Raw genomic sequence first — 130,972 nt, forward strand, 5'->3', positions numbered from 1 at the left:
GGGTAGGAGTGTGCTTGAGCAAGGGGACACTGAGGGTAGGAGTGTACTTGAGTAAAGCGTCAATGAGGGTAGGAGTGTGCTTGAGTAGGAGTTAGTGAGGGTAGTAGTGTGCTTGCGTACGGGGTCAGTGAGCGTAGAAGTGTGCTTGAGTAGTGGGTCAATGAGAGAAGGATTGTGCTTGAGTAGGGGGTCAGTGAGCGTAAGAGTGTGCTTGAGTAAGGGTCAATGAGGGTAGGGGTCGTTGAGGGTAGGAGTGTTCTTGAGTAGGGGTCGGAGAGGGTAGGAGTGTGCTTGAGTAGGAGTAAGAGAGGGTAGGAGTGTGCTTGAGTAGGAGTAAGTGAAGGTAGGAGTGTGCTTGAGTAGGGGTCGGTGAGGGTAGGAGTGTGCTTGAGTAGGGGGTCAGTGAGGGTAGAAGTGTGCTTGAGTAGGGGTTCAGTGAGGGTAGAAGTGTGCTTGAGTACGGGTCAATGAGAGTAGGAGTGTGCTTGAGTAGGGGGTCGGTGAGGGTAGGAGTGTGCTTGAGTAGGGGTCAGTGAGGGTAGGAGTGTGCTTGAGCAGCGGGTCACTGTGGGTAGGAGTGTACATGAGTAGGGGGTCAATGAGGAGAGGAGTGTGCTTGAGTAGGGGTCAGTGAGGGAAGGAGTGTGTTTTAGTAGGGGTCAGTGAGGGTAGGAGTGTGTTTTAGTAGGGGTCAGTGAGGGTAGGAGTGTGCTTGAGTAGGGGTCAGTGAGGGAAGGAGTGTGTTTTAGTAGGGGTCAGTGAGGGTAGGAGTGTGCTTGAGTAGGGGTCAGTGAGGGGTAGGGGTGTGCTTGAGTAGGGGTCAGTGAGGGTAGGAGTGTGCTTGAGTTGGGGATCAGTGAGGGTAGGAGTGTGCTTGAGTAGAGGTCACTGAGAGTAGGAGTGTGCTTGAGTAGGGGTCAGTGAGGGTAGGAGTGTGCTTGAGAAGGGGGTCAGTGAGGGTAGCAGTGTGCTTGAGTAGAGGTCACTAAGGGAAGGATTTTGCTTGAGTAGGGGGTCACTGTGGGTAGGAGTGTGCATGAGTAGGGGTCGGTGAGGGTAGGAGTGTGCTTGAATATGGTTCAGGGAGGGTAAGAGTGTGCTTGAGTAGGGGTTAATGAGGGTAGGAGTGTGCTTAATTAGGGGTCAGTGAGGGTAGGAGTGTGCTTGAGTAGGGGTCAGTGAGGGTAGGAGTGTGCTTGAGCAGGGGTCATTGAGAGTATGAGTGTGTTTGAGTAGGGGTCAATGAGGGTAGGAGTGTGCTTGAGTAGGGGGTGAGAGAGGGTACTAGTGTACTTGAGTAGGGGTCAGTGAGAGTAGGAGTGGGCTTGAGTAGGGGTCAATGAGGGTTGGAGTGTGTTTGAGTAGGGGTCAGTGAGGGTAGAAGTGTGCTTGAGTAGGGGTCAGTGAGGGTAGAAGTATGCTTGAGTAGGGGTCAGTGAGGGGTAGGGGTGTGTTTGAGAAGGGGTCAATGAGGGTAAGAGTGTGCTTGAGTAGGGGTCAGTGAGGGTAGGAATGTGCTTGAGTAGGGGTCAGTGAGGGAAGGAGTGTACTTGAGTAGAGGTCAATGAGGGAAAGAGTGTGCGTGCGTTGGGGGCCAATGAGAGTAGGAGTGTGCTTGAGAAGGGGTCAGTGAGGGTAGGAGAGTGCTTGAGTAGGGGTCAGTGAGAGAAGGAGTGTGCTTGAGTAGGGATCAGTGAGGGTAGAAGAATGCATGAGTAGGGGTCAGAGAGGGTAGGAGTGTGCTTGAGTAGGGGATCAGTGAGGGTAGGAGTGTGCTTGAGTAGAGGTCACTGAGAGTAGGAGTGTGCTTGACTAGGGGTCAGTGAGGGTAGGAGTGTGCTTGAGTAGGGGTCAGTGAGGGGTATGGGTGTGCTTGAGTAGGGGTCAGTGAGGGTAGGACTGTGCTTGAGTAGGGGATCAGTGAGGGTAGGAGTGTGCTTGAGTAGAGGTCACTGAGAGTAGGAGTGTGCTTGACTAGGGGTCAGTGAGGGTAGGAGTGTGCTTGAGTAGGGGTCAGTGAGGGGTATGGGTGTGCTTGAGTAGGGGTCAGTGAGAGTAAGAGTGTGCTTGAGAAGGGGGTCAGAGAGGGTAGGAGTGTACTTGAGTAGAGGTCAATGAGGGTAGGAGTGTGCTTACGTAGAGGGTCAGTGAGAGTAGGAGTGTGCTTGAGAAGGGGTCAGTGAGGGTAGGAGAGTGCATGAGTAGGAGTCATTGAGGGCAGGAGTGTACTTGAGCAGGGGTCAATGAGGGTAGGAGTGTGCTTGAGTAGGGGTCAGTGAGAGAAGCAGTGGGCTTGAGTAGGGGTCAGTGAGGGTAGGAGTGTGTTTGAGTAGGGGTCAGTGAGGGTAGAAGAATGATTGAGTAGGGGTCAGTGAGGGGTATGGGTGTGCTTGAGTAGGGGTCAGTGAGGGTAAGAGTGTGCTTGAGTAGGGGTCAGTGAGGGTAGGAGTGTGTTTCAGTAGGGGTCAGTGAGAGTAGGAGTGTCCTTGAGTACGGGTTACTGAGGGGTAGGGGTGTGCTTGAGTAGGGGGTCAGTGAGAGTAGGAGTGTGCTTGAGTAGGGGTCAGTGAGGGTAGGAGTGTCTTGAGTGGGGATCAGTGAGGGTAGGAGTGTGCTTGAGTAGGGGTCAGTGAGCGTTGGAGTGTGCTTGAGTAGGGATCAGTGAGGGTAGGAGTGTGTTTGAGTAGGGGGTCAGAGAGGGTAGGAGCGTACTTGCGTTGGGGGTCATTGAGAGTAGGAGTGTGCTTGAGAAGGGGGTCAGTGAGGGTAACAGTGTGCTTGAGTAGGGGTCAGTGAGGATAGGAGTGTGCTTGAGCAGGGGTCATTAAGAGTAGGAGTGTGCTTGAGTAGGGGTCAATGAGGGTAGGAGTGTGCTTGAGTAGGGGATGAGAGAGGGTAGAAGTATGCTTGAGTAGGGGTCAGTGAGGGGTAGGGTTGTGTTAGAGTAGGGGTCAATGAGGGTAAGAGTGTACTTGAGTAGGGGTCAGTGAGGGTAGGAGTGTGCTTGAGTAGGGGTCATTGAGGGTAGGATTGTACTTGAGTAGGGGTCAGTGAGGGTAGGAGTGTGCTTGAGTAGGGGTCAGTGAGAGAAGGAGTGTGCTTGAGTAGGGGTCAGTGAGGGTAGGAGTGTCTTGAGTAGGGGTCAGTGAAGGTAGGAGTGTGCTTGAGTAGGGCTGAGTGAGCGTAGGAGTATGCTTGAGTAGGGGTCAGTGAGGGTAGGAGTGTGTTTGAGTAGGGGTCAGTGAGGGTAGGAGTGTGCATGAGTAGGGGTCATTGAGGGTAGGAGTGTACTTGAGTAGGGGTCAGTGAGGGTAGGAGTGTGCTTGAGTAGGGGTCAGTGAGAGAAGGAGTGTGCTTGAGTAGGGGTCAGTGAGGGTAGGAGTGTCTTGAGTAGGGGTCAGTGAAGGTAGGAGTGTGCTTGAGTAGGGCTGAGTGAGCGTAGGAGTATGCTTGAGTAGGGGTCAGTGAGGGTAGGAGTGTGTTTGAGTAGGGGTCAGTGAGGGTAGGAGTGTGCTTGAGTAGGGGTCAGTGAGGGTATGAGTGTGCTTGAGCAGGGGTCATTAAAGGTAAGAGTGTGCTTGAGTAGGGGTCAATGCGGGTAGGAGTGTGCTTGAGTAGGGGGTCAGAGAGGGTAGGAGTGTACTTGAGTAGAGGTCAATGAGGATAGGAGCGTGCTTGCGTTGGGGGTCATTGAGAGTAGGAGTGTGCTTGAGAAGGGGTCAGTGAGGGTAGGAGTGTGCATGAATAGGGGTCATTGAGGGTAGGAGTGTACTTGAGCAGGGGTCAATGAGGGTAGGAGTGTGCTTGAGTAGGGGTCAGTGAGAGAAGGAGTGTGCTTGAGTAGGGGTCAGTGAGGGTAGGAGTGTGTTTGAATAGTTGTCAGTGAGGGTAGAAGAATGCTTGAGTAGGGGTCCGTGAGGGGTATGGGTGTGCTTGAGTAGGGGTCAGTGAGAGTAAGAGTGTGCTTGAGTAGGGGGTCGGAGAGGGTAAGAGTGTACTTGACTAGAGGTCAATGAGGGTAGGAGTGTGCTTGCGTAGATGGTCAGTGAGAGTAGGAGTGTGCTTCAGAAGGGGTCAGTGAGGGTTGGAGTGTGCATGAGTAGGGGTCATTGAGGGTAGGAGTGTACTTGAGCAGGGGTCAATGAGGGTAGGAGTGTGCTTGAGTAGGGGTCAGTGAGAGAAGCAGTGGGCTTGAGTAGGGGTCAGTGAGGGTAGGAGTGTGTTTGAGTAGGGGTCAGTGAGGGTAGAAGAATGCTTGAGTAGGGGTCAGTGAGCGGTATGGGTGTGCTTGAGTAGGGGTCAGTGAGGGTAAGAGTGTGCTTGAGTAGGGGTCAGTGAGGGTAGGAGTGTGTTTCAGTAGGGGTCAGTGAGAGTAGGAGTGTGCTTGAGTACGGGTTACTGAGGGGTAGGGGTGTGCTTGAGTAGGGGGTCAGTGAGAGAAGGAGTGTGCTTGAGTAGGGGTAAGTGAGGGGTAGGAGTGTCTTAAGTAATGGTCAGTGAGGGTTGGAGTGTGCTTGAGTAGGGATCAGAGACGGTAGGAGTGAACTTAAGTAAGGGTCAGTGAGGGTAGGAGTGTGCTTGAGTAGGAATCATTGAGGGTAGGAGTGTGCTTGAGAAGGAGTCAGTGAGGATAGGAGTGTGCTTGAGTAGGGGTAAGTGAAGGTACAAGTGTGTTTAAGTATGTGGTCAGTGAGGGTAGGAGTGTGCTTGAGTAGGAGTCAGCAAGAGTAGAAGTGAGCTTGAGAAGAGGTCAGTGAGGGTAGGAGTGTGCTTGAGTAAGGGTCAGTGAGGGTTAGAGTGTGCTTGAGTATGGGTCAGTGAGGATAGGAGTGTACTTGAGTAGGATCAGTGAGGGTAGGAGTGTACTTGAGTAGGGGGTCAGTGAGGGTAGGAGTGTACTTGAGTAGGGGGTCAGCGAGGGTAGGAGTGTGCATGAGTAGGGGTCAGCGAGGGTAGGAGTGTAATTGAGTACTTGGTCAGTGTGGGTTTTAATGTACTTGAGTACTGGGTCAGTGAGGGTAGGAGTGTACTTGAGTAGGGGTTCAGTGAGAGTATGAGTGTGCTTAAGCAGGAGGTCAGTGAGGGTAAGAGTGTGCTTGAATAGGGGTGGTGAGGGCAGAAGCGTGCTTGAGTAGGGGTCAGTGAGGGTAGGAGTGTGTTTGAGTAGGGGTCAATGAGGGTAGGAGTGTGATTGAGTAGGGGTCATTGAGGGTAGGAGTGTGCTTGAGCAGGGGTCATTGAGAGTATGAATGTGCTTGAGTAGGGGTCAATGAGGGTAGGAGTGTGCTTGAGTAGGGGGTCAGAGAGGGTAGGAGTGTACTGGAGTAGGGGTCAATGAGGGTAGGAGTGTGCTTGACAAGGGGTCAGTGACGTAAGGAGTGTGCTTGAGAAGGGGGTCAGTGAGGGTAACAGTGTGCTTGAGTAGGGGTCAGTGAGGATTGGAGTGTGCTTGAGCAGGGGTCAATGAGGGTAGGAGTGTGTTTGAGTAGGGAGTAGAGGATATAAGTATGCTTGAGTAAGGGTTAGTGAGGGGTAGGGGTGTGCTAGAGTAGGGGTCAATGAGGGTAAGTGTGTGCTTGAGTAGGGGTCAGTGAGGGTAGGAGTGAGTTTGAGTAGGGGTCTGTGAGGGTAGGGGTGTGCTTGAGTAGGGGTCAGTGAGGGTAGGAGTGTGCTTGAGCAGGGGTCATTAAAGGTAGGAGTGTGCTTCAGTAGGTGTAAATGAGGGTAGGAGTGTGCTTGAGTAAGGGGTCAGAGAGGGTAGGAGTGTACTTGAGTAGAGGTCAATGAGGGTAGGAGTGTGCTTGCGTAGGGGGTCAGTGAGAGTAGGAGTGTGCTTGAGAAGGGGTCATTGAGGGTAGGAGTGTGCATGAGTAGGGGTCATTGAGGGTAGGAGTGTACTTGAGCAGGGGTCTATGAGGATAGGAGTGTGCTTTAGTAGGGGTCATTGAGAGATGGAGTGGGCTTGAGTAGGGGTCAGTGAGGGTAGGAGTGTGTTTGAATATGGGTCAGTGAGGTTAGAAGAATGCTTGAGTAGGGGTCAGTGAGGGGTATGGGTGTGCTTGAGTATGGGTCAGTTAGGGTAAGAGTGTGCTTGAGTAGGGGTCAGTGAGGGTAGGAGTGTGTTTCAGTAGGGGTCAGTGAGAGTAGGAGTGTGCTTGAGTACATGTTACTGAGGGGTAGGGGTGTGCTTGAGTAGGGGGTCAGTGAGAGTAGGAGTGTGCTTGAGAAGGGGTCAGAGACGGTAGGAGTGTGGTTAAGTAAGGGTCAGTGAGGGTAGGAGTGTGCTTGAGTAGGAATCATTGAGGTTGGGAGCGTGCTTGAGAAGGGGTCAGTGATGATAGGAGTGTGCTTGAGTAGGGGTAAGTGAAGGTAGAAGTGTGCTTCAGTAGGTGGTGAGTGAGGGTAGGAGTGTGCTTGAGTGGGAATCAGCGAGGGTAGAAGTGAGCTTGAAAAGAGGTCAGAGAGGGTAGGAGTGTACTTGAGTAAGGGTCAGTGAGGGTTAGAGTGTGCTTGAGTAGGGGTCAGTGAGGAGAGGAGTGTACTTGAGTAGGTGTCAGTGAGGGTAGGAGTGTGCTTGAGTAGAGGTCAGAGACGGTAGGAGCGTGCTTGAGAATGGGTCAGTGAGGAAAGGAGTGTGCTTTAGTAGGGGTAAGTGAAGGTAGAAGTGTGCTAGAGTAGGTGGTCAGTGAGGGTAGGAGTGTGCTTGAGTAGGAGTCAGCGACGGTAGAAGTGAGCGTGAGAAGAGGTCAGTGAGGGTAGGAGTGTACTTGAGTAATTGTCAGTGAGTGTTAGAGTGTGCTTGAGTATGGGTCAGTGAGGATAGAAGTGTACTTGAGTAGGGGTCAGTGAGGGTAGGAGTGTACTTGAGTAAGGGGTCAGTGAGGGTAGGAGTGTACTTGAGTAGGGGGTCAGTGAGGGTAGGAGTGTACTTTAGTAGGGGGTCAGCTAGGGTAGGAGTGTGCATGATTAGGGGTTAGTGAGGGTAGGAGTGTAATTGAGTACTGGGTCAGTGTGGGTAGGAGTGTACTTGAGTAGGGGATCAGCGAGGGTAGGAGTGTGCATGAGTAGGAGGTCAGTGAGGGTAAGAGTGTGCTTGAATAGGGGTGGTGAGGGTAGAAGCGTGCTTGAGTAGGGGTCAGTGAGGGTAGGACTGGGCTTGAGTAGGCTTCGGTGAGGGCAGAAGTATGCTTGAGTAGGGGTCGGTGAGGGTAGGAGTATGCTTGAGTAGGGGTCAATGAGGGTAGGAGTGTGATTGAGTAGGGGTCAGTGAGGGTAGGAGTGTGTTTGAGTAGGGGTCAGTGAAGGTAGGAGTGTGCTTGAGTAAGGCTAAGAGAGGGTTAGGGGTGTGCTTGAGTAGGGGTCAGTGAGGGTAGGAGTGTGCTTGAGTAGGGGGTCAGTGAGGGTAGGAGTGGGCTTGAGTAGGGGTCAGTAAGCGTAGGAATGTGCTTGAGTAGGGGTCAGTGAGGGTGGGAGTGTGCTTGAGTAGGGGTCAGTGAGCGTAGGAATGTGCTTGAGTAGGGGTCAGTGAGGGTGGGAGTGTGCTTGAGTAGGGGTCAGTAAGCGGTAGGGGTGTGCTTGAGTATGGGTCAGAGAGAGTATGGGTGTGCTTGAGTAGGGGGTCAGTGAGGGTAGAAGTGTGCTTGAGTAGGGGTCAGTGAGGGTAGGAGGTTGCTTGAATAGGGGTCAGTGAGGGTATGAATGTGTTTGTGTAGGAGTCAGTGTGGGTAGAAGGTTGCTTGAATAGGGGTCAGTGAGGGTAGGAGTGTGCTTGAGTAGGGGTCAGTGAGGGTAGGACTGTGCTTGACTAGTTGTCAGTGAGGGTAGGAGTGTGCTTAAGTAAGGTTCAGTGAGAGTAGCAATGTGGTTGAGTAGGTGTCAGTGAGGGTAGGAGTGTGTTTGAATAGGGGTCAGTGAGGGTAGGAATGTGCTTGAGTAGGGGTAAGTGAAGGTAGGAGTGTGCTTGAGTAGGTGGTCAGTGAGGGTAGGAGTGTTCTTGAGTAGGGGTCATTGAGGGTAGGAGTGTGTTTGAGTTGCGGTCAGTGAGGGTAGGAGTGTGCTTGAGTAAGGGTCAGTGAGGGTAGGAGTGGGCTTGAGTAGGCTTCGGTGAGGGAAGAAGTATGCTTGAGTAGGGGGTCGGTGAGGGTAGGAGGGTGCTTGAATAGAGGTCAGTGAGGGTATGTGTGTGCCTGAGTATAGGTCAGTGAGGATAGGAGTGTGTTTGAGTAGGGGTCAGTGAGGGTAGGAGTGTGCTTAAGTAAGGGTCAGTGAGGGTAGGAATGATGTTGATTAGGGGTCAGTGAGGGTAGGAGTGTGTTTGAGAAGGGGTCAGTGAGGGTAGGAATGTGCTTGGATAGGGGTAAGTGAAGGTAGGAGTGTCCTTGAGTAGGTGGTCAGTGAGGGTAGGAGTGTACTTGAGTAGGGATCATTGAGGGTAGGAGTGTGCTTGAGTATAGGTCAGTGATGGTAGGAGTTGGCTTGAGTAGGCTTCGGTGAGGGGAGAAGTATGCTTTAGTAGGGGGTCGGTGAGGGTAGGAGTGTGCTTGAGAAAGGGTCAGTGAGCATAGGAGTGTGCTTGAGTAGGGGTCAGTGAGGGTATGAGTGTGTTTGAGTAGGGGTCAGTGATGGTAGAAGTGTGCTTGAATAGGGGTCAGTGAGGAGTAGGGGTGTGCTTGAGTATGGGTCAGTGAGGGTAGGGGTGTGCTTGAGTAGGGGCTCAGTGAGGGTAGGAGTGGGCTTGAGTAGGCTTCGGTGAGGGTAGAAGTATGCTTGAGTATAGTGTCGGTGAGGGTAGGAGTGTGCTTGAATAGGGGTCAGTGACGGTAGGGGTGTGCTTGAGTAAGGGTCAGTGAGGGTAGAAGTGTGACTGAATAGGGGTCAGTGAGGGTAGGAGTGTGCTTGAGTAGTGGTCAGTGAGGGTAGGAGTGTGTTTGAGTAGGGGTCAGTGAGGGTAGGAGTGTGCTTGAATAGGGGTTAGTGAGGGTAGAAGCGTGCTAGAGTAGGGGTAAGTGAAGGTAGGAGTGTGCTTGAGTAGGTGGTCAGTGAGGGTAGGAGTGTTTTTGAGTAGGGATCAGTGAGGGTAAGAGTGTGTTTGAGTAGGGGTCAGTGAGGGTCGGAGTTTGCTTGAATAGGAGTCAGTGAGGGCAGGAGTGGGCTTGAGAAGGGGTCAGTGAGGGTAGAAATATGCTTGAGTAGGGGGTCGGTGAGGATAGGAGCGTGCTTGAGTAGGGGTCAGTGAAGGTAGGAGTGTGCTTGAGTAGGGGATCAGTGAGGGTAAGAGTGTGTTTGAGTAGGGGTCAGTGAGGGTCGGAGTTTGCTTGAATAGGCGTCAGTGAGGGCAGGAGTGGGCTTGAGAAGGGGTCAGTGAGGGAAGAAATATGCTTGAGTAGGGGGTCAGTGAGGATAGGAGCGTGCTTGAGTAGGGGTAAGTGAAGGTAGGAGTGTGCTTGAGTAGGTGGTCAGTGAGGGTAGGAGTGTTTTTGAGTAGGGATCAGTGAGGGGTAAGAGTGTGTTTGAGTAGGGGTCAGTGAGGGTCGGAGTTTGCTTGAATAGGAGTCAGTGAGGGTAGGAGTGGGCTTGAGAAGGGGTCAGTGAGGGTAGAAATATGCTTGAGTAGGGGGTCGGTGAGGATAGGAGCGTGCTTGAGTAGGGGTCAGTGAAGGTAGGAGTGTGCTTGAGTAGGGGATCAGTGAGGGTAGGAGTTTGCTTGAAGAGGAGTCAGTGAGGGCAGGAGTGGGCTTGAGAAGGGGTCAGTGAGGGTAGAAATATGCTTGAGTAGAGGGTCGGTGAGGATAGGAGCGTGCTTGAGTAGGGGTCAGTGAGGGTAGGAGTGTGCTTGAGTATGAGGTCAGTGAGGGTAGGAGTGTGCTTGAATAGGGGTCAGTGAGGGTAGGCGCGTGCTTGAGTAGGGGTCTGTGAGAGTAGGAGTGGGCTTGATTTGGCTTCAGTGAGGGTAGAAGTATGCTTGAGTAGGGGGTCGGTGAGGGTAGGAGTGTGTTTGAGTAGGGGTCAGTGAGAGTAGGAGTGTGCTTGAGTAATGGTCAGTGAGGGTAGAAGTGTGCTGGAGTAGGGGTCAGTGAGTGTAGGAGTGTGCTTGAATAGGGGTCAGTGAGGATAGGTGTCTGCTTGAGTAGGAGTCAGTGAGGATAGGAGTGTGCTTGAGTAGGGGTCAGTGAGGGTAGGCGTGTGCTCGAATAGGGGTCAGTGAGGGTAGGAGTGTGCTTGAGTAATGGTCAGTGAGGGTAGGAGTGTACTTGAGTAGGGATCAGTGAGGGTAGGAGTGTATTTGAGTAGGGGTTCGTGAGGGTAGGAGTTTACTTGAGCAGGGGTCAGTGAGGGTAGGAGTGTACTTGAGTTGGGATCAGTGAGGGTAGGAGTGTACTTGAGTAGGAATCAGTGAGGGTAGGAGTGTACTTGAGTAGGGATGAGTGAGGGTAGGAGTGTACTTGAGTAGGGATCAGTGAGGGTAGGAGTGTGCTTGAGTAGGGATCAGTGAGGGTAGGAGTGTACTTGAGTAGTGATCAGTGAGGGTAGGAGTGTACTTGAGTAGGGATCAGTGAGGGTAGGAGTGTACTTGAGTAGGGGTTCGTGAGGGTAGGAGTGTACTTGAGTAGGGGTCAGTGAGGGTAGGAGTGTACTTGAGTAGGGATCAGTGAGGGTAGGAGTGTACTTGAGTAGGGGTCAGTGAGGGTAGGAGTGTACTTGAGTAGGGATCAGTGAGGGTAGGAGTGTACTTGAGTAGGGATCAGTGAGGGTAGGAGTGTACTTGAGTAGGGATCATTGATGGTAGTAGTGTACTTGAGTAGGGATCAGTGATGGTAGGAGTGTACTTGAGTAGGGGTCCGTGAGGGTAGGAGTGTACTTGAGTAGGGGTCAGTGAGGGTAGGAGTGTACATGAATAGGGATCAGTGAGGGTAGGAGTGTACATGAGTAGGGGTCAGTGAGGGTAGGAGTGTACTTGAGTAGGGGTCAGTGCTAGAACAAAATATAATTCAGACTTGATGCAAGGAGAGAGTAAGTCAGTAATGGATCTTGCAGGGAGGTGAGTTAGTGTGCTGTGTGCCTGATACACAGGTTATTAAGATATGGTAGGTGACTTGTCAGAAAATGTGAGGGTAGGAGTGTTCTTGAGTAGGGGTCAGTGAGGGTAGGCGTGTGCTCGAATAGGGGTCAGTGAGGGTAGGAGCGTGCTTGAGTAGTGGTCAGTGAGGGTAGGAGTGTACTTGAGTAGGGATCAGTGAGGGTAGGAGTGTACTTGAGTAGGGATCAGTGAGGGTAGGAGTGTATTTGAGTAGGGGTTCGTGAGGGTAGGAGTTTACTTGAGTAGGGGTCAGTGAGGGTAGGAGTGTACTTGAGTAGGGATCAGTGAGGGTAGGAGTGTACTTGAGTAGGGATCAGTGAGGGTAGGAGTGTACTTGAGTAGGAATCAGTGAGGGTAGGAGTGTACTTGAGTAGGGATCAGTGAGGGTAGGAGTGTACTTGAGTAGGGGTCAGTGAGGGTAGGAGTGTACATGAGTAGGGATCAGTGAGTGTAGGAGTGTACATGAGTAGGGGTGAGTGAGGGTAGGAGTGTACTTGAGTAGGGGTCAGTGCTAGAACAAAATATAATTCAGACTTGATGCAAGGAGAGAGTAAGTCAGTAATGGATCTTGCAGGGAGGTGAGTTAGTGTGCTGTGTGCCTGATACACAGGTTATTAAGATATGGTAGGTGACTTGTCAGAAAATGTTATGTGCTAATAATATGCTAAGCATTGATTGCGTGTCACACATTTATAGATGAACCGTCTGGGGTCCATATATAAGCGAGGTTAGAAAAGCAAGCAGAGTAATACGCATGAGAAGTGGCGCTATTATAATGAGAAAGAATTACTGCATTAATGAAGGTTGTCATTGTAGCTTCATAGTTGACAGGTGAGATTCTCTTACATATACTAATACAACCACATTACCTACTGGTTTGAACCCCTGAAATTTTTGAACTGTTCAATAGTGTTTTTTTTTTTATTGGTCATGTAATTTATAGATACTGTACCATGTTTTATTGCTTTGTATACCATTACTTTGTGTACCATTCACCTAATATCTAAAATAATGGTGGAAGATATTCATTACTTGGTGGGAGATACTCATTTATGGGTGGGAGATACTCATTTGTAGGTGGGAGGTGATCTGCTGCTAGCTGGTTCAACTTGTGACTTGACACGTCAACAGAAGGAGCAGGAATAATGAACTCATGAATGAGTGGGAACGCCAGAGCCTCTACGTTATCACTGCTCTCAGCGGTCTCGTCTGGAACTGACAGAACCTGCAAGGTAGACAACACACTTTATATAACACACAAATTAACAGAGAAATTTAAATTAAGGATTTTATAGTTATGCAAGTAACTGTGATGTGATGCAACATGTGTGTATTTTAAATTTTAGTGTACTGAAGTCGGCTGCTTCTATTGAACTCTCATCTGGGGATGAGGATCACGGCTTTGTGGGAACAAGACCACAAACCTGACTAAGGGAACCTGTGAGCCATCTTCCCTTTATCACCCTCACTTGAGGTGATTACTAGCTATATAATAATCACCCCAGACTCGCAGGTGGTGGTGAAGGAGCAGCAACACTCGGCCACCGAGACAAGATTGCTACATAAAACAACTTTTAAAAAATTACTCCTTTTTCCAGAGAGCATAACACTATTACTGTCAACTTATCGCTCAGTGACCTGACATACCTGGAGAGGGTTTTGGGAGTCAGTGCCCCCGAGGCTCGGTCTGAGACCAGGCCTCATGGTGGATCAGGGTCTGATCAACCAGGCTGTTACTGCTGGCCGCACTCAAGCTGACGTACGAACTACAGCCCAGTTGGTCAGGTACTGACTTTAGGTGCGTGTCCAGTGCCTTCTTGAAGACAGCCAGGGGTCTATTGGTAATCCCCCTTATATAGGCTGGGAGGCAGTTGAACAATCACAACACTTACTGTGTTGTCTCTCAGTGGCGCCCTTGCTTGTCATCGGGGGAATGTTGGATCTCCTGCCGAGTCTTTTGCTTTCATAGGGAGTGATTTTCGTGTGCAGGTTTGGTACCAATCCCTCCAGGACCTTCCAAGTGTATATTATCATGTATCTCTCCCGCCTGCGTTCCCAGTAGTTTAAGATAAGATAAGATAAGATTTCGTTCGGATTTTTAACCCCGGAGGGTTAGCCACCCAGGATAACCCAAGAAAGTCAGTGCGTCATCTAGGACTGTCTGTCTTATTTCCATTGGGGTCCTCAATCTTGTCCCCCAGGATGCGACCCACATCAGTCGACTAACACCCAGGTACCTATTTGCTGCTAGGTGAACAGGACAACAGGTTTAAGGAAACGTGTCGAAATGTTTCCACCCGCCGGGAATCGAACCCGGGGTCTCCGTGTGTGAAGCGGGAGCTTTAGCCACCAGGCCACCGGGCCTTATCGCACTTAAATGTGCCGTGAAAGTTCTTTGTACACTCTCCAGGTCTGCAATGTTGCCAGCCTTGAAGGGAACAGTTAGTGTACAGCAGTATTCCAGCCTAGAGAGCACAAGCAATTTGAAGAGAATCATCATGGGCTTGGTGTCCCTAGTTTTGAAGGTTCTCATTATCCATCCTATCATTTTCCTAGCGGATGAGGTAGATACATTGTTGTGGTCTTTGAAGACGAGATTCTCTGGCATTATCACTCCCAGGTCCTTCACATTACTTTTCTGCTCTACTGTATGGTTAGAATTTGTGGTATACCCTGACACGTTTTTAATTTCTTCAAGTTTTCCATATCTGAGTAGTTGAAAATTCTCACCGTTGAACTTAATATTGTTTTGAGTGACCCATTCGAAGATTTGGTTCATGTCCGCTTGGAGTCTCGCAGTGTCTTCGATGGAGGTCATTGCCATGGTGATCCGGGTGTCATCCGCAAAGGAAGACACGGAGCTGTGGCTTACATCTCTATGTCAGAATGAGGATGAGGAATAGAATGGGAGCGAGTACTGTGCCTTGTGGAACAGAGTGTTATACCATGGCTACCTGGGACTTTACTCTGTTTACTATTACTCTTTGTGTTCTATTTGTCAGGAAGTTGTAGATCCATCTACCAACTTTTCCCGTTATTCCTTTATTCCGCATTTTGTGTGCTATTACACCATGGTCACACTTGTCGAAAGCTTTTGCAAAATCTGTGTATACTACATCTGTATTTTGTTTATCCTCTACAGCATCCAGGACTTTGTCATAGTGGTCCAGTAGCTGGGACAGGCAGGAGCAACCTGCTCTAAACCCGTGTTGCCCTGGGTTGTGTAACTGATGGGTATCTAGGTGGTTGGCGATCTTGCTTCTTAGAACCCTCTTAAAGATTTTTATGATATGGGATGTTAGTGCTATTGGTCTGTAGTTCTTTGCAATTGCTTTACTGCCACCTTTGTGGAGTGGGGCTATGTTTGTTGTTTTTAGTGTTTTTGGGATGACCACTGTGTCTATGCTCCCTCTCCATAAAATGCTGAAGGCACGCGATAGGGACGTCTTGCAGTTCTTGATGAACAAGGAGTTCCACGAGTCTGGGCCTGGGGCAGAGTGCATGGGCATGTCATTAATTGCGTCTTTAAAATCTTGTGGAGTTATAATAATATCCTAGAGTTTTGGGGTGACCAAATTTTGGGTTTCGTTCATAAAGAATTCATTTGGATTGTCGACCCTTTGAGTGGGATCGCTGAACACTGAGTCATATTGGGACTTTAGTATCTCACTCATTTCTTGGCTGTCATCTGTGTATGTCCCATCCCGCCTAAGCAGGGGCCCAATACTGGATGTTGTTTTTCCCTTAGATTTGGCATAGGAGAAGAAGTATTTTACATAGTGACTTTCTCTGCCCTTCTCTATAATACTCCCAGTTTTAATGCCAAGTTAGATTTTTTTATATATATAAAAGAACACAATACGGAAGTAGCACTGCAGCAGGGCTACTGGCCATGCTGGGCAGGTCTCACTCACACCTACTCTTGTACCCGTCCAGTCTTTATCTGAAGTTACCGAAAGTTCTTGCCTCGGTGAGCTGTTTGTAACTTGGTTCAACTTATCTGCAACTTTTCTCCCAGTATTCTTTCTAAATCTAAATTTTTCTAACTTGAATCCATTGCTGCGAGTCTTGTTTTGTTTAAATATATTTTTACTTCAGTTGTATCTACCTAATTCTAGCAAGTTCGGTGACTTCAGCTTATTTTCGTAGGAAAGGTTTCTACGTAGAGTCAACATGGTCAGAACTGAGTAGTATAATCTAAGCGAGAGCTAACTAAAGATACATAAAGCGTAAATATAACTTTAGTACCTCTGTTATTTATACTTCTTGATATGAAGCCGAGAATTCTATAAACTTTATTGCGAACACTTATGCACTGTTGTCATGGATTTAAATTTTTGCTGACTAGAATTCCTGGACCTTTTGCATTTACTTTGACTAAGATCTACATTGTTTAACTTGTAAGTGCCGGAGTTATTTCCTTTACCTGGGTTTAGAATCTTATACTTGTCTGCATTGAGCTGCATCTGTCACTTCTCCGACTACAACATCCACCTTTATAACCTGCAGCTCTCTAGTGTCCACATCAAAAATTATTTGACGACCTGTTTTAGTGTCATCAGAAAACTTATTTGAGTCTCTAATACCTCATTAATGTCGTTTTAGTAGACTGTAAACAAGGGGTCCCAACACTGACACCTGTGGCACACCACTATCCAATTCAGCGGCAGCGGCAGCAACAGCAGCGACCTCCAAGCTCTGTACTTTTCTCCAACTATCAGAGCCACCAATGCTCCTATGATGACCTAGTTGCAAGCAAAACTGCACTACATAGTACTAAGCCAGACCCATCTCCCAGTCATAGCACTAATACCCACAGTGCTGGTGCTGGCCCAGGCTCCCCCAGTCATAGCACTAATACCCACAGTGCTGGTACTGGCCCAGGCCCACCCGCTGGCCCAGGCTCAGCCCCCAGCCCCAGTGCTGACTCAGACCCAGCCCCCAGCCTTACTGCAAGCCCAGACGCTACCAGGGACCCTACCACAACCACCACTAAAACCGTAAATATACAACCATCATTGCACAAGACCGTGGCCCACAGTACAGATGTTGGAGAGGAGTCTCCTCCTTCTTCCTCTACTGGGGAAAGTAGATGGAATCCAGGACGGGGTGGGCCTGGCTTGGATACTGAGGATTATAGTGCAGTCCCAGAACCTGCAGAAATTGACAACACACCTCCCAACAATTCTCAACCAAAGGTGAATTTGTGCAAATATTATACTTGGGGCATCTGTAAGCATGGAATATCAGGAAAAAAATGGGACATGCAACTTTGAGCATCCCAAAAAATGTAGCGACCTCCTGTCTAAAGGAGTGTGTCGTTCTTCTTCCTGTACTTTCTTTCACCCAAAAATGTCTCACTCCTCGGTCCTCCAGAAGCAGTGTTACAACATCGACTGCCCTGCATACCATCTAAAAGGGACCAGGAGGCACAGATCCCACAAGACAAACAACAGTAGCTACAACAACCTGACTCCAGGTGATTTTTTAGTGGCAGGAAACGGAAAAAGAAAATGGAAGGAAATAACAAAAATAGTCCACCACCTTGGAGCCTTGTTGGACTGGAGGCGCAGCCAGTGGCCACCCATGGCCCTCCAGAATTACAACTACTGATGCCAATAACAAAATCCCCCCAACAAACACAGAATACAACCTCATTCATATTTGCTAATATACAGGGCCTTAAGCCATCCACCAACAACAAAATACCTTTTATCAGTGGACTTCTAGAGGAGTCTAATGCAATGTTTGCAGCCTTCACAGAGACTCACACAAAAGATCACTTTGACAGTGAAATATGGATAAGTGGTTACAACCTTTTTAGATGCGACAGAAAGAACAGGCAACAAGGGGGGGTTGGCCTGTATGTCAAAGAGTCCCTCATGTGCACGGAGTTGCTGAACACCACAAATGAGGTAGTTGAAGTTCTATCAGTAAAGATCAAGAACCAAAACCTAGTCATTGTGGTTGTATATAAACCACCAGATGCAACCTCACAACAGTTCAAGGAACAGCTACTGAAAATTGATTACTGTTTGGAAAACCTTCCAGCTCCATCCCCAAACATCTTACTGCTTGGTGATTTCAACCTAAGGCATACAAAATGGAAGAATGTAGCAAATAATGTTATAGCTGAAACAATCCCCAGAGGTAGCGCAGATGAAAGGTCACACACACACATGAGCTACTAAGTCTCTGCGAAAAACACACCTTAAACCAGCAGATAGTGGAGCCAACAAGACTAGGAAACACACTTGACCTTATCTTCACAAATAATGAGGACCCGATAAGAGACATAAGAATATCAAAAACAACTAATTCCGATCACAACCTAATCGAAGTCCAGATGTACATGCATAGGGGTCCTGATCAGCAGAATGCATGTACCTGTGAAGGTGTCTTCACAAAATACAACTTCAACAACAAGAACATCAACTGGGACCAGGTAAATCATGTCCTAAACGAAACATGTTGGGAAAATGTCTTAAATGACATGGATCCAAACCAGTGCCTTGAAAGGATCAACTTTCTGGCAGCCGAAGCATGTTCTAGGCATATTCCCCTAAGAAAGAAGAAGAGCAGGAGTAAACTGGAGAGAGAAAGATGCTCCCTCTACAGAAGACGACGAAGAGTCACTGAGCTCCTCAGGAGTGCTAGAATATCTGATACACGAAAGGAGGTGCTGACCAGGGAAGTGGAAACTATCGAACTTAAGTTAAATGACTCTTACAGGAACCAGGAGAGACAGGAGGAGCTTAAAGCTATTAGTGAAATTGAAAGAAATTCAAAATATTTCTTTTCATATGCCAAAAACAAGGCAAATACCACATCTAGTATCGGGCCCTTACTCAGACAGGATGGGACTTACACAGATGACAACAAGGAAATGAGTGAAATATTGAGATCCCAGTACGACTCTGTGTTTAGTGAACCACTAATCGGTCTGAGGATCGACGACCCAAATGATTTCTTCATGAATGAGCCTCAAAACTCCATAAATGTATGCCAGATTTCCGACATTACCCTAACTCCGATAGATTTCGAAAAAGCCATTGACAACATGCCCATGCACTCAGCCCCGGGCCCAGACTCGTGGAACTCTCTTTTCATTAAGAACTGCAAGAAACCCCTCTCGCATGCCCTAAGTACACTATGGAGGAGAAGCTTGGACATGGGTGAAATTCCACAGTCACTTAAAACAACGGATATAGCCCCACTCCATAAAGGTGGCAGCAAAGCATTAGCTAAGAACTATAGACCAATAGCTCTGACGTCCAACATCATAAAAATCTTTGAAAGAGTGCTAAGAAGCAGGATTGAAAATCACCTGGATTCCCAAAATCTGCACAATCCAGGGCAACATGGGTTCAGGGCAGGTCGCTCCTGCCTCTCACAACTACTGGATCACTATGATATGGCCTTGGATGCACTGGAAGAAAATCAGAATGCAGATGTAATATACACAGACTTTGCAAAAGCATTTGACAAATGCGATCATGGTGTAATAGCCCATAAAATACGTGCTAAAGGAATAAATGGGAAAGTGGGGAGATGGATCTTCAACTTCCTAACAAATCGAACACAAAGAGTAGTGGTCAACAGAGTTAAATCGGAGGCTGCAATAGTGAAGAGCTCTGTTCCACAAGGCACAGTACTCGCCCCCATCTTATTCCTTATCCTCATATCAGACATAGACAGAGATATATATCACAGCACTGTATCATCCTTTGCGGATGATACTAGGATCTGCATGAGGCTGTCATCTGCTGAGGATGCAGTTAACCTCCAAGAAGATATAAACAAAGTTTTCCAGTGGGCAACGGTAAACAATATGATGTTCATTGAGGACAAATTCCAACTACTCCGTTATGGAAAACTGGAGGAGATAATTACTAGAACAGAGTATACTACAGACTCTGGCCATACAATAAAGCGGAAAAATAATGTAAGGGACCTGGGAGTAGTAATGTCTGAGGATCTCACTTTCAATGATCACAACAATGCCACGATTGCACGTGCAAAGAAAATGATAGGATGAATAATGAGAACTTTCAAAACGAGAGATGCCAAGCCCATGATGATCCTTTTCAAATCACTTGTTCTCTCTAGGCTGGAATACTGCTGTACATTAACATCTCCATTCAAAGCAGGTGAAACCACAGATCTAGAGTGTACAGAGATCCTTTACTGCACGTATAAGTTCTGTCAAGCACCTTAACTACTGGGAACGCTTGGAAGCACTTGACTTGTACTCGTTGGAACGCAGGAGGGAGAGATATATCATAATCTACACTTGGAAAATCTTGGAAGGAATGGTCCCAAATCTGCACACAGAAATCACTCCCTACGAAAGTAAAAGACTGGGCAGGCGATGCAAAATGCCCCCAATAAAAAGTAGGGGCACCATTGGTATACTTAGGGAAAACACCATAAGTGTCTGGGGCCCAAGACTGTTCAACAGCCTCTCATCAAGCATTAGGAGAATTGCCAATAAACCCCTGGCTGCCTTCAAGAGAGAGCTGGACAGATACCTAAAGTCAGTGCTGGATCAGCCGGGCTGTGGCTCGTACGTTGGACTGCGTGCAGCCAGCAGTAACAGCCTAGTTGATCAGGCCCTGATCCATCAGGAGGCCTGGTCATGGACCGGGTCGCGGGGGCGTTGATCCCCGGAATAACCTCCAGGTATCCAGGTAACCCAACGTAGCACCCAGAATGACCAAAGATTACCAACAGTGAAACCTACAAATCGAAAATAATAGAGATCAAAGGAAGACTGCCCTCAAACCCAAAGCAACACCCCGCTGCCAGCCGAACAGCGTAAACCTAAGCTTTGCATAACTACAACTTCTTCTTAACTACAGCAATTCCTGTAGTATTATGAGGCGCAATCTCAGAGGAAACAGCACCAAGGCCAGCAAGAAAACACCGAAAAATCAAGTATTCAACAAATGTAGCCAGGAGGACGCCGGTCCAGCTACCACCCCTCTCACCACCGCTCAAGGCGACACCACAACAATAACAACAAACATGGCTGCCACCACCCCAACCACCTCTCTCTTCCCCAGATTCAACCTACCAAGTAGTCTCTCAGGTATGACCAACGATTCAGATACCCTAAAGTCATTCATCTCCACCTTAGTTATTGAAAATATGAATCTTCGAGAGACGCTACCAAAACAAGACACCAGGATGACACAACTCGAGAACAAAATCCTCAGTCTTGAACAAAAGTTATCAACACCAGGAATGACTAACTGTGGCAAGACCATCCAAACAGTCATAGATAGCCATACCCAACAAATAATATCTCTTAATACAAAGGTTGAAGAAGTAGTAAAAGAATGGAAGAACACCTTAGATAACCAGTTCAGCGACTACTTTGCTCTCCAAGAAGATAAAACTGAACAAGATAAACTATCGGACGCAGTAATAGTTAACAGTCCACTTTTTCCCAGTGATATGAACCAAACAAACAGTAAAGAAATTACTCTCCAGATCATAAAGGACCAAACAAGTGTTATTGTACCAGAGTCAGAAATAAAGGAAGCCAGGGTACTAGGATCCCATGGTAGAAAAAGTGTTATGCTTAGATTCCACTCACATGACAGGAAAAAAGACTTAATTATTGCATCTATTAAAGTAAAGAAAGAGGTATACATAAACGAGTGTCTTACCAAAAAACGTCAGAACCTCCTGTATAGAGTCAGAAAACTTAAGCGGAAGAATAACGACACAATACACCAATGCTTCACACGGGATGGGAAAATTCTAGTTAGGAAAACAAATGTAAGTCAACTGTCCACAATCATGAACGTGAATGATCTATCACGATTTCTCAGGGATACTAATCTTACAGAGAATAACTAAACAATGTCCAACCTGAACATTAAAATGGTATAAAATACCGACAGGTTGTTAGGTAAGACACATATGCAACAGTTAGGTATCTTTATTATGAAACGTTTCGCCTGCACAGTAGGCTTCTTCAGTCGAGTACAGAAAAGTTGATAGAAGCAGAAGATACTTGAAGATGATGTAATCAGTCCATCACCCTTAAAGTTTTGAGGTGGTCAGTCCCTCAGTCTGGAGAAGAGCATTGTTTCATACTATGGAACAATGCTCTTCTCCAGACTGAGGGACTGACCACCTCAAAACTTTAAGGGTGATGGACTGATTACATCGTCTTCAAGTATCTTCTGCTTCTATCAACTTTTCTGTACTCGACTGAAGAAGCCTACTGTGTAGGCGAAACGTTTCAAAATAAAGATACCTAACTGTTGCATATGTGTCTTACCTAACAAGCCTACGTAGTGTAGTGTATGTTTTGCTCCATTATTGTGCAAGAAAGGTATAAAATACTGACAATATGAAAGTTAAGACACATGTGCAACATCTGGATATCTTTATTGTAGACGTTTCGCCATCCAGTGGCTTTATCAATACAGATTCTAGGACATAATAGGAAGACCGAGGGACTGATTACCTCATCTTTTGTATATAGTTCTACTGTCTTCCTATTATGTCCTAGAATCTGTATTGATAAAGCCACTGGATGGCGAAACGTCTACAATAAAGATATCCAGATGTTGCACATGTGCTCCATTATTGTTCAAATTTCATAGTACAATCTCTTAGTAATTAAATAATCAACTACCTCATTATGTGATTTTACTAGTAAGCATAAGTCACCTTATGTAATTTTCTTATTTACTATTGTTTGCTTAAATATTAGTTGAATTGATACTTTCTCTGTCCATATTACTACCTCATATTTTTTAAATACTATTAATTGATATTACTTAATAAAATTAATAATTAATTACCATTTTTAAATATAAACACAAATGCAGTATAATGTGATCCTTTATTGACTACGTTTCGCCCACACAGTGGGCTTTTTCAAGTCACAAACAGAACTACCTGGGGTGGAAGGAACGCGAGTATTTATAGTCCGGCTGAGGTCAGGTGAAGAATGCTGCATCTGATGATGTACCGAGTTGGGTTGTAGAGTCTAAAAACTTGGGTAGCTTGGAAAGGAGACTGGACAAGTTTGTGAGCAGACCTTCTACAGTGTTCTTATGTGGGATAGCGATGAAGAAGTTTCTTGGCAAGTGGTTCAGCTATGTTATAGAAGCCACTATTCTGGTTGAAGTTGTCGGATATAGAAATAAGTGATGATTCCAGGATTCTTCGGTATTGGGTGTTGTCTTCTGTGGCGATAAGTCTTGAGTTTCTGTAGTTTATCAAGTGGTTGTGTGAATTACGGTGTTGTACGCAGGCATTCCTTGTGTCGTCAGACCTGCTTGCGTATTGGTGTTCTGAAATACGTGTTTGGAGGTCCCTTGATGTTTCGCCCACGTATAACTTGTTGCAGTCATTACAAGGGATTATGTATACCCCTGCAGAGGATGGAGGCTTGTCCTGCCTACTACTGGTGATGTCCTTGATGGTCGTGGTTGTGGAGGTAGATACTTGGAATGATGTTTTGGCAAAGATGTTGGAAACATGTTTGGCAATGGAGTTGGTGGGAAGGACTATGTATCTCTTCTCGGCAGTGTCTTCTCTGGGTGTGTTGAAGATGTTTAGTGCTCGCCGTCTGCAGTCTCTGATGAAGTGACGAGGATAGTGGAGTTTGGAAAATACCTGTTCAATTATAGTGCATTCTTCCTCAAGGAACTCGTTGCTGCAGATTCTGAGTGCACGCAGGAAGAAGCCTATAATTACACCACGTTTGGTTTTGGTGTCGTGGTGAGAGTAGAAGTGGAGAAGATCGTTTTGGTTGGTGGGTTTTCGATAGACTTTAAAACGAAGTTCGTGGTCAGCTTTGCAGAGTAGAACATCAAGGAAAGGAAGAGTGTTGTCGACCTCTTCTTCAAGTGTGAACTGGATTGAAGGCTCGACCTGGTTGAGCTTGTCTTGGAGAGCTTGAACGTTGAAGCGTTTAGGAGTTATGAGGAGAATGTCGTCAACATAACGGAGCCAGGTGACAGACGAAGGAATAATGGTGGAGAAACGTTCGGCTTCTAGATGTTCCATGTATAGGTTCGCTAGGACTGCACTGAGTGGCGAACCCATGGGTAGTCCAAAAGTCTGCTGAAAGAGGTGATTTTCAAAAGAGAAACACGTAAAGCCAACACATAGTTCAACCAGGTCGATGAAGTCGCTGGCTGGAATGGGAAGATCAAGTGAATCGTCAATTTTCTTGCGCAAGAGATCGATGGCTTGTTTAGTAGGTACTTTAGTGAATAGGGAAGTCACGTCAAGGCTGGAAAGTTTCTTGTTCCTGATGTTGATGTTGCGAATGCGATTGAGAAGATCACCTGAGTGTTTGAGATGTGCTGGACTGATAGTGCCCAAGAGTTTCGAGAGGTGTTTGGCGAGAATTCCTGAGAGCTTGTGGGGAGCACTGCCTATTCCCGAGGATATGGGCCTCAGTGGGATACCAGGCTTGTGAGTCTTTGGCAGGCCGTACATTCTGGCAGGTCTGGGGTTGCTGGGCATGGTGTGCAGAAGTTTCTTCCCTTGTTCTGAGCTCCTCAGAATGCGGCGAGTCCTTTGAAGAAAAGTTTTAGTAAGGTTGTCCACTTGGTTAGTTGTGAGAGGTTTGTAGGTATCTGGGTCATTAAGTAGATTGAGCATTTTGTTCCTGTAATCGTCAGTGTTCATGATGACAACACCACCTCCTTTATCAGCGGTGGTGACCCTGATGGTCGTGTCTTCTGCTAAACCTTTGAGTGCATTGATGTAACGTCGGGGTATGACTGGGGAGCTGCGTGTTGAGATGGCTGCTGAGATGATGCCTTGAAGATAGCCTTTTTGGAAGTCGGAGTCATTGTGTCTGTAGTTTTTGGCGATGAAATTGAGGTCTTGTTTTGGTTTCGTAATTCCTGTTGCGAATTTGAGGCCTAAGCTGAGGGCTTCAGTTTCTGTGGTTGACAGTGGACGAGATGAAAGATTTTGAATAATTTCAGGTCTTCCTAAACTTTTCCAATTACTATTATCGCAGAGTGTTTGTAGTTTCCTAGTAAGTCTGATCTTCTGTTGAACATTCGCTGTGGTAACTCTGCTGCGAATGATTTCGGCGGTGCGTCTGTTCATGTTGCCCCGGAGTGTTGTGCCTAGTGTTCTGGCTTGGAGAAAAGCTTCCTTTGTAGCATTGTTTAAGTCATCTGCACACTCTTCAAGGTAGGTCCGAGCTGTAGCGGAGAAAGGTGGTTTGATGTTGGCAATTTGAGGAGGAGTAGATCTTGGTAAGACCATTTCTTGGATGCAGTCACGAAGAAAATTGTGTCTGTTGCGAAGTGAGTAAGCTTTTAGGAGAAGGTCCAGGTATTCTCTGTGTGAAGGATCCATTTCTACTGCAGTGTTTGACACGATGGAAATAAATGGTATAAAATACCGACACAATGGCAATATAAACACAAATGCAGTATAATGTGATCCTTTATTGACTACGTTTCGCCCACACAGTGGGCTTTTTCAGAGACTGCAGACGGCGAGCACTAAACATCTTCAACACACCCAGAGAAGACACTGCCGAGAAGAGATACATAGTCCTTCCCACCAACTCCATTGCCAAACATGTTTCCAACATCTTTGCCAAAACATCATTCCAAGTATCTACCTCCACAACCACGACCATCAAGGACATCACCAGTAGTAGGCAGGACAAGCCTCCATCCTCTGCAGGGGTATACATAATCCCTTGTAATGACTGCAACAAGTTATACGTGGGCGAAACATCAAGGGACCTCCAAACACGTATTTCAGAACACCAATACGCAAGCAGGTCTGACGACACAAGGAATGCCTGCGTACAACACCGTAATTCACACAACCACTTGATAAACTACAGAAACTCAAGACTTATCGCCACAGAAGACAACACCCAATACCGAAGAATCCTGGAATCATCACTTATTTCTATATCCGACAACTTCAACCAGAATAGTGGCTTCTATAACATAGCTGAACCACTTGCCAAGAAACTTCTTCATCGCTATCCCACATAAGAACACTGTAGAAGGTCTGCTCACAAACTTGTCCAGTCTCCTTTCCAAGCTACCCAAGTTTTTAGACTCTACAACCCAACTCGGTACATCATCAGATGCAGCATTCTTCACCTGACCTCAGCCGGACTATAAATACTCGCGTTCCTTCCACCCCAGGTAGTTCTGTTTGTGACTTGAAAAAGCCCACTGTGTGGGCGAAACGTAGTCAATAAAGGATCACATTATACTGCATTTGTGTTTATATTGCCATTGTGTCGGTATTTTATACCATTTATTTCCATCGTGTCAAACACTGCAGTAGAAATGGATCCTTCACACAGAGAATACCTGGACCTTCTCCTAAAAGCTTACTCACTTCGCAACAGACACAATTTTCTTCGTGACTGCATCCAAGAAATGGTCTTACCAAGATCTACTCCTCCTCAAATTGCCAACATCAAACCACCTTTCTCCGCTACAGCTCGGACCTACCTTGAAGAGTGTGCAGATGACTTAAACAATGCTACAAAGGAAGCTTTTCTCCAAGCCAGAACACTAGGCACAACACTCCGGGGCAACATGAACAGACGCACCGCCGAAATCATTCGCAGCAGAGTTACCACAGCGAATGTTCAACAGAAGATCAGACTTACTAGGAAACTACAAACACTCTGCGATAATAGTAATTGGAAAAGTTTAGGAAGACCTGAAATTATTCAAAATCTTTCATCTCGTCCACTGTCAACCACAGAAACTGAAGCCCTCAGCTTAGGCCTCAAATTCGCAACAGGAATTACGAAACCAAAACAAGACCTCAATTTCATCGCCAAAAACTACAGACACAATGACTCCGACTTCCAAAAAGGCTATCTTCAAGGCATCATCTCAGCAGCCATCTCAACACGCAGCTCCCCAGTCATACCCCGACGTTACATCAATGCACTCAAAGGTTTAGCAGAAGACACGACCATCAGGGTCACCACCGCTGATAAAGGAGGTGGTGTTGTTATCATGAACACTGACGATTACAGGAACAAAATGCTCAATCTACTTAATGACCCAGATACCTACAAACCTCTCACAACTAACCAAGTGGACAACCTTACTAAAACTTTTCTTCAAAGGACTCGCCGCATTCTGAGGAGCTCAGAACAAGGGAAGAAACTTCTGCACACCATGCCCAGCAACCCCAGACCTGCCAGAATGTACGGCCTGCCAAAGACTCACAAGCCTGGTATCCCACTGAGGCCCATATCCTCGGGAATAGGCAGTGCTCCCCACAAGCTCTCAGGAATTCTCGCCAAACACCTCTCGAAACTCTTGGGCACTATCAGTCCAGCACATCTCAAACACTCAGGTGATCTTCTCAATCGCATTCGCAACATCAACATCAGGAACAAGAAACTTTCCAGCCTTGACGTGACTTCCCTATTCACTAAAGTACCTACTAAACAAGCCATCGATCTCTTGCGCAAGAAAATTGACGATTCACTTGATCTTCCCATTCCAGCCAGCGACTTCATCGACCTGGTTGAACTATGTGTTGGCTTTACGTGTTTCTCTTTTGAAAATCACCTCTTTCAGCAGACTTTTGGACTACCCATGGGTTCGCCACTCAGTGCAGTCCTAGCGAACCTATACATGGAACATCTAGAAGCCGAACGTTTCTCCACCATTATTCCTTCGTCTGTCACCTGGCTCCGTTATGTTGACGACATTCTCCTCATAACTCCTAAACGCTTCAACGTTCAAGCTCTCCAAGACAAGCTCAACCAGGTCGAGCCTTCAATCCAGTTCACACTTGAAGAAGAGGTCGACAACACTCTTCCTTTCCTTGATGTTCTACTCTGCAAAGCTGACCACGAACTTCGTTTTAAAGTCTATCGAAAACCCACCAACCAAAACGATCTTCTCCACTTCTACTCTCACCACGACACCAAAACCAAACGTGGTGTAATTATAGGCTTCTTCCTGCGTGCACTCAGAATCTGCAGCAACGAGTTCCTTGAGGAAGAATGCACTATAATTGAACAGGTATTTTCCAAACTCCACTATCCTCGTCACTTCATCAGAGACTGCAGACGGCGAGCACTAAACATCTTCAACACACCCAGAGAAGACACTGCCGAGAAGAGATACATAGTCCTTCCCACCAACTCCATTGCCAAACATGTTTCCAACATCTTTGCCAAAACATCATTCCAAGTATCTACCTCCACAACCACGACCATCAAGGACATCACCAGTAGTAGGCAGGACAAGCCTCCATCCTCTGCAGGGGTATACATAATCCCTTGTAATGACTGCAACAAGTTATACGTGGGCGAAACATCAAGGGACCTCCAAACACGTATTTCAGAACACCAATACGCAAGCAGGTCTGACGACACAAGGAATGCCTGCGTACAACACCGTAATTCACACAACCACTTGATAAACTACAGAAACTCAAGACTTATCGCCACAGAAGACAACACTCAATACCGAAGAATCCTGGAATCATCACTTATTTCTATATCCGACAACTTCAACCAGAATAGTGGCTTCTATAACATAGCTGAACCACTTGCCAAGAAACTTCTTCATCGCTATCCCACATAAGAACACTGTAGAAGGTCTGCTCACAAACTTGTCCAGTCTCCTTTCCAAGCTACCCAAGTTTTTAGACTCTACAACCCAACTCGGTACATCATCAGATGCAGCATTCTTCACCTGACCTCAGCCGGACTATAAATACTCGCGTTCCTTCCACCCCAGGTAGTTCTGTTTGTGACTTGAAAAAGCCCACTGTGTGGGCGAAACGTAGTCAATAAAGGATCACATTATACTGCATTTGTGTTTATATTGCCATTGGTTTACACCAATACATAAAGGTGGTGACCCTACAGATGTAAACAACTATAGGCCAATATCAAACTTACCATTGCTATCCAAAATCTTCGAGAAACTCGTACACAGGAGACTATATTCATTTATAACGTCACAAAACATACTCAACCCCTGCCAATTTGGATTCAGGAAAAATAAAAGCACTAATGATGCAATTATAAAAAATGCTAGATCTGCTTTACACAGCATTGGAAAATAAGGAATATCTGGTAGGAATTTTTATTGACCTAAGAAAAGCGTTTGACACAGTAGACCACGGCATCCTACTCCACAAACTTGACCACTATGGTATAAGAGGTCATGCGCTTGCATATTTTAAATCCTACCTTTCTAATAGGTATCAGTATGTCACCATTAAAGACACAGCCTCATCAATACGACCACTTGATACTGGAGTTCCGCAGGGAAGTGTCCTTGGACCCCTGCTCTTCCTCATTTACATCAATGATCTTCCAAACATATCCCAACACCTGAAACCCATTCTCTTTGCTGACGACACGACTTATGTCATCTCCCACCCTAATCTTGCCACCCTCAACACCATTGTTAACGAGGACCTGCTCAAAATATCGACTTGGATGACAGCCAATAAACTTACACTTAACACTGAAAAAACCTACATTATGTTTGGTAGCAGAGCAGGTGTTGCACAACTTAACATTAAGATCGACAACACTCTAATTGTCAGACATAATGAGGGCAAATTCCTTGGCCTATACCTCGACAACAACCTAAATTTCAGCACTCATATTCAACACATAACAAAAAAGTATCGAAAACGGTTGGGATCCTCTCCAAGATACGATACTACGTGCCGCAAACTGCCCTTCTCACACTATACCATTCACTTATATATCCCTACCTCACCTATGCTATTTGTGCTTGGGGATCAACTGCAGCAACACACCTAAAGCCAATAATAACCCAACAAAAAGCCGCAGTAAGAATAATCACTAAATCCCATCCCTGGCAACACCCCCCCCACTCTTTATAGATCTAAACTTACTCCCTGTTCAGAACATCCACACTTACTACTGTGCAATCTATATCTACAAGACCTTAAATTCCAATATTAACCTTGACCTAAAACGCTTTCTTGATAGTTGTGACAAGATCCACAGGCATAACACCAGACACAAACATAAGATAAGATAAGATAAGATTTCGTTCGGATTTTTATCCTCGGAGGGTTAGCCACCCCTTCTATCTAGGCTGGAATATTGCTGCACTCTAACAGCACCTTTCAAGGCAGGTGAAATTGCCGACCTAGAAAATGTACAGAGAACTTTCACGGCGCGCATAACGGAGATAAAACACCTCAATTACAGGGAGCGCTTGAGGTTTCTAAACCTGTATTCCCTGGAACGCAGGAGGGAGAGATACATGATTATATACACCTGGAAAATCCTAGAGGGACTAGTACCGAACTTGCACACGAAAATCACTCACTACGAAAGCAAAAGACTTGGCAGACGATGCACCATCCCCCCAATGAAAAGCAGGGGTGTCACTAGCACGTTAAGAGACCATACAATAAGTGTCAGGGGCCCGAGACTGTTCAACTGCCTCCCAGCACACATAAGGGGGATTACCAACAGACCCCTGGCAGTCTTCAAGCTGGCACTGGACAAGCACCTAAAGTCAGTTCCTGATCAGCCGGGCTGTGGCTCGTACGTTGGTTTGCGTGCAGCCAGCAGCAACAGCCTGGTTGATCAGGCGCTGATCCACCAGGAGGCCTGGTCACAGACCGGGCCGCGGGGGCGTTGACCCCCGAAACTCTCTCCAGGTAAACCCAGGATAACCCAAGAAAGTCAGTGCGTCATCGAGGACTGTCTAACTTATTTCCATTGGGGTCCTTAATCTTGTCCCCCAGGATGCGACCCACACCAGTCGACTAACACCCAGGTACCTATTTGCTGCTAGGTGAACAGGACAACAGGTGTAAGGAAACTGTGTCGAATGTTTCCACCCGCCGGGAATCGAACCCGGGCCCTCCGTGTGTGAAGCGGGAGCTTTAGCCACCAGGCCACCGGGCCACCACAATCTCTATGACATTCCCCGTGTTCGACTAAACCTTTACAAAAATTCAATGTATTTCAAAGGACCTAAAATCTGGAACACCCTACCTGAAAACTCTAGAACTGCAGACACATTCATCACTTTCAAAACTACAGTTAGAAAACATCTTATCTCCCTGATCCACCCCTACAACTAACTACATGATAACCACCTGGTGGTTCACACTGACACTCACTCACCCACTGACTATAAACCCAGAAATACTAATCTTAAAATAATAAATCCTAACTAGTCATAAGTTTGCCTGTGATACTCCAATATAGACACCTTGTATTTAGCATTCACATTGCTAAACTCACAAATTATGATGTAGTCACTTAACCTTAATACCATAATCTGTAAGGATTTAATGTTAAGATTTAATCTAAGTCTTCTCAAAATACCTAGCCATGCTAGGTGTCCTGGTGCCCCCGTCTGTAATTAGTATTTTATAACATGTAAACCACACAATACCCAAAACCTGTAAACCCCACATTGTAACCCTTATAGAGAATAAACTTGAACTGAATTGAATTGAATTAGTAACGGTCCCCATTCTCATTCACCCCATTAATGTAAACTTTGTCGGCTATCGGTCAGCCATGCCTCGACCCAGGAGATGATCTCTACTATTCCTGTGTGGAACTTTATCAAAGGCCTTACTGAAGTCCACATATAAAATATTGTATCTTGGTCTACCGCCTCCAATGCTTTAATTAAAAAGGTTAGTAAATTTGTAAGGCAAGAAGCTCCATTGTAAAACCGTGCTGAAAATTGTTGATCAAATTATATCTCTAAAGGTAACTTCGAGCTACATCAGCATTTATTGACGCCATCAATTTCCCCATAATTGTGGTTAGCATGATTGGTCTATAATTTGCGGTTAAGGATCTATCTCCCTTTTTGTTAATGGGTGTCATTTTTGTCATTGTCCACCTATTCGGTACAATACCTGTTTGGTGTGACTTGTTGAGGAAACTAGCTAATGGTTTCTTAACTTCTTCCTGCATCAAATTTATTTTATTTAGCCTTAGTATTCACCCTGAGTATTATACTTATTTAATTCTGACAACAGTCCTCACAATATTTACTAAGTAGTGAGAGTACTGCATTTATACTTTGCCTAAAATATTGTATATACTATTAGCTTCACAAATTTATTTACAATATATTTGCTCATCCATTCATTCGTAATATTACAATGCTGTGGTTTTATGAGACAAAATTATTTGGTCTTATTTTATATATACATATTAAACTGGTAGAAACTTCTTGACTGACCTGAAGTACAGCTGAGAAACCTGGAAGAATCTTTGTGGGATGGAAGCTGGGGAGGGATTGTTTTACTTCTGGGAGAACCTTAGTGAGATGGAAGCTGGGGAGTGATTGTTCTACTGCTGTTTCTTGTAATAATATCTCCTCTTGTTCCACTGTCTTCTGCTGTAGTGAAGACGCTTCTTGACCTGCTGTCTTCTGAAGCAGGAAGCTCTCGCCTTGACCTGCTGTTTCCTGTTGGAAGCTCTCGCTTTTATTTATTGTTTCCTGCTGGAAGGTCTTTGTTTGATCTATTGTTTTTTGTTGGAAGGTCTCGCCTTGATTTACTGTTTTCTGTTGAAAGGTCTCGCCTTGATTTACTGTTTTCTGTTGGAAGGTCTCGCCTTGATTTACTGTTTTATGCTGGAAGGTCTCGCCTTGATTAACTGTTTTCTGTTGGAAGGTTTCGCTTTGACTTACTGTTTTATGCTGGAAGGTTTCGCCTTGACTTACTGTTTTCTGTTGGAAGGTCTCGCCTTGATTTACTGTTTTCTGTAGGAAATTCTCACCTTGACCTTCTATTTTCTGTTGGAAGGTATTGTCTTGACTCTCTGTTTTTTGTTGGAAGGTCTCACCTTGACCCTCTGTTTTCTGTTGAAAGATCTTGTTATGACCCACTGAATCCTGTTGGAAGGTCTCATCTTGACTCACTGTTTCCTGTTGGAAAGTCTCGCCCCGAGCCACTGGTTCTTGTTGGAAGGTCTTGTCTTGAATCACTGTTTTCTGTTGTACGGTCTTATCTTTTCCTCTGGTCTCTTCCTGCAGGAAGGTCTCTTCTGGGTCTGCTGTCTCGTGGAGACTCGACTTCGTCTGACCAGATGTCTCTTTCTGTCTCTGCAATGGCTCAGTCTGCTCCTCCTATAAGAAGAAAAAATGTATTAAGAGGCACGTAAGTTCCCCGTCTTCTATTGTGTTTATTTTTCCACTATAATCTAGCCTGACCATAATTACTATGGCATTTGCTTTGTTTCGTAAGGTCCAGGATCTTTCCTTAATTCATGGTATAACTTAACAAATCTTTGAGGACAATTTTCTGAGCTCAGCTCAGACCTCTACAACACAATTTTCATCAAAGATTTAAGTTATACCATGAATTAAGGAAAAATACTGGACTTCACCTTACTAAACAGACAAAGCAAATGAGACAGTAATTATGGACGAGGTAGATTTTAGTAGAAAAATGAACATGTTAATAGAAGGCGAAGGAACTTACGTGCCTCTTAAATTTTCACTTTAGTGGCCTCTAGAAGGGAGAGGAAAAATGCTGTTTGGTTTCTGGTGAGCTTATAGAGTTTACACAAACAAAAACTTCCTCAGCCAATAGCAGTGAGGAAAGTCTACATTCAAGTAGCGTAAAAATGTGTATTTTAGCAGCTGAGTATTGTTAAGTTAGGTCAGGTTTGTCAGGAAACAGGACAAGTGTTTCCTGACGCGGGTCTTAGATATATGATGACCCACAGCTGGAGCTTTGGGTCATCTGACCGAGGCCTTCCGCTGGTTTATCTGTCCACTCTTTTAAAAATTAAGATTATAACAATTATTATTAAGTACTGTTAATTAATGCACAAACTTTAATAAGTTGTCGTTTTTTTTTTAAGGCCTGTCATGTGAGGCGTGTTCTCAGAAATATTGTGTCGAGACGTTAGCTTATGTTGTTGAATGAGATACCTTTGTAACATGTGGGTATCTTTATATAATATATGTCAAACAGCAACATTTCGGAATCTTGATGTAAGGATTTCTTCAAAACTTGTCTAATCTACGAAGGGGTAGACCGATAAGCTAGCGGAAGGCCTCGGTCAGATGACCAAATGCTATAGTAAAAGGACACAAGTGCAACTAATGAGACATTTTACTGTGGCAACGTTTCGCTCTCCAGGAGCTTTATCAAGCCATTACAAACAATACATGGACACAGAGGGTATATATAGGCTCAGAGTGAGGTGCAATACTAGTGGTAGTAGCAGTAGTAGTAGTAGTAGTAGTAGTAGTAGTAGTAGTAGTAGTAGTAGTAGTAGTAGTAGTAGTAGTGATATAAGTTATAGTAGTGGTAATACAACATGGTAGAACAATTAACTTCCACATGAGTAAAAGGATATAAAAGCTATTACTTGGGTAACATAAAAAAATAGGTTAGACAAACATATATATTGGAGGTTGGAACAGAGAAGGTCTGTTTCAGTGTTGTTAGGTAAGACATATGCAACAGTTAGGTATCTTTATTGTGAAACGTTTCGCCTACACAGTAGGCTTCTTCAGTCAAGTACAGAAAAGTTGATAGAAGCAGAAGATACTTGAAGACGATGTAATCAGTCCATCACCCTTAAAGTTTTGAGGTGGTCAGTCCCTCAGTCTGGAGAAGAGCATTGTTCCGTAGTATGAAACAATATGGAGAAGTGACAGGATGGAGCTTTTTATAGCGCCAAGAGGCAATCAACTTCGACAACTTCCACCAGTGAGAGAGGCTAGATTTGAGAGGGACCTGCCTTCTCAACATCTGAGTTCTTACCTCTCCTAGTGGCCTACGTCTCACCTCTTGGCGCTATAAAAAGCTCCATCCTGTCACTTCTCCATATTGTTTCATACTACGGAACAATGCTCTTCTCCAGACTGAGGGACTGACCACCTCAAAACTTTAAGGGTGATGGACTGATTACATCGTCTTCAAGTATCTTCTGCTTCTATCAACTTTTCTGTACTTGACTGAAGAAGCCTACTGTGTAGGCGAAACGTTTCACAATAAAGATACCTAACTGATGCAACCTGTCGGTATTTTATACCATTTTAATGTTTCAGTGTTCATCTTCTGAAATGTGCTTGTGTAGTATTATTGTGGCAACGTTTCGCTCTCCAGGTAATGGCTTGATATAGCTCCTGGAGAGCGAAACGTTGTGTAGTATTACCAGGAGAGACTATGTGATGCCAGGGTTTATTGTTTTCAGGAGGATTTTGCAATGAAAAACTTTGACGCTATTGGTCCAGGACCAGCCCAAACTTTTAGTAGTAGTCCAGGACCAGCCCAAACTTTTAGTAGTAGTCCAGGACCAGCCCAAACTTTTAGTAGTAGTCCAGGACCAGCCCAAACTTTTAGTAGTAGTCCAGGACCAGCCCAAACTTTTAGTAGTAGTCCAGGACCAGCCCAAACTTTTAGTAGTAGTCCAGGACCAGCCCAAACTTTTAGTAGTAGTCCAGGACCAGCCCAAACTTTTAGTAGTAGTCCAGGACAAGCCCAAACTTTTAGTAGTAGTCCAGCACCAGCCCAAACTTTTAGTAGTAGTCCAGGACCAGCCCAAACTTTTAGTAGTAGTCCAGGACCAGCCCAAACTTTTAGTAGTAGTCCAGGACCAGCCCAAACTTTTAGTAGTAGTCCAGGACAAGCCCAAACTTCTAGTAGTAGTCCAGGACCAGCCCAAACTTCTAGTAGTAGTCCAGGACCAGCCCAAACTTCTAGTAGTAGTCCAAGACCAGCCCAAACTTCTAATAGTAGTCCACGACCAGCCCAAACTTCTAGTAGTAGTCCAGGACCAGCCCAAACTTCCAGTAATAGTCCAGGACCAGCCCAAACTTCTAGTAGTAGTCCACGACCAGCCCAAACTTCTAGTAGTAGTCCACGACCAGCCCAAACTTCTAGTAGTAGTCCACGACCAGCCCAAACTTCCAGTAGTAGTCCAGGACCAGCCCAAACTTCCAGTAATAGTCCAGGACCAGCCAAAACTTCTAGTAGTAGTCCAGGACCAGCCCAAACTTCGAGTAGTAGTCGAGGACCAGCCCAAACTTCCAGTAGTAGTCCAGGACCAGCCCAAACTTCCAGTAGTAGTCCAGGACCAGCCCAAACTTCCAGTAGTAGTCGAGGACCAGCCCAAACTTCCAGTAGTAGTCCAGGACCAGCCCAAACTTCCAGTAGTAGTCCAGGACCAGCCCAAACTTCTAGTAGTAGTCCAGGACCAGCCCAAACTTCGAGTAGTAGTCCAGGACCAGCCCAAACTTCTAGTAGTAGTCCAGGACCAGCCCAAACTTCTAGTGGTAGTTCAGGACCAGCCCAAACTTCTAGTAGTGGTCCAGGACCAGCCCAAACTTCCAGTAGTAGTCCAGGACCAGCCCAAACTTCTAGTAGTAGTCCAGGACCAGCCCAAACTTCCAGTAGTAGTCCAGGACCAGCCCAAACTTCTAGTAATAGTCCAGGACCAGCCCAAACTTCTAGTAATAGTCCAGGACCAGCCCAAACTTCTAGTAGTAGTCTAGGACCAGCCCAAACTAGTAGTAGTGGTCCAGGACCAGTCCAAACTTCAAGTAGTAGTCCAGGACCAGCCCAAACTTCTAGTAGTAGTCCAGGACCAGTCCAAACTTCTAGAAGTGGACCAGGGCCAGCCCAAACTTCTAGTAGTAGTCCAGGACCAGCCAAACTTCTAGCAGTAGTCCAGGACCAGTCCAAACTTCTAGAAGTGGACCAGGGCCAGCCCAAACTTCTAGTTGTAGTCCAGGACCAGCCCAAACTTCTAGCAGTAGTCCAGGACCAGCCAAACTTCTAGCAGTAGTCCAGGACCAGCCCAAACATTCAGTAGTAGTCCAGGACCAGCCCAAACTTCTAGTAGTAGTCTAGGACCAGCCCAAACTTCTAGTAGTAGTCCAGGACCAGCCCAAACTTCTAGTAGTAGTTCAGGACCAGCCCAAACTTCTAGTAGTAGTCCAGGACCAGCCCAAACTTCTAGTAGTAGTCCAGGACCAGCCCAAACTTCTAGTAGTAGTCTAGGACCAGCCCAAACTTCTAGTAGTAGTCCAGGACCAGCCCAAACTTCTAGTAGTAGTTCAGGACCAGCCCAAACTTCTAGTAGTAGTCCAGGACCAGCCCAAACTTCTAGTAGTAGTCCAGGACCAGCCCAAACTTCTAGTATTAGTCCAGGACCAGCCCAAACTTCTAGTAGTAGTCTAGGACCAGCCCAAACTTCTAATAGTAGTCCAGGACCAGCCCAAACTTCTAGTAGTAGTCTCGGACCAACCCAAACTTCTAGTAGTAGTCCAGGACCAGCCCAAACTTCTAGTAGTAGTCCATGACCAGCCCAAACTTCTAGTAGTAGTCCAGGACCAGCCCAAACTTCTAGTAGTAGCCCAGGACTAGCCCAAACTTCTAGTAGTAGTCCAGAACCAGCCCAAACTTCCAGTAGTAGTCAAGAACCAGCCCAAACTTCTAGTTGTAGTCCAGGACCAGCCCAAACTTCTAGTAGTAGTCCAGGACTAGCCCAAACTTCTAGTAGTGGTCCAGGACCAGCCCAAACTTCTAGTAGTAGTCCAGGACCAGCCCAAACTTCCAGTAGTAGTCCAGGACCAGCCCAAACTTCTAGTAGTAGTCCAGAACCAGCCCAAACTTCCAGTAGTAGTCAAGAACCAGCCCAAACTTCCAGTAGTAGTCCAGGACCAGCCCAAACTTCTAGTAGTAGTCCAGAACCAGCCCAAACTTCTAGTAGTAGTCCAGGACCAGCCCAAACTTCTAGCAGTAGTCCAGGACCAGTCCAAACATTCAGTAGTAGTCCAGGACCAGCCCAAACTTCTAGTAGTAGTCTAGGACCAGCCCAAACTTCTAGTAGTAGCCCAGGACCAGCCCAAACTTCTAGTAGTAGTCCAGGACCAGCCCAAACTTCTAGTAGTAGTCCAGGACCAGCCCAAACTTCTAGTAGTAGTCCAGGACCAGCCCAAACTTCTAGTAGTGGTCCAGGACCAGCCCAAACTTCTAGTAGTAGTCTAGGACCAACCCAAACTTCTAGTAGTAGTCCAGGACCAGCCCAAACTTCTAGTAGTAGTCCAGGACCAGCCCAAACTTCTAGTAGTAGTCCATGACCAGCCCAAACTTCTAGTAGTAGCCCAGGACTAGCCCAAACTTCTAGTAGTGGTCCAGGACCAGCCCAAACTTCTAGTAGTAGTCTAGGACCAACCCAAACTTCTAGTAGTAGCCCAGGACCAGCCCAAACTTCTAGTAGTGGTCCAGGACCAGCCCAAACTTCTAGTAGTAGTCTAGGACCAACCCAAACTTCTAGTAGTAGTCCAGGACCAGCCCAAACTTCTAGTAGTAGTCCAGGACCAGCCCAAACTTCTAGTAGTAGTCCAGGACTAGCCCAAACTTCTAGTAGTGGTCCAGGACCAGCCCAAACTTCTAGTTGTAGTCCAGGACCAGCCCAAACTTCTAGTAGTGGTCCAGGACCAGCCCAAACTTCTAGTAGTAGTCCAGGACCAGCCCAAACTTCCAGTAGTAGTCCAGGACCAGCCAAAACTTCCAGTAGTAGTCAAGAACCAGCCCAAACTTCCAGTAGTAGTCCAGGACCAGCCCAAACTTCTAGTAGTAGTCCAGAACCAGCCCAAACTTCCAGTAGTAGTCCAGAACCAGCCCAAACTTCCAGTAGTAGTCCAGGACCAGCCCAAACTTCCAGTAGTAGTCCAGGACCAGCCCAAACTTCCAGTAGAAGTTCAGGACCAGCCCAAACTTCTAATAGTAATCTAGAACCAGCCCAAACTTCTAGTAGTAGTCCAGGACCAGCCCAAACTTCTAGTTGTAGTCCAGGACCAGCCCAAACTTCTAGTTGTAGTCCAGGACCAGCCCAAACTTCTAGTTGTAGTCCAGGACCAGCCCAAACTTCTAGTAGTGGTCCAGGACCAGCCCAAACTTCTAGTAGTGGTCCAGGACAAGCCTAAACTTCTAGTAGTAGTCCAGAATCAGCCCAAACTTCTAGTAGTAGTCCAGAATCAGCCCAAACTTCTAGTAGTAGTCCAGGACCAGCCCAAACTTCTAGTAGTAGTCCAGGACCAGCCCAAACTTCTAGTAGTAGTCCAGGACCAGCCCAAACTTCTAGTAGTAGTCCAGGACCAGCCCAAACTTCTAGTAGTAGACCAGGACCAGCCCAAACTTCTAGTAGTAGTCCAGAATCAGCCCAAACTTCTAGTAGTAGTCCAGAATCAGCCCAAACTTCTAGTAGTAGACCAGAATCAGCCCAAACTTCTAGTAGTAGTCCAGAATCAGCCCAAACTTCTAGTAGTAGACCAGAATCAGCCCAAACTTCTAGTAGTAGTCCAGAATCAGCCCAAACTTCTAGTAGTAGACCAGAATCAGCCCAAACTTCTAGTAGTAGACCAGAGCCAGCCTAAACTTCTAGTTGTAGTCCAGGACCAGCCCAAACTTCTAGTAGTAGTCCAGGACCAGCCCAAACTTTTAGTAGTAGTCCAGGACCAGCCCAAACTTCTAGTAGTGGTCCAGGACCAGCCCAAACTTCTAGTAGTAGTTCAGGACCAACCCAAACTTCTAGTAGTAGTGCAGGACCAACCCAAACTTCTAGTAGTGGTCCAGGACAAGCCTAAACTTCTAGTAGTAGTCCAGGACCAACCCAAACTTCTAGTAGTAGTCTAGGACCAGCCCAAACTTCTAGTAGTAGTCCAGAACCAGCCCAAACTTCTAGTAGTAGACCAGAGCCAGCCTAAACTTCTAGTAGTGGTCCAGGACCAGCCCAAACTTCTAGTAGTAGTCCAGGACCAGCCCAAACTTCTAGTAGTACTCCAGGACCAGCCCAAACTTGTAGTAGTAGTCCAGGACCAACCCAACTTCTAGTAGTTGTCCAGGACAAGCCCAAACTTCTAGTAGTAGTCCAGGACCAGCCCAATCTTCTAGTAGTGTTCCAGGACCAGCCCAAACTTCTAGCAGTGCTCCAGGACCAGCCCAAACTTCTAGTAGTAGTCCAGGATCAGGCCAAACTTCTAGTAGTGGTCCAGAACCAGTCCAAACTTCTAGTAGTGGTCAAGAACGAGTCCAGACTTCTAGTAGCGATCCAGAACCAGCACAGACTTCTAGTCATGATCTAGGACCAGACCAAACTTCTAGTAGTGGTCCAGAACCTGCCCAAACTTCTAGTAGTGGTCCAGGACCATCCCAAACTTCTAGTAGTGGTCCAGAACCAGTCCAGACTTCTAGTAGTGATGCAGAACCAGCCCAGACTTCTAGTCATGGTCTAGGACCAGACCAAATTTCTAGTAGAGGTCTAGAACTAGCCAAAACTTCTAGTCATTGTCTATGACCAGACCAAACTTCTGGTCATTGTCTAGGACCATCCCAAATTTCTAGTAGTGGCCTAGAACCATCCTAAACTTCTAGTCATTGTCTAGGACCAGACCAAACTTCTAGTAGTGGTTCAGTACCAGCCCAGTCTTCTAGTTCTTATATATAGTTTGTGGGTTGTGAAGTACTAACCTGGTTGAGAATGTGGTTGAGGTGGTAGAGTGTGGTGGAGTTGGCACAGTCTACGTTGAACCACCAATCACAGGTAAAGATGGCCTGGTTGAAGACTGTGCTGTTGGGACACAGGAAGCTTAACACCGGGAGGTCATCCCGACACACGTGGTATACCTGCAGTGGCGGGACGTTAGTCAGGTGTGTCTTAGAGGAAGGACGGGTAGTTAGTTTAATGCCTTCGTTATGCACACCATACCCATGGTTTGGGTGGTAGTCACACCATACCCATAGTATATCATACCATTAGGTACATCTGCAGTGTGTTGCAATCTTATTCTATATGATAGTTATATTGAGATAACAATAGCAAGCTATGTTTCCCTGTTACACCAAGAACTTGCTGGGTTGAGGTGACTGGAGGGACAAGTACCTCTGAGGACATTGTTAACTATCCTACACATGATAATTCAAACCTCCTGACGTACCTCAACCAACAAATCTGCAAAGTTATTTTATTTTAAATACAGTAAATATGATTTCTTAATAGTTTTAATTATGAAAAATTAAAAAGATTTACTGCCGATTTTCCAGAGTAAATTACGTTTATTAAGATTTACATCTGAAAATTGTCCACAATGCCGGAAAAAAAATCCCCCCCCAGTACCAACAATACCACCAGTCCGATGACATTCTTCTTTGCAAATATACAGGGTCTAAAGCCAGCAACAAACAACAAAATACCTTTCATCCGTGGACTGCTTGCAGAGGCAAAGGCAATGTTCGCGGCTTTCACTGAGACCCCACATAAAGGATCACTTGGACAACGAAATATGGATCCCAGGTTACAACCTATACAGATGTGACAGAGTGAACAGGCAAAAGGGATGGGGGTGGTTGGCCTGTACATTGCAGAGTCACTTGTTTGCACAGAACTGCTTAATGCCTCAAATGATGTAGTGGAAGCTTTAGCAGTAAAGGTCGAGAACCAAAACCTAGTCATTGTGGTAGTCTACAAGCCTCCGGATGCATAACCAACCTCGAGAATAAGATCCAAAACCTTGAAGAGAAGATTACATCGGGAAGTGTTGACACAGAAAATACTCTAAAAGCAGCTATAGCCAGTCACACTGAGCAAATAACAACAATAAATATGAAGGTTGAAGAAGCAATCAAGGACTGGAATCAGAACATGCACACTCGACTAAATGAATACCTTGATTTCCAAGACGACAAAACTGAACAAGATAAGTTGTCTGATGCAGTAATAATAAACAGTCCACACATTCCTAGTGACATAACACAAGCTCAGTGCAAAGAAACTGCTATCAGGATAATACAGAACCACGTACAAGTCATCGTGCAAAACAATGAAATCAAAGAAACACGTTTGCTAGGAAAACCAGGAAGTAAACACAGTATAATGATCAGACTTCATTCATACGATAAAAGAAAGGACCTAATTAAATCAGCAATTACAATGAAAAATGGAGTGTACATAAATGAGTGTCTAACAAAAAAACGTCAAAACCTTCTGTTCAGGCTGAGAAAACTTAAACAGGAAAACAAAATACATCAGTGTTTCACGCGAGATGGGAAAATACTAGTAAGGAAAACATCAACTGGACAACAATATACTATCTCAAACGAACATGATTTCTCTACCTTCCTTAGAAAAGCTGACATTTCTTTAACAGATTAGATAAGTGCCCTTAATACATATATACGTGTGGTGCATATAGTGTACGTTACTATTATATTGTACATTATTATTTTTATTATTTTTCATCACTAGCTAATGAAATACCTCCAATACTCTATACTTCTTTCTTACTGCTATTAATTGCTCATAATTTTAAATTACAAGTCAAATCTTACTCCAAATTAATAATATTCATTATTCTTACCTGTCCATTTAATTTTGTTTATCATTACTTGTTTTTTTAGTCACTTTTCATTGTGTATGCAATTAGTATATATTCCAATTACTTTTTGCAAGTACCAAAACTATCTTTTGCTAGCTAGTACCAACTACCTCATTTTTTTTTTTTTTACTTTTATTGTGCAATAAACTGCTCAATTTATTTAATATTACAAATCAGATCTTACTCCTAAACCAATATTATTTCATAGTGAACACCTGTCCATTTAACTTTGTTTACCATTACTTAATTTTAGTCCCTTATATATTTTCTCCTTTATTTTAGCTTTATATAACTACCCTAGTTTATATATTCACAATTGTTAAAATAATCAAGGTGCTATTCTCAGGTGCTAAAGTAGAATAAGTTCACAATTTTGCCATTATATTCCAAAGCTCATTTATTTGATTACCACTTTATTGTTCACCACAACCTATATTAGTCCCTTTTATATTATAATTTTATACTATAATTCTAACTTTAAAAAATTACCTTTATAGTACTACCTACTATCATATTCCCAAGCTCCATTATTTGATCATCACTTTATTTGTATTAGTCCCTTTTATATTGTCTCCTTTATTTTAGCTTAAAAAAAAAAAAAAAAAAAAAAAACTACCTTAGCTCATTATCTTACATTTGTTAAATAATTCAGGTGCTATTTTTTTAGCTTAAGACTATTTACTTTGTTTTATACTTAATTCTAACTATATATTCACTACAAATCTCATGATTACAAGCATTGATCCTGATACCAACCTCTTATTTAATGACTTAAATGAATCAAACAGTTACTGTAATTACTACACTGCAGAACAATCAAAGGCACTTCTCAGTGCCAACAACAACATAACTATCTTTAACTACAATATCAGATCTTTAAGCAAGCATTACGATGACCTCATAGCATTACTAAATTCCTTACATGCCAATATGTCCATCATTACACTAACTGAAACCTGGCTAAAGCCTGATAGTACAGATGTCTATGCCATTCCTGGTTACACAGCCATACACAACTGTAGGCCAGACCAACAAGGGGGTGGCACAGCCATATACTACTCAGACCAACTAGAATGTATCACTAATACTTGCACAAGGGATGAACATGGGGAATATATAATAGCCAAATTCAAATCCAAATACCTACAAAAACCTCTCACATTGATAAACATCTACAGAGTTCCACAGTCAAACATTAGCCAATTTAGTCAAAACCTAGGAAGTATGATAACTGATGCACGCATGAACAAAGATCACTTACTACTCTCAGGTGACTTCAATACAAATCTCCTGCAAGACCAGGACCCACACGTTACTGAATTCACAAACACAATGAGTAACTGTATGTTGCTACCAACAGTAACAAAACCTACAAGAGTTACAGAGACTAGTGTTTCCCTACTTGACCACATCTGGACCAACACCATATCCCCTTTAAAATCAGGCATAATTACAGATAATACCACAGACCACTACCCTACTTTTCTCATAACAACTCTTGGTAAATTACCCAAAGACACTACTAAAGTCACCTTCAGACTTCACAATGAGGCAGCCATTAATAACTTCACAACAGCAGTAGCAAACATTGACTGGCACACTGAGCTAGAAATCTATACAGATATTGACGAATGTATTAATAATTTTCTAAAAAAGACCCAATACCTCTATAACAAGCACTGCCCTAAAAAAACTAAACAGATGACAGCTAAGAGACTGAACAGTCCCTGGCTAACACCCAGCATTCTCAAATCCATAAATACAAAACACCAATATGAAAAACAGTACAGAATGGGTCACATAACCAGAGACCAAACAAAACGTTACTCGTCAATCCTAACCAGCCTGATAAGAAGGGCAAAAAAATTGTATTATGAGAACAGATTATCCAACTTACGAGGTGATATAAAAAAGACCTGGAAAACCCTATCAGAAATTCTAATATCAAAAAAGATATCACGAAATAGCGAAATAAAATTAGCAAAATCAGATGAACCCCAACTCCCACCAACAGAAACAGCAAACAGACTCAATGACTTCTTCTCCACTATAGGACAAAACCTTGCCATTAAAATCCCAAGCTCAGATACCCCACCAAATGACTACCTCACCGGCAACTACCCGAACACACTGTTCCTAGCTCCGACTAACCCATACGAAGTCTCCCTTATTATCAACACACTAAAAAACAAGGCAGGAGATTTAAATACCTTACCACCCTTTATATACAAAAAAGTGTCACAAGTGCTATCACCAATCATTGCAACACTCTTTAACAAATCCATTGAATCCTCCACCTTCCCTACAGTACTCAAAATAGCAAGGGTCACCCCGATCCACAAAGGAGGAGACCAAACAGAGTTGAATAACTATAGGCCAATATCCAACTTACACCCTCTCTCAAAAATCTTCGAAAAATTAATTCATAAACAAATCTACTCCTACCTTATCTCCCAAAACATACTCAACCCCTGCCAATTTGGATTCAGGCCTAATAAAAATACTAATGATGCTATTATACACATGCTAGAACATATATACACTGCAATAGAGAAAAAAGAAGTCCCACTGGGGATCTTCATTGACTTACGTAAAGCTTTTGATACAGTTAACCATGACTTGCTCCACGTAAAATTGTCACACTATGGTATAAGAGGGCACTCCCTCAACTACCTCAAGTCATACCTCAGCAACAGAAGCCAATATGTGTATGCAAATGGGGCAAACTCTTCTGCACAACCAATTACAGTTGGTGTCCCACAGGGAAGTGTCCTTGGCCCTCTTCTCTTTCTCCTATACATAAATGACCTACCAAATGCTTCGCAATTACTCAAACCCACACTATTTGCAGATGACACTACATACGTCTTCTCCCACCCGAGCCCAGTCACGCTAGCCAATACTGTAAATACCGAATTACAGAAAATATCTACCTGGATGAGGACTAACAAACTTACACTAAACATTGACAAAACCTACTTCATTCAGTTTGGTAACAGAGCTACAGATGTCCCTCTTAACATAATGATAAACGGATCACCTATCACAAAGCTAACAGAGGGAAAATTCTTAGGAATCCACCTTGATAATAGACTCAAATTTCAAACACATATACAACAAATTTCTAAGAAAATTTCCAAGACTGTAGGCATACTATCGAAGATACGGAACTATGCTCCACAGTCAGCCCTCCTGGCCCTATATCACTCTCTTATTTACCCCTATCTCACCTATGGAATTTGTGCATGGGGCTCAACAACAAGTAACCATCTCAGACCACTAATTACCCAACAAAAGGCTGCAGTTAGAATGATAACAAATTCTCACTATAGGCACCACACTCCACCAATATTCAATACACTAAACCTACTCACCATACAAAACATCCATACTTATTACTGCACCTATTACATACATAGAACACTTAACTCTGATATTAACCCTCCCCTCAAACATCTCCTTGCCAACCTCAACAGAACACATGACCATAACACAAGGCACAGATCACTCTTTGATGTTCCTCGTGTCCATCTCACACTATGCAAAAACTCAATGCACATAAAAGGCCCTAAAATCTGGAATTCATTACCTGTAAATATAAAAGAAACACTACCTGTTTATAAATTCAAGTCTCTTCTCAAAGATCACTTACTCACCCAAAACCAAATAAATACTGAATAACTGAACCTTATAAATTGTATATCTTAAATGTTTCTCACAAGTATATCACATAAATGTTAAACCTAAAACCCAATCTAACTTTATTATTTTTTAAATACACTACCTAACAGAATACTCCATTCTACTGAATGTTCAACAATGCATACAACCATATGACCTGTCTTTGTAATACTCACTTGTGCTTTATAGTAATCTGTTTACATTAAAGTTTTATCACTGATTTCATCATTGCTTAGTTAATCTTAAGTTAATTTTAAGCCAGCCCGTAATGCTATGCATAGTATAAGTGGCTTTGGCATGCTGCTCTTATCTGTATTTTTTGTACCTCTGTATGTGTGCTCAAATTTTTAAATAAATAAATAAATGGTCTCAGACCGGGCCGCGGGGGCGTTGACCCCCGGAACTCTCTCCAGGTAAACTCCAGGTAAACTCCACAAAGGGGGCAGTAAAGCAACAGCAAAGAACTACAGACCGATAGCACTAACATCCCATATCATAAAAATCTTTGAAAGAGTCCTAAGAAGCAAGATCACCACCCATCTAGAAACCCATCAGTTACACAACCCAGGGCAACATGGGTTTAGAACAGGTCGCTCCTGTCTGTCTAAACTATTGGATCACTACGGCAAGGTCCTAGATGCACTAGAAGACAAAAAGAATGCAGATGTAATATATACAGACTTTGCAAAAGCCTTCGACAAGTGTGACCATGGCGTAATAGCGCACAAAATGCGTGCTAAAGAAATAACAGGAAAAGTCGGTCGATGGATCTATAATTTCCTCACTAACAGAACACAGAGAGTAGTAGTCAACAGAGTAAAGTCCGAGGCAGGCACGGTGAAAAGCTCTGTTCCACAAGGCACAGTACTCGCTCCCATTTTGTTCCTCATCCTCATATCCGACATAGACAGGGATGTCAGCCACAGCACCGTGTCTTCCTTTGCAGATGACACCCGAATCTGCATGACAGTGTCTTCCACTGCAGACACTGCAAGGCTCCAGGCGGACATCAACCAAATCTTTCAGTGGGCTGCAGAAAACAATATTAAGTTCAACGATGAGAAATTTCAATTACTCAGATATGGTAAACACGAGGAAATTAAATCTTCATCAGAGTACAAAGCAAATTATGGCCACAAAATAGAGCGAAACACCAACGTCAAAGACCTGGGAGTGATCATGTCTGAGGATCTCACCTTCAAGGACCATAACATTGGGACTAGTACCGAACTTGCACACGAAAATCACTCACTACGAAAGCAAAAGACTTGGCAGACGATGCACCATCCCCCCAATGAAAAGCAGGGGTGTCACTAGCACGTTAAGAGACCATACAATAAGTGTCAGGGGCCCGAGACTGTTCAACTGCCTCCCAGCACACATAAGGGGGATTACCAACAGACCCCTGGCAGTCTTCAAGCTGGCACTGGACAAGCACCTAAAGTCAGTTCCTGATCAGCCGGGCTGTGGCTCGTACGTTGGTTTGCGTGCAGCCAGCAGCAACAGCCTGGTTGATCAGGCGCTGATCCACCAGGAGGCCTGGTCACAGACCGGGCCGCGGGGGCGTTGACCCCCGAAACTCTCTCCAGGTAAACTCCAGGCATCTGCTAGAAAAATGACAGGATGGATAATGAGAACCTTCAAAACGAGGGATGCCAAGCCCATGATGACACTCTTCAGGTCACTTGTTCTATCTAGGCTGGAATATTGCTGCACACTAACAGCACCTTTCAAGGCAGGTGAAATTGCTGACCTAGAAAATGTACAGAGAACCTTCACGGCGCGCATAACGGAGATAAAACACCTCAATTACTGGGAGCGCTTGAGGTTCCTGAACCTGTATTCCCTGGAACGCAGGCGGGAGAGATACATGATTATATACAGTTGGAAAATCCTAGAGGGACTAGTACCGAACTTGCACACGAAAATCACTCACTACGAAAGCAAAAGACTTGGCAGACGATGCAACATCCCCCCAATGAAAAGCAGGGGTGTCACTAGCACGTTAAGAGACCATACAATAAGTGTCAGGGGCCCGAGACTGTTCAACTGCCTCCCAGCACACATAAGGGGGATTACCAACAGACCCCTGGCAGTCTTCAAGCTGGCACTGGACAAGCACCTAAAGTCGGTTCCTGATCAGCCGGGCTGTGGCTCGTACGTTGGTTTGCGTGCAGCCAGCAGTAACAGCCTGGTTGATCAGGCTCTGATCCACCAGGAGGCCTGGTCACAGACCGGGCCGCGGGGGCGTTGACCCCCGGAACTCTCTCCAGGTAAACTCCAGGTAATTTTCTTTTAAGAGACCCAGGTAGTGTCCAGGACCCACTGACTCAGCAGTGAGCCATCCTTAAGTCTTTCGTTATTCTCGGTTAATTGTACGAACATACATGTTAACTATAACGTTATCTACGTAGAATGACAAATATAATTTCTGTTTTGTAGCGGGTCACATCGACCGAAACAAAAATATTTAGTGCGTGTGTATATGATCGACTTATCCGGAGGTGACACAGAAAGCCGATGTTAACACCAGAGTTCTTAGTAAAGACTATCAAACATTATTATTATAAATAAAAAGAAGCGCTAAACCACAAGGGTTATACAGCAGACTATCAAACAAAACTGACTGACCACCTCAAAACTACGTCTTCAAGGGTGATGGACTGATTACATCGTTATCACATCTCTACTGCGTCTGCCAACTTTTCTGTACTCGAGTGAAGAAGCTTACTGTGTAGTCGAAACTGTTGCACATGTGTCTTACTTATCGACCTTTCGGAATTGTATACCATTTTAATAATCACTGGGTATTGTGTTGTAGTCAGTGGTGTAACTCTGGTGTGCTGAGTTTAGTGTTGTAGTCAGTGGTGTAACTCTGGTGTGCTGAGTTTAGTGTTGTAGTCAGTGGTGTAACTCTGGTGTGCTGAGTTTAGTGTTGTAGTCAGTGGTGTAACTGGTGTGCTGAGTTTAGTGTTGTAGTCAGTGGTGTAACTCTGGTGTGCTGAGTTTAGTGTTGTAGTCAGTGGTGTAACTCTGGTGTGCTGAGTTTAGTGTTGTAGTCAGTGGCGTAACTCTGGTGTGCTGAGTTTAGTGTTGTAGTCAGTGGTGTAACTGGTGTGCTGAGTTTAGTGTTGTAGTCAGTGGTGTAACTCTGGTGTGCTGAGTTTAGTGTTGTAGTCAGTGGTGTAACTCTGGTGTGCTGAGTTTAGTGTTGTAGTCAGTGGTGTAACTCTGGTGTGCTGAGTTTAGTGTTGTAGTCAGTGGTGTAACTGGTGTGCTGAGTTTAGTGTTGTAGTCAGTGGTGTAACTCTGGTGTGTTGAGTTTAGTGTTGTAGTCAGTGATGTAACTCTGGTGTGCTGAGTTTAGTGTTGTAGTCAGTGGTGTAACTCTGGTGTGCTGAGTTTAGTGTTGTAGTCAGTGGTGTAACTCTGGTGTGCTGAGTTTAGTGTTGTAGTCAGTGGTGTAACTCTGGTGTGCTGAGTTTAGTGTTGTGGTCAGTGGTGTAACTCTGGTGTGCTGAGTTTAGTGTTGTAGTCAGTGGTGTAACTCTGGTGTGCTGAGTTTAGTGTTGTAGTCAGTGGTGTAACTCTGGTGTGCTGAGTTTAGTGTTGTAGTCAGTGGTGTAACTCGTGTGCTGAGTTTAGTGTTGTAGTCAGTGGTGTAACTGGTGTGCTGAGTTTAGTGTTGTGGTCAGTGGTGTAACTGGTGTGCTGAGTTTAGTGTTGTAGTCAGTGATGTAACTCTGGTGTGCTGAGTTTAGTGTTGTAGTCAGTGGTGTAACTCGTGTGCTGAGTTTAGTGTTGTAGTCAGTGATGTAACTCTGGTGTGCTGAGTTTAGTGTTGTAGTCAGTGGTGTAACTCTGGTGTGCTGAGTTTAGTGTTGTAGTCAGTGGTGTAACTCTGGTGTGCTGAGTTTAGTGTTGTGGTCAGTGGTGTAACTCTGGTGTGCTGAGTTTAGTGTTGTAGTCAGTGGTGTAACTCTGGTGTGCTGAGTTTAGTGTTGTAGTCAGTGGTGTAACTCTGGTGTGCTGAGTTTAGTGTTGTAGTCAGTGGTGTAACTCGTGTGCTGAGTTTAGTGTTGTAGTCAGTGGTGTAACTCTGGTGTGCTGAGTTTAGTGTTGTAGTCAGTGGTGTAACTCGTGTGCTGAGTTTAGTGTTGTAGTCAGTGGTGTAACTCTGGTGTGCTGAGTTTAGTGTTGTAGTCAGTGGTGTAACTCTGGTGTGCTGAGTTTAGTGTTGTAGTCAGTGGTGTAACTCTGGTGTGCTGAGTTTAGTGTTGTAGTCAGTGGTGTAACTCTGGTGTGCTGAGTTTAGTGTTGTAGTCAGTGGTGTAACTCTGGTGTGCTGAGTTTAGTGTTGTAGTCAGTGGTGTAACTGGTGTGCTGAGTTTAGTGTTGTAGTCAGTGGTGTAACTCTGGTGTGCTGAGTTTAGTGTTGTAGGCAGTGGTGTAACTCTGGTGTGCTGAGTTTAGTGTTGTTGTCAGTGGTGTAACTCTGGTGTGCTGAGTTTAGTGTTGTAGTCAGTGATGTAACTCTGGTGTGCTGAGTTTAGTGTTGTAGTCAGTGGCGTAACTCTGGTATGCTGAGTTTAGTGTTGTAGTCAGTGGTGTAACTCTGGTGTGCTGAGTTTAGTCTTGTAGTCAGTGGTGTAACTCTGGTGTGCTGAGTTTAGTGTTGTAGTCAGTGATGTAACTCTGGTGTGCTGAGTTTAGTGTTGTAGTCAGTGGCGTAACTCTGGTATGCTGAGTTTAGTGTTGTAGTCAGTGGTGTAACTCTGGTGTGCTGAGTTTAGTGTTGTAGTCAGTGGTGTAATTCTGGTGTGCTGAGTTTAGTGTTGTAGTCAGTGGTGTAACTCTGGTGTGCTGAGTTTAGTGTTGTAGTCAGTGGTGTAACTCTGGTGTGCTGAGTTTAGTGTTGTAGTCAGTGGTGTAACTCTGGTGTGCTGAGTTTAGTGTTGTAGTCAGTGGTGTAACTCTCCAACCTGGTTGATATTAGCACTTTGATATATATATATATATATATATATATATATATATATATATATATATATATATATATATATATATATATATATATATATATATATATATATATATATATATATATATATATATATATATATATATATATAGTTGAGAGAGTGTGTGTTACTCAGTTCTGAGAATCTCGGGTCAGTAAAAGTGTTGCACAAGTGTCTACTTCATCAAGTTCTACAATTAATGTAGTTTAAATGTATTAGTATAATAAAAGACACAAAAGATAGCCACTAATTATATAATACATTTTATGCAACTACTCATAAGACTTACATGTTACTTAAGAGCTAGATATTGTCTGTTAAGTTCTTCTTGTGCAATTAGCTACAATGACAACATTTCACGTCAGTAATAAAGAGCATTACATGTGATTTAAACTGGATCAGTGAGCGTCGGTTTTGTTCAGTGATTGAACAGATCATTCTGCGGTGACGGTGCCTGCAGGAGACTGTTGACTGCTAGAGTTGCGGTGACGGTGCCTGCAGGAGACTGTTGACTGCTAGAGTTGCGGTGACGGTGCCTGCAGGAGACTGTTGACTGCTAGAGTTGCGGTGACGGTACCTGCAGGAGACTGTTGACTGCTAGAGTTACGGTGACGGGGCCTGCAGGAGACTGTTGACTGCTAGAGTTGCGGTGACGGTGCCTGCAGGAGACTGTTGACTGCTAGAGTTGCGGTGACGGTGCCTGCAGGAGACTGTTGACTGCTAGAGTTGCGGTGACGGTGCCTGCAGGAGACTGTTGACTGCTAGAGTTACGGTGACGGTGCCTGCAGGAGACTGTTGACTGCTAGAGTTACGGTGACGGTACCTGCAGGAGACTGTTGACTGCTAGAGTTGCGGTGACGGTGCCTGCAGGAGACTGTTGACTGCTAGAGTTGCGGTGACGGTGCCTGCAGGAGACTGTTGACTGCTAGAGTTGCGGTGACGGTACCTGCAGGGGACTGTCTTTCAGTCATCACCAGTCAACTGCTGAAGTAATAATACTACTCTTGTTATAATTATAAATTTAATTTTTAAAGGAGTGGACGGGTAAGCTAGTGGAAGGCCTCCGTTAGATGACCAAAAGCTGCAGTGGAGGATCATATGACTAAGACCCGCGTCAGGAAACACTTGTCGTGCTTGCAAACAAATCTAGCCTAACCTAACCTTCGACTTCGTTCAGTAAGTTACTCTCCTCACGTTTCCTCCACCAAGAGCAGTGTAGACGACACAGTGGTGCTGTTTAATTGGGGATATAACTGTCTCTGTGTCAGGTCTTGTCTGCGAGACGTATCTGGTTTTAGAAACATTAACTAAGGTGGCCATTCTTTCATTAGTGTAGTGGAACACTTGCTGCATACTTGATGAGCTCAGTTACGTAAGGCTTAAAAACACCAATTAGTTGCACGTGTGTCCTTGTATCCAACAAGAACTGAAGTTCTTGTAGGGTACAAGGACACATGTGCAACTAATGCGACATTTTTATTGTGGCAACGTCTAGCTCTCCAGGAGCTTCATTAAGCCGGTACAAACAATATAAGGACACAGAGGGTATATATAGGTATTACACTGAGGTACCTTGCATGCACAGAACAAAGTGGAAATAAAACATGGGTGCTTTCATGTTCTTACACACACACACACACACAGATACAGAGATTAGAAGAGGAGCTGAGAAATCTGAAACAGCCTAGAGATAAAGATAATACAGAAGTAGCATCAGCAATGTTTACATCAGACACAGACAAAGGGTCTGGAGGGAGCATGGAAGCTAAACTGTATGCAAAGGTCCTGTCAAACCCACATGGGACCAAAACAAAGACGGGGAGCACACTAGGACAGTATGAGAGGTCGGAAGACATTGAAGGAATTAGGACATATGCAGGGACTTTACCGGACACTTTTGGGGGCCAGGAACAGGTGAGCAGGAAGGACAAACCAATGAGCATAGGGACCACAGCTAGGGAAGGGACTGAAGGAAGGAACACTCCACGGGAAGGAACTAAAACACCTCAGAGGATGCAATGGGAGTCACAGTAGGAGGTGGAAAGGGAGAGATCAGTTTTTGTCTATGGGCTAGACGAAGCTGAAAGGGAAACCTATGATAAAAGAAACCAGGAGGAGAAAAAAGCGATTGAAGGTATCATGAAGGTGATAGGCGAGGGAGACATGACCCAGGTGGCAAATTTTCGGAGAATCGGGTGGTTCACAAAGAGAAGGAAACGGCCTCTCAAAGTAATTTTCAAAGCAGAATCAACTCGAACCATGATCCTGCAGGAGAAAGCACGGCTGAGAGGCTAACAGGAGTTCAAGAGTGTGTACCTTGATCGAGACAGAACACAGGAGGAAGGATGATACTAAAAGAGAGAGTGCAAAAATGAAAGGGGGAATGGGAGGAAATGACAAAGAAGAGCAGAATAATCCAGGCACAGGTGGAAGGGCAAGCACACCCCCCAGAAACACCTGCAGAAGGACTCCAACCATGACACCCCCAAGGCATCTGAACAATCTAAACCAACAATCACACACTGATCCCTCTGTTCCCACCCCCTCACCACAAACCCTACCCCTACAGCAACCCCCTATGGGAGCTCTTCCTCCACCTCCACTGCAACCCCCCACAGGCTCCCACCAGGGCTCCTGCTCTCCCAACCCCAGTATTCCCCCAGGACCACAGTTACAATATTAGAACAGAAGTTGAAGGTTTGGTACACAAATGCAGATGGATTAACGAATAAATATGAGGAGTGGCAAGAAAGAATCAATGAGAAGTTCCCAGACATCATAGCAGTTACAGAACCAAAACTCACTGAGACAATAACAGATGCAGTCATCCCACCAGGATATCAGATCATGAGGAAAGATAGAAGGGGCAGAGGGGGAGGAGGGGTTGCTCTGCTCGTAAAAAACCGATGGAAATTCGAGAAAATGGGAGGCATAGACGAGACAGGAGAAAGGGACTACATAGTAGGTACACTTCAGTCTGGGGAGCACAAGGTGGTCATTGCAGTGATGTATAACCCACCACAGAACTGCAGGAGGCTAAGAGAGGAATATGAAGAGAGCAACAGAACAATGGTGGACACACTTGCTGAGGTGGCAAGAAGAGCTCACTCGAGCAGAGCAAAGTTGCTGGTTATGGGTGATTTCAACGACAGGGAGATTGACTGGGAAAACCTGGAGCCACATGGGGGTCCCAGAACATGGAGAGCCAAGATGTTGGATGTGGTGCTGGAAAACCTCATGCACCAACATGTTAAGGACACTACCAGAGTGAGAGGGGAGGACGACCCAGCAAGATTGGACCTTGTGTTCACCCTGGGCAGTTCAGACATTGAGGACATCACATATGAGAGTACCCTAGGAGCTAGTGACCACGTGGTTCTGTGCTTTGAATACATAGTAGAGTTGCAAGTGGAGAGAGTAACAGGAGTTGAATGGGAAAAGCCTGACTATAAAAGAAGGGACTACATAGGTTTGAGGAACTTCCTGCAGGAGGTTCTGTGGGACAGAGAACTGGCAGGAAAGCCAGTAAATGAAATGATAGAATATGTAACAACAAAATGCAAGGAGGCAGTGGAAAGGTTTATTCCCAAGGGCAACAGAAACAATGGGAAGACCAGAACGAGCCCCTGGTTTACCCGACGGTGTAAGGAGGCAAAAACTAAGTGCAATAGAGGATGGAAAAAGTACAGAAGGCAGAGAACACACGAAAATAGGGAGATTAGTCGCAGAGCCAGGAACGAGTATGCACAGGTAAGGAGGGAGGTCCAGCGACAGTATGAAAATAACAAAGCATCGAAAGTCAAGACTAACCCGAAACTGTTGTATAGCCACATCAGGAGGAAGACAACAGTCAAAGACCAGGTGATCAGACTGAGGACAGAAGGTGGAGAACTCACAAAAAATGATCAGGAGGCATGTGAGGAGTTAAACAGGAGATTTAAGGAAGTTTTTACAGTAGATACAGGAAGGGCTGTGGGAAGACAGCACAGAAGGGAACTTCAGTGGGGAATATACCAACAAGTGTTGGATGACATACGAACAACCGAGGAGGAGGTGCAGAAGCTGCTAAGTGACCTTGATACCTCAAAAGCGATGGGACCGGACAACATCACCCCATGGGTCCTTAGAGAAGGAGCAGAGATGCTGTGCATGCCCCTAACCACAATCTTCAACACATCCCTTGAAACTGGGCAACTACCTGAGATATGGAAGACGGTAAATGTAGTCCCCATATTTAAGAAAGGAGACAGAAATGAGGCGCTAAACTACAGACCTGTGTCTGACATGTATAGTATGCAAAGTCATGGAGAAGATTATCAGGAGGAGAGTGGTGGAACACCTGAAACGGAACAAGATTATGAATGAAAACCAGCATGGATTCATGGAAGGCAAATCCTGTGTCACAAACCTTCTGGAGTTTTATGACAAGGTAACAGAAGTGAGACACGAGAGAGAGGGGTGGGTTGATTGCATTTTCCTGGACTGCAGAAAGGCCTTTGACACAATTCCTCATAAGAAATTAGTGCAGAAGCTGGAGGATCAGGCGCATATAACAGGGAGGGCACTGCAGTGGATCAGGGAATACCTGATAGAGAGGCAACAACGAGTCATGGTACGTGATGAGGTATCACAGTGGGGGCCTGTGACGAGCGGGGTCCCGCAGGGGTCAGTTCTAGGACCAGTGCTATTTTTGATATATGCGAACGACATGATGGAAGGAATAGACTCTGAAGTGTCCCTATTCGCAGATGATGTGAAGCTGATGAGAAGAATTAAATCGGATGAGGATGAGGCAGGACTGCAAAGAGACCTAGACAGGCTGGACACGTGGTCCAGAAACTGGCTTCTCGAATTCAACCCTGCCAAATGGAAAGTCATGAAGATTGGGGAGGGGCAAAGAAGACCGCAGACAGAGTATACGCTAGGTGGACAAAGACTACAGACCTCACTCAGGGAGAAAGATCTTGGGGTGACCATAACACCGAGCACATCACCGGAGGCACACATCAGCCAAATAACTGCTGCAGCATATGGGCACCTGGCAAACCTGAGAATAGCCTTCCGATACCTTAATAAGGAATCGCTCAAGACACTGTACACTGTGTATGTTAGGCCCATATTGGAGTATACAGCACCAGTCTGGAACCCACACCTGGTCAAGCACGTCAAGAAGTTAGAGAAAGTACAAAGGTTTGCAACAAGACTAGTTCCAGAGCTCAGGGGAATGTCGTATGAGGAAAGGTGGAGGGAAATCGGACTGAAGACACTGGAGGACAGAAGGGTCAGGGGAGACATGATAACGACATACAAGATACTGCGGGGAATAGATAAGGTGGACAGAGACAGGATGTTCCAGAGAGGGGACACAGAAATAAGGGGTCACAATTGGAAACTGAAGACTCAGACGAGTCACAGGGACGTTAGGAAGTATTTCTTCAGTCACAGAGTCGTCAGGAAGTGAAATAGCCTAGCAAGTGAAGTAGTGGAGGCAGGAGCCATACATAGTTTTAAGAAGAGGTATGACAAAGCTCAGGAAGCAGAGGGAGAGGACCTAGTAGCGATCAGTGAAGAGGCGGGGCCAGGAGCTGAGTATCGACCCCTGCAACCACAATTAAGTGAGTACAATCAGGTGAGTACACACAGTGGTGGAACACCTAAAAAGGAATGATCTCATCAACAGCAGCCAACATGGTTTCAGGGACGGGAAATCCTGTGTCACAAACCTACTGGAGTTCTATGACATGGTGACAGCAGTAAGACAAGAGAGAGAGGGGTGGGTGGACTGCATTTTCTTGGACTGCAAGAAAGCGTTTGACACAATTCCACACAAGAGATTAGTGCAAAAACTGGAGGACCAAGCAGGGATAACAGGGAAGGCACTACAATGGATCAGGGAATACTTGTCAGAAAGACAGCAGCGAGTCATGGTACGTGGCAAGGTGTCAGAGTGGGCACCTGTGACCAGCGGGGTCCCACAGGGAGCAGTCCTAGGACCAGTGCTATTTCTGGTATTTGTGAACGACATGACGGAAGGAATAAACTCCGATGTGTCACTGTTTGCAGATGACGTGAAGTTGATGAGAAGAATTCTGTCGATCGAAGACCAGGCAGAACTACAAAGGGATCTGGACAGGCTGCAGACCTGGTCCAGCAATTGACTCCTGGAGTTCAACCCCACCAAGTGCAAAGTCATGAAGAGTGGGGAAGGGCAATGAAGACCACAGACGGAATACAGTCTAGGGGGCCAGAGAATACAAACCTCACTCAAGGTAAAAGATCTTGGGGTGAGTATAACACCAGGCACATCTTCTGAAGCACACATCAACCAAATAACTGCTGCAGCATATGGGCGCCTAGCAAACCTCAGAACAGCATTTCGACATTTTAATAAGGAATCATTCAGGACCCTGTACAGCGTGTACGTTAGGCCCATATTGGAGTATCCGGCACCAGTCTGGAACCCACACCTAGCCAAGCACGTAAAGAAACTAGAGAAAATGCAAAGGTTTGCAACAAGACTAGTCCCAGAGCTAATAGGTATGTCCTACGAGGAGAGGTTAAGGGAAATCAACCTCACGACACTGGAGAACAGGAGAGATAGGGGGGACATGATAACGACATACAAAATACTGAGAGGAATTGACACGGTGGACAAAGAAAGGATGTTCCAGAGATTGGACACAGCAACAAGGGGACACAGTTGGAAGTTGAAGACACAGATGAATCACAGGGATGTTAGGAAGTACTTCTTCAGCCGCAGAGTAGTCAGGAAGTGGAATAGTTTGGGAAGCAATGTAGTGGAGGCAGGATCCATGCATAGCTTTAAGCAGAGGTATGATAAAGCTCACGGTTCAGGGAGAGTGACCTAGTAGTGACCAGTGAAGAGGTGGGGCCAGGAGCTATGACTCGACCCCTGCAACCACAAATAGGTGAGTACACACACACACACAGAAGGGACACCGCGTGCACCAGTCATGCCTTCCGCGCTCTGCGAATATGTGTTTTTGAGGGCTACCCAAGTGTACTGCAAGGGTTACTAAGTGTGTCAGGGTAGTGAGCAATTCTTGAAGTGATTTACAATTTGCCTGAGCCACATAAGTGTAGGGAGAGCCACAATTTTATAAGTGAACTAGAAAGTGATACTTGGTGGTGCAGCCAGAGTTGGCAGGCCTAGTGTGTGTGCTCAGGCGACGTTGCCACAAATGTGTGACCAGTGAAAGAAATACAGTGAATAGGGTACATTATATAATGAGAAGAAACGGAGGTGGATCTATGCCAGGCCGTCACATCAAGCTGGACAATCTACAGGCTGTTCGCAAGTATTCACCTATGAGTGGTTGTTTGGGCGTGGGTCTTGGGTTCCAATTAACCACCAAGCTGATTGTGAACGGTCCAACTCTTCTAGTACGATAAAGAATACGCCATCCTCCCTCTCTCTTTCACCCTCCTCCCCACATCTCCCTCTTTCCCCCTCTCTCTCTCCCATTCTCCCCCTTGCATCTCCCTCCTCCTCACTCCCCATATTCCCCCCACAATCCCCCTCACCACCCCTCTCCATATAGCCACTGTATACAGTTCCTCCTCTACCTCTCCCCTCCACACTCTGACAAACACACCACAAACCTAACACACAGAATTACGTAAGTGAACTAGAAAGTGATACTTGGTGGTGCAGCCAGAGTTGGCAGGCCTAGTTGGCAGGTATATATGTACTCGCAGGTATATACCAGACTGCTCAGGGTATATATGTAGTTGCAGGTATATACCAGACTACTCAGGGTATATATGTACCCGCAGGTATATACCAGACTGCTCAGGTTATATATGTACCCACAGGTATATACCAGACTGCTCAGGTTATATATGTACCCACAGGTCGCTCCTGTCTGTCTCAACTACTGGATCACTACGACAAGGTCCTAAATGCACTAGAAGACAAAAAGAATGCAGATGTAATATATACAGACTTTGCAAAAGCCTTCGACAAGTGTGACCATGGCGTAATAGCGCACAAAATGCGCGCTAAAGGAATAACAGGAAAAGTCGGTCGATGGATCTATAATTTCCTCACTAACAGAACACAGAGAGTAGTCGTCAACAGAGTAAAGTCCGAGGCAGCTACGGTGAAAAGCTCTGTCCCACAAGGCACAGTACTAGCTCCCATCTTGTTCCTCATCCTCATATCCGACATAGACAAGGATGTCAGCCACAGCACCGTGTCTTCCTTTGCAGATGACACCCGAATCTGCATGACAGTGTCTTCCATTGCAGACACTGCAAGGCTCCAGGCGGACATCAACCAAATCTTTCAGTGGGCTGCAGAAAACAATATGAAGTTCAACGATGAGAAATTTCAATTACTCAGATATGGTAAACATGAGGAAATTAAATCTTCATCAGAGTACAAAACAAATTCTGGCCACAAAATAGAGCGAAACACCAACGTCAAAGACCTAGGAGTGATTATGTCGGAGGATCTCACCTTCAAGGACCATAACATTGTATCAATCGCATCTGCTAGAAAAATGACAGGATGGATAATGAGAACCTTCAAAACTAGGGAGGCCAAGCCCATGATGACACTCTTCAGGTCACTTGTTCTATCTAGGCTGGAATATTGCTGCACTCTAACAGCACCTTTCAAGGCAGGTGAAATTGCCGACCTAGAAAATGTACAGAGAACTTTCACGGCGCGCATAACGGAGATAAAACACCTCAATTACTGGGAGCGCTTGAGGTTTCTAAACCTGTATTCCCTGGAACGCAGGAGGGAGAGATACATGATTATATACACCTGGAAAATCCTAGAGGGACTAGTACCAAACTTGCACACGAAAATCACTCACTACGAAAGCAAAAGACTTGGCAGACGATGCACCATCCCCCCAATGAAAAGCAGGGGTGTCACTAGCACGTTAAGAGACCATACAATAAGTGTCAGGGGCCCGAGACTGTTCAACTGCCTCCCAGCACACATAAGGGGGATTACCAACAGACCCCTGGCAGTCTTCAAGCTGGCACTGGACAAGCACCTAAAGACAGTTCCTGATCAGCCGGGCTGTGGCTCGTACGTTGGTTTGCGTGCAGCCAGCAGCAACAGCCTGGTTGATCAGGCGCTGATCCACCAGGAGGCCTGGTCACAGACCGGGCCGCGGGGGCGTTGACCCCCGAAACTCTCTCCAGGTAAACTCCAGGTAAACAGGTATATACCAGACTACTCAGGGTATATATGTACCCGCAGGTATTTACCAGACTGCTCAGTTTATATATGTATCCACAGGTATACACCCGACTGTTCAGGTATATATGTACCCAGGTATATGCCAGACTGCTCAGGATATAAATGTACCCACAGGTATATACCAGACTGCTCAGGGAATATATGTACCCACAGGTATATACCAGATTGCTGAGGGAATATATGTACCCACAGGTATATACCAGATTGCTCAGGTATATATGTACCCGCAGGTATATACCAGACTGATCGGGATATACATGTGCTCGCAGGTATATACCAGACTGCTCAGGACATATATGTACCCGCAGGTATATACCAGACTTCTCTTGTATATATGTGCTTGCAGGTATATACCAGACTGCTCAGGCATATATGTACTCGCAGGTATATACCAGACTTCTCTTGTATATATGTGCTTGCAGGTATATACCAGACTGCTCATGCATATATGTACTCGCAGGTATATACCAGACTGCTCAGGCATGTATGTACTCGCAGGTATGTACCAGCCTATTTAGGGTATATATGTACTCGTAGGTATATACCAGATTGCTCAGGTATATATGTGGTCGCAGTTATAAGAGCATAAGAACATAAGAAACATAAGAAAGGAGGAACACTGCAGCAGGCCTGTTGGCCCATTCTAGGCAGGTCCTTTACAATTCATCCCACTAACAAAACATTTGCCCAACCCAATTTTCAATGCCACCCAAGAAATAAGCTCTGATGTGAAAGTCCCACTCAAATCCAACCCCTCCCACTCATGTACTTATCCAACCTAAATTTGAAACTACCCAAAGTCCCAGCCTCAATAACCCAACTAGGTAGACTGTTCCACTCATCAACTACCCTATTTCCAAACCAATACTTTCCTATGTCCTTTCTAAATCTAAACTTATCTAATTTAAATCCATTACTGCGGGTTCTCTCTTGGAGAGACATCCTCAAGACCTTATTAATATCCCCTTTATTAATACCTATCTTCCACTTATACACTTCGATCAGGTCTCCCCTCATTCTTCGTCTAACACGTGAATGTAACTTAAGAGTCTTCAATCTTTCTTCATAAGGAAGATTTCTAATGCTATGTATTAATTTAGTCATCCTACGCTGAATGTTTTCTAACGAATTTATGTCCATTCTGTAGTATGGAGACCAGAACTGAGCTGCATAATCTAGGTGAGGCCTTACTAATGATGTATAAAGCTGCAGTATGTATGACCTCTGGACTTCTGTTGCTTACACTTCTTGATATAAATCCCAGTAATCTATTTGCCTTATTACGTACGCTTAGGCATTGCTGTCTTGGTTTAAGGTTGCTGCTTACCATAACCCCCAAGTCCTTTTCGCAATCTGTATGGCTAAGTTCTACATCATTTAACTAGGGTTATGGGCACTCCCAAGCTTCAGAACCTTGCATTTATCTACATTGAACTGCATCTGCCACTTTTCTGACCTGGAGTTTACCTGGAGTTTACCTGGAGAGAGTTTCGGGGGTCAACGCCCCCGCGGCCCGGTCTGTGACCAGGCCTCCTGGTGGATCAGCGCCTGATCAACCAGGCTGTTGCTGCTGGCTGCACGCAAACCAACGTACGAGCCACAGCCCGGCTGATCAGGAACTGACTTTAGGTGCTTGTCCAGTGCCAGCTTGAAGACTGCCAGGGGTCTGTTGGTAATCCCCCTTATGTGTGCTGGGAGGCAGTTGAACAGTCTCGGGCCCCTGACACTTATTGTATGGTCTCTTAACGTGCTAGTGACACCCCTGCTTTTCATTGGGGGGATGGTGCATCGTCTGCCAAGTCTTTTGCTTTCGTAGTGAGTGATTTTCGTGTGCAAGTTCGGTACTAGTCCCTCTAGGATTTTCCTGGTGTATATAATCATGTATCTCTCCCTCCTGCGTTCCAGGGAATACAGGTTTAGAAACCTCAAGCGCTCCCAGTAATTGAGGTGTTTTATCTCCGTTATGCGCGCCGTGAAAGTTCTCTGTACATTTTCTAGGTCGGCAATTTCACCTGCCTTGAAAGGTGCTGTTAGAGTGCAGCAATATTCCAGCCTAGATAGAACAAGTGACCTGAAGAGTGTCATCATGGGCTTGGCCTCCCTAGTTTTGAAGGTTCTCATTATCCATCCTGTCATTTTTCTAGCAGATGCGATTGATACAATGTTATGGTCCTTGAAGGTGAGATCCTCCGACATAATCACTCCCAGGTCTTTGACGTTGGTGTTTCGCTCTATTTTGTGGCCAGAATTTGTTTTGTACTCTGATGAAGATTTAATTTCCTCATGTTTACCATATCTGAGTAATTGAAATTTCTCATCGTTGAACTTCATATTGTTTTCTGCAGCCCACTGAAAGATTTGGTTGATGTCCGCCTGGAGCCTTGCAGTGTCTGCAATGGAAGACACTGTCATGCAGATTCGGGTGTCATCTGCAAAGGAAGACACGGTGCTGTTTGTTTAAATCCTCCTGAAGTTCAATAACATCTACGTTTGAATCAATTATCCTACCTATCTTTGTGTCATCGGCGAATTTGCTCATATCACTAGTAATTCCCTCATCAAGATCATTGATATATATTATGAACAACAATGGGCCCAAGACTGATCCCTGTGGAACGCCACTTGTTACAGATCCCCACTCGGATTTAACCCCATTTATGGACACTCTCTGCTTCCTGTCAGTGAGCCATGACTCGATCCACGAGAGCACTTTTCCCCCAATGCCATGAGCTGCCACTTTCTTTAACAGTCTATGGTGCGGAACTCTATCAAAAGCCTTACTAAAATCTAAGTAAATAATATCAAATTCTTTATCGTGGTCAACAGCCTCAAAAGCTTTACTGAAGAAAGTTAATAAATTAGTTAGACAAGACCGGCCTCTTGTGAATCCATGCTGAGTATTATTAATCAAGCTATGCTTATCGAGATGGCTTCTTATAGTCTCAGCTATAATTGACTCTAGTAATTTGCCTACAATTGAGGTCAGGCTTATTGGGCGGTAATTGACGGTAACGACTTGTCCCCTGTTTTAAAAATAGGAATTACATTAGCCATCTTCCACATATCAGACACTACACCTGTTTGAAGAGATGAATTAAAAATATTAGTTAATGGTTCACAGAGTTCCATTTTGCATTCCTTAAGAACCCTTGAAAAAACCTCATCAGGACCCGGCGACTTATTTTGCTTCAGTCTGTCTATCTGCTTCACAACCATTTCACTAGTGACTGTGATGTTACATAATTTATCTTCTTCTAGCCCACTATAAAAATTAATTACTGGAATATTGTTAGTGTCTTCCTGTGTAAAAACTGAGAGAAAATAATTATTAAAAATCGAGCACATTTCATTCTCTTTGTCAGTAAGGTGCTCATAGTTATTTTTAAGGGGACCTATCTTATCTCTAACTTTTGTTCTATAGACCTGGAAAAAACTTTTTGGGTTAGTTTTAGAATCCCTAGCAACTTTAATTTCATAGTCCCTTTTAGCTTTTCTTATCCCCTTTTTAATGTCCCTCTTAATGTCAATATACTGATTCATAAGATGACCCTCACCTCTTTTGATACGCCTATAAATTCCTTTCTTATGCCCTAGTAGATATTTGAGCCTATTATTCATCCATTTTGGGTCATTTCTATTTGATCTAATTTCTTTATATGGGATAAAAGTTCTTTGAGCAGCATGTATAGTGTTCAGAAAACTGTCATATTGATAGCTCACTTCGTTAATCCAGTCAACAGATGATAAGTGTTCTCTAAGCCCATCGTAATCTGCTAAGCGAAAATCTGGGACTGTTACTGAGTTATCGCTGCTATCGTACTTCCATTCAATGCTAAATGTAATTGATTTGTGGTCGCTAGCACCCAGTTCCTCTGAAATTTCTAAATTATTAACAAGGGATTCATTGTTTGCCATAACTAAGTCAAGCAGGTTATTTCCCCTTGTAGGTTCTGTCACAAACTGCTTCAAAAAACAATCCTGAACTACTTCTAAGAAGTCGTATGATTCTAAATTCCCAGTCAAGAAATTCCAATCAATATGACTAAAGTTAAAGTCTCCTAGAATTACTACATTATCGTGCCTTGTGGCCTTAACAATTTCCTCCCATAGTAGTCTCCCTTGGTCCCTATCTAAGTTTGGAGGACGGTATATCACTCCTAAAATCAGTTTTTCATGCCCCTCTGAAAATTCTATCCAAACAGACTCTGTATGTGTTACTTCAGACTTAATACCCGTTTTTATGCAACAGTTCAAGCGATCTCAGACATACAATGCCACCCCACCCCCCTTCTCGATACTTCTATCTACTTGGAACAATTTAAAACCCTGAATATGACATTCCGCAGGCATGTCCCGACTTTTTGAATTAAACCACGTCTCAGTTAAGGCAAATACATCAATGTTACCTGCACTAGCAACTAATCTCAACTCGTCCATCTTATTCCTAGCACTACGGCAATTAGCATAATAAACATTGAAAGACTCTCCTTTCTCTTTACCCTTCCTGCTCATTTCTGTTTTTCTACTAAACCTATTACTGTCCTTATCACCCAAGGTCCCTGGCTTTTCAATATCTACCTCGTTCTGCTTATTACTAGTTCCCCTAGAACTCGTAATATTACTACACTGGGACTTCACTGTTTTCCTGCCCAAACCCATACCACTAACTGTTCCTAGTTTAAAGTCCTAACTGCTCCCTCCACTGCAGTTGCCAGTGCTACCACCCCAGACCTAGATAAGTGAACCCCATCCCTGGCATACATGTCATTTCTGCCATAGAAGAGGTCCCAGTTGTCAATGAATGTTACTGCATTTTCCTTACAGTATTTGTCCAGCCAGCAATTGACACCAATTGCCCTGGACAACCATTCATTTCCAGCTCCTCTCCTTGGCAAAATACCACATATGACAGGGTTCCCACCCTTACTCCTAATTATTTCTATTGCTGACCTATACCTGCTAATCAGGTCTTCACTCCTACGTCTGCCAACATCGTGGCCTCCAGCACTGAGACAGATAATAGGATTGCTCCCATTACCTCTCATGATGTTATCCAGACGGCTAACAATATCCTCCATCCCAGCCCCAGGAAAGCAAACTCTCTGTCTCCTACTCCTGTCCTTCAAGCAGAATGCCCTATCCATATACCTAACTTGGCTATCCCCAACAACAACAATATTCTTACCTTCCTTGGTGTTGTTCGTCGTGATGTTCCCAGTAGTCGACTCACATTCGTCGGGTAGCACTGAGAATGTATTAGATGTTTCCACAACAGTTTCCACAGCAGTCTCTTTCTTCTTCATCGTTTCTACCTTTCCATTCGTCTTCTTGATCGTCAACTTCGTTCCCTGCTGTCCAGCCACTGACCAGTTTCCCTTCTTGACCTGAGGACTCAAAACAGGAGGACTACTACGAATCTTTTTGTTTTCCTCGGTCAGTCGCCGAATCTCCACCTTCGCTATCCTCAATTCTTCCTTGAGCTGTTGGTAAAGTTGCTCGATGGAGGGCATCTTGCTTCAATTCGTAGAGAGCGCGCAAACAGGTCTTCACAGAGCTAAGTACACGTCAACACTGCGCAAAAGCCAACTCAATCAGGAGCTACTGCGCAGCACGTCTGCACGGCCCAATAGCGATGCGAACACTCAAGTATGTATGAACTCACAGGTATATACCAGACTGCTCTGGGTATGTATGTACTCGCATGCATATACTAGACTCCTCAGGCATATATGCACCCGCAGGTATATACCAGACTGCTCAGGTGTATATGTACTGGCAGGTATATACCAGACTGCTCAGGCATATATGTACTTGCAGGTATATACAAGACTGCTCATGCATATATGTACTTGCAGGTATATGCCAGACTGCTCTTGTATATATGTACCTGCAGGTATATTCCAGACTGCTCAGGTATATATGTACTCGCAGGTATGTACCAGCCTATTCAGGGTATATATGTACTCGTAGGTTTACACCAGATTGCTCAATATCCAAGGATATAGGACGGTTATCTCTCAGTGACAGTCTTGGGAAAGAAGTGAATAGTTAATCAACCAAGGTTAGTGTTTTATTAGCTGACTTATATTCAGCTGACCAGTGTACAGTGAGAGAATCATAGCAGAAAACTCCAAAACTATCTATAAAACTCAAGGAAAGTCAGGTTGTAGTGACGTTTTCTTCCATCAGTGCTTTTAAAAATGACTGAGTCAGCAGACCAGGTCAGGCAGTCAACAACACGACACAACCCCCGATAAATGGAATTGAGGGGGATTTGGACGGATAAAACCATTGATTAAACCTTTCTGGTCTACCAGAATGGAAAGGAGTTAGAAGTGTAATAGGTGAAGCCGGACTGTGAAGTGAGGCGTGAAAGGGTGTGTCAAATAAGGGGATAAGTGAAAGTGGTTTGTGAAGTTAAGGGATAAGTGAGTAGTGAAGAGGGTTTTGAAGTAGAAAATTTACCAGTAATTCAGTGGTGATTGCTAAAGCAGATACTAAGGTTTGCTAGGTGACTGGAAAAGAGAAATAAATATTGTTGTATATGAGTAAAAGAGTGAAGAGTTAAAATGGCAGGCATTAGGGGGGTACAGGCTGCCATAATTATATTTATCTTTCTTCTTCAATTCCATGAAGAAGAAAATCAGTCATGGGGGCTGGAAAAGGTGAATGGAGTAACAGCGCCCTGGACAGTAAAAGCCCAACAGTTGCCATCCTACCAGAAAAGTAAATGTCACTATCGCCACAAGGTATGGCAACACCGCATACCCAAACAAAAACAGTGGCACACAGCTCTTATTGTAGCGCTCTTAAGTGGTGATGTCCAAATTAATCCAGGACCTCAAACTATTGTGCAGAGGCAAAACAGACAGATAAGTGATGGTGCTAATAACGGTCTAGTAGACAGGAATGATAACCTTAACTCCATATCTAATGCATACATAGGTCAATGTGAGACAATACAGCCATTCTTATTATCTCAAACACCACCAAACAGGTGCATACATTGCACTAAAGTACGCAAGAAGAACAGAAAAGGCACCTTACGTAAAATGTGTAAGAGGTGGGTGCATAATGGATGTTTGTACAATTATAGTAACGGTGCCAGAATTCATTTTGTGTGTAACAAATGCACTTTGGCACAGTTACCCTTTAGCAACGATGACATTGATTTACCTAATTTTAATACAAATGACCCATTGCCATATATTGATGATTATAATTGTTTTATGAAAACAGGCCTACACTTTATTCATGTCAACGCAAGATCACTTTTTCCAAAATTGGCAGAGATTAGGATTCTAGCTAACACAACTAGGGCGGCAGTTATATCCATCTCTGAATCCTGGTTGGATGACACGGTGACTGACGACGAGGTCAAAATAGAAGGTTACAATATAAAACGCTTAGATAGGAACAGAAAGGGTGGTGGAGTATGTGCCTACATTAGAAATGACTTATCTTACAACCCAAGACCTGATTTAAATAACAAAACCCACCTTAGTAGGAACTAGTTACCGCCCTCCCACCCATGACCAGTTCTTAGAAGACTTTTCCAGAGTATTATCCGGACTTGAAAACAATTGCGAGACAATAATACTGAGCGACTTCAATATCTGTTTTCAGCAGCAAAATAACGGGCTATGCAAAAGGTATAAGCAAATTCTAGGTATAAATAGTTACACTCAACTAATTAATATACCAACCCGGATCACACAGTTCTCAGCCACCCTAATTGACCACATACTTTGTAACCGCGCTGAGAACATTAGTCAGTCAGGCGTCATTACCACAGATCTTAGTGATCACTTCATCATTTACTGCACCAGGAAAATCACTAGGGATAGGATAGGCCTACACAGGACAATAAAAATGAGGTCAACTAGAAACTACAGTAAAGAAACACTGGTAAATAGGCTACACAATTGTGACTGGACAGAGATAACAAGTTGCACGGACGTAAACGATGCCTGGGAAAAATTCAAAACAATGTTCACTACCATCCTTGATAATATTGCACCAGTTAAAGAGGTTAAGATTAAACGAAGAACTGAACCCTGGATGACTACTGAGATATTAGATAATATGAAATTCAGAGACCAGCTGCTAAAAAGATTTAAAGCAGACGGGATATTGCAGCACTAAATGAACTCCAAAGAGTGAGGAACAGAGTACAGAGACTTATAAAAGGAGCAAAGGCAAAGCACTATTACTCAAAAATTGAAGAGTATAAGCATAACCCCAGAAAGCTCTGGCAACAACTAAAACAGTTGGGGTATAGCCATAAGCCAGTAGATAGGTTTAACATAGTACTCACTACCGATAACGAGGTATGCCATGAAACATCTAAGGTGGCAAATTGTTTTAATTCCTACTACACATCTGTTGCATCAACATTAGTAAGTAAACTACCAGCTGCATCAAATACCTTTAACACAGACTCTGTTAAGTTTCAAACATACTATACTAATAAAGGGGTAACCCCAAACAGTTGTCAACTAGTAAGTGTATCTCATGACTTTGTAGATGAATGGTTCAGAGAACCGACACATTGATAAATTAGACACATGGGCAACTCTTGGGTATCTTTATTGAGGAAACGTTTCGCCACACAGTGGCTTCATCCGTACATACAAAGGAGAATCTTGAAGAACAGGAGGAGAATGAGGTAATCAGTCCCTCAACCTTGAGTTGATGTGGTCAGGCCATCAATCTTGAATAGAATACGGCATATGTGCGAAGAAGGAGCTTATAAACCGTAGGCAGGAGAGGTGCAGCAGTCGTAGGTGGTGTCACATTTGTTCAATGTGGAAGTAGGTCGTGCCCAAGGGTTAGGCAAGCGAAGAATTCCCAAGTATTAAGATCCCAAGAGCCCTGAACCAGTCATCTACAATCCTGTCAGACACTGCAACTTCTTGGGATCTTAATACTTGGGAATTCTTCGCTTGCCTAACCCTTGGGCACGACCTACTTCCACATTGAACAAATGTGACACCACCTACAACTGCTGCACCTCTCCTGCCTACGGTTTATAAGCTCCTTCTTCGCACATATGCCGTATTCTATTCAAGATTGATGGACTGACCACATCGACTCAAGGTTGAGGGACTGATTACCTCAATCTCCTCCTGTTCTTCAAGATTCTTTTTTGTATGGACTGATGAAGCCACTGTGTGGCGAAACGTTTCCTCAATAAAGATACCCAAGAGTTGCACATGTGTCTAATTTATCATCTCATGACTTTATTCAAAAAGAAATAAGCGGGTTAAACCCAACTAAGAGCACTGACCCGGATAACATCCCGTCTAAGTTCCTAAAAGATGGTGCTTCTGAATTGTCAATCCCTATTGCTCACATAATAAATTTGTCCATCACCACTAATACAGTACCGGAGGGGTTCAAGGAGGCCAGAGTTACTCCTCTCTTCAAGAAAAATAGTAGGTCTGATGTAAGCAACTATAGGCCTGTTAGTATACTCAGTATAATATCCAAAATTCTAGAGATGGCGGTGTACTGTCAAGTAGTTAAGTACCTTAATTAATGACAACAACATTCTCTATAGCTATCAATCAGGCTTTAGAAGATCTTACTCAACCGACACCTCCCTAATTAATCTGATGGATTACTTGAGAACTGAAATGTCAATGGGGAACCTCATAGGTATGGTAACCTTAGACCTGCAAAAGGCCTTCGATACTGTCAATCACAATATATTATGTAAGAAACTTCAAGCTATCGGTATAGGTTCTGTTGACTGGTTTAAATCCTACCTTAGCAACAGGAGACAAATTGTCAAAATCAACAAAACGGAATCAGAACCCCTGCCGACAGTTTGTGGAGTCCTCCAAGGTAGTATTCTCGGTCCCTTATTATTCCTATGTTATGTTGACGACATGCCTATCAGTGTCAAGTGCAAACTCCTACTGTATGCAGATGACAGTGCCCTGTTAGTGTCAGGTAAAGACCCACAAGATATAGCTAATGGATTGACACTGGAACTGGAGTCCTGCAGCAAATGGTTAGTAGACAACAAACTATCATTACACCCCCGGAAAACTGAAGCCATTCTCTTTGGTACGAAACATAAACTGAGAAGGGTAAATAATTTTAATGTCCAGTCTAATGGGGAACCCATCACTTCAGTTTCGTAAGTAAAATATCTGGGAATCCCCTTTCACCCATGCATGTCAGGAGAATTGATAAGGAACAGTGTAGTAAAGAAAGCGAATGCCAGACTGAAATTTCTCTATAGACAAGCACAGTGTCTACTTACTGAGGCTCGCAGGACCGTGTCATATGGATTACGCTTACTCTTCATGGTGCTCTGCCTTGACACAAAAAAAAAAAAAAAAAAAAAAAAAAAAAAAAAAAAAAAAAAAAAAAGACTGCAAATCACCCAGAACAAAATTGTAAGATTCATCCTGGGGCTGGGACCAAGAGAACATTTAGGCCAGGATGAATTACAGCAGTTGGATATGCTGAATATTGAAGACAGAGTAAAACAACTGAAGCTAAATCATGTTTATAAAATTGCTCACAAACAATGTCCAGAATATCTTGCTGTCAATTTTGTCAAGGTTGGGAACCAAAGCAATCATAGTACAAGGGGGAGAGAGAGCACAGCTTTGTAGTACCCACAGTCAGTGGCCAGGCTTCAAACACCTTTTATTGTACAGCAATAAAGAAATGGAACAGACTGCCTGTACAAGTCAAAGCCAGTCATAGCATGAACCAGTTCAAGAAGAGTGCCAAAAGGTGTCTGATGAATGTAGCTACAGAAAGGGAGGGGAATGATTTTTTATTTTTTTTTAGCTAACACACGTGTAATTTTACCTTATTCCTAGTAATGACCCTCGTATTGTAGATAGTATTTTAGTATAATAATAAGATGTTATCTCCATTACAGAATAATAAGATATTATAACCTTTATATTATAATAATAAGATAAAAGGACCCCAATGTAAATAAGTCACTCTGTCTGACTTTTTTGGGTTATCCCAGGTTCTCTACACATATGCTGCTATGTATGATAATCTATGTAACTGTATTTGTGTATACCTGAATGAACTTATTAGCAGAATGTACAAGAGTCATTAATACTCGAGCAAAACCCACCAAAAATAAAGTAGGTTCGAGAGTTATGTAGACTAATTTTAATAAAGCATCTGCAATGCCTAAGCTCGATCAAAAGTTTGTTGGTCCTTATTGAGTAGTTGAACATATTAATGGCAATAAGTCTGAGGTTAGAGAAATCAGTACTGGTCAGTATAAAGAATCACACTTAGATCATATGAAGTTAGTATGTGACGAAGATGAGGTCCCTGACAACCAGACAAATGAGACAGACTCTGACAATCCTTCTGATGCTATACCTTCTACATCTAACAATCAGTCAGATGAACAACCTGAATGTCGTTATTCCCTACGTACACGACAAGTAATGAGGAATCCCCAAGTATCAATTGTAAATACCAATTGAGATCCTCCTCAACCATGGCATGTGTTAGCCATTGCAGCAGATTTCGATCCCCCTAGAGATGATAACCATTCTGCATATGTAAATCTCACCCTAGCAGAGTTGGAGTTAAATGTGAATGAGTTGTACAGATAGCTAAGCTGTAAGTAGGTGTTACCACACCTACTTATTGATGTTCAATTTGTGTGTGAGTGTGTAAATGACTTATGTGCACCAAATCTGCCTTTTCTGTTAAACACTTTCTTCTTTGTAAATACATTTCCTCAGATCCGTAGATCACATGAGTACAGATCGATCGATCATTTCTATCTCTTTTTGTATACTGTCCCAACAGTAATTCTATCAATTACCATGAATTATGATGTATCATACTTTGTAATGCATTACAATCTGTTACCATTCTTATTGTTACATCTTCGTTCAACTGTTATGTATATTGACATAGAATAGAATCAGCCCAGAGCCACAACGCCTGCAGTTTATAGTTCGTATTAGTAGCTGTATGTCAAGACGACCTACATAATGTGGCCGAGCTGTTGGTAGTGTGCTATTGATTACTTGTATTACTTGTGTAGATAATCCCAGCTATGTTATAGATAGGCTCCCTGACTAAATGTATAGGCTCTATGGCTAGCTGTGATGTCATGAGGCCCTCACATGTGAACCACTAGCTAGAGGCATCTCCCTCAAATCCCAGCTAGGCATAGACTCAACAAGGCGAGGCCTGGGCTACCCCTCAACACTCATAATATAAGTTATCAAACCGTCCCAGTGTGTAATCCTTTTCATCTGACATCTCCTTGAACACCCACCCGACACTCGCAGGTATATACCAGACTGCTCAGGATATATATGTACTCGCAGGTATATACCAGACTGTTCAGGATATATATGTACTCGCAGGTATATACCAGACTGCTCAGGATATATATGTACTCGCAGGTATATACCAGACTGTTCAGGATATATATGTACTCGCAGGTATAAACCAGACTGTTCAGGATATATAAGTACTCGCAGGTATATACCAGACTGTTCAGGATATATAAGTACTCGCAGGTATATACCAGACTGTTCAGGATATATATGTACTCGCAGGTATAAACCAGACTGTTCAGGATATATAAGTACTCGCAGGTATATACCAGACTGTTCAGGATATATAAGTACTCGCAGGTATATACCAGACTGTTCAGGATATATAAGTACTCGCAGGTATATACCAGACTGTTCAGGATATATATGTACTCGCAGGTATATACCAGACTGTTCAGGATATATAAGTACTCGCAGGTATATACCAGACTGTTCAGGATATATATGTACTCGCAGGTATATACCAGACTGTTCAGGATACATAAGTACTCGCAGGTATATACCAGACTGCTCAGGATATATATGTACTCGCAGGTATATACCAGACTGTTCAGGATATATATGTACTCGCAGGTATATACCAGACTGCTCAGGATATATATGTACTCGCAGGTATATACCAGACTGTTCAGGATATATATGTACTCGCAGGTATATACCAGACTGTTCAGGATATATATGCACTCGCAGGTATATACCAGACTGCTCAGGATATATATGTACTTGCAGGTATATACCAGACTGCTTAGGATATATATGTACTCGCAGGTATATACCAGACTGTTCAGGATATATAAGTACTCGCAGGTATATACCAGACTGTTCAGGATATATATGTACTCGCAGGTATATACCAGACTGCTCAGGATATATATGTACTCGCAGGTATATACCAGACTGCTCAGGATATATAAGTACTCGCAGGTATATACCAGACTGTTCAGGATATATATGTACTTGCAGGTATATACCAGACTGCTCAGGATATATATGTACTCGCAGGTATATACCAGACTGCTCAGGATATATATGTACTTGCAGGTATATACCAGACTGCTCAGGATATATATGTACTCGCAGGTATATACCAGACTGTTCAGGATATATATGTACTCGCAGGTATATACCAGACTGCTCAGGATATAAATGTACTCGCAGGTATATACCAGACTGCTCAGGATATAAATGTACTCGCAGGTATATACCAGACTGCTCAGGATATAAATGTACTCGCAGGTATATACCAGACTGCTCAGGATATAAATGTACTCGCAGGTATATACCAGACTGCTCAGGATATAAATGTACTCGCAGGTATATACCAGACTGCTCAGGATATAAATGTACTCGCAGGTATATACCAGACTGCTCAGGATATATAAGTACTCGCAGGTATATACCAGACTGCTCAGGATATATAAATACTCGCAGGTATATACCAGACTGCTCAGGATATATAATTACTCGCAGGTATATACCAGACTGCTCAGGATATAAATGTACTTGCAGGTATATACCAGACTGTTCAGGATATATATGTACTCGCAGGTATATACCAGACTGCTCAGGATATATAAGTACTCGCAGGTATATACCAGACTGCTCAGGATATATAAGTACTCGCAGGTATATACCAGACTGTTCAGGATATATATGTACTCGCAGGTATATACCAGACTGCTCAGGATATATAAGTACTCGCAGGTATATACCAGACTGCTCAGGATATATAAGTACTCGCAGGTATATACCAGACTGCTCAGGATATATAAGTACTCGCAGGTATATACCAGACTGTTCAGGATATATAAGTACTCGCAGGTATATACCAGACTGCTCAGGATATATAAGTACTCGCAGGTATATACCAGACTGTTCAGGATATATAAGTACTCGCAGGTATATACCAGACTGTTCAGGATATATAAGTACTCGCAGGTATATACCAGACTGCTCAGGATATATAAATACTCGCAGGTATATACCAGACTGTTCAGGATATATAAGTACTCGCAGGTATATACCAGACTGTTCAGGATATATAAGTACTCGCAGGTATATACCAGACTGCTCAGGATATATAAGTACTCGCAGGTATATACCAGACTGCTCAGGATATATAAGTACTCGCAGGTATATACCAGACTGCTCAGGATATGACGTCCTGTGTTGCTCCTCACGTAGGTAATTTTGCTTTAATAAAAAAAATCCTAAAGGAATATTATAAAAAAAATTATGTTTAGATGAATTATGTTGTTTCACATTATGAAAATTTTAGAAAATTGAAGACTTCCAACGGAGATTAATGCTAATAAAAGTGTTATGTCAAAATAACTGAATAAGTTCGTACATGTTGTGTCTGAGAGAATTTTAAGGAACTCTAATGAGGGGTAACTCAAAAATATTTTCCAACTTGTAGTGTATTTTTCTTCTGCCTCCCTTTTCTCTCTATATATCCTACCCCTCTCCTCCTGAGTGGCCCGTGGCCTGGTAGGCAACGCTCTGGCCTCACACACTGAGTGCCCGTGGTTCGACTCCCAGCAAAGTTGGAAACACTGGGCGTGTTTCCTTACACCTGTTGTCCCTGTTCACCTAGCAAGTAAGTAGGTACCTGGGTGTCAGTCGACTGGTGTGAGTCGCATCCTGGGGGACAAGATCGAAGAATCACAAAGGAAATAAGACAGTCCTCGATAACGCACTCGGGGGTTAAAGATCAGAAGAAAATCTGATCTTATCTCTTATCCTGTGTGTGTCTCACCTGACAGTGTAGGTCGACGTCAGCGTAGTACCCAGGTTGTCTGCCATCACAGGAGAAGTTGACATGTTGTGGCACCTGCGTCATGGCTGGCATGTCCCTCGGTAACTGCAGACCACCACAAACTCCTCTAATTATCTCCAGCAATTATTTCAGGGTAACTATGTAATTCTTGCCCCGTAACAAATCCGTTAGGATTTTTTATTAAAAATAATGACCATGTTATTTATTGTAAGTGAAAAATAGTTAATTGTTGTGCAGATTCTTTATTTATTTGATAATAAGAACAATACGAATACCACTTAATATATAAATTAAATTAAGGAGGTTGTACAATGGAGACAGTTATACGTAAGTTGAACATAGAGGAAACAAACTTCCTATCTGATGAGTAAATTTAATAATATAACCAAACAAACATTATATATATATATATATATATATATATATATATATATATATATATATATATATATATATATATATATATATATATATATATATATATATATATATATGTCGTGCCGAATATGTAAAACTGGTCAATTAGCAAGAACTCATTTAAAATTAAGTTCTTTCTGAAATTTTCTCTTATACGTTTAAAGATATATTTTTTTTATTAATGTTAATGTAAAAATTTTTAATTTTGCACCAAAAGGATCTTAGAAAACTTACCTAACCTTATTATAACAAGAGCAATTTATTTTAGTCTAACCCAACTAAATATATTTTAAATACGTTTACAGTAATTTAGTACTAAACAAACACAATCAAATATATTTTTTTCGTTAGGTTCAGAATGATTTTGGCGAAATTATTGCATACACAAATTTTCACTTGTCCTATATGGCAAGATGAGCGTTGCTATTTAAGCCAAAATAGCAACTTCTGCCTATTCGGCACGACATATATATATGTCGTGCCGAATATGTAAAACTGGTCAATTAGCAAGAACTCATTTAAAATTAAGTTCTTTCTGAAATTTTCTCTTATACGTTTAAAGATATATTTTTTTTATTAATGTTAATGTAAAAAATTTTAATTTTGCACCAAAAGAATCTTAGAAAACTTACCTAACCTTATTATAACAAGAGTAATTTATTTTAGTCTAACCCAACTAAATATATTTTAAATACGTTTACAGTAATTTAGTACTAAACAAACACAATCAAATATATTTTTTTCGTTAGGTTCAGAATGATTTTGGCGAAATTATTGCATACACAAATTTTCACTTGTCCTATATGGCAAGATGAGCGTTGCTATTTAAGCCAAAATAGCAACTTCTGCCTATTCGGCACGACACACACACACACACACACAACACACACACACACACACACATATACACACACACATATATATATATATATATATATATATATATATATATATATATATATATATATATATATATATATATATATATATATATATATATATATTTTATCACACTGGCCGATTCCCACCAAGGCAGGGTGGCCCGAAAAAGAAAAACTTTCACCATCATTCACTCCATCACTGTCTTGCCAGAAGGGTGCTTTACACTACAGTTTTTAAACTGCAACATTAACACCCCTCCTTCAGAGTGCAGGCAGTGTACTTCCCATCTCCAGGACTCAAGTCCGGCCTGCCGGTTTCCCTGAACCCCTTCATAAATGTTACTTTGCTCACACTCCAACAGCACGTCAAGTATTAAAAACCATTTGTCTCCATTCACTCCTATTAAACACGCTCACGCATGCCTGCTGGAAGTCCAAGCCCCTCGCACACAAAACCTCCTTTACCCCCTCCCTCCAACCTTTCCTAGGCCGACCCCTACCCCGCCTTCCTTCCACTACAGACTGATACACTCTTGAAGTCATTCTCTTTCGCTCCATTCTCTCTACATGTCCGAACCACCTCAACAACCCTTCCTCAGCCCTCTGGACAACAGTTTTGGTAATCCCGCACCTCCTCCTAACTTCCAAACTACGAATTCTCTGCATTATATTCACACCACACATTGCACTCAGACATGACATCTCCACTGCCTCCAGCCTTCTCCTCGCTGCAACATTCATCACCCATGCTTCACACCCATATAAGAGCGTTGGTAAAACTATACTCTCATACATTCCCCTCTTTGCCTCCAAGGACAAAGTTCTTTGTCTCCACAGACTCCTAAGGGCACCATTCACCCTTTTCCCCTAATCAATTCTATGATTCACCTCATCTTTCATAGACCCATCCGCTGACACATCCACTCCCAAATATCTGAATACATTCACCTCCTCCATACTCTCTCCCTCCAATCTGATATCCAATCTTTCATCACCTAATCTTTTTGTTATCCTCATAACCTTACTCTTTCCTGTATTCACCTTTAATTTTCTTGTTTTGCACACCCTACCAAATTCATCCACCAATCTCTGCAACTTCTCTTCAGAATCTCCCAAGAGCACAGTGTCATCAGCAAAGAGCAGCTGTGACAACTCCCACTTTGTGTGTGATTCTTTATCGTTTAACTCCACGCCTCTTGCCAAGACCCTCGCATTTACATCTCTTACAACCCCATCTATAAATATATTAAACAACCACGGTGACATCACACATCCTTGTCTGAGGCCTACTTTTACTGGGAAATAATTTCCCTCTTTCCTACATACTCTAACTTGAGCCTCACTATCCTCGTAAAAACTCTTCACTGCTTTCAGTAACCTCCCTCCTACACCATACACCTGCAACATCTGCCACATTGCCCCCCTATCCACCCTGTCATACGCCTTTTCCAAATCCATAAATGCCACAAAGACCTCTTTAGCCTTATCTAAATACTGTTCACTTATATGTTTCACTGTAAACACCTGGTCCACACACCCCCTACCTTTCCTAAAGCCTCCTTGTTCATCTGCTTTCCTATTCTCCGTCTTACTCTTAATTCTTTCAATAATAACTCTACCATACACTTTACCAGGTATACTCAGCAGACTTATCCCCCTATAATTTTTGCACTCTCTTTTATCCCCTTTGCCTTTATACAAAGGAACTATGCATGCTCTCTGCCAATCCCTAGGTACCTTACCCTCTTCCATACATTTATTAAATAATTGCACCAACCACTCCAAAACTATATCCCCACCTGCTTTTAACATTTCTGTCTTTATCCCATCAATCCCGGCTGCCTTACCCCCTTTCATTTTACCTACTGCCTCACGAACTTCCCCCACACTCACAACTGGCTCTTCCTCACTCCTACAAGACATTATTCCTCCTTGCCCTATACACGAAATCACAGCTTCCCTATCTTCATCAACATTTAACAATTCCTCAAAATATTCCCTCCATCTTCCCAATACCTCTAACTCTCCATTTAATAACTCTCCTCTCCTATTTTTAACTGACAAATCCATTTGTTCTCTAGGCTTCCTTAACTTGATAATCTCACTCCAAAACTTTTTCTTATTTTCAAAACATATATATATATATATATATATATATATATATATATATATATATATATATATATATATATATATATATATATATATATATATATATATTTATATATAAACTGAAGAAATTTCAATACCTGATGGTCGTCCAGGATGAAGCCATGGAAAAACTCGACGATTCTGGCGGACGCTGCGAGGGCTTCTCTACCCGTGGCTAGTGGATAGTCAGTTGGAGCATGGGCGTGGTCATGGTGGGCGTGGTCATGGTGGGCGTGGTCATGGTGGGCGTGGTCATGATGTTCCAGGCCAGTGAGAAGGTCTGCTCTGACCTGTGCAGGGTAAGATTGTACAGTAATAAGCTGGTATTCAGTGTACAGTGTGCATCAGCTGGTGTTGTACAGTAACATGTGGGTAAGTGAACATTCAGAAGCCATAAACATTATTAGTTGGTGAGGGAAAATTGATCCTTGGAGGAAAAAGATCAGTTGAGAGTAATTAAGAAGTGTTGACATAAGAGAGAGTCATCACTGTTGTCTCACTCGACCTTCACTCACTTTTGATCAACATTTTAGACAGTTTGTGTTTTGGTGAGTAAATCTGTCATTAACAAAACACTTATTCAAAGTGACTGAATGAAGAATTAGACATAGGTACAACATCTGAGTATCTTTATTTGTAGACATATCGACAACCAGCGGCTTTATACAATTCTACATTCTTCACCTTATGTCTTTGTATTGATAAAGCCAACTACACAGTAGAGCGAGAAACTAATATAAAAGACCTGGGAGTGACAATGTCAGAGGATCTCACATTGTATCAATCACATCTGCTAGAAAAATGACAGGATGGATAATGAGAACCTTCAAAACTAGGGATTCCAAGCCCATGATGACACTCTTCAGGTCGCTTGTTCTATCTAGGCTGGAATATTGCTGCACACTAACACCACCTTTCAAGGCAGGTGAAATTGCTGACCTAGAAAATGTACAGAGAACTTTCACGGCGCGCATAACGGAGATAAAACACCTCAATTACTGGGAGCTCTTGAGGTTCCTAAAGATACATGATTATATACACTTGGAAAATTCTAGAGGGATTAGTATCAAACTCGCACACGAAAATCACTCCCTATGAAAGCAAAAGATTCGGGAGACGATGCAACATTCCCCCAATGAAAAGCAGGGGTGTCACTAGCACGATAAGAGACAACACAATGAGTGTCAGTGGCCCAAGACTGTTCAACTACCACCCAGCATACATAAGTGGGATTACCACTAGGTCCTTGGCTGTCTTCAAGAAGGCACTGGACAGGCAACTAAAGTAAGTACCTGACCAGCCGGGTTGCATGCGGCCAACAGTAACAGCCTGGTTGATCAGATCCTGATCCACCATTAGGCCAGGTGATAGACCGAGCCTGGGGTCGTTGACCCCCGAAACCCTCTCCAGGTATACTCCAGGTATACTACAGGTATACTCCAGGTATACTCCAGGTATACTCCAGGTATACTCCAGGTATACTCCAGGTATACTCCAGGTATACTCCAGGTATACTTCATTATGGCAAAACTCTACAAAGATAGCCAGGTGTCGCATACATGTCTACTTCATCATGTTGTCGGTATTGTCTAACATTCAGGTTTATAGCGACTCAACACTCACAGGCAAACTGATACTACAGTATATGATTTTTTTCATAAATCTTAACGTTACGGACGTTATATAGAAACTTTGACGAAAGCCAAAACTAAGAGTAATTTGTTTAATTTACGACCAGAGATGACTGACTTAACACGTCCTCTGACACAGAGATGACTAACTTAACACGTCCTCTGACACAGAGATGACTAACTTAACACGTCCTCTGACACAGAGATGACTAACTTAACACGTCCTCTGACACAGAGATGACTAACTTAACACGTCCTCTGATACAGAGATGACTAACTTAACACGTCCTCTGACACAGAGATGACTAACTTAACACGTCCTCTGACACAGATGACTAACTTAACACGTCCTCTGACACAGAGATGACTAACTTAACACGTCCTCTGACACAGAGATGACTAACTTAACACGTCCTCTGACACAGAGATGACTAACTTAACACGTCCTCTGACACAGAGATTGTTGACGTAGTGGTTTATGAACCCACAAGTTGAACAATAAGTCACTTGGTCAACATCTAGGAATCTTTACTGAGGAAATATGTTACCAGGCAGTGGCTTCTTCAGTCCAGTGCAGAGAAGAACTGTGGAAGACGAGGAGGAGTTCGAGGTAATCAGTCCCTCACACTGGCGGCGATGTGTTCACTCCATCAAGATTGAGAGACTGAGCACATCGACTTCAGTGTTGAGGGACTGATTACCTCAAACTGCTGAACGTTTATCTCTGTACGGGACTGAAGAAGCCACTGATTGGCGACACGTTTCCACAATGAAGATACTCAAATGGTGCACATATATTGTTCCTGTGGCACCAGAACTCCATCACTGGTGGTCAGAGCAACAACACTCTGACCTGTCAACAGGAAGTACGACACAAGAGACACTAACACAACATCAACAACCAGACGCTCCTCCCACCTATAATAAAAACATTGATTTACTGAACCTTTTGACTAAGACAACCCAGCGTGTCAGTAAAAAATTTAAACAATGCATTACGTGAAATTTTCCCCCGTCAGCTTTATGTGTCAGATGCGACAATATTGTGTGTCAGATGCGACAATATTGTGTGTCAGATGTGACAATATTGTGTGTCAGATGTGACAATATTGTGTGTCAGATGCGACAATATTGTGTGTCAGATGTGACAATATTGTGTGTCAGATGTGACAATATTGTGTGTCAGATGTGACAATATTGTGTGTCAGATGTGACAATATTGTGTGTCAGATGTGACAACATGATGTGTCAGATGTGACAATATTGTGTGTCAGATGTGACAATATTGTGTGTCAGATGTGACAACATGATGTGTCAGGTGTGACAACATGATGTGTCAGGTGTGACAACATGATGTGTCAGATGTGACAACATGATGTGTCAGATGTGCCAACATGATGTGTCAGATGTGACAACATGATGTGTCAGATGTGACAACAGGATGTGTCAGATGTGACAACATGATGTGTCAGATGTGACAACATGATGTGTCAGATGTGACAACATGATGTGTCAGATGTGCCAACATGATGTGTCAGATGTGACAACATGATGTGTCAGATGTGCCAACATGATGTGTCAGATGTGCCAACATGATGTGTCAGATGTGACATGATGTGTCAGATGTGCCAACATGATGTGTCAGATGTGCCAACATGATGTGTCAGATGTGACAACATGATGTGTCAGATGTGACAACATGATGTGTCAGATGTGACAACATGATGTGTCAGATGTGACAACATGATGTGTCAGATGTGACAACATGATGTGTCAGATGTGACAACATGATGTGCCAGATGTGACAACATGATGTGTCAGATGTGACAACATGATGTGTCAGGTGTGACAACATGATGTGTCAGATGTGCCAACATGATGTGTCAGGTGTGACAACATGATGTGTCAGATGTGCCAACATGATGTGTCAGATGTGACAACATGATGTGTCAGATGTGACAACATGATGTGTCAGATGTGACAACATGATGTGCCAGATGTGACAACATGATGTGTCAGGTGTGACAACATGATGTGTCAGGTGTGACAACATGTGTCAGATGTGCCAACATGATGTGACAGATGTGACAACATGATGTGTCAGATGTGCCAACATGATGTGTCAGGTGTGACAACATGATGTGTCAGGTGTGACAACATGATGTGTCAGATGTGACAACATAATGTGTCAGATGTGACAACACGATGTGTCAGGTGTGACAACATGATGTATCAGATGTGACAACATGATGTGTCAGGTGTGACAACATGATGTGTCAGATGTGCCAACATGATGAGTCAGATGTGACAACATGATGTGTCAGATGTGCCAACATGATGTGTCAGATGTGACAACATGATGTGTCAGATGTGACATGATGTGTCAGATGTGACATGATGTGTCAGATGTGACAACATGTGTCAGATGTGACAACATGATGTGTCAGATGTGACAACATGATGTGTCAGATGTGACAACATGATGTGTCAGATGTGACAACATGATGTGCCAGATGTGACAACATGATGTGTCAGATGTGACAACATGATGTGTCAGATGTGACAACATGATGTGCCAGATGTGCCAACATGATGTGTCAGATGTGACAACATGATGTGTCAGATGTGACAACATGATGTGTCAGATGTGACAACATGATGTGTCAGATGTGACAACATGATGTGCCAGATGTGACAACATGATGTGTCAGATGTGCCAACATGATGTGTCAGATGTGACAACATGATGTGTCAGATGTGACAACGTGATGTGTCAGATGTGACAACGTGATGTGTCAGATGTGACAACATGGTGTGTCAGATGTGACAACATGATGTGCCAGATGTGACAACATGATGTGTCAGATGTGCCAACATGATGTGTCAGATGTGACAACATGATGTGTCAGATGTGACAACATGATGTGTCAGATGTGTCAGATACGAGACGTTACTGTGAATTTCATATAACCTGTAGTTACCAGCGGTCGCAATATACACAACGAGAAGCAATTATTACTACAGAAAAAGCGTCCTTCCTCCAAAATTTGCACCAGTCAACTATAGTGATAATATAGCATTTATTGCGGTGGAGACGGAAAAAAAAATAGAAAAGCCAGATACAGCGATTGATAAACAAGGAGGTGACCGTTCGTCATTGTAGGAGCTGCCAGATATCACCGGCTCTTCAACACGCAAGTTATACTTTTGTATCAGTCAAATCACATATTACTCGGGTAGATAATTTCCAGTAGATCCTTCATGTGTTAGCTCAAATCACCGACCAGTATGTTTTAAATAAGTGACCCACTGATCAGAGCAGATCGACTGGTCCGGACCCTTGACTGGTCCGAACCCTTGACTGGTCCGAACCCGGGACTGGTTTCAAACAGTTTCGTTGGACAATAAAGCAGACTGTAAACGGATGGGGTTGTAGGCGCCCTTATAAACACAAACATTAAAAATCAGGAACGTGACGGTAAGCTGTCCAATATACAAAAAGAGTTAGAAACAGAAATACAAATAGCTAGAGCTTCATTTAAGGTTATTAATATAATATTCAAGAGGTTGCTAGTAGAATTGCAGTAAATCAACCATTCAAATCATTATGAAGCTGTGTGTAGTCTGTGGTCAGTCAAACAAACGGGCTTCCACATGGATAAATTGTCATTTTTGTGGAAATTGGTGTCACGCCCCTTGTGCAGATATCCCAGAACTAGCTACAAGCAGTATTAAAACAGAGAAGTGTTTCTGGGTATGCCCAAATGAGGAAAATCTGTGGACTAAAATCACAAGGGTATTAAAAGAGGACAACATCAAAGCTGCTTTCATAGAAAACCTGGAAGCTTTCTACAACAGATGGGAACATAAAAAGTCTGGGCTGAATGGTACTGCCCTTGATACTGGACATGTAGTCACAAACTGTAAGGCTGGAGGTGATGTCCTGGGAGACAGTAATAGTAAAGCTGGAGGTGCTGTCCTGGGAGACAGTAATGGTGAAGCTGGAGGTGCTGTCCTGGGAGACAGAAATGGTGAAGCTGGAGATACTGTCCTGGGAGACAGTAATGGTGAAGCTGGAGATTTTGTCCAGGTAGTCGGGAATTATACGCAGGAAGGAATACATATAAATGACCTCATAGGGGACAGGCGCCATAGTAGGGAAACAAGTGTAGTCAAAGATAAGATAAAACCAATATTGCAAACTAGAAATACCGCAGGAAATAGCAAACAAGAGGACTCCAATAGCAATAGTGAGGATAAATTACCAAAAACAACTGGTGGGAGCTCCATTGTTGGTGCTAGGGAGGATAGAAGTAAGACAGGGAAACATGCACCAACAGGGAATACAGTCACAGAAACCCAAGGCAAGCGGAAACCAAGCCTGTGCACATACTATGCACTTGGTATCTGCTGGCATGGGAAATCTGGAAAAACAGATGGGACGTGCAACTATGACCACCCTAGAAAATGCCATGCCCATATGACAACAGGAAAATGCAAACTCCCTTCCTGTAAGCTTTTTCACCCTGAAATGTGTACCTCTTCAGTACAGGAAAGACTGTGCTATAACTTAAATTGCCAGGCATACCATCTAAAGGGGACAAAAAGATACAAAACATCCAGGCCATGGGAAAACCTGGGTAGCCACAGCCACTCAAGAGGGAGAGGTTTTTTAGTGCCAGGAAGGAAAAAAAACTGGCAGGAAATGGCAGAAATCGTACACCAAATCCAGTCATTCCTGGAGTGGAACCACAGTCGATGGCCTCCACTCCAAACCAACAGATACAGATACTAATGCCGGAAAAAAAATCCCCCCCCAGTACCAACAATACCACCAGTCCGATAACATTCTTCTTTGCAAATATACAGGGTCTAAAGCCAGCAACAAACAACAAAATACCTTTCATCCGTGGACTGCTTGCAGAGGCAAAGGCAATGTTCGCGGCTTTCACTGAGACCCACATAAAGGATCACTTGGACAATGAAATATGGATCCCAGGTTACAACCTATACAGATGTGACAGAGTGAACAGGCAAAAGGGGGGGGTTGGCCTGTACATTGCAGAGTCACTTGTTTGCACAGAACTGCTTAATGCCTCAAATGACGTAGTGGAAGTTTTAGCAGTAAAGGTCGAGAACCAAAACCTAGTCATTGTGGTAGTCTACAAGCCTCCGGATGCAACATCCCAGCAATTCCAGGAACAGCTGTTAAAAATTGACCACTGTCTGGAAAATCTTCCAGCTCCTGCACCCAACATCTTGCTCCTGGGGGATTTCAACTTAAGGCACCTAAAATGGAGGAATATAGCAAATAATATTGTTGCAGTAATAACACCAGGAGGCAGCTCTGATGAAAACTCACACTCACACGAGCTTTTAAATCTCTGCACAAAATTCAATTTAAACCAGCAAATAATAGAGCCTACTAGACTGGAGAATACACTAGACCTCATATTCACTAACAATGATGATCTGATAAGAAATGTCACCATATCAAAAACAATATACTCAGATCACAACATAATTGAGGTTCAGACATGTATGCGAGGAGCCCCAGACCGACAAAATGAGACTAGTCACGAGGGAGCATTCACTAAATTCAACTTCAATAACAAAAACAAAGTGGGACCAAGTAAACCAAGTCCTAACCGATATAAGCTGGGAAGATATACTAAGCAACACAGACCCAAACTTATGCCTAGAACAGATTAACTCGGTGGCACTCGATGTATGCACAAGGCTTATTCCTCTAAGAAAAAGGAGGAGTAGATGTAAAATAGAAAGAGACAGGCGCTCCCTTTACAGGCGACGGAAAAGAATAACAGAGCGGCTAAAAGAGGTCAATATATCTGAAATGCGCAGGGAGACACTGGTCAGAGAAATAGCAAGCATCGAACTTAAGCTAAAAGAATCCTTTAGGAGTCAGGAATCGCGGGAAGAACTAAAAGCTATAAATGAAATCGAAAGAAACCCAAAGTATTTCTTCTCCTATGCCAAATCAAAATCGAGAACAACGCCCAGTATTGGGCCCCTACTTAAACAAGATGGGTCCTACACAGATGACAGCAAGGAAATGAGTGAGCTACTCAAGTCCCAATATGACTCAGTTTTTAGCAAGCCGCTAACCAGACTGAGAGTCGAAGATCAAAATGAATTTTTTATGAGAGAGCCACAAAATTTGATTAACACAAGCCTATCCGATGTTATCCTGACGCCAAATGACTTCGAACAGGCGATAAATGACATGCCCATGCACTCTGCCCCAGGGCCAGACTCATGGAACTCTGTGTTCATCAAGAACTGCAAGAAGCCCCTATCACGAGCCTTTTCCATCCTATGGAGAGGGAGCATGGACACGGGGGTCGTCCCACAGTTACTAAAAACAACAGACATAGCCCCACTCCACAAAGGGGGCAGTAAAGCAACAGCAAAGAACTACAGACCAATAGCACTAACATCCCATATAAAAATCTTTGAAAGGGTCCTAAGAAGCAAGATCACCACCCATCTAGAAACCCATCAGTTACACAACCCAGGGCAACATGGGTTTAGAACAGGTCGCTCCTGTCTGTCTCAACTACTGGATCACTACGACAAGGTCCTAAATGCACTAGAAGACAAAAAGAATGCAGATGTAATATATACAGACTTTGCAAAAGCCTTCGACAAGTGTGACCATGGCGTAATAGCGCACAAAATGCGCGCTAAAGGAATAACAGGAAAAGTCGGTCGATGGATCTATAATTTCCTCACTAACAGAACACAGAGTAGTCGTCAACAGAGTAAAGTCCGAGGCAGCTACGGTGAAAAGCTCTGTTCCACAAGGCACAGTACTAGCTCCCATCTTGTTCCTCATCCTCATATCCGACATAGACAAGGATGTCAGCCACAGCACCGTGTCTTCCTTTGCAGATGACACCCGAATCTGCATGACAGTGTCTTCTATTGCAGACACTGCAAGGCTCCAGGCGGACATCAACCAAATCTTTCAGTGGGCTGCAGAAAACAATATGAAGTTCAACGATGAGAAATTTCAATTACTCAGATATGGTAAACATGAGGAAATTAAATCTTCATCAGAGTACAAAACAAATTCTGGCCACGAAATAGAGCGAGACACCAACGTCAAAGACCTGGGAGTGATTATGTCGGAGGATCTCACCTTCAAGGACCATAACATTGTATCAATCGCATCTGCTAGAAAAATGACAGGATGGATAATGAGAACCTTCAAAACTAGGGAGGCCAAGCCCATGATGACACTCTTCAGGTCACTTGTTCTATCTAGGCTGGAATATTGCTGCACTCTAACAGCACCTTTCAAGGCAGGTGAAATTGCCGACCTAGAAAATGTACAGAGAACTTTCACGGCGCGCATAACGGAGATAAAACACCTCAATTACTGGGAGCGCTTGAGGTTTCTAAACCTGTATTCCCTGGAACGCAGGAGGGAGAGATACATGATTATATACACCTGGAAAATCCTAGAGGGACTAGTACCGAACTTGCACACGAAAATCACTCACTACGAAAGCAAAAGACTTGGCAGACGATGCAACATCCCCCCAATGAAAAGCAGGGGTGTCACTAGCACGTTAAGAGACCATACAATAAGTGTCAGGGGCCCGAGACTGTTCAACTGCCTCCCAGCACACATAAGGGGGATTACCAACAGACCCCTGGCAGTCTTCAAGCTGGCACTGGACAAGCACCTAAAGTCAGTTCCTGATCAGCCGGGCTGTGGCTCGTACGTTGGTTTGCGTGCAGCCAGCAGCAACAGCCTGGTTGATCAGGCGCTGATCCACCAGGAGGCCTGGTCACAGACCGGGCCGCGGGGGCGTTGACCCCCGAAACTCTCTCCAGGTAAACTCCAGGTACATGATGTGTCAGATGTGACAACATGATGTGTCAGATGTGACAACATGATGTGTCAGATGTGACAACATGATGTGCCAGATGTGACAACATGATGTGTCAGATGTGCCAACATGATGTGTCAGATGTGACAACATGATGTGTCAGATGTGACAACATGATGTGTCAGATGTGACAACATGATGTGTCAGATGTGACAACATGATGTGTCAGATGTGACAACATGATGTGCCAGATGTGACAACATGACGTGTCAGATGTGAAAACATGATGTGTCAGATGTGACAACATGTGTCAAATGTGACAACATGATGTGTCAGATGTGCTAACATGATGTGTCAGGTGTGACAACATGATGTGTCAGGTGTGACAACATGATGTGTCAGGTGTGACAACATGATGTGTCAGGTGTGACAACATGATGTGTCAGGTGTGACAACATGATGTGTCAGGTGTGACAACATGATGTGTCAGGTGTGACAACATGATGTGTCAGGTGTGACAACATGATGTGTCAGGTGTGACAACATGATGTGTCAGGTGTGACAACATGATGTGTCAGGTGTGACAACATGATGTGTCAGGTGTGACAACATGATGTGTCAGGTGTGACAACATGATGTGTCAGGTGTGACAACATGATGTGTCAGGTGTGACAACATGATGTGTCAGGTGTGACAACATGATGTGTCAGGTGTGACAACATGATGTGTCAGGTGTGACAACATGATGTGTCAGGTGTGACAACATGATGTGTCAGGTGTGACAACATGATGTGTCAGGTGTGACAACATGATGTGTCAGATGTGACAACATGATGTGTCAGGTGTGACAACATGATGAACACTACAATATGAACTGTGACACCAAGAATAGCTATGGTAGAACAGCTATGGTAGAACAGCTATGGTAGAACAGCTATGGTAGAACAGCTATGGTAGAACAGCTATGGTAGAACAGCTATGGTAGAACAGCTATGGTAGAACAGCTACTGTAGAGCAACTATGGTAGAGCAGCTCTGGTAGAGCAGATATGGTAGAACAGGTATGGTAGATCAGTTATGGTAGAACAACTATTGTATAGCAGGTATGGTAGAACAGCTATGGTGGAAAAGCTATGGTAGAGTAGCTGTAGTAGGTCAGCTATGGTAGAACAGCTATGGTAGAACAGGTATGGTGGATCAGTTATGGTAGAGCAGCTATGGAAGAACTATGGTAGAACAGCTATGGAAGAACAGCTATGGTAGAACAGCTATCGTGGAACAGCTATGGTATAGCGGCTATGGTGGAACAGCTATGTTAGAAAAGCTATGGTATAACAGCTATGGCAGAACAGCTATGGTAGAGCAACCATGATAGAACAGCTATTGTAGGACAGCTGTGGTAGAGCAGCTATGGTAGAGCAGTTATGGTAGAACAGCTATAGTATAACAGCTATGGTAGAGTAGCTATGGTAGATCAGCTATGGTAGAGTAGCTATGGTAGATCAGCTATGGTAGAACAACTATGGTAGAGCAGTTATGATTGAACAGCTATGGTAGAGCAGCTATGGTAGATCAGCTATGGTAGATCAGCTATGGTAGATCAGCTATGGTAGAGCAGTTATGGTAGAACAGCTATGGTAGAACAGCTATGGTAGAGTAGCTATGGTAGATCAGCTATGGTAGAGTAGCTATGGTAGATCAGCTATGGTAGAGTAGCTATGGTAGATCAGCTATGGTAGATCAGCTATGGTAGAACAACTATGGTAGAGCAGTTATGATTGAACAGCTATGGTAGAGCAGCTATGGTAGAACAGCTGTGGTAGAACAGCTGTGGTAGAACAGCTGTGGTAGAACAGCTGTGGTAGAACAGCTGTGGTAGAACAGCTGTGGTAGAACAGCTGTGGTAGAACAGCTGTGGTAGAACAGCTGTGGTAGAACAGCTGTGGTAGAACAGCTGTGGTAGAACAGCTGTGGTAGAACAGCTGTGGTAGAGCAGTTATGGTAGAGCAACTGGTAGAACAGCTATGGTAGAACAGGTATGGTAGAGCAGTTATGGTAGAACAGTTATGGTAGAGCATCTATGGTAGAACAACTATTGTAGAACACCTATGGTAGAACAACTATTGTAGATCAGCTATGCTAGAACAGCCATGATAAATCAGCTATGGTAGAACAGTTATGGTAGATCAGCTGTGTTAGAATAGCTATGATAGAACAACTATAGTAGATGAGCTATGGTAGGACAGTTATGGTAAAGCAGCTATGGTAGAGTAACTTTGGTAGAACAGCTATGGTAGAGCAGCTATGGTAGGACGGTTATGGTAAAGCAGCAATGGTAGAGTAACTATGGTAGAACAGCTATGGTAGAGCAGCTATGGTAAGACAGTTATGGTAAAGCAGCTATGGTAGAGTAACTATGGTAGAACAGCTATGGTAGAGCAGCTATGGTAAGACAGTTATGGTAAAGCAGCAATGGTAGAGTAACTATGGTAGAACAGCTATGGTAGAGCAGCTATGGTAAGACAGTTATGGTAAAGCAGCAATGGTAGAGTAACTATGGTAGAACAGCTATGGTAGAGCAGCTATGGTAAGACAGTCATGGTAAAGCAGCTATGGTAGAGTAACTATGGTAGAACAGTTATGGTAGAGCAGCGGCTGAAGAAATACTTCCTAACATCCCTGTGAGTCATGTGAGTCTTCAACTTATAGTTGTGTCATCTTGTTGTTTCACGTCTCTGAAACATTCTGGTCAATCCCTCTCAATATTTAATATGTCGTTATCATATCTACCCCCAATCCCTCCCGTCCACCAACGCGGTCAGGTTGAGTTCCCTTAATCTCTCCTCCCTTACTCCGGGGACTAGTCTTGTTGCAAACCTTTGTACTTTCTCTAATTTCTTGACGAGCTTGACCTGGTGTGGGTTCTGTACTGGTTCTGCATACTCGAACATGGTTCTGACATTGACAGTATACTGTATCTTGAATGACTTTTGTCAGTTGTCGAAATGCTATTCTTAGGTTTGCCAGGCGACCACATGCTGCAGCAGTTATTTGGTTGACATGCGCCTCAGATGTGCTCGGTATTATACTCACCCCAAGATCTTTTTCCTTGAGTGAGGCTGGCAGCCTTTGCCATCAAGTGTGTATTCCGTCTGCGGTTTTCCTTGACCTTCCCCTAATCATCATAACTTTGCACTTTTTCATTTCAATTCAATGCAATTCAATTCAAGTTTATTCTCTATAAGGGTTACAATGTGGGGTTTACAGGTTTTGGGTATTGTGTGGTTTACATGTTATAAAATACTGATTACAGAGGGGGCCACTAGGACACCTAGCATGGCTAGGCATTTCGGGAAGACTTAGATTAATTCTTAACATTAAATCCTTACAGATTATGGTATTAAGGCTAAGTGACTATATCATAATTTGTGAGTTTAGCAATGTGAATGCTTTTGTTTTAGCATAATACAAAGTGTCTATATCGGAGTATCATAGGCAAACTTATGACTAGTTAGGATTTATTATTTTAAGATTAAGATTTGTATTTCTGGGTTTATAGTTAGTGGGTGAGTGTAATTGTGAACCACCAGGTGATTATCATGTAGTTAGTTGTCGGGGTGGATCAGGGAGATAAGATGTTTTCTAACTGTAGTTTTGAAAGTGATGAATGTGTCTGCAGTTCTAGAGTTTTCAGGTAGGGTGTTCCAGATTTTAGGTCCTTTGAAATACATTGAATTTTTGTAAAGGTTTAGTCGAACACGGGGAATGTCATAGAGATGTTTGTGTCTGGTGTTATGCCTGTGGATCTTGTCACAACTATCAAGAAAACGTTTTAGGTCAAGGTTAATACTGGAATTTAAGGTCCTGTAGATATAGATTGCACAGTAATAAGTGTGGATGTTCTGAACAGGGAGTAAGTTTAGATCTATGAAGAGTGGGTGGGGGGTGTTGCCAGGGATGGGATTTAGTGATTATTCTTACTGCGGCTTTTTGTTGTGTTATTATTGGCTTTAGGTGTGTTGCTGCAGTTGATCCCCAAGCACAGATAGCACAGGTGAGGTATGGATATATAAGTGAATGGTATAGTGTGAGAAGGGCAGTTTGCGGCACGTAGTATCGTATCTTGGAGAGGATCCCCACCGTTTTGGATACTTTTTTTGTTATGTGTTGGATATGGGTGCTGAAATTTAGGTTGTTGCCGAGGTATAGGCCAAGGAATTTGCCCTCATTATGTCTGGAAATTAGAGTGTTGTCGATCTTAATGTTAAGTTGCGCAACACCTACTCTGCTACCAAACATAATATAGTAGGTTTTTTCAGTGTTAAGTGTAAGTTTATTGGCTGTCATCCAAGTCGATATTTTGAGCAGCTCCTCGTTAACAATGGTGTTGAGGGTGGCAAGATTAGGGTGGGAGATGACGTAAGTCGTGTCGTCAGCAAAGAGAATGGGTTTCAGGTGTTGGGATGTGTTTGGAAGATCATTGATGTAAATTTAAGACACATGTGCAACATCTGGATATCTTTATTGTAGACGTTTCGCCATCCAGTGGCTTTATCAATACAGATTCTAGGACATAATAGGAAGACAGTAGAACTATATACAAAAGATGAGGTAATCAGTCCCTCGGCCTTGGAGTTAGTGTTCACAGCATCGTGGTGGAGTAGTTCTACTGTCTTCCTATTATGTCCTAGAATCTGTATTGATAAAGCCACTGGATGGCGAAACGTCTACAATAAAGATATCCAGATGTTGCACATGTGTCTTAACTTTCATATTGTCGGTATTTTATACCTTTCTTGCACATCATTGATGTAAATGAGGAAGAGCAGGGGTCCAAGGACACTTCCCTGTGGAACTCCAGTATCAAGTGGCCATATTGATGAGGTTGTGTCTTTGATGGTGACATACTGATACCTATTAGATAGGTAGGATTTAAAATATGCAAGCGCATGGCCTCTTATACCATAGTGGTCAAGTTTGTGGAGTAGGATGCCGTGGTCTACTGTGTCAAACGCTTTTCTTAGGTCAATAAAAATTCCTAGTGGATATTCTTCATTTTCCAATGCTGTGTAAAGCAGGTCTAGCATTTTTATAATTGCACCATTAGTGCTTTTATTTTTCCTGAATCCAAATTGGCAGGGGTTGAGTATGTTTTGTGACGGTGTAAATGAATATAGTCTCCTGTGCACGAGTTTCTCGAAGATTTTGGTTAGCAATAGTAAGTTTGATATTGACCTATAGATGTTTACGCCTGTAGGGTCACCACCTTTATGTATTGATGTAACCCTTGCTGTCTTGAGTAGTGTCGGGAAAGTGCTAGTTTCTAGTGACTTGTTAAAAAGTAATGTAATAGCATGCGAAAGGACATGGGCCACTCGCTTGTACAATAATGGTGGGACGTGAGACAGATTCCCCGAGTTATTTTTAAGTGACTTTATGATCGCAGTGACTTCTGTGGGCTCAGTTGGTACAAGATAGAAGGAATTTGGGAAATTCCCATCTAGGTAGTCCCCAGCACGGGCATTGGTACGTGGAATTTTAGTGGCGAGATTAGATCCTATGTTTTAGAAGAAGTCGTTTATCTTGTTAGCTGTATCAGTGGGATGCAGTGGTGTTTCATGAGGTTTAGTTAGAACAATATTCTTGTTTTTTTCAGTTTGTGGGTACCCAGAATCTGGGAAAGTGTTTTCTAGGTCTTTTTTATATCTCCTCTTGTGTCAGTGAATCTGCTGGAGTAGTACAGTTGTTTGGCTTTCTTTATTAATTTGGTGAGAACTGTTTAATATTGTTTAAGAATATCTTCGGTGGAGTTTAACTTCATGAGCCAAATATTGGAGTAGGCTTGCAGCCTGTCCAGATTTCTTTGTAGGTCCCCCTGGTCCTCGTTCACTTGAATTCTTCGCCTTAACTTCGCATTATCTGCTAACAGGCACAAATTTGAATCTGTCTCTTCTGTCATGTCATTCATATTTACCAGAAACAGCACCAGTCCTAGGACTGACCGTTGAGGAACCCCGCTCGTCACAGGCGCCCACTCTGACACCTCGTCACGTACCATCACTTGTTTCCTTCCTGACAGGTATTCCCTGTTATTCCTGCCTGCTTCTCTGGGTTTTGCTCTTCTGTGGGCCTGTGTCGAAAGTCTTCTTACAGTCCAAGAAAATGCAGTCTTTCCCCCCCTCCTCTCTCTCTATCTCTCTATCTCTCTATCTCTCTCTCTCTCTCTCTCTCTCTCTCTCTCTCTCTCTCTCCTGTCTTACTTCTGGCACCTTGTAAAATTTCACTAGGTTTGTGACAGGATTTCCCTTTCCTGAAACCGTGCTCATTATCGTGTACAATCAGAGTGACAATGTCAGAGGATCTCGCCTTCAAAGACAACAATAATGTATCTACCGCATCTGCTAGGAAAATGATAGGATGGATAATGAGAACCTTCAAAACTAGGGACGCCAAGCCCATGATGATTCTCTTCAAATTGCTTGTGCTCTCTAGGCTGGAATACTGCTGTACACTAACGGCCCGCTTCAATGCAGGTGAAATTGCTGACCTGGAAAGTGCACAAGGAACTTCCACGACACACACAAGTACGATAAGGCACCTGAAGTACTGGGAACTGTTGAAGGCCCTTGATTTGTATTCCCTGGAACGCAGGCGAGAGAGATACATGATAATATAGACTTGGAAAATCCTAGAGGGATTAGTACCCAAATTTGCACACGAAAATCACTCCCTATGAAAACAAAAGATTCGGCACGAGATGCAACATTTCCCCAATGAAAAATAGGGAAGCCACGAGTACACTGAGAGACAACACAATAAGTGTCAGGGGCCCAACACTTTTCAACTGCCTCCCAGCACACATAAGAGAGGATTACCAATAGACCCCTGCCTATCTTCCAGAAGGCACTGGAGAGGCACCTAAAGTCAGTACCTGACCAGCCGGACTGTGGTTCGTACGTCAGTTTGCGCACGGCTAGCAGTAACAACCTGGTTGATCAGACCCTGATCCACCAAGAGACCTGGTCTCAGACCGATCCGCGGGGGCGTTGACCCTCAAAACCCTCTCCAGGTATAAGCTCATTCCTTTCTAGACGTCCCACAGCTTGTCCTGTGTGTGTACTCATTCAGTTGTGGTCGCAGGGGGTCGAGTTTCATGCCGGATATTGCAATGTTGTAATAAATTTGTTATTTGGAATGTTTGTAGTGTAGTGAAGATCCATAAATATAGTGTTAGTGCTTAAGTGGAGGCATATTGAGCAGCCAGTGAGACATAATAGACATGAACACTTGGTGAGCTGTGTAGCATCACTAGTCTAGCAATTGCTGGCGAAGCTTTGCAGGAGAGAGGTTGTTGGTGTGATGAAGCTGGCATGGGGTTAACTACATAGGATTATTTTGTTGTAATTTTCAGGCCATAGGCTGGTTTTGGGTTATATTTGTGCTCACATGGGCCCTGGCATGGGCCTGACTCTGTTGTCCGAGTGGGGGTCAGTGCGTTCTGGTAAGATTTTGAATTAATAGATCACTAACAAGAGGCTAGGAGCCTACTGGAGAGTAGGGTTATGACGGCCCCTCTGGTACCTAGCCTCATGTTTATCTTGCTTTATGTCGTAGCCTTAATTTACTAGCAGAGGTGTAACAGTGTATTGCTTGTGAAATGTATTGAAGGCAGGTTTTGTGCTGTATATATCATTGATTAATATAGTTTATATTTATAAAGGTGAGTTTCTGTCCTTCCTGGTAATCAACCCTAAAGTTTAGTGTTTTTGTCAAGTTATCTTTGTGGACCTAGGCTGGAGTATATCTGGAGAGGGTTTCGGGGGTCAACGCTCCCGCGGCCCAGTCTGTGGCCAGGCCTCATGGTGGATCAGGGCCTGATCAACTAGGCTGTTACTGTTGGCCCCATGCAGACCGACATACGAACCACAGCCTGGCTAGTCAGGTACTGACTTTAGGTGCCTGTCCAGTGCCTTCTTGAAGACAGCCAGGAGTCAATTGGTAATCCCCCTTATGTATGCTGGGGGTCAGTTGAACAGTCTTGGACCCCTGACACTTATTGTGTTGTCTCTTATCGTGCTAGTGGCGCCCCTTCTTTTCACTGGTTTATGTTTTTAAATATTTTGTATAGACCCCTAGACATGGCTTTTATCACCTCGGCTCCAATATACTTCCACAAGATAGTAACCAAATCCCCCACAATTATCAAATTTTGTGTTATAATTCAATTTTGAAACCTGGAAGGTCAATAAGTATTTTTTAAGTTATAACACTTGGAGTTTATTTCCCAGGACAGATTAAAGGAACCTTTTGCTCTAACAGTAAATAATAAATTACTTTTTCCAGATGTAATAAATGACCATTAATTTTTGTGCCTGGTTTTGTGTGCACAAATTTGATGATTTTTAGGGAGTTATGTAATAATAGTAATTACCTGGGAATATAATAAGACGCACCCCGGGAGTTCCCAACCTGGGGGTGCGTGCACCCCCTGGGGGTGTGTGCACTACCTGGGGGTGCGTGCATCCCCTGGAGGTGCGTGCATCCCCTGGGGGTGCGTGCACCCCCTGGGGGTGCGTGCATCCCCTGGGGGTGCGTGCATCCCCTGGGGGTGCGTGCATCCCCTGGGGGTGCGTGCATCCACTGGGGGTGCGTGCAACCCCTGGGGGTGGAGATGTAAACACTTAAGCAGTATAATGTGATCCTTTATTGACAACGTTTCGCCCACACAGTGGACTTTACTAAGTCACAAACATTATTAAGTCAGATCTGTTTGTGACTTGATAAAGCCCACTGTGTGGGCGAAACGTTGTCAATAAATGATTACATTTTACTGAAGTGTTTATATTTCCATTGTGTCGGTATTTTATACCATTTATTTCCATCCCCAGGGGATGCACGAACCCCCAGGGGGTGCACGAACCCCCAGGGGGTGCACGAACCCCCAGGGGATGCACGAACCCCCAGGGGGTGCACGAACCCCCAGGGGGGCACGAACCCCCAGGGGATGCACGAACCCCCAGGGGATGCACGAACCCCCAGGGGATGCACGAACCCCCAGGGGGGGCACGATCCCCCAGGGAGTGAGAGATGGTATTTCAATGGATGCTACAAAGAGTCGCAATGAATAACACAATTCCCTTTATTTTTCCAAAAACTTTTCAAATTGCTCAATTTATATATGTAATTTATGCACTGAAATTAAAGCTTATTTTTAAGTTAAATTTGTTCAGCCAGAACACTGTATTTGACTCAGTTAAGTCAGTTGTCATATGTGACATTATTCTTGTAGTGGATGGTAGGTGTGTAGGACATAGACGAGGTGACAACCACTGAAGTAGAGCTTCTGGTGCTGGAGGAAACCATGGATCAAACCTCCCACTGGATCGATACCATGCCTAACCCTTCTAGGGTAGGGTAGGTGCCTGAGTCCGAGCCTTTAGCTCATAAGACTGTCATTCCCATTAGCCCCCTTGTGGCGGGGATGGCAGACCAGAGAGGCCTAGCTTGTGGCTAGGCCTGGGGACAGTTGGTCCCAAAGATGAGGAAGTGCTTGTGCCTCCTCCCATGGGAGACTTAGGTCTCAGACACTCCCTAAAGAGGGAGCCAAGGCCGGGCCACCACTTGGAAAAGGCCCGGGCCGGGAGAATACCGGCTAATCTTTAACTAACTAACTAACCTCCCACTACAAATTTTGAGAGTACTTAAACAGAGATTTTAAAGTTGAAATTTGTCCTAGTTAATGAGAAGAGACTTGAGAAGGATTGAACATACAAAGATCCAGGAGGAAAAGGAATTAGAAATCCTTAGGGCTGAAGACAACAATTTGTTTACCAGGAGGAACAGGTAATTGTGTAGAAATGTTTAATTTGAATAAAACTATAAAGTTTCTTCCCAGATTTTTGGAGAAAGACCCAGACAATTTTTTCTCATTATCTGAGAAAACTGCCAGGTGACAGCAATGGCCAGACAGTAACTGGGCCACATTAACAAGAATACAGTTAACTGGTTACAAACAGTTACTTCTCTAGATGAACATGAGTTTTCAGAGTATGAGAAAGTGAAAGATGTTGTGTTACTGGTTTGTCAGATATTGCCAGAGAGGTTTAGGTAAAAGTTTAGTGGACTAAATTTTCAGGCTTTGGAACAGCGAAAGGAAACGATGTCACTGCTGAACAAATGGTGCCGCTCCAAAGGTGTAGTACGTGATTATGAGGATGTAAGTACGTTAAATTTACTAGAGGATCTTTTAAACAGTCCTGACCTTAAGGCATATCTTGAGGAAAATAGGATTTCAGTAATTTTTAAACATGCCTTAGAGTTGCGCGATAGGTTTTCGGCCAACCAAAAATTTGGAGAAATCATCCAGAATATGTTAATAATAATTTTACTCCACCAACCAGGAGAAGCAAGAAATTTCTAGGGTTTAAGCCAAATTTTTTCCAGCCTCATAATCACAAGAGTTTTCAACCTAATTACCACCAGAATCCTGGTTACCAGGGATTTAAGTCTACTTCTCAGTAACCTGATCAGGAACGTAGTAAGTCAGTTTCAGGTTCAGGAAAACAGAGTACAGGTAGGAAAAGTCCAGTTTCCCAAGGATAAAGGGACCCAGCTTGCTCAAATGGCCGTGAGACTTTTTATGGTTAAGCTGTATGCTTTCAAAGAGGGAGTAGATTACAATCTTGGCTTGTCAGGTAGTAGTTTGAGAACAATAATACGAAAAGAACTTCAACTGAATTTTATGGACTTAAGGCTCAGGGAGATTGACACCAGTGAGTCCATCTATCATCATTCTATCATGCAGGAGGAGCCACATGTCTACGGTGCATCCAACAAAATAAGCAGACTCTTGGATGTCACTACTGCCCGGCTCCGGCTGGGTTACAAGTATCTTTGGCAGGTTAAATCACCACCACCAGATGTAGACCAAACGAAATGTAAACTTTGCCAGATGGACTATTGTCACACTCTGCGTCATTATGTACTGGAGTGCGATAAAATTAATGAATTTAGAAACAACTCACTCAGAAGTGTTCAAGAAATGGCTAAGTATTTTATCCACAGTGGTATATTACAGACCATTCTGGAGAAATACCCTGACTTTGCTAGCTGTAAATAAAGCATTACCACATGTGTGCATGTGTGTGTGTGTGTGTGTTTGTGTGTGTGTGTGTTTGTGTGTGTGTGTGTGTGTGTGTATGAGTGTATGTGCGTGTGTGTGTATGAGTTTGTGTGTGTGTGTGTGTGTGTGTGTGTGTGTGTGTGTGTGTGTGTGTGTGTGTGTGTGTGTGTGTGTGTGTGTGTGTGTGTGTGTGTGTGTGTGTGTGTGTGTGTGTGTGTGTGTGTGTGTGTGTGTGTATGAATTTGTATATATATGTGTGTGTGTGTGTGTGTGTGACTTAACAATCAATATTTGCACCAACAACTCACTACAGTTGTGACCGGGTGTGGAAGTGTGAATTGCTCATTACTCTAAAATTTGTTCATGATTGTAGCCAGGTATAAACGTAAGTAACCATTCTTACAGTATTCATTACCTTTGTAACTTGTGAGTTCATTACCTTTGTACCTAGTTCAGCCATCAAAACTTTGGGGCCGGTCCCTGGACCCATTGTGTACCTCTGTAATCTGTAAATACCTTTGTAACTTGTCATGATTGTGACTAGACCTACCTGGAGTTCATTACCTTTGTAAATTGTGAGTTCATTACCTTTGTAAATTGTGAATTCATTACCTCTGTAACTTGCTCAGCTATCAAAACTTTGAGGCCCAGTCCCTGGACCCATTATGTACCTCTGTAATCTTTTGACTACCGCCCACAGGATGGGTATGGGGTGCATAATAAACATATTAAACTAACTAACTTGTAGCAATACTGCAGAAAGACGCTTAGTAACCATGGTGTGGCACAGGCCTCTCAAGTACACCAGCTACACGCACTGTAGCTAATATTGAAGTTTTACCTGAAAGTACACCAGGTAATCCAGCTGTTTTAGACCCTCGGATGAAGGTTTTTTTCAAGTAAACCCACAGTGGCCTTGCGTCAATATGAAGGTAGGGTAGAAGGTGTTATGTATTTAAGGGATGGATGTTGTACTTTCACCTTGTCTCACAAGGTTATATTATCAGTGTCAGAAGATACATCTTCACTGGGATGGACATTTTTCTAACAGGGGATTACAGGATCCACTATTAGGACTTCAGTTCATAGGATGTGGATGGAATCTGCTTACCAGTCTGGTTACCTGCCAGTAGGTATTGCACAGGATATGCCTTTTGAAGGTGTTCACCTTCAGTTAGGTAGTAATGTTATGTGTCTTTTCGAAAGTATGAAACCCTTAGTGTGGAGGGACCCAGAATCACAAATTTGGGAGGAAAAAGTTAGGGCTACTGTGCCTGAGCTGCTTCCAGTGTGTGCTGTAACTAGGCAAATGTCAAAGGAGAAAGTTTCTGTGCTTCTCCTTGATTCTTCTGATGCTGGAGAAGATTTGGGTTTGGGAAAGCTGTCCCTGGAGTCTAGCCTGCAGGAGACTCAGGATAGTGATGAACCAGCCCAGGTGGGATCTAAATTGAGTAGGGGAACCTAGATTGAGTGGCGACTCCGACTCGAGAACAGCTGATTGAGGCCCAGGGGTGTGACGACACCCTGAAGGCTATTTGGTCATCGGCAGTTACCAAGAAGGCAGCCTCCCAACCAATTATTTTTTTACACAGGTGTTTTAGTGAAAAAGACTATCTGATGAAGTATCTTATGATGGAGCAATAGAGGCACTCTACCAAGTGGTGGTGCCAGAGTCATGATGTTCCCATGGGAGGATATTTAGGTATTACAATGACCATGGGCAAAGTTTCCAAACATTTTTACTGGCTTCAGATATGGGAGTCAAGTGGGTAAGTATACTGAGTCATGTCCTGTTTGTCAAAGGGGAGGAAAACCTAACAAGGGAATTAATCCTGCCTCACTTAACCCAATCAAAGCAGTTGGAGAATCGTTTAGCAAGCTGGTTGTGGACTGTGTGGGACCATTACCCAAAACTAAGATAGGTATCCATTACTAATTAATCACTGTTATTTGCTCTTGTACAAGGTTTCTCGAGACCATCCCGCTACGTGGTCTTGAGAGCATTGGTGAAATGTTTTACTTAACTAGGGATCCCTAAGGAAATTCAGGCAGATTAAGGGTCAAATTTTATATCTGAACATTTTCGCACAGTTTTGGGGATATTTAATATTTAGATAACAACCTCTACATCGTATCACCCAGAGTCAAGGGTTGGTGGAGCGGTTTCACCAGTATCTCAAGACAATGCTGCTACATGCTTATTGTACCCAGTACCAGAAGGACTGGGATGAGGGTATCCCTCTCCTTTTATTTGCTGTGAGGGACACCGCTCGGGAATCATTAGGCTATAGTCCCTTTGAACTGATCTATGGTCACCACGTAAGGGAGCCATTGACTGTTTTGAAGGAACATTGGCTAGGTGATGATCGTGATGCTTTTCCTTAGCGTCTTTTCTTACTTTCAGAGACTGTCTGGCTCATCTGAGAACCTGCACACCAGCCAGACCAAGATGAAGAGACTATTTGGCCACAAGGCAGCGTATTGTACTCTTGAAGTTGGAGAGGAGGTGCTAGCAATGGAGCCGGTGCCTGATAATGCCTTAAAAGTAACGTACAGTGGGCTGTACACGGTGGTGAAAAACGTTTCTGACCAAAATTATAGAATTCACACTCCTGGGCAGCAGAAGTCTGAACGAGATATGCATCTAAACTGTCTAAAATGGTATCATCAACGATCTACTGCAGCCACTGTTAATATAGTAAATGATCCAGGGATGGACACTGATTTGCAGGCAACTGCAGATGTACACCTTAGTAGCAGGGCCTCATTAAAGGACCTTACCTTAGTCCTTTGCAAAGGAAGGGTTGTGCAAATAGCTCATTTTCTCTCAAATTTTAATGTTAAACGAGTTTTTTAAGTCTGCGGATTAGCAGTGCTCATTTTGGTGATAGTGAATGTGTAATAAATTTCCATTTTGACTTTCAGTATAAAAGAAAAGTGCACCATGACAAGTAAAGTAAGGATGAATGCTTGTTGTAATGATAAAGTTTTCTTATTTTTGATGTTAATTCCTTTCTCTAGATCTTACGTTAATTTTCCGTCTTACTATTTTTGGATCGTTGCATCCAAGTGGATACAGCTGAGTGAGACCTGTGGTCTGGTGGTGAGGGTATTATGTCGGATATTGAACTGTTCTAATATATTTGTTATTTGGAATGTTTGTAGTGTAGTGAAGATCCATAAATATAGTGTTAGTGCTTAAGTGGAGGCATATTGAGCAGCCAGTGAGACATAATAGACATGAACACTTGGTGAGCTGTGTAGCATCACTAGTCTAGCAATTGCTGGCGAAGCTTCGCAGGAGAGAGGTTGTTGGTGTGATGAAGCTGGCATGGGGTTAACTACATAGGATTATTTTGTTGTAATTTTCAGGCCATAGGCTGGTTTTGGGTTATATTTGTGCTCACATGGGCCCTGGCATAGGCCTGACTCTGTTGTCCGAGTGGGGGTCAGTGCGTTCTGGTAAGATTTTGAATTAATAGAGCACTAACAAGAGGCTAGGAGCCTACTGGAGAATAGGGTTATGACGGCCCCTCTGGTACCTAGCCTCATGTTTATCTTGCTTTATGTCGTAGCCTTAATTTACTAGCAGAGGTGTAACAGTGTATTGCTTGTGAAATGTATTGAAGGCAGGTTTTGTGCTGTATATATCATTGATTAATATAGTTTATATTTATAAAGGTGAGTTTCTGTCCTTCCTGGTAATCAACCCTAAAGTTTAGTGTTTTTGTCAAGTTACCTTTGTGGATCTAGGCTGGTTTATACTTTTTAATATTTTGTATATTCCCTTAGACAAAGCTTTTACCCATTAGGCTCCAGTGTACTGTCGTAACATCGGGTTATAACTCCTGGCCCCATGTAATTGTGTGTGAGTAATATTTGACAAAACAATAGTTCTTAATGAGCTCACCCTTGAGAGTCGCAGCACCAGCAGCAGCAGCAGCAGCAACAAGAGGTGGGCAACCCTCATCTCTCTGAAAGTCGGAAAAACATTTATTATTCATCAGTCTCGTTTTCTTCATTCAGTCATGTTGAAAATGGTGTAAGATACTGACAATTATCTTTATTGTTGAAACGTTTCACCAACACAGTCAAATACAAAGGCAGCCGGTGAAATAGCAGTGAAATGATGTAATCAGACTCTGTTGGAGGAACACCTGCTGTCCCAGTTCACCTAGCAGTAAGTAGCTACCTGGGTGTGAGACACCTTACACCTGCTGTCCCAGGCCACCTAACAGTAAGTAGGTACATGGGTGTGAGTCACCTAACAACTGCTGTCCCAGTTCACCTAGCAGCAAGTAGGTACCAGGGTGTGAGTCACCTTACACCTGCTGTCCCAGTTCACCTACCAGTAAGTATGTACCTGGGAGAGTGACCTTACACCTGCTGTCCCAGTTCACCTAGCAGTATGTAGGTACCTGGGTGTGAGTCACCTTACACCTGCTGTCCTAGTTCACCCAGTAGTAAGTAGGTATCTGAGTGTGAATTACCTTACAACTGCTGTTCCAGTTCACTTAGAAGTAAGTAGGTACCTGTGTGTGACTCACTTTACACCTTCTGTCCCAGTTCACGTAGCAGTAAGTAGGTACCTGGATGTGAGTCACCTTACGCCTGCTGTCCCAGGACACCTAGCAATAACTAGATACCTGAGTGTAATTCACCTTACACCTGCTGTCCCAGTTCACCTAGCAGTAAGTAGGTACCTGGCTGTGATTCACCTTACACCTGCTGTCCCAGTTCACCAAGAAGTAGGTACCTGGGTGTGCATTACCTTACACCTGCTTTCCCAGTTCATCTAGCAGTAAGTAGGTACCTGGGTGTGATTCACCTTACACCTGCTGTCCCAGTTCACCTAGCAGTGGGTAGGTACCTGGGTGTGAGTCACCTTACACCTGATGTCCTATTTCATCTTGCAGTAAATAGGTACCTGGAAGTGAGTCACCTTAAACCTGCTGTCCCAGTTCACCTAGCAGTAAATAGGTACCTCGGTGTGATTCACCTTACATCTGTCCCAGTTCACCTAGCAGTAAGTAGGTACCTGGCTGTGATTCACCTTACACCTGCTGTCCCAGTTCACCTAGAAGTAGGTACCTGGGTGTGCATTACCTTACACCTGCTTTCCCAGTTCATCTAGCAGTAAGTAGGTACCTGGCTGTGATTCACCTTACACCTGCTGTCCCAGTTCACCTAGCAGTGAGTAGGTACCTGGGTGTGAGTCACCTTACACCTGATGTCCTATTTCATCTTGCAGTAAATAGGTACCTGGGAGTGAGTCACCTTAAACCTGCTGTCCCAGTTCACCTAGCAGTAAATAGGTACATCGGTGTGATTCACCTTACATCTTCTGTCCCAGTTCACCTAGCAGTAAGTAGGTACCTGGCTGTGAGTCACCTTACACCTGCTGTCCTATTTCATCTAGCAGTAAGTAGGTACGTTGGAGTGAGTCACCTTAAACCTGCTGACCCAGCTCACCTAACGTTAAATAGGTACCTCGGTGTGATCACCTTACACCTTCTGTTCCAGTTCACCTAGCAGAAAGTGTGAGTCACCTTACACCTGCTCTCCTATTTCACCTAGCAGTAAGTTGGCACCTGGGTGTGAGTCATCTTACACCTGCTGTCCCAGTTCACCTAGCAGCAAATAGGTGCCTCTGTCTGAGCTACCTTATACCTGCAAGTCCCAGTTCACCTAGCAGTAGGTAGGTACCTGAGTGTGATTCGTATTACACCTGCTGTTCCAGTTCATCTAGCAGTTAGTAGATACCTGGGTGTGAGTCACCTTACACCTGATGCCCCAGTTCACCCAATAGCAAGTAGGTCCCTTGGTGTGATTTCCCTTCCACCTGCTGTCCCAGTTCAACTATAAGTAAGTAGGTACCTCTGTGTGAGTCACCTTATACCTGCTGTCCCAGTTCACCTAGCAGAAAGTAGGTACCTGGGTGTGTGTCACCTTACACCTGCTCTCCCAGTTCACCTAGCAGTAAGTAGGTACCTGGATGTGAGTCACCTTACACCTACTGTCTCAGTTCGCCTAGCAGTAAGTAGGTACCTGGGTGTGAATAACCTTACACCTGCTGGCCCTCTTCACCTAGCAGTAAGTAGGTACCTTTGTGTTAGTCACCTTACACCTGCTGTCCCAGTTCAAGTAGCAGTTAGTAGGTACCTGGGTGTGAGTCACCTTATGTATGCTGTCCCAATTCACCTAGCAGTAAGTAGGTACCTGCGTGTGAGTCATATTATACCTGTTGTCCCAGTTCACCTATTAGTAAGTAGGTACCTGGGTGTGAGTCACCTTATACCTGCTGTTCCAGTTCACCTAGCAGCATGTATCCTGTAAGCGTGCCACGCACGCTTACAGGAACAACAATGCAGGTGTTACTGCCTGCGATCATCAGTGAGGTATATGGAATACCAAACGAAGAATTATATGGATTAGCAGTAAATGGTGTGTCAAGGATTTTCATTAAGTTTAAAGAAGCAGGATTCTACACAAGCATAGTCAACAAATATCAAGAGAAAAGGCTAGCAGTGAACACTATGGTGGAAGTCTGCTTACATGATGTGTCCAGCTATGTGACGTGGGTGAAAGTACGAAACGTGCCTTTTGAGGCGACAGAGCATGATGTGATGGCAGTGTTTAGCAGCTACGGAAAAATCCACTTAGCTGAGATGGGAGTGTGGCAAAATGGACCTTATGAGGGGCTACCTGAGGGATCATTTACGCTGAAAATGACGTTAAGGCAGCCAATTCCATCATACATTCTTCTGGAGGTCTTCCGGACGCAGGTCTACGTGTACTACTCAGGGCAGCGGAAGACTTGCAGATTATGTGGATCTTTTGAACATATGGCGGCCCAATGCTATAAAAAAGCTGGACGGAGGGAACAGGTACCAGTGATCTTACATCAGAGGAATGGTATGGGGGTGTTGGAGGAAGGAGTAAGGCCAAACAAGAATCCTTGCCGTTGGAGTGAAGAAGTGGATAGGGCTGAGGCGGCTATGGAGGAAGTTGTAACACTAACGGTTGATAAGGGAAAGACGACATCGACGTCGAGAGTGAGTGATGAGGAGGGCACGGACCAACAGGATGGCTTGCTGGAGGCAGTTCTAAGCTCCTTTTTGCATGACGTTGAGGAGGGACAGGAGGATGAAGGGCGTAACCTCGTGCAGGCAACAGCGCAGCAAGATCTGGAGCTTAGGAATACTGTGTACACTAATGTTAATGTGCACAACGTTGTGGCAGAAGTCCATAGGGCGGAAAAGACAGGTGACGAGGTGTGTGGGGAGGGGAGTTCTCGTAAGAGAACTGCAGGAATGTCGGAGATGGACGACGTTCTTACTCAAGGACAAAGAACAGGAGTAAAATCTTGGAGAAAGGAAGTACAGTATGTCATAAGGGGAAAGAGGGGAGGGGTAATGAAGGGTTTAATGGTTCTAGGGATAACGAAGGTATAGGGGGAGTGAATAAGCAAGCTGTCAAGAAAGACGCAATACAGCAGGACGGTATAGGAGGGTGTGTGCCAAGAAGAAAAGGTAAACCACCACTTTTAAAATAATTCACGGTAGTAACTGTAAATGTAAATGGATTGAGGAATGAAGTGAAATGGGTATGGATGGAATGGTTTTTGAGGAGATATAATGTGGATGTATGCTTTATACAAGAACATAATTATAAGATAGGCTGTGTTTTGGCATTAAAAGGTTATAAATTGTATGTAAGTGGGTCTGTTAGGTTAAAAGAGGGAGTGGCAGTGGCTGTGAAGGAAAATAGTCCCTTACGTATTATAAAGTGGGAAGAAGTGGGGGGGAGGGTAGTGAGGGTGGATGGTGAGTGGGGAGCATCTCGAGTATGTTTCATTGGGGTTTATATGCCAGCGGAGAATATAATCAAAGTAAAAGAGGAATTTGTGAGAGACGTTTTGGTGTATTTTTTAAGGGGTTTACCTCTAGTCACTGTAATTGGGGGGGGACTGGAACTGTGTTATAAGGGGGGGGGGACGTGGAGCCAAGGGGGGCGGGTTGTGTGTTACGGTCGTTACGCAATGTTTTACAGGATGTAGGGGTGAGGGACGTGGAGGGGAGTGGGGCTTGGAGAGTTGATTTCACTTTTGTTAGGAGAGCTTATTCAGCAAGGTTAGATAGGATTTATATAACGGAGGCAGTTAGGGTAGGAAGGGTAAAAACAGTGGATGTAGGGTTTTTGGATCATAGGGCAGTTTTGGTAGAGCTGGATTGGGAGGGAGTGCTAAAGGTATATTCAAGTTTCTGGAAGTTAAATGCGAGGTTGGTGAGGAGTGAGATGGTGAATGCAGAGTTTAGAGACTGGTGGAGACAATTGTGGAGGGCAAGGGATGGGGTAGGGAGTATTTTGGATTGGTGGGAAAATAGGGTCAAACCTGGTATTGCGGGGTTTTATAAATATAAAGGAAGGGAGGAGGCGAGGTGGAGGTATGGTTTACAGAATTATTTGGAGCAGCAGCTCAATGAGTGTTATGCGGGTGAGGAGGGAAGTCTTTTCAAGAATTATCAGGGCTAAGAGAGAGATTAAGGGAAATACATAATGAAAGATTTGATGAAATAAGGGTAAGGGCGGGGATGGATGCAGTACTCTGGGGAGATAAACCGTCGGGTAGTGTGTTAAGAAGTTTTCGAATTAGACAACAGGAGTCCACTATAATACTTTTAGAGGTTAGTGACGATTTGGAAGGTTATACTAAGGGGCAAATGTTGGTGACAACTGAGGGGATAAGTAATTATGCGGACTATTGGTTTAAAAGGAAATGAGGAAAGGGTAACGTGGGGATAGTTAATAAAGAAAGAGGAGGGGTGAAGGCCTGGTGGAAAGGTGGGGAGGACAGAGGGGGATTGGAGGGAATAATAAGTATGGAAGAAGTGAAAGAGGCAGTGTTCAATTTAAGTAAGGGGAAAGCACCAGGAATCGATGGGCTTTCCAATGATTTTTACAGAGTGCATTGGGAAACCATAAATGTTTGTTTGGTTCAGGTATTGAATAGTATGCTGAAGGAAGGGAAATTGGGAACGTCACAAAGGACGGGTGTGGTCGTGCTTGTAAAGAAAAAGAGGGAGGGGAGAACACTGAGCACGTGCAGGGCCATATCTTTAATGTGTATGGATTATAAGATTTTTGCGAAGATTCTAGGGAACAGGATGAAGAGGGTGATAGGTGGTATGGTGCACAAGGGTCAGTTGGGGATTCTGGGTTGTAGTATGAGGGATGGACATAGTCGAATTAGGGAATTTTTGAAGGGTTGTAAGGGGGGTGGAATTTTGGGCATTGATTGAGAGAATGCTTATGACGGTGTGAATAGGGAGTACATGGTTGACACTTTAAGGCTTATGGGTTTTGGGGAGGGAATAGTAAAATGGGTGAAGACCTTGTATGCAGAAGCCATGATTCAGGTGCAAATTAATGGTAGGTTGGGTAGCATGTTGAAAATGGAGAAAGGTTTGAGACAAGGGTGTCCTATATCTCAAATTCTGTTTGCATGTATGCAACACCCGTTTTATGGAATGGTTGAGGAAGCAACAGCATTACAGCGGGAGGGGATGGGGTTTACAGGGGTAGTTGGTTATGTAGATGTAGATGACACAACAATACTGATCAATGATGTCGAAGGTTTGCGAAAGATGGAGAGAGTAATGAGGTTTTTGGGGAGGCGTCAGGCATGCGTGTCAACAGAGCTAAATCAAAATTATTAGAGATAGGAGATTGGGTGGGGGGTAGAATGGGGGTGGAGTTAGGATGGGATGTGACTGAACAGCTGAAAATTTGTGGGATTATCTATATGGCAGATGAGCAAGAGGCTAGATGGAGGAATTCAGAATTGGTGGGAGAGAAAGTTGTACAACGGATTAGGAACCTAAGAGCGAAGGATGTTACTTTAATGCAAAGGGCAATAATAATAAATTCATTGGTTTATAGTAAAGTGTGGAACGTGGCAGTGGTGTATCCTTTACGAGAACAGGAGATAAAGGAGATACAGAGAAGGGTGCTTCATTATATATGGGGTTTTGGACGGGCATGATTAAGAGGTGGTTATGACGAATGTGCGCAGAGGGGGAGTAGAGCTTTTGATGCTAGGGCCGAGGGTACAGGCCATGTATGTTAAACAGAGGTACGGAAGGGAGGGGGGGTAAAAGGGGTGAGGGTTGGGAGGGTGATGGGGGATGTACGACGGTGGTGGGGAGGAAAGGACTTAATGGAATGTGAGAATATGCTAAGGGTTATGTTAGTAATAGGTGAGGTAAAAAAGCTCAAGGTGGGAAGGTTAGTAGAGATGAGTAGGAAACCAGAAATCATGCAAGGGGTGGCGGTATACCCTTTGTATGATTGGGGTACGATTTGGCATGATTTCCAGAAGCTTAGATTAATGCCGAGGGTAAGGGAGTTAGTTTATAGGTTTATAATGAGAATTTTAGCGTCAAAGCAGGCTTTGTGTGTGATGGGTTTGGTAAGGGAAGCGAAATGCGAACATTGTGAGGAATCGGAAACAGCCTTTCATGCCGTATATTTTTGTAGGGAGTTGGGTCAGGTACGGGTGTGGCTGGCTAGAGTTAATGGGTGGGGGCAATGTAGAGCTCCTGCGTGCCCTAACTTTAGAGGTAAGGGGGGTGTCTGAGGTTGTAAAGAGAGCCATTTTGTACATTGTGACAGATTTCTTGTTTTATTCATGGGGCTTGAAGGAAAAAGGTGGGGGGATTAGGGTAAGGGCAATTGCAGCAGGAATTTATCGCACAGTCTGTAGAAATAAAATCATTTATTTATTTATTTTTTTTATTGATCTCGTTAAGACACGTTACAACCAATAAATAATAACTGATTCTTATTTACACATCATATACATATGATGTTCATAAATTTATTCCAAACTATACCGTGACCTGTAACCCATAATGGTTACAATACTATATAGCAATAGTACATTTGTTTGATGGAGATTTAAAAGTCACGGTCTGACACATGAAAACTGTACTACGAGTCCAAGGATAATAAAAACAATCTAATAAACTCCTATTTTACCTTCCTTACACTTTCTCGTACCCAAACACAACCTTACTTATTACTCTCACACCAAACACAACCTTACTTATTACTCTCACACCAAACACAACCTTACTTATTACTCTCACACCAAACACAACCTTACTTATTACTCTCACACCAAACACAACCTTACTTATTACTCTCACACCAAACACAACCTTACTTATTACTCTCACACCAAACACAACCTTACTTATTACTCTCACAACAAACACAACCTTACTTATTACTCTCACACCAAACACAACCTTACTTATTACTCTCACACCAAACACAACCTTACTTATTACTCTCACACCAAACACAACCTTACTTATTACTTTCACACCAAACACAACCTTACTTATTACTCTCACACCAAACACAACCTTACTTATTACTCTCACACCAAACACAACCTTACTTATTACTCTCACACCAAACACAACCTTACTTATTACTCTCACACCAAACACAACCTTACTTATTACTCTCACACCAAACACAACCTTACTTACTACTCTCACACCAAACACAACCTTACTTATTACTCTCACACCAAACACAACCTTACTTACTACTCTCACACCAAACACAACCTTACTTATTACTCTCACACCAAACACAACCTTACTTATTACTCTCACACCAAACACAACCTTACTTACTACTCTCACACCAAACACAACCTTACTTATTACTCTCACACCAAACACAACCTTACTTATTACTCTCACACCAAACACAACCTTACTTATTACTCTCACACCAAACACAACCTTACTTACTACTCTCACAACAAACACAACCTTACTTATTACTCTCACACCAAACACAACCTTACTTACTACTCTCACAACAAACACAACCTTACTTATTACTCTCACACCAAACACAACCTTACTTATTACTCTCACACCAAACACAACCTTACTTATTACTCTCACAACAAACACAACCTTACTTATTACTCTCACACCAAACACAACCTTACTTACTACTCTCACACCAAACACAACCTTACTTACTACTCTCACACCAAACACAACCTTACTTATTACTCTCACACCAAACACAACCTTACTTATTACTCTCACACCAAACCACGCACTCAAAACACATACGAGAGACCAGTCCTTTTACGTTTTTATGTCGTACAAATTCCATAAATCCAGAACATGGAAACTACGGTAGGTATATGGAAAACTACGCTCCCAACGATTCCCAAACAACAGCTTGTTCCTACACTTGGTTCGATACATGACTGCTATAATACCGTGTACTCTCTCAATTGTTCCAGCTGTCCGGAGCACCCAAGATGTATGAATAAAATCTGATACTAACACCCCCAATGCCCTTTCGACATCATCCGGGACCCCCCCCCCTCACGTCTAAACTAAGGACACGTAAGGGAGAAAAACCCCCCCACCCACCCACCTAATAAGTCTACCGAGCCAACAGCGCACGGCGTCCAACCGCTCGCAAAAATAAATCACATGAAAAACAGTTTCTTCTATCCCACAATCGATACAGGACGGAATATCGCATAACCGTCGTGTACACAAAATGGACCCGGATGGCAAGATGTTACGAAAAAAATTATATACCGTTTCATGAATTACGGGTCGCAATGGAAGATCCACCAGACGGTTCCAAATATCAGCCCAAGCATACAACGGAAACTGACTACAGACCGGTGCCACATCAGCTTCCATAGTCTCCCGAACTAAGATACGCAATTTACATGTGCGCGGATTTGAAACAACTGTAAGCACGTGCAACATATCTACGCATATATGGCGATCATGCCCCTTGACACACTCGCACAGGTATTGATACGTCTCGCTAACTGGATTACCTGCCACTCGCAGGTATTGCACATATGTATGCTTGACAAAAAGGGCAAGCATTGATGCATGAAAATCTAATAATCCCAAACCCCCTTTGCGAACACTTAAACTAAGCACACTGCGTCGTAACCAGCAACAACGACTTCCCCAGATAAACCGAAAAACATGCACCAATAAACGTGTCTCATCTCTTGGGCACAACAAAGATACACGCACAACATGCCACACTTTAGCATATAGAATGGAGTTAATAACTATCACCCGTTGGTGGAGAGTTAACCCATGTAATCTCAGCATACCCACATGCCGGATTACGCTATCAACCACCATCTTAGAATTGAATACACGTCCTTCAGTACTACTAGCCGCATGAATTAACCCGCATATTTTCAGATTCACGCACCACCCACGGACTCTCCATGGAGATTGGACCTCGTTGCCACGGCCCTAAAAGTAATAGTCCAGACTTATCCTTATTACATATCATACCCGTTGCCTCGCTAAAAGTGGTCACAATATGATCTACAGCAGACAAACTACTGGCATCTGTAAGCATGAGCGTTGTATCATCAACATAGCCAACAATATGGATGGGCCTACTGCACTGCCCATTACATGGATGCTGCTGACACCCAGCTGCCAGTGCCCTATACAATGGTTCCTGATAAATAGCAAATAAAATTTGCGATAACCGGCACCCCTGGCGAATCCCATGATGTAAGGATACAGTCATACCTAATTTCCCATTCACCTGGATGCGTAAACTCGCGTCAGTATACAATGACATAACCCACTTAATAATCATTCGTGCTAAGTTCTCACCCAGCTGTTGGTGAGGGTGGACGCAGAGCGTGCGGCTGGTGCCCTCTGGTGTCTGTATTGAGAAGTTTTGTTTTCTCAAGATGGCGGAACGCAGGAAAAGAGTCAACACTGTCTGTGTGGAATTGTTGAAAGGTGCAATATACCAGGACACCGCTGACGTCATTCTGCCTCTTGTGATAAGAGATACGTATGGAATCCCACGTGAGGATTTATATGGGATTTCTCTGAACGGCAACGCAAGAATTTTTGTGAAATTTGTGTCGTCTGCTGCGTATGTGAGTGTTGTGGATGCCTTTCAAGAAAAACGGATTGTTATCAACGCTAGTCTGGAGGTGCGCCTGCATGATGTATCGACAAGTTATACGTGGGTTCGTCTACGTAATATCCCCTTCGAGGCAGACGAGGTGGACATCCGTCGGACTTTTGGGCGCTATGGCACCGTACAAGCTGTCCAAATTGGGCGTTGGTCCCAGGGTTTTTATGCTGGTATGCTCGCAGGTTCCTTTTCTATGAAAATAACATTGAGACATCCAATTCCCTCGTTTGTCATGTTGGAAGATTTTCAGACGCAGGTCTACGTAACCTACCCGGGCCAGGTTCGGACGTGCTGCCTGTGTGGTGCAACGGGTCATATGGCGGCGTCTTGTGAGCACCGACGAGGGAAACAACGGTCGGACCTGACAGACACTGCATCCAAAGATACGATGGAGGAGGGTGAGCTGGGCCATCAGAAGCCCACAATGGTGGACGACGTGCTGCAGATTTTACCAGCAGATGTAAAGTGGAGTGAAGCAGTGGATGCTGCAGAGGGGATCGTCTCGACGCTACCACCAGCGTCGGAGATCGAGGCGATTGGGTGCGTGGACAGTGCGTCACCTCAGGTGGAAGAGGAGGCACAAACGCCATTGATATTGCCCAGTTTTGAAGACTTACAGAGGATCCTCGATAGCCCGGCGACAGAGGGTTTACCGCCTACATTAGCGGTGTCGCCTGTGGTCGACCATGGTCTAGCGGGACGTGTGGGCGGTGAAGATAGGCGTACGACTTTTACGTCTGTGGTGGTGACGGATGTCGAGGTACATAGAACAGACAGCGATGGGCCTATGGACTATGAGGGAGTGTCACGGAAGAGGCCCAGTACACACGTGGAGGACGATGTCTTAACACCGGGCCAAAGGTCTGGTAAAATGGTGTGGGCTGACGTAGCCAAGGGAGTTAAGGGACCCCCCTTAGAGAAGTTAAGTGGGAGTGTGGGGAAAACGGGCAGGTGCAGCAGTGGCAAGTCCAAGTCAGGTATAAAGGTGATGGGAAAACGAAATGAGAAAACCTAACCAGAGAGTTCAAGTGTATAACAATGAATGTCAATGGCCTCAGAGCAGAGGTCAAGAGACGTTGGGTAGAGGTATCGCTCAGACGTATGAATGTTGACGTTTTTTTTATACAGGAACACAATTTTCGGTGTGGTAGTGAATTACGTGTGCAAGGGTATAAGTGCTATGCGGGAAATTCGGATAATCTCAAAGGTGGGGTTGTGATAGGCATAAGGGAGACCAGCCCTTTTAAGCTTGTAGCATGGGAGTGGGGCGGAGGGGGCCGGGTTGTACGTGTGGTGGGTTTGTGGGGGAACATTCAGGTGGGTTTCGTGGGAGTATATATGCCAGCGACAACAAATCGACGAGTAAAAGAGGATTTTGTACGCGATGTTTTGGTTTATTTTCTCAGAAGTCTACCCTTAGTTTCTGTCGTGGCAGGTGATTGGAATTGTGTGATCCGGGAAAAAGACGTCGAACCGCGTGGTGGGGGGTGTAATTTAAGGGTTTTACGTGAGGTATTGCAAGCGATTGGTGTAGTGGATGTTGTGGGTAGCGACGGGTGGAATGTGGAACATACGTTTTGTAGAAGGGGTTATGCTGCGCGGTTGGACAGGGTTTATATCACCAACTTAATCCATGGTGGCAGGGTCGATTGTGTGGATCTTGGTTTCTCAGATCACCGTGGTGTTCTGGTAACACTCGAGTGGGAGGGCGCTATCCGTGTATTTACTAGTTATTGGAAATTAAATGTCAGCTTGTTGCAAGGAGTCGATGCTGTGGAAGCTTTCAGGTTATGGTGGGTTGACTTCTGGAATAACGGGAATGGGATAGAGGATGTTGTAGAGTGGTGGCATTCAAAGGCGAAACATGCAATACAGGGTTTTTATAGACGGTTAGGGAAGGAGGAGGCGTGTTATAGATATGGGAAGCAAAAATATTTAGAGGGACAGCTGAGGGATTGTTATGGTACAGGCGGGAGGTATGACCTAGCGGAAATAGAGTGTCTACATAGTCAATTACGGGAAATTCAGAATGATATATTTCAGGCTTTGAGGGTGGTTTGAGAGAAAATGGAAGGGTAGAGAGGGGAATCGAGAGGCGAGGGAAGCTTTACTGCGTGGCATAGTGGCAAATTTGAGAGACGTGGATCGAGAGGATATGGAGGGTTGTATATCGGAGGAGGAGGTTTCCAAGGCTGTTCAGGGACAGGCACTGAGGAAATCACCTGGTTGGGATGGGATACCAGGTGATTTTTATGTAGTTCATTGGGAACTGTTAAAACACATGTTGGTTCGACTTTACAATTCAATGAAAACTAGAGGTAGCATGGGCGGTGAAGCGGGGTTGGGTGTTGTAGTATTGGTACCAAAGGCCGAGGTCTGTGAATCTTTGGAGGCATATAGGCCCATCATATTGATGGGGGCGGATTATAAGATTTTTGCGCGTATTTTGGCAAACCGGATGAAACGAGTTTTGGACAAGGTAATATGGGAAGGGCAATACGGGATTCCTGGCCGATCTATGAGAGATGGTCATCGCCGCCTCAAAAGTTTCGTGAAAGATTGTAGTGGAGGCGGAGTCGTAGGATTGGATTGGGAAAAGGCTTTTGACAATGTGGATAGGGAAACATTATTAGCTATATTATTGAAGCAGGGTTTCGGGGAAGAAATAGTAGCGTGGGTACGTATGTTATATACGGAGGCACAGGTACGAGTCCAGGTTAATGGGAGGGTGGGGTCCGCGATAGGCATGGGGTGGGGGCTGCGGCAGGGGTGTCCCCTCTCGCAGCTTTTGTTTGCCTGTTTGCAGGACCCCTTTTATAGATTGGTAATGGGTGGGGTAGGGGGGGGAGGATTGTGCACAGGAAGAAGCAGTAGAAATTTTAGGTTATGTGGACGATACCACCATCTTGGTGCATAGTAGGAATGGTTTAGCATTCATAAATAAGGTTGTAAGGTTTTTTAGCGATACGTCTTCCATGCGCATTAATAGAGAAAAATCCAAACTTTTGGAGGTGGGGTCCTGGGTGGGCGGGACGTTAGGTACGGAGTATGGGTGGAGAACCGTTGAGCGGATAAAGATCTGTGGTGTGCATTTTTGCAATGACGAACAGGCAGCGCGTGCATTTAATTCATCCATTGTAGTTACAGCTGCAATTCGTAGGATGGCGGGATGGAGACCAGGTGATGTAACATTACACCAAAGAGTAATAGTTGTCAACGTACTGGTGTATAGTAAATTATGGTTTGTTTCAGCGGTCTATTCATTGATGACAGATGATGTGTTGCGGTTACAGAGGAAGGCTTTGGATTTCATATGGGGTTACCGTAGGCATTGGTTAGGGAAAGACATAGTTATGACGCACGTAACTCGGGGAGGTTTGGGGCTAATACCACTACACAGTCGACTAATGGGCATATATGTACGACAGGAATACCTAACAAGGGGTGGGGTCAGGGGAGTGAGAGTTGATGCAGTGATGAGGGAGGTTCGACGATGGTGGGTAGGGAAGGACCTCACAAGGTGCGAAGCAATGTTACGGCACTTATTGATGGTGCAAAACCCTGTGAGAGTTAAGGCAGGTAAACTAGATAATATAGGTATAACATCGGCGGAAGTCATCGGTGCTGAGGTTTTCCCAGGATATAATTGGAAGGCTATATGGCAGGGGTTCAAGAAATTGCGCTTACAACCACGGGTTAGGGAAACTGGTTACCGATTCCTCCTCGGGATTTTGGCGTCCAAGGCACAATTGTACATTACGGGAATGACCCAGGATCAGACCTGTGCATGGTGTGGGTGGCCGGAAATGGCGTTTCATGTCGTATACTTTTGTGACAGTTTACATAAGGTTAGGGATTGGTTCAAGGGTGTTCTCCGAAGAGTGGGAGGGGGGGGTTTGTCGATGCTTAGAGTTTTGAGTCTTGAAATGGGAGATTGCTCGGATGCTGTACGACATTCTGTGTCATATTTGGTACTTGACTATTTATATGTGTCATGGGGTATGCGGGGGCTTAGGGGTGCGATGCGTGTCAAGGCGCTGATGTGTCATGTTTATAGGACGAAATGTAGGAATAGAGAGGTATATGGGCAATGCTGGGAGGGAGCTTTTTCTTTGGGGTATAGGAATCTAACGATGGAAACGTTACGGGAGTAATGAGGTGGGGGTAGGTATAATCGCTTGGTGGGGCCTAGGGGTTGGTCTCCCGGGGGGGGGAGAGAAGAGTTAGTTTTTTTTTTGGGGCGTCTGGACTGTATGTTTTATTTGGTGTGTATGGTGAATCTGGGTGTAATGTAGGGTGAAGGAAGGGAACCTTGTGTGGTCTGGGGTATAGTGTCTTTCTGGCGTGAATGAGTATCATAGTCTGAGAAAGGGGGGGGGGGAGTGGTACTCAGAACCAAGGTATGGTTTTCTTATGCTGAGTCATGTTGAACCACTAAGTCACCAACAGAGGCTACGCCGTGTTTAATGTTTATGTTATACAAAATTTTCTAATTTGCCAGGTTGGTGTTAGTTGCATCTAGTGTGAATTGTTTGGAGTTTTGTAATGCAATTGTTTTTGCGATGTATTCTGTGTGCACCTGTTAGTACTGGTTTTACTAAGTACATAAGAGTCACAGCAATGTATGTAATGCGACCTGCGAGTCGTAAAGTGTGTGCTGGAAGATTTGTGTTTTAATTAATGGTAGAAGTTTTAAGTGGGTAATAGTCTTAACATGTTTGTTTCAAAAAACACTTCTTTCCTATGTTGTGCTATAATTTATATGATGCGGTCTTCTTGAGTGGTCCATTATTGTGCCAAGTACTGTATATTACATGCCTCTCGATATCTTACTGATGATATTGACTATTTCACTTTTGTTACAAGGTATGGATCGGTTGTAAGCACATTTGGTAGTAGGGAATAAATTGGTGGGGTGAAGTGGGTTTCTGCCGGAAGGGGGGGTTGATGGATGACTGCTTTAGGATAACCATAGTAAAAGTTTCTGTGTATTACGTCAGTTGTCATTCTATTGTTTATGCCATGCATTATTGTAAGCAGTACGATTATTTCCAGTGTATTATGCAGACACAGATTTTTACATATCGTGGATATTTTTTTTTTTTGTGTAACCATGGTATAGCTTTGTTTTGCAGGGTAGCTCCGTTATGTTTTGTTGATATTATTCGTCTTGGTCTGTATCCTAGGAATTGGGAAGGGGTTTTGCTTTTACACAGAACACTGATGTGTGTATGTAATATTGTTTATTGGATAGCAGTCCTGTAACGCTTTCTCATTTTGATTTATATTTGTTGTATGGATTTTATTAATAAAATATAAAAAAAAAAAATAATCATTCGTGCAAAACCCAGTTGCTCCATTATGATTTTCAACACTAGATGATCAATGTTATCAAATGCAGCCTTCCAATCTAACGCCAAAATTCCTCCCCCCCTACCCATTTCACTTTGGTGGTCGCGAATGAAATCACCAAGTACCTTTTGGCTTAAATACAGCGATCGTCCCGGAATACCAGCCTGACCTGGATGTAAAACATTCTCTAGGATGGGTTTAAGGCGATTGCACAAAATTTTTGCATATAATTTATAATCAGTGTTTAACAGGGTAATCGCCCTGTAATCATGTATATCAGTACATTGTTTTTTTCGGAACAAGAACCACAATACCTTCTCGCTGAGACCTACTTAAACAACTCCGATTTTTCATACTATTTAATAACCTAACAAGAGACTCACTTAACTCGCCCCAGAATTCAAAATAAAATTCACATGGCAACCCGTCTGACCCCGGCAATTTTCCTTTTTTCATGTCCTGCAAAGTTGTCCATATTTCATCAGCACTAACAGGCCCCATAGCATGTAGCTGTTCATCCTCTATTAATTTACTAGTCACCCATGACTGGACGACATCCATGGCAACAGTACGATCTCGACTACCACTAAATGTATCACGGTAAACTATGTCAGCATAAAGACTCATACGATTGGTATCCATTATCGTCGTACCCGACGGAAAGGACTCAACCCCATCCTGCACCGTAAAACCCATTATATTGAACGCCCGACTATGCTGATTTTGTTCACGTAGAACATACGCAGATGGTCGGTCTCCCCAAAGGACTTCATCAATTCCAGCCACAATTCGCGTCCCCTGAAATAACTGATTTTGTAAATCCGATATTTCTGCTTTTAGGGCGGTGATGGTGGTTACCGGATATTCTGCACATGGCTCGTAACACGCATGTAATTGATGCAGTAAGTAATTTAACTTCCCATAACGTAATTGTATCGCCTCTTTACTCATTGCCCGAAAAAAGGATTTAATACAGGGTTTACCCCTTACATCCCACCACTCTAGAATATCTACGACACCCATCCCATTATTTCATAATTGAGACCACATCCGATGAAATAAATCATGAATTTCATCTCCGTTTAAAAGACTAACATTTAATTTCCAAAATCGAGGAACGACTTGTGGCAAACCAGCCCAGGCAAGACGTACCAATACCGCACGATGATCAGTAAAATGTTCATCACATGTCTGGACACACTATGTCAATAGCACGCGCTACATAGATCCTATCGAGTCGAGCCGCGTAACCCTGTCGGACAAAAGTAAAATCCACCCCACCAACTACATCACCTCCCACGTCGCGCAACGCAACCCCTTGCAAAATATCACCCAAAAGTTGAGAATAAAACCCACTACCCCGCGGTTCCACGTCCCGACGTCGTGTAACGCAATTCCAGTCACCTCCCACGATGGTTACCGCGGGTAGCGACCGGAAGTGATACACAAGCGTCTCCTGAAAAAACTGATTTTTCGTACTCGCATCCCTCGCCGCAGGTCCATAAATGCTAATGAATCCGACTCTCATCGTACCCCACCACTCGTCAACGCACACTAAACGACAGTCAGACCCAACTTCCCAATGATGTAGCCGAAAAGGACTGTTCTCTCGTATTAACACTGCCACACCGCCCTTTAACTGCGGACTATTCACTCCATACACAACATAACCTCGTATTCTCAATTCACCCACATACCGATAATTGTGCTCTTGGAGAAACACAACATCAGGCTTAAAATGACATAAACACTGCTCAAAATCATCTTTCTTATGAGTCGCCTGTAAACCATTGACATTTACAGTTAAGCACTGGAATGTTGATGGCTTTCGTCACACACATTCACTCGTAATACATTTAGACATTGAGCGACATCACCGTCTGTGCCACAAACATCGCCAAGCGGGAGGCTCGCCACCCTGGCATTGTCGTCAAAGCCATTAGCCGCAATCGCGGCCCACGACTTTTTCCCAGGTCGTTGTCCTGGTGTCAGTTCATCATCACTACTTGAATTCCCTGCCGCCCGCTTACGGGAGCTCCCGTCGACAACGGTGCGGGCGGCCGCGGTCATGTGTGCATGGACGTCCACGCTAGTAATTATCACAGTGGGTCTGTCTGGAGAAGCAATCGTTGACGGTGGGCTACCAATGCTATTATCGGACGCCACTGGGGTGGATGGTGGCGCTGGACACTCCTCCACCGCACCATACAATTCCGGAAATGATACAGGGAGGTCTAGCTCTACCTCACGAGGTGGAACAACATCAGTTGATGTCGCTGTGACACCGTCATCAGTAACGCTCGTCTCCATACAGGGCAATGTTACACACGGTGAATCAGGTGTAGTGACAGGTACATCGAGGGAAGGCTGTTGAGGCGTTGGTGTCCGACGGACGCCCTCGCCTACCATGGACTCGGGGGCATGTGTAGGAGCGTCTGACGACACACGCTGCTCACCCTGTTAATGGGAACGCCGACGATCACATTGATACGCCATGTGTCCATATGCATCACATAACCGACACGTCTTCCTTTGCCCCGGGTAATACACATATACCTGAGTATGGCAGACGTCGAGGAGAACAAAAGACGGGATGGCAAACTTAATGGACATTTTTACTGAAAACGACCCGTCAGGTTTACCTTCAAATGGGCCATGGCTCCATACACCTGCATAAGTCTGGTGAATCATCCCAAATTTGGTGAAAACCTTACGGATTGCATGCTCATCAGCTTTGAAAGGGACGTTTCGAATCTTGACCCATGTGTAAGTGCGGGACACATCCCGAAGACACACTGCCACAGTTGAGTTCACCTGACAACGTAGATCTTGATAACGTTGAACAACATCCTCATACAATGTAGTAGTCGTAAACTTGACGAAAACCCGGGATTTGGAGTAGGAGGACGTCAACATTATGATCCAACAAAGATCCCTGCAAAATCTCCACACATACAGTGTTAACTCGTCGGAGGCTTCCCTCCATCTTGTGGGGTAATGTTGATTTTTGCCACCAGAGGGCGAGGTGCAGAGCACACAACCACTCAACTCGGTACCTGTGAGGCAACTGAGTAGCGTCTGCGCAAAGGTCCACTCGGCCCGAAAGCGAAGAGGGCAATTATAATCATTTATGGTAAAAGGTGGACAACTGCGTTCCCTGAGGTTTATAGAAATATAACGGTAAAGTGACTCAGTAATTTGGCTACTTAAGTACTAAGGGACCATTTTCCTTTTATAGCGCGAATATGACCATAATGAAGGATATGTAAATATGGTAGGATTGTCATGAGAGTTGTATGGGAGGGATGGCATGTCAGATGTGGTATAATTGGAGAGTTTTCTTGTGTGTGAATGTTTTAGTTTAGCCACGTGTTGAAAAACAACAGGTCATTGCTGATCATAGATTTAATAAGGTAAATGATCTTTGTAAGTGAGACAACTACAAGAGGGAACAATCAAAGCATTGTTAACATTTTGGTATAAAGGATACAGAGTAATCATGTTTTTCTCAAAATTATTCAATTGCCTTGTTTTTTTCCTAATAAAGGATTAAAATATAAGGTTGTAAAAGTCTTATCTATTGTTGTGTTAATATGTGTGTATGAGTCGGTGTGGGTATGTGTGATCGAGTATATACGCAAATGTATATATATGTAAGAGTATAGGTATGTATGTTACCAATTTTTTAAAATTCTGCCTTCTGTGTAAGGCGACCTTTTCAGCATGTGCATATAATGTTCTTGTGAGATATAAGGAACTCACTAGTTTTAGCTGTAGTATGTAACATACACCGTGAATTTAGAACCCAACATGGGGGGGGGGGGTTAAAAGGGGGAAATTGCGTGTTGTCAGGAAGTGAAAGGTTTATGGGAAATAATTACAATTTGAGTTTTTGAAAGTTCATATGGGTAACCAAGGTTGTCCATTTATAAATACTGTTAAAAATGTCAGAGGATATATAATATGGGAAGTGGTCATCTTCTCAGATGGTTGTTCATGGTATAGTAGGAATATATACAGGATGACGTAACCATTTAGGGAATATTTTTTATTGTTTGTATATTAAGAGAAATACGAAATAACACATGTATGAGAGGAACTAGGTCATTGATAACAATGGCAACTGTCATCAAATAGTGGGTTTGAATTTTAATTTTAATTTGAAGGAAGAAAACTTTAGTTGATACATGAAATGATGTAATATTCTTAGGTCATACTGTATGTTGTAAGATGGAAGAAATACCTAAAGGGTTTTTAGACAATGTTTGAAGGTATAACCGTCCGCAGGAGGACATATGTATAATGGTTATGGTGTGGAGTTCACTTTTGTATGATTTACAGTTTATATTCTAAATTTTGTATGTAGTTTCGTTTTTAATAAAAAAGAAACTACAAGGTGTTGTTACTTGTCTGTCTCTTACCAGTTAAGTCAACAAGCTTATTTAGTGTTTATCTTGACCTGTTTGTTTTACAGATTTTTATAGTTGGTGTTGTAAATTTCAACGTTGTTTACGTTGTCAGGTGACCATTTACACCGCCGTACTCTGCAACGTTCTTGTTTTATCATCTCTGGTCTAAAGTGACAGCTTCTGTAGTGAGTGCGTGTGTGTGTGTGTGTGAGTGTGTGTGAGTGTGTGTGTGTGTGAGTGTGTGTGAGTGTGTGTGTGTGTGAGTGTGTGTGTGTGTGTGTGTGTGTGTGTGTGTGTGTGTGTGTGTGTGTGTGTGTGTGTGTGTGTGTGTGTGTGTCTTTGCCCTTCCCCAATCTTCATGACTTTGCATTTGGCAGGGTTAAACTCAAGGAGCCAGTTGTTGGACCAGGCTTGTAGCCTGTCCAGATCTCTTTGTAGTCCTGCCTGATCCTCATCCGATTTGATTCTTCTCATTAACTTCATATCATCCGCAAACAAGGACACTTCTGAGTCTATTCCTTCCGTTATGTCATTCACATATACCAAGAACAGCACAGGTCCTAGGACTGACCCCTGTGGAACCCCGCTTGTCACAGGCGCCCATTTTGACACCTCGTCATGCACCATGACTCGTTGTTGCCTCCCTGTCAGGTATTCTCTGATCCATTGCAGTGCCTTTCCTGTTATGTGTGCCTGATCCTCTAGCTTTTGCAGTAATCTTTTGTGAGGAACTGTGTCGAAGGCCTTCTTGCAGTCCAAAAAAATGCAGTCGATCCACCCCTCTCTCTCTTGTCTTACTTCTGTCACCTTGTCATAAAACTCTAGTAGGTTTGTGACACAGGATTTTCCCTCCCTGAAACCATGCTGGTTGTCAATTATACACTTGTTTCTTTCCAGGTGCTCCACCACTCTCCTCCTGATGATCTTCTCCATGACCTTGCATACTATACACGTTAGTGATATAGGTCTGTAGTTTAGTGCCTCATCTCTGTCTCCCTTTTTAAAAATTGGGACTACATTTGCCATCTTCCATACCTCGGGGAGTTGCCCAGTTTCAAATGATGTGTTGAAGATCTTTGTTAATGGTACACACAATATCTCTGCTCCCTCTTTAAGGACCCACGGAGAGATGTTGTCTGGTCCCACCGCCTTTGAGGTGTCAAGTTCGCATAGCAGCTTCTTCACCTCCTCCTTGGTTATATGTACCTCATCCAGCACTTGCTGGTGCACCCCCCTGCTCTGATTTCCTGGAGTCCTACTGGTTTCCACTGTAAATACTTCTTTGAATCTCGTGTTGAGCTCCTGACATACCTCCCGGTCGTTTCTTGTGAATTCCCCATCACCCTTCCTCAGTCTGATTACCTGGTCCTTGACTGTTGTTTTCCTCCTGATGTGGCTGTACAACAGCTTCGGGTCAGTCTTGACTTTCGATGCTATGTCATTTTCGTATTGCCGCTGAGCCTCCCTTCTTATCTGTGCATATTCGTTTCTGGCTCTTCGGCTAATCTCTTTATTTTCCTGAGTTCTCTGTCTTCTGTACCTTTTCCATTCTCTAGTACACCTAGTTTTTGCCTCCCTACACCTTTGGGTGAACCAAGGACTCGTTCTGTTCTTCCCATTATTTCTGTTTGTGTGTGTGTGTGTGTGTGTGTGTGTGTGTGTGTGTGTGTGTGTGCGTGTGTGTGTGTGTGCGTGTGTGTGTGTGTGTGTGTGTGCGTGTGTGTGTGTGTGTGTGTGTGTGTGTGTGTGTGTGTGTGTGTGCGTGAGTGTGTGTATGTGTGTGTGTGTGTGTGAGTGAGTGAGTGTGTGTGTGTGAGTGAGTGAGTGTGTGAGTGAGTGAGTAGGTGTATGTGTGTGTGTGTGTGTGTGTGTGAGTGAGTGTGTGTGTGTGTGTATGTGTGTGTGTGTGTGTGAGAGTGTGTGTGTGTGTGTGTGTGTGAGTGTGAGTGTGTGTGTGTGTGTGTGAGTGTGTGAGTGTGAGTGTGTGTGTGTGTGTGTGTGTGTGTGTGTGTGTGTGTGTGTGTGTGTGTGTGTGTGTGTACTCACCTAGTTGTACTCACCTAGTTGAGGTCGCAAGGGTCGAGTCCGAGCTCCTGGCCCCGCCTCTTCACTGATCGCTACTAGGTCACTCTCCCTGAACCATGAGCTTTATCATACCTCTGCTTAAAGCTATGTATGGATCCTGCCTCCACTACATCGCTTCCCAAACTATTCCACTTACTGACTACTCTGTGGCTGAAGAAATACTTCCTAACATCCCTGTGATTCATCTGTGTCTTCAACTTCCAACTGTGTCCCCTTGTTACGGTGTCCAATCTCTGGAACATCCTGTCTTTGTCCACCTTGTCAATTCCTCTCAGTATTTTGTATGTCGTTATCATGTCCCCCCTATCTCTCCTGTCCTCCAGTGTCGTCAGGTTGATTTCCCTTAACCTCTCCTCGTAGGACATACCTCTTAGCTCTGGGACTAGTCTTGTTGCAAACCTTTGCGCTTTCTCTAGTTTCTTTACGTGCTTGGCTAGGTGTGGGTTCCAAACTGGTGCCGCATACTCCAATATGGGCCTAACGTACACGGTGTACAGGGTCCTGAACGATTCCTTATTAAGATGTCGGAATGCTGTTCTGAGGTTTGCTAGGCGCCCATATGCTGCAGCAGTTATTTGGTTGAAGTGCGCTTCAGATGTGCCTGGTGTTATACTCACCCCAAGATCTTTTTCCTTGAGTGAGGTTTGTAGTCTCTGGCCCCCTAGACTGTACTCCGTCTGCGGTCTTCTTTGCCCTTCCCCAATCTTCATGACTTTGCACTTGGTGGGATTGAACTCCAGGAGCCAATTGCTGGACCAGGTCTGCAGCCTGTCCAGATCCCTTTGTAGTTCTGCCTGGTCTTCGATCGAGTGAATTCTTCTTATCAACTTCACGTCATCTGCAAACAGGGACACCTCAGAGTCTATTCCTTCCGTCATGTCGTTCACAAATACCAGAAACAGCACTGGTCCTAGGACTGACCCCTGTGGGACCCCGCTGGTCACAGGTGCGCACTCTGACACCTCGCCACGTACCATTACTCGCTGCTGTCTTCCTGACAAGTATTCCCTGATCCATTGTAGTGCCTTCCCTGTTATCCCTGCTTGGTCCTCCAGTTTTTGCACTAATCTCTTGTGTGGAACTGTGTCAAACGCCTTCTTGCAGTCCAAGAATATGCAATCCACCCACACCTCTCTCTCTTGTCTTACTGCTGTCACCATGTCATAGAACTCCAGTACGTTTGTGACACAGGATTTCCCGTCCCTGAAACCATGTTGGCTGCTGTTGATGAGATCATTCCTTTCTAGGTGTTCCACCACTCTTCTCCTGATAATCTTCCCCATGATTTTGCATACTATACATGTCAGTGACACTGGTCTGTAGTTTAGTGCTTCATGTCTGTCTCCTTTTTTAAAGATTGGGACTACATTTGCTGTCTTCCATGCCTCAGGCAATCTCCCTGTTTCGATAGATGTATTGAATATTGTTAGAGGCACACATAGTGCCTCTGCTCCCTCTCTCAATACCCATGGGGAGATGTTATCTGGCCCCATTGCCTTTGAGGTATCTAGCTCACTCAGAAGCCTCTTCACTTCTTCCTCGGTTGTGTGCATTGTGTCCAGCACATGGTGGTGCACCCCACCTCTCCGTCTTTCTGGAGCCCCTTCTGTCTCCTCTGTGAACACTTCTTTGAATCTCTTGTTGAGTTCCTCACATACTTCACGGTCATTTCTTGTTGTCTCTCCTCCTTCCTTCCTTAGCCTGATTACCTGGTCCTTGACTGTTGTTTTCCTCCTGATGTGGCTGTATAACAGCTTCGGGTCAGATTTGGCTTTCGCTGCTATGTCATTTTCATATTGTCTTTGGGCCTCCCTTCTTATCTGTGCATATTCGTTTCTGGCTCTACGACTGTTCTCCATATTCTCCTGGGTCCTTTGCCTTCTATATTTCTTTCATTCCCTAGCACACTTGGTTTTTGCCTCCCTGCACCTTTGGGTAAACCATGGGCTCATCCTGACTTTTTCATTAATCCTGTTACCCTTGGGTACAAACCTCTCCTCAGCCTCCTTGCATTTTGTTGCTACATATTCCATCATCTCATTAACTGGCTTCCCAGCCAGTTATCTGTCCCACTGAACCTCATTCAGGAAGTTCCTCATTCCTGTGTAGTCCCCTTTCTTGTAGTTTGGCTTCATTCGTCCTGGCCTTCCTGCTTCTCCCTCCACTTGTAGCTCTACTGTGTATTCGAAGCTTAAAACCACATGTGTGTGTGTGCGTGTGTGTGTGTGTGTGAGTGTGTGTGTGTGTGTGTGTGTGTGTGTGTGTGTGTGTGTGTGTGTGTGAGTGGGAGTGTGAGTGTGTGTGTGTGTGTGTGAGAGAGAGAGAGAGAGTGTGAGTGTGTGAGTGTGTGAGTGTGTGTGTGTGTGTGAGTGTGTGTGCGCGCGCGTGTGTGTGTGTACTCACCTAGTTGTACTCACCTAGTTGAGGTTGCAGGGGTCGAGTCCAAGCTCCTGGCCCCGCCTCTTCACTGGTCGCTACTAGGTCACTCTCCCTGAACCATGAGCTTTATCGTACCTCTGCTTAAAGCTATGTATGGATCCTGCCTCCACTACATCGCTTCCCAAACTATTCCACTTCCTGACTACTCTGTGGCTGAAGAAATACTTCCTAACATCCCTGTGATTCATCTGTGTCTTCAGTTTCCAACTGTGTCCCCGTGTTGCTGTGTCCAGTCTCTGGAACATCCTGTCTTTGTCCACCTTGTCAATTCCTCTCAGTATTTTGTAAGTCGTTATCATGTCCCCCCTATCTCTCCTGTCCTCCAGTGTCGTCAGGTTGATTTCCCTTAACCTCTCCTCATAGGACATACCTCTTAACCCTGGGACTAGTCTTGTTGCAAACCTTTGCACTTTCTCTAGTTTCTTTACATGCTTGGCTAGGTGTGGGTTCCAAACTGGTGCCGCATACTCTAATATGGGCCTAACGTACACGGTGTACAGGGTCCTGAACGATTCCTTATTAAGATGTCGGAATGCTGTTCTGAGGTTTGCCAGGCGCCCATATGCTGCGGCAGTTATTTGGTTGATGTGCGCTTCAGAAGATGTGCCTGGTGTTATACTCACCCCAAGATCTTTTTCCTTGAGTGAGGTTTGTAGTCTCTGGCCCCCTAGACTGTACTCCGTCTGCGGTCTTCTTTGCCCTTCCCCAATCCTCATGACTTTGCACTTGGTGGGATTGAACTCCAGGAGCCAGTTGCTGGACCAGGTCTGCAGCCTGTCCAGATCCCTATGTAGTTCTGCCTGGTCTTCGATCGAATGAACTCTTCTCATCAACTTCACGTCATCTGCAAACAGGGACACCTCGGAGTTTATTCCTTCCGTCATTTCGTTCAAAAATACCAGAAACAGCACTGGTCCTAGGACTGACCCCTGTGGGACCCCGCTGGTCACAGGTGCCCACTCTGACACCTCGCCACGTACCATTACTCGCTGCTGTCTTCCTGACAAGTATTCCCTGATCCATTGTAGTGCCTTCCCTGTTATCCCTGCTTGGTCCTCCAGTTTTTGCACTAATCTTTTGTGTGGTACTGTGTCAAAAGCCTTCTTGCAGTCCAAGAAAATGCAATCCACCCACCCCTCTCTCTCTTGTCTTACTGCTGTCACCATGTCATAGAAATTCAGTAGGTTTGTGACACAGGATTTCCCATCTCTGAAACCATGTTGGCTGCTGGTGATGAGATCATTCCTTTCTAGGTGTTCCACCACTCTTCTCCTGACAATCTTTTCCATGATTTTGCATGCTATATATGTCAGTGACACTGGTCTGTAGTTTAGTGCTTCATGTCTGTCTCCTTTTTTAAAGATTGGGACCACATTTGCTGTCTTCCATGCCTCAGGCAATCGTCCTGTTTCGATAGATGTATTGAATATTGTTGTTAGGGGTACACATAGCGCCTCTGCTCCCTCTCTCAGGACCCATGGAGAGATGTTATCTGGCCTCATTGCCTTTGAGGTATCTAGCTCACTCAGAAGCCTCTTCACTTCTTCCTCGGTTGTGTGTACTGTGTCCAGCACATGGTGGTGTACCCCACCTCCCCGTTTTTCTGGAGCCCCTTCTGTCTCCTCTGTGAACACTTCTTTGAATCTCTTGTTGAGTTCCTCACATACTTCACGGTCATTTCTTGTTGTCTCTCCTCCTTCCTTCCTTAGCCTGATTACCTGGTCCTTAACGGTTGTTTTCTTCCTGATGTGGCTGTATAACAGCTTCAGGTCAGATTTGGCTTTTGCTGCTATGTCGTTTTCATATTGACGTTGGGCCTCCCTTCTTATCTGTGCATATTCGTTTCTGGCTCTACGACTGCTCTCCTTATTCTCCTGGGTCCTTTGCCTTCTATATTTCTTCCATTCCCTAGCACACTTGGTTTTTGCCTCCTTGCATCTTTGGGTGAACCATGGGCTCATCCTGGCTTTTTCATTATTCCTGTTACCCTTGGGTACAAGCCTCTCCTCAGCCTCCTTGCACATTGTTGCTACATATTCCATCATCTCATTAACTGGCTTCCCTGCCAGTTCTCTGTCCCACTGAACCTCATTCAGGAAGTTCCTCATTCCTGTGTAGTCCCCTTTCCTGTAGTTTGGTTTCATTTGTCCTTGCCTTCCTGCTTCCCCCTCCACTTGTAGCTCTACTGTGTATTCGAAGCTCAAAACAACATGGTCGCTGGCCCCAAGGGGTCTTTCATATGTGATGTCCTCAATATCTGCACTACTCAAGGTGAATACTAAGTCCAGTCTTGCTGGTTCATCCTCTCCTTTCTCTCTTGTAGTGTCCCTTACGTGTTGTTACATAAAATTTTCCAGTACCACCTCCATCATCTTAGCCCTCCATGTATCTTGGCCCCCATGTGGCTCCAAGTTCTCCCATTCGATCTCCTTGTGGTTAAAGTCGCCCATGATCAGGAGCTTTGCCCTGCATGCATGAGCTCTTCTGGCCACTGCAGCCAGTGTGTCAACCATCGCTCTATTGCTCTCGTCATACTCTTGCCTTGGCCTTTTGCTGTTCTGTGGTGGGTTATACATCACTGCAATTATCACCTTGGGACCACCAGAGTGAAGCGTTCCCGCTATGTAATCACTTTCTTCTCTGCTGTCTCCTCTCTCCAGCTCATCAAAATTCCATCGGTGTTTGATCAGCAATGCCACTCCTCCACCCCCCCTGTTCCTTCTGTCTTTTCTCAGGATCTGGTATCCTGCTGGAAAGATGGCATCTGTTATCATACCTGTAAGCTTGATTTCTGTGATCGCTATGATGTCTGGTGATGCCTCTTTGACTCTTTTGTGCCACTCCTCCCACTTGTTTGTTATTCCATCAGCGTTTGTGTACCATACCTTCAGTTTCCTTTCCAACACTGTGGTTTGGGGGGCCTGTGGGGGTGGGAGACCTGGTAGCTTACTGTGGGATTCTATGGTTGGGGGTTGGGTGGAAGCTGTGGGTGTGGATTGTATTGTGTGTTGGGATGGTGTGATAGGTTGTGGGGTTCTGAGGATAGTTGTGTGTGTGCTTGCCCTTGCTGCTCTGTTCTGCTCTGACTGACCTCTGCTGGTTCCATCCTTGTCTCCTTTCCTAGCTCCTTTCGCTTTTATGTCCTCTCCCTCAGCTGCTTTCTCTCTGTTTGTGTTCTGTCTCTGTCTAGGAACACCTTCTTGTACTCTTCCAAACTTTTCAACCGTTGTTTCTCTTGGAGGATCCTGTTCCGCACTGTTTCTGTCCTGAGAATCAGCTTGATCAGTTGGTTTCTCCCCTTCAAGTACCCCCCTATTCTCTGAAAATTTACAATCTCATCCATGTCTTCTCCCCCTATTTCCGTGATGATTTTCTCAATCTTCTTTCTTTCTTCCTGCCGTCTTTCAGTATGTGTCCTTTCCTCTCTCTCCCGAAGCCCATGGATAATCACTGATTTTGCCCTTTTCTCCTCCCATTGTCTCTTCCTCTGTGACTCTGGTTCCTGTCTGTATGTGGTCATTTTCTCCCTTGATTTTTTTCAGTGGCTCTTGGTAGCATGGTTGTGCCTCAGCATTCGACCTATCTCCCTCTCCATCTGCACCCATCTGCTCTTCCCTTCCACTCCCTGGCCCTTCTTTGCAGGCTGATATGACCTTAGCATAATTCATATCTCCTTCCTTCCTGTTCAGCCTCTCATCATCATATGGTGTGTCTTCTCTGGTCACTACCCCTGAGACTTGCTTCAGCCTGTTTACCTCAAATTCTAGGACCTGTACCCTGGCTACTGCAGTTTCGACTTGTGCCTCCCAATTCTTCGTCTCCTTCTCCAACCTCTTTTCCCATTTCACAGAGAGCTCTTTCTCCATTTTTCCAGAAAGCTCTCCTAATTTTCTCTCCCATTCTTGCTCTATCCTTTTCCACTGTTCCTCCATCCATTCCTCCCTACCAGTACCATTGTCATCTGATCCCTGATTCCTGCGAGTCCCAACCATTATTTTTTTTAATGAAAGAGAGAGAGAAAGAGAAAAAGAAAAAGGGGGGAGAGAGTAAGAGATAGGGAGAGA

General features: G+C 44.1%; 1 protein-coding gene across 2 annotated transcripts; it reads right to left on the reverse strand.

Annotated features, from left to right (window-relative positions):
- Window positions 1-11,419: 11,419 nt before the first annotated feature.
- Window positions 11,420-102,708, reverse strand: LOC138853373 (probable basic-leucine zipper transcription factor Q). 2 transcript variants are annotated; one of them, XM_070089629.1, is made up of 6 exons: window positions 102,503-102,708; window positions 78,080-78,271; window positions 74,512-74,616; window positions 39,554-39,709; window positions 31,297-32,187; window positions 11,426-12,302 (listed from the first exon to the last, which is right to left on the reverse strand). In XM_070089629.1, exons 1-6 carry the CDS (start codon window positions 102,560-102,562, stop codon window positions 12,081-12,083), a joined length of 1,626 nt encoding a protein of 541 aa, XP_069945730.1. In that variant the 5' UTR covers window positions 102,563-102,708; the 3' UTR covers window positions 11,426-12,080. The 2 variants fall into 2 exon arrangements, with proteins under 2 accessions (XP_069945731.1, XP_069945730.1); XM_070089630.1 differs by lacking the exon at window positions 39,554-39,709 and having other exon boundaries at window positions 11,420-12,302.
- Between the last annotated feature and the right edge of the window lie 28,264 nt (window positions 102,709-130,972).

The sequence above is a fragment of the Cherax quadricarinatus genome, chromosome 29 (assembly GCF_038502225.1).
Source record: "Cherax quadricarinatus isolate ZL_2023a chromosome 29, ASM3850222v1, whole genome shotgun sequence".
Classification (NCBI taxonomy): Eukaryota; Metazoa; Arthropoda; class Malacostraca; order Decapoda; family Parastacidae; genus Cherax; species Cherax quadricarinatus.

Bases quoted from the DNA above. Each gene is read 5' to 3' on its own strand.
- LOC138853373 (XM_070089629.1), bottom strand. From the start codon at position 102,562: ATGAGGGTTGCCCACCTCTTGTTGCTGCTGCTGCTGCTGCTGGTGCTG. The intron at 78,272-102,502 runs GTGAGCTCATTA...TACCCTGCACAG, and splicing joins TGGTGCTGCGACTCTCAAGG to GTCAGAGCAGACCTTCTCAC. The intron at 12,303-31,296 runs GTCAGTCAAGAA...TCTACCTTGCAG, and splicing joins GTTTCTCAGCTGTACTTCAG to GTTCTGTCAGTTCCAGACGA.